This window comes from Carlito syrichta, unplaced genomic scaffold (assembly GCF_000164805.1).
Source record: "Carlito syrichta isolate Samal-C Ts95f unplaced genomic scaffold, Tarsius_syrichta-2.0.1 Scaffold303139, whole genome shotgun sequence".
NCBI classification, from domain to species: Eukaryota; Metazoa; Chordata; class Mammalia; order Primates; family Tarsiidae; genus Carlito; species Carlito syrichta.
The window spans coordinates 508,259-652,437 of NW_007247235.1; the positions used below are offsets into that span (position 1 = coordinate 508,259).

Consider the following 144,179-nt stretch of genomic DNA (forward strand, 5'->3'; position numbering starts at 1 on the left):
AAGACAAGCACTGCATGATCTCACTCATATGTGAATCTAAAATAGTTGATCTCACAGAAGTAGAAAGTAGAGCGGTGATTGCCATAGATTTGTGTGGTTGACAGAGAATGGGAGAAATGGGGGGATATTGGTCAAAGTATATGCTGTCATGTGCCACATAACAATGTTTCAGTCTCCTAGAGACTGCATAGACAATGGTGGTCCCATAAGATTATAATGAAGTTGAGAAAATTCCTATACCTAGTGACATATGCATTCCAATCTCATAGAGCAAGTACTTTTAAAATATAAATTTAGTTTAGCTTAAGTGCACGGTGTCTATAAAGTCTACCATCATGTACAGTAATGTCTTAAGATTTTACATTCCTTCATCACTTACTCACTCACTCACTTACCCAGAGCTGCTTTCAGTCTTGGAAGCTCTGTTCATGGTAAGTGTCCTAAACAGATATTCCATTTAAAATCTTTTATACTGCATTTTCATTATACCATTTCAATTTTTAGATATGTTTAGACACAAAACTCTTTGCCATTGTATTACAATTGCCTATGATATTCAGTGCAGTAACATGCCATACAAGTTTGTTGCCTAGGAGCGATAGGCTATCCTATTTAGCCTAGGTGTGTAGTAGCCTATGCTGTTCAGTTTTGTGTAAGGACACTTTATGATGTTCACACAACAAAGTCACCTAACAATACATTTCTCAATATATATTCTTGTTGTTACTTGATGCATAACTGTATACTTACAGTTAGGATAAATAAGTTCAAGAGATCTCTTACACAGCATGGTGACTATGGTTAATGATGATATATTGTATTCTTGAAAAATGCAAAGAGTGAATTTAAGGGTTCTTACCACAAAAATGATAACCATGTGAGGTAATGCATTTAAGTAGCTACATTTAACTGTTTCACAGTATATATATATATATATATATACATTAGAACATCGTGTTGTACATGATAAATATATACAGTTTTATCTGTCAATTAAAATGTCCAGTATGGGCAAATATATAGAGAAAGAAAGTACATAAGTAATTTCCTGGCCTAGGGGGTTGAAGGGAGAGGATGGGCATGCAGAGAGAAATAGGAAATGAGTATTAATGGTTATGGAGTTTTTTGGAGGATGAAAAAATGTTTTAAAATTGGTGTTTACAGCTGGGCTCAGTGGCTCAGCCTGTAATCCTGCTCCCTGGAAGGCTGAGGTGAGTGAATTGCCTGAGCCCGCAGGTTCGAGACCCGCCTGGGCAATTTTGTGAGACCTCATCTCTACAATAAATCAAACAATTAGCCAGGTGTGGTAGCGCACACCTGTAGTTCCAGCTACTTGGAAGGCTGAGGCGGAAGGATCACAGAGCCCAGCAGGTCGAGGCTGCGATGGCCGGGAGTGGTCGCTACACTCCAGTCTGGGCGACAGAGTGAGACTCCAACTCAAAAAATAAATAAATAAATAATAAAATAAAATAAAATAAAATTGGTGTTCACAACTGTGAACATACAAAATCACCAATGGATTGTACACTTTAAATGAGTAAATTATATGACATGTGAATTAGATATCAATACAAAGTTTTTTTTTTAAAGAAAATTTGAAGGAATTTACAGTGGAGATATTTAGAGGTTTGAAATTCATTGGGTTTCTTACCCTTTGTGTGTTGTGTGTGAACTGTTCTCTCTCTCTCTGGAAACTAGTAAAACCTTTTTGCCCCAGTCAAATTTTCACAAATTTTTACCATGCACTTTGCAATGGATTTACTTGTATTTATTTTTCTAGACACTCATAATATTCTTTCAATCTAAAAACTCATACCCTTCAGTTCTGGAAATGTTTATTGAATTATTCAGTTAATAATATACTCTATCTTGTTTCCCTGTACTCCTAAATTTCTAGTTTTTCCCTTGCTTATTTTCTCTTTGTCTTTTCACTCTTCTTTCTTGGAGATTTCCTTAACTTTTCCTTCAATCCTTCTGTTGAGTTTTATTTTAATAGCATTTTTGTATTGAGATATGCTTCACTATTTTAAAGTATACATAAAATTCACCATTAAAAGAGTACATGTGAATATCTTTAATTATAATCACTATGTTGTGCAACAATCATTGCAATCAAATTTCATCGCCTCAAAAACATTTCTATCACCCCCAAAAGAAATTCTGTACCTATTAGTAGTTTGTCCCAATCCCCCTCTACCCTATACCCTGTCAACCATTAATCCATTTTCTGTGAATTTAGCTCTTCTGGACATTTCACATAAGTGGAATCATACAATACGTGGCCTTTTATGTCTGGCTTCTTTCACTTAGTAAAATGTTTCAAAGGTACATTCATGTTCTGGCATGTAAAAACACATGCTTCATTCTTTTTAATGGTTGAATAATATTTCATTGTATGAGTAATTAATATTTTGGTTTAGCCATTCATTCATGGATGAATATTTGAATTGTTTGCACTTTTTAATTATTATGAATATCACTGCTGTGAATGTGTGTGTACAAGTTTTTGTGTAAGTATGCTTACATTTCTCTCGGGATATACCCAGAGGTAGAATTGCTGGGTCAGCCGGGCTCGGTGGCTCAGCCTGTAATCCCGCGCCTTGGCAGGCTGAGGTGAGTGAATTGCCTGAGCCCGCGGATTCGAGACCCGCCTGGGCAACTTGGTGAGACCTCATCTCTACAACAAATCAAAAAATTAGCCGGGTGTGGTAGCACGCACCTGTAGTTCCAGCTACTTGGAAAGCTGAGGAGGAAGAATTGCTGGAGCCCAGCAGGTTGAGGCTGCGGTGGCCGGGAGCCTGTCACTGCACTCTAGTCTGGGCGACAGAGTGAGACTCCAACTCAAAAAAAAAAAAAATATATAGAATTGCTGGGTCATATGGTAATTCCATGTTTAAATCTTTGAGGAACTGCCAAACCCTATTGAGTTTTAAGATTCTGCTAGAAAGTAACAAATTTCTAAGAGCATTTTTGCTTATTTTCTGAATTTAAAAAATGGAATACAATATCTCTCTTCCATTTCAGATGATATCAATGATACTTTTCTAAAGTTTTCTTCTTCCTGCATAGTCTGTCTTACAATGTTAATTTAATTTAAAAAAAACTCTGTGTTCTATTATTTCCCAAATGTCTCATAATTCTTAGTAGATCTACAGTGATTTTACTTAAGAGGGAGAAGTAGAAAGCTGATTGTATCATGGTCTTGATCATGTGGGTAGTCTTGTTGACTCAGAATTTCAAAGTGATTTGATGGGATATTTGTTGAGAATTCCCAGTGTCAGTTATCTGTAGTCAGATTTTTTTGGAGAAATATCTTCCAATCTCTCATTTGGAAGGTTAGGATCTTTCTACCAGTGCTCTAGGTGATGTTTGAGAAAGAAGACTGCAAGTGTCTATACTCATGATTCAGTGTGCACATGGTCATTTAATCTTCTTAGCTGGGCTCGGTGGCTCAGCCTATAATCCCGCGCCTTTGGGAGGCTGAGGTGAGTGGATTGCCTGAGCCCATGGGTTCGAGACCCACCTGGGTAGCGAGACCTCATCTCTACAATAAATCAAAAAATCGGCTGGGCGTGGTAGCGCGCGCCTGTAATTCCGGCTACTTGGAAGGCTGAGGCGGAAGGATCGCCAGAGCCCAGCAGGTCGAGGCTGCAGTGGCCGCTCCAGTCTGGGCAACAGAGTGAGACTCCAATTCAAAAAAAAAAAAAAATTCTTCTTTAGGGATGATATTTCTATGCCTAAAGGGGACTAGAGACTTCTATTCCCTCTGACTATAAACTTCCAGATTTCCAGTATAGGGAGGGAGGGGCAAGCTCCCTGTGGCAGAGTTGACAAAGGAATCCAAGGACCTAATTGCTTCTCAAACACTTTTACCTAGGTTTTTTTTTTTTTTGAAATTTAGTAATTTTACTTCTAGTTCCAGTGGTATCTGGTACTTGCTAATCCTGTGATGTTTGTGAGTTTTGTGATACAAATTGTATAGATTCTCAGCCCTTCTCACTGTGGGCTTGGGATTTGGCTAAAATTTATAAATTTTAGCAGGATTACATTTTTCATACAAGACCAGTGCATACACCACAGCATAGTTATAAAGATTACTTTGTTACTCCACAAGGAGGGGCAGTTATCTGAAGGGGTCTTCTCTCTGATGTTCATTGGTCTTAATTATTTTCAGGGGGAAAAAAAGGCAGAAGTTGCAGTTACATGCTGCATGACTCAGGCCGTGTAGCTACATTCCCCTCAAGGCTCAGAACAATTTTAAGTTCCAATAGCTTTAAATTTGAATTATTTTAAGTTTGAGTTATTATTATTATTATTATTATTATTATTATTTTGAGTTGGAGTCTCACTCTGTCACCCAGACTGGAGTGCAGTGGCCGCTCCCGGCCACCGCAGCCTTGACCTGCTGGGCTCCGGTGATCCTTCCGCCTCAGCCTTCCGAGTAGCCGGAACTACAGGCATGGGCTACCACGCCCGGCTGATTTTTTGATTTATTGTAGAGATGAGGTCTCGCTGCCCAGGCGGGTCTCGAACCCATGGGCTCAGGCAATCCACTCACCTCAGCCTCCCAACGGCGTGGGATTACAGGCTGAGCCACCGAGCCTGGCAAGTTTGAATTATTTAATTTCATAATCCAACTGCTTCTGGACTGAATTGCTGCCCTAGGGTTAGGAGGAAGCAATGTTGGGTGACACTGGCGGGCACAGGAAACCAATGCGAGCATGTACCACCTTCCTCCTCCAGTCCTGGAGTCTTTTCTAAGAGTCCCTATTGTCAGAACCAGAGATCCACCTGGCAAAGGAAAAACATGTTTGCAGAACCCAGCCCCAGCATTACAAAGCCGACTTGAAGGTGGGCTGGAAGCTGAAAGCCAAGGTGACAGCTTAGTAACTGATGTCATCTACCCTTTTTGCTACTCAGGATTCATAGGCACACGACTAAACACATTTGAACTGCTATGCAACCACAAAATTGACTGTTTCTACCTTCTTACATAGTCATTTTCACTCTCTCCCCAAGAGGAGACACAAAGTCCGGACAGCAATAGTATCAGTATGGGAGAAGAGAGTCTCACTATCTATTTCAGGAATATTTTAATTACTGGTCAAATTCAGTTGTAGTCCCATTTGAATATTCTCTTTCTAAACACTACCTTTTTGTCCCTGTTTTTCTCTTTGGTTTCCCCTCAATTGTTTCAGAATTTGGGTTGGGAAGAAAGGGGTGTTATGTGTTGACCCTTTAAAACCTCAACAAATATGCTTATTAGTTATTGTGCCGATTTACATTCTTAAGAGTGGTATAAGTGAGTTTGTTTTTCCATAATCCACTTAGTATTGTCAGACTTTTAAATTTTGCCAGCCTATGAATAAGATATTGTATCTTACTATTACTTTATTTATATTTCCCTTATCAGGGAGGCTGAGCATCATTTTTCCATATATTTATTGGACTTCGGTTTTCTCTTCTCATATTTTTTGCTTAATTTTCTAATTTTTTCTTCTTGCTGATTTGCAGGAATTCTTAAAAAATTTTGGTGAGGTATATTTGAAACATATAGCTAAGAATAGAGGATAATTTAAGCAATATTCATGTTCCTACCACCCAGCTTCATTAAATCTTAACATTGTCTTTTTTTAAAGAAATAAAACATTATGTATATATACTTGCCATCCTTCTGGCCTCCTTCAATTCTATTCTCTTCCTTTCCTCCCTACAATAATCACTATCATGAATTTAGTGTTTACCATTCCCATGCAAAGCTTTTATACTGAGTAGGAGTTTATATTCTGGATACTAATCCTTTGTTAATTTTATGCATTTTGAATTGCAAATATGTCCTCGCATTCTGTGCTGTGTTTTTCACTTAGGTTATGGTGTTTTTTGATACATGAAAGTTTTAAATTTTAATCTGATCATATTTATCAGATGTTTCTTTTATGGTTTGTGCTTTTTGTGGCATATCTTTTCTGTATACTTTCTGTGAATGTGTGTCTTACCTCCTTGGTGAATGCTTATGTTTTCTTGAGGAAAGGACCATGGTTTATATACTTTTCTCACCCTCTGCAGTATTAATACTAGTGACTTTCAACTGGTAGGTCAAGACCTAACTTGTGAGAAGTAGCTTGTTGTCTTTCTCTGTGTATCCAGTCCCAGCTGCTGCTCCTTGTAGCTACTATCTTGTGTCCTTTTTTCCTTTTTCTTTTTCTTCATATCTACTTTCTCCTTTCCATTCTTTTACCCAGGACTGACAGGCTTAGAAAAATATCAGTTACAACTCTTAGCTAGAAGTTACTGAAACTTATTAAAAATAAAAGGGATTAATTAACTCAAACAAGTGGCAAGTCCAAAGACCAGCTTTGATTCAGCAGGTCATTGACATAATCATTAAACAAATAATGTCTTTCTGACTTTTTGCCCTACTTCCTGCTGGGCTGGCTTTATCCTATGACTTGTTCTCCCTTGGAGCCCCATGACGTTGTTATGCCTTATTCAGGGTTTTTCAACTTTGATACTTGAGACATTTGGGTTAGATAATTCTTTGTTGTAGAGGGATCTGTTCTGAGTGTTGCAGGATGTAAAGCAGCACCCCAGGCCTCTGCCCATTGGATACCAGCTGCACTTTCCCTTTCCACCTGTGCTGTGAGGACTGAAAACATCTTCATACATTGCCACATGTCTTCTGGGGAGTGGAATCACCCCGGGTTGAGAGCTACTATCCTAATTAAATGGCGTAAATCACATGTGTAGTCCTGAAACAATGATAGCCTGCTGAGGTATGGAAGGTCTAGATTGGCTAAAGCTGATCAGTATTTATCTCTAGAATTGGTTCAACTTTTGTCCTGGGTGGATAAACGTGGTAGAAACAGAAAAATGAAAGCTGGGTACTAGTTGAGAGGGAGAAGGTAGAAGTGATGTTAAACAGTCAAAAAATGACCACCTCCAGAAAAATCTGAAATAAGGCCCAAAGTGACAGATAGGTGACCATAACTACTCTTCTCTCATTTTAATATTTAATAACCAATCCTAAGCCCTCATCATCAGCTCTTCTATTCTAGTTTTTTCTCCCCCTTTTCACTTGGGTATGTATGCTATAGTAAAGTTAGAGAGAAATAACTATATGAGTGGTTCTGAAAAGGTGACAAACACTGGCATGGCATTACACTTTGCACATATAAGGCATTCAACAGTTGTTACTTGTCTTGGTCTCTTTGGGCTGCCATAGCAAAATGCCATAGACTGGGGGACTTAAACAACAGAAATGTATTTCTTCACAGTTCTGGAGGCTTGAGGTTTCAGATCATGGTGACAGTATGGTTGGGTTTTGGTGAGGGCTCTCTTATTTGCTTACAGATAACCTCTTTCTCACTGTGTGCTCTTACAACCTTTCCTTGGTACCTGTGTGGGTTGGGGAGGGGGTGGAGCAAGCTCTCTGGTGTCTCTTCTCATAAGGGCACCAATGAGAGCTCCGCCCTCATGACCTCATCTAATCCGAATTATTTTCCAAAGACCCTGTCTCCAAATACCATCATATTGGGAGAGTTAGAGCTTCACCATATGAATTTTGGAAGGAATGCCACTGAGTACACAGTACTACTACTTGGGATTTTGGTAATTATAATTCATTTATTTGTATTTTTTTGTTATAGATTAGCCCCTGATAAGCAAGTATGCCCATCATTAAGTTTTTATACAGATCACATGAGAGGAAGCAAAGGGTTTTTAAAATGTGTGGGTATGTCAAAGATTTGTAATTTAACCTGCCATAGGTCAGGTTTCCTGGGCATGGTTTCTGAGACAAAGTTTGAGTATAGGTGGTTTTCTAAAGAATGCATTCAGGAACAACACCTGTAAACATGGTAGAGAAGCAGGGCCAGAAAGAAGATGAAGTTGAACTGTGATAAAGTTGCAACAAATATTTAACCAATCAAATGGTTGAGAGCTAGATGGCTCTGCAAAGTTGTCTCAATTTGAGGCAAGGGAATCAAGCCCTTATAGTGTAGCACTGACTAGTCATTAGATGGGGGTTGCTCTGCAGAAGGTACAACTTATGGTAAGGCAGCTCCTTAATATTGAGGTCAAGTCTTAGATAGGAAGGAGCTTTCAGTCCTGAAAGGGTCGGGGGAGGGGGACAGATCTGGCTAGCATATCACAACATTGACTACATTACCTAAGCAACCTAAGGCAACACTAAACTCATTTTTGAGATAGCACTGCTGTGATCATTCTTCCCTACCAATTGCTTGTTATGTGTCCAGGCATATTTTCTATTGTTTCAAGGAGTTCAAAACCAAGTTTTTTTGGTAGCTTCCAAAATTGGATTTAATGCCTGGTTTATCAAATGCCTGGGCCTTACTTCTTGGAAATATAATTTCAGTAGAAGAAGATGCCTTAGTCCTTGGTCAGAAGCCTTCTGAGACAGGAGTGTGTCTTCAGAGATAAAATGGTGGAAGATTCTCACACCTTCACCATTATATCTGATTTCTTTTAAGGTGGTAAATTCATATGCTTTCTATGGTGATCTGCTTGCTGGTCTTGGAGTGATGACAGTCCTTTGTTAAAATGTATGTGATAATGAGTGTGGTGGCTTTTCAGATTTTAGTTATAATGATATCATTCCCAAGCAGGCTTTAATTTTTTGGCCTCTACACACCAGAGGCTTCTTACTCCCAAGCATATTTCATTAATGAAAATAATTTCACATTCTGAAGTATTGTATTGTGCATGTACAGTATCTTCTGAGAGCCCCCACATGAATGGTACCTATAGAAACCTAGCAGAAACTTAGCTTATTCTTAGTCTTTTTGCCTCAGTGTAGTGGTTAGCAAGCATTCAGACATTCTACTGCGGGATAAACAGCAGCCTATCCCATCTCCCCTAGGCAAATTTCCTTCAGATACAAGAGCAGGACAACCCAAATGCCCAGCCCACCTTTGGTCAAGGAATTTGTGAATTGCAAATGTCTAACAGTTCTCTTAATCCCCTTCAGGTTAACCTAATCAGCCCTCTGTGAACTACGTGACACAGATAAGCCCCACCATGACAGCAATCATGTGACTAACCCACCCATCTTCCTGCTGTCCATCATCTGACATCATCAGTACCTGTGCTTGCCTGCCCCTTTGTGATGATGTAGAAGCAGACCACCACCCAATCACCCTAATGATCTTCCCCCATCAAGGGGAATGGTTAAAAGGATTCAACCACAAGCAACCAGGGGCCATTGCCTTGCTAGAGTCTGGTGCAGCCATGTGCTCTTTGAGCCATGGCTGTCGCCATGCTTCCTGGCTTTGGTCCCCCTCCCCCACCTTGGGGAGGTGAATCTTCTCTTTCTCTCTCTAATTTATTTCTAAGTAAACTTTTCTTTCTTAACCATTTTGTGTGTTGCAGTTCTTTGCAATTTACTCGGATCTCTGGGTTGCCAGCGCGCACCTCTGGCTTACCAGCCCCAGCAGTGCTGCGCGCCTCCCAGCGTCTCTCGACCCTCATCCAGTCCATCTGTACCCTAACACCACAGACATAAATAATTGTCGTTATTATTCTTGTAAGGGTAAGTAGTTATATTTGTAAAAAGCACTTCAGATTGGAAATGAGTTTATCAACATCATAAATTGACACAAATGGGCTATATGTTCATTACATTTATATGGGAGAGGAAATATAGGAATAAAAGCAAGAGACAAAAGTCCTAGTCCTATGTTTATAACACATTCTAGAAATATCTGTAAGCCAGGAAACCTATATGCAGGAAATTATCACCTGGTGTTTGTATTACCACCCCCACTCATAAAATAAAAACATGGGAATGATTTTATAGGGAAAAATTCAAAGTTTGAAGATGTTGCCAGTTGGGGTAGAGTGCAACGTTCATGGGGTTTTGACCCACTACTGGAAGGAATTTCAGAGTGACCAATACAGTTTTAAAACAGTTTATTAGAAAGAGACAGAGAGATAGCTGGGCCTGGTAATATGTGTCTGTAGTTGAGAGAGAGAGAGAGAGAGAGGAGAGGGGAGAGGGAAGAGGGCAGAGGAGAGAGAGGGAGAGAGAGAGGAGAGAGAGGAGAGTGGAGAGAGGAGAGAGAAACTTGATATAGCTACTTAGTGATTAATATGTTAATAATATGTTAATGAGCGGGCTACAGGTATCTGCTGCTCTGAAGAGATTACCATCTCTCTTACTCTGATGGGTGAGGGGGTGGCTTTTTCCCAGAACATGCATTTTACCTTGATAGACTGGTCAGACTTTATGACTATGTTAATTTATGAGCTAAAAGGTGGTCTAATACAATTTTTTTCTTTTTGAGTTGGAATCTCACTCTGTCATTCAGGCTGGAGTACAGTGGCATGTTCACAGCCATTGCTGCCTCAACCTGCTGGGCTCAGGTGATCTTTCTGCTTCAGCCTTCCAAGTAGCTGGAACTACAGGCACGTGCCACCACACCCAGCTAATTTGTTTTTGGATTCATTGTGGAGATGAGGTTTCACCATGTTGTCCAGGCTGGTCTCGAACCCATGGGCTCAGGCAATCCTCTCACCTCCACCTCCCAAAGTTCTGGGATTATAGATGTGAGCCACCATGCCCGGCTGATTATCATTTCTATAGCTTCTGATTCAGGTCCAGAGACCACCTTGATGGGCTTTTCTATGGGGGGGCCAGCCCCTGCAGAGAGATTTAGAGGGTCCCTGAAAGGTGGGGCAGCGCTGGCGATTATTCTGGAGAAATAAAGAGAAAGAAAGAGAAAAGGGGAGAAAGAAAGAGACTGGACTCTGTCTAGTGCAGAAGCCAATTTAATGGGACAAACCGCAAACCTTTTATCCGAAAGTTTCACAGGCAAGATAGCAAGATTTTCACATGAACACAAAGCCAGGTGGATGAGGGGTGTCCCCTCACCCACCAGGTGTTTCCTCAAGCATGAGGAAGGACAATCCCAATATTATTTCACTCTTTGTTATGCTTGGTTAATGTTCCTCACAAACAATACAACAATTCTAACATCATAATATTCTAATAATCAATAACTTCTAAAACTTATTCATTCCCAACACCTAATGACTGACTTAAATACTAATACCTTTCTATTCTGTGCTAATTTTACGTATACTATAAAAAACTCTTAATAATAGCTCAAACCAGTTCCTAAAGAATGGTCCAGTCCAAAGATCACGCTGGGCCGTTTCCAGGAACAGTTGATTATAATCTCTTAACAAAATGGCTATTCTAAAATCCTATGTATCTATCTTAATTTCTATAAAAGTTTCTAATTCCTAATCCTAATATATAAAGCTGATCATCAGCAATAAAACTTCTAAAATAAAACCCCAATACAAACTGTAATTGTACTAAAGCCAAAACCACAATTAGTAGAAAGTGGGAACAATGAAATTTCTAAAGTTAGCTGTATTCTTATAAAACTTCAATATATCATGTTTGATCATGCTTGAACTAACATAATTCCCTGACATAGCATGACCTATTCTACAATACTTTCTATGAATAAAATAAATTCAGTTTCTATTATAAGTAGAAAAAACCCTACACTAATTGTAACTGAAGAACCAGTTTAAAAGAATGCAGCCCAGCCCAAAGTGGACACTGGGCTCTTAGGAATGTGGCCCAGTCCAAAGTTCGTGCTGGGCCATTTCTGGTAACTCTAGATAATCATCTATACTGTCTAAAGCTGGAAACAGCTCTCTAAATGTATATACTAATTCTACAAATATACTTTTAAATCTTATAAAGAATCTTATATCATATATAAGGCTCCCAAATGTGACCTGAGTTTGAACTGTGTTAAGTTTAAAGCCAAAACCTCAGTCTATGAGAAACGGGAACAATGGATCCCTAGAGTCAGCCATGCCTGTTATATTCTCAGAACTTCATGCTTAGATCATCAAAGTCCCTGCTAGTGGGTCATGCCAAACAACAAAGAAGGGAGGAGGGAATGGGCCTTCAGCTCCTGAACCCAACCTGGTGGTCTCAGGGTCCACAGCCCGCCTGGATCTCTAACGCTCAGGTGGGCCTCCACGGCCGGCTCCCAACACTTTTCCTCTGATGACCTGAGGGAGTTGGGTGGACATTGGGTCCACATCGAGTCCACATTCCAACCCACAGGGCAGTTTGGCCTGCAGACGCTTTCCTATTTTAAACTAAAAACTGTCTACAAGAAATTTCTCTATTTATGTCTAACCAACACTGATTACCCTGCCTCAAAAATATGGTACCTATTGAGATGTTTCTAAATGTTAGAAAGTAAGTTGTTTTGCAGTAGAAAGAGAAAACGTTGGATTGATTTTATTGAGAAATTAGAGAAATCACTGTTTAGTTTGCTTTAGAACAACAACAAAAGTGAGTGATATGTTTAGAGGCAGTATGACAATGGCAATTCAGGACCTCTCCCTGGGTTCATTTGTGAATCACAGAGACACTCCACATCACAGAGTCTGAACTCCATATCACAGTGGAACAGAACACACTTTCCTCCAAATAATGATAGATTTATATTTATTAAAAAGGACTGAATGATGATCTTGACAGAAGAGTACTGTTCTATAGGTACAGTGTTCATAAGAAAGTTTTATGAAAAATTCACGTTCACAAACTCTCACACAGCTTCCCACAGAACAAAATTTTGCATATAGTTTATAACAGTTTAAGTCCTCTCTCACACACACATGATTTTTTTATATTTTCCTAGATTCCAAAGCTCTTTCTTTTGGGAGTTCCCCTTGTTTGTATTGCACAATTCCAAGAAGCATTGCAATTGCAGTCTACCCATATTTCCTTGGTCCTGTGTCTTGTTAACCCTTCACATGCTGTTTTACTTTTTTTCTTTTACTCTTGATACTTCTCTTAGATTTTATGACTAATTTACTAAATAGTGCAGGGTAGGGAGAAGCCATATGGTGATTAAAGTATTGTGGTGGATATTTGTTGGTTGCTTGCCTAGTTTCCACTATCCCTTCTTCCTTACAACATTACTCTATTTCCTACAAGAGACTTTAAACTTACTTGACTTTCAGCCAGATTTTTTTTTTTTTCAGAATTCATCTACTTCAGGGGCTGGTTGTGATAGTGACAGAGATAAGCCTGTTAGCATATTCTTTTCCCCTGGCCTCAATAATTGATTCAGGGACAGATGTATAGCTCAATCAAAGCTAATTAGATGGAAGGAGCTATTTGCTAGGGCTTCTCCAACTTTCTGTTTGAGCTACTAGAAATTATTCACTCCTTCCTGCTGCATGTAAAAGAGGTACCAGACAGTGAATAGAATAGCAAATCTCTAGCCTCATGGAGCATAGGTTTTACAGAGAAGCAGGCAGTAAAGAAGATATATTAGATGCTGTTCAGAATAAGGAGAAAAATAAAGAAGAGAAGGGCAAAAAGGAGTGCTTTTTTTTTTTAAAAAAGCTATTTTACATAGAGGGAAGGAGGTCCAGAGAAGGTCTCATTGACTTTTGCTTATTTAATAAAGACCTGAAGGAATGAGGCAATGTTTGGGGAAAAGCATTCCAGATAGAGGGAACAACATATGCAACATTCCTGAGATGGGAGCATGCCTGGAATGTCTGAGGAAGAGCTTTGAGGCCAGTGTGACTGCAGTAAAGTGAACAGGCAATATGAGGTCAGAGGTACCAGGAAGAAAGGTCTGCATACGCCTTTATAGACCACTATGAAGACTGTAGCTTTTACTCTGAGTGAAATGGGAAGCCATTGGAAGTTTTAAGCAGAGAAGTGACATGGTATGACTTAGATTATAGTAGGATATTCTGGCTGATGTGTTCAAAGGAGGAAAGAGTGTGTGAGGGTTAAAAGAGCAGTATAATTCTTTATCACTAGGAGTGAGACAGGAGCTAAAGAGATGTGATAGAGATTATTTATTCATCCGATAATGGTTAGACCACATAACCTCTGAGATCTCCACAAACTCAGATACTCCCATTCTATAACTCTAAATTCAAGGGTCTCTATGCATAGACTTAGGACAATTATAAACAAGATTCATGATCTCAGGGAAATCTTCAAGTGGTATGTTTCAGTGGTATGTTTATTAAACAAATGCTCATGACAGATTTTCACAACAGCAACAAATGCTATTTCACAACATCAAATCTCCCTTACTAAGGAAAGAAAATGACAATAAGATCAAAGTTGATGGATTTGGATTATTTTTTCATGTTTTCTGGGAGTAAAACCCATGTATCCTCACATATTTTTCTCTGTTTCTTTATTTTGGAGATTATCTGCTTTCATTTTCTTTGCCTCCTCTCTGGCCATGTGTCCCCGGAAGGCAGCTTGGATTTTGACAGCAGCAACCTCCTCTTTTTCCTTATTTTCTTCAGAAGATTCCTTCATTGAAAAGAGAAAATGTCAAACAGCCCCATTAAAAAGTGGGCAAAAAGACATGAATAGACACTTCTTGAAAGAAGATATACGGGCAGCCAACAGACACTTTCATAAGTGCTCAGCCTCACTCAACATCAGAGAAATGCAAATCAAAACCACATTGAGATACCACCTAACCCCAGGAAGAATGGCCATCATTAATACAAAAAACAACAGATGCTGGGGAGGATGTGGAGAAAAAGGAAGGCTTCTCCACTGCTGGTGGGAATGCAAACTAGTGCAACCTTTCTGGAAGACAGTGGCAATTTCTGAAAGAACTAAAATTGACCCTCCATATGACCCAGCAGTTACCCTATTGGGAATATACCCAGAGGAACTCAAATCATTCTACCAAAAAAATACCTGCACATGTATGTTTGTTACAGCTCTATTCACAACAGCAAAAACATGGAACCAACCATGTTGCCCATCGAAGCTGGACTGGATTAAAAAAATGTACATATACACAGTGGAATATTATGCAGCCACAAAGAAAGACAAACATATGGACTTCACAGCAACTTGGATGGATTTGGAGTCGATCATACTCAGTGATCTATCACAGAAACAAAGAAGAGCGTACCATATGTTCTCATTCATAAGCAGACCTTGAGCAATTATAATACTATAAGAAAGGGATTGGCAGTAGTGAGAAACTATCAGGGGAGGAGGGTGGAATTGGCAGTTGAGGGAAACTGCTAGGGGAGGGAGGGGCATACCTCATCAACAAGGGTACCTACAAATTCAACGTTTGTATACCTAACCCTGAATTGTACCCCACATCTTTACAATAAAAAAATCTGCCCCCCAAAAAAGAAAAGAGAAAAAATAAGACACTTCTTAAACATCTCAAATTTTTGAAGGCATAAAAATAAATGCATACAATGTAATCAATTTAGGGTGCCACTATCTGAGATCTGTTGCTTCCTAAGGGAACTTTCTATATTGTCACATTGTATATGTACCAAATGGTGAATGCCAAAATAGCAGGCATTTTGTTTTGTCACTTTTTAATATGTCTCTGCAATAAAAGATCATTGCCAACTTTATCCCCTCAAAATAGCTCCTATTTAACAGTTTCCTGAGCAATAACATTTTTTTGGGGGGGAAACAAAGAAGAATACTTGAAACATGGTAAAAATGTTAAGAATAGTAAATGTGCTGTTTTAAAATAATCATGATTACATTAGATGAATTTAAATTCTAAGTTTTCAATTTTCCAGTAATTCACTAACCAAAATCATTAAAGTTGAGCGCCAAAGAAAAATCCATTTGGTCTAGTAATATCAGTTTTAGTGTGGTTGGTTGAACTTTGGTATGTAGTGTCTTCTTTTTTTTTTTTTAATCTAGGATAATTTAAAGATAGTGATATGCATGAATCTTAAGTGTACAATTGAATATATAGTTTTTAATATATCGTTTATATTATAAAAATGATATGTACACATTTAAAAAACTGAAATATCACTGGCAATGAAAGTCTTCTTCCCCTTTCCAAATCCTATCCTAGAAGATAACCATTATTATGGGTTTAGTGTCTATATCCTTCCCAAAATTTCTCTATATGCAAATATATTCATATAGGTATATATATACCTTTAAATTTTAAAAACAAGATCATGCTAATTACAGTATTCTGCAACTAGTTTTTCAATATAACAATAAATCTTGGTTCTGTTTTTTCTATGTTATTATTCAATGTATAATTCTACCCATTTTTAAATGATATTATTTGGGTTGTTATTAAATGATATTATTATTATTATTTTAGTTGTAGTCTCACTCTGCTGCCCAGACTGGAGTGCAGTGGCCGCTCCCGGCCACTGCAGCCTTGACTGACGGGGCTCTGGTGATCCTTCCGCCTCAGCCTTCCAAGTAGCTGGAACTACAGGTGCGTGCTACCACACCCGGCTAATTTTTTGATTTATTGTAGAGATGAGGTCTCGCCAAGTTGCCCTGGCGGGTCTTGAACCCACAGGCTCAGGCATTCCACTCACCTCAGCCTCCCAAAGGTGCGAGATTACAGTCTGAGCCACGAGCCTGGCTAAATGATATTATTATTTGGGTTGTTCAAGCCCTCCCATCTCCCTAAAATTAGGCAAATTTAGCACTTAAACTCTTAAATGTGGAAAGAATGGCACAAAATTATCTGAGATGATATCCTGATATGGGAAAATGAATTACATGCAAGTTGGAAATGAATGAGATCCCAACTCAAACTCATGAAAACCTGTTCAAGGGCATCTATGAAAGAAATGATACTCCTTTTTTCCTTGACCTCCCCTTTCATCTTCTGCTAATGTTAGGCTTATTAAATTGTATTGATATAATTCTGGAATAACTTGTAAATGTTATAGGGAAAAGCACTGCCTCACTGGGTAGGAGGTAAGATATTCCTTAAGGGTGATATCCATTTTGGGTTTCAGTCATTGGGCAACTACCTGAGAAATTAAGACACGAAAAAGAAGTCAGAAGTTGGGATTTCCACATTGCAGAGAGTGACTTCTTCTTTCTTACAAGGTCTGGTACTCTTGAGTCTGGACTATGAGGAATATAGACAATGATGTGCTGCTAAATGTTTAGCAATTGGCTCTCTAGACAAAAAAAAAACAAAAAAAAAAGCCCTAATATGCACTGTTTTCCATGGTCTTAATATTCCCACTGTGACCGATCTCAAGCTATCAAAGTGAAATGACTGAACTAGGCCTTGGGTAGAAATATGCACAATCATCTCTTGAGAGCTGGCTCTAACACACCACTGAATATAGGTATCTTTGAGGGTGAATTTCCCTATGTCTTCCACTGCTTGGGTGTAGAGTATCAGGAAGGCATTTTTGTAGAGGGCTATGCATGGAAGATGAATAAGCTACATTGTGTAAAGCCATTGTATTTGGCTGTATGTAATTCCCTGTGATTTTCTTTTTGTTATCTCTGGATCCTTTGCCATTGTGTGGTGGTGATAGGATAAATTAGTGAAAAATCCCTAAAATGGAAGATTAATCTGAAGCATCAAGACTGGGGCTATGAGTTCCATTTGCTCTTCTCCACAGGGAGATTTTCCATCCATTAAAAATCTTGAAAAATAAGATTTTACTTTTAAGAGGAAGAGTGAGTCTTCCTCCATAAGAGGTATGGCTGAAAAGGATCCACAAGTTAGTTTATTGCTGATATTACTTATTACTGATATTAATTACCTAGAAAGCAAAAGAATAATTTTTAACAATATAGATAACAGACTGATTCATATTTGGAGTACAGTTTTAAGTTGGGTGATATCATTGTTTGTAGGAACCCAGTAGTACATGAAAAATACTACATACTAAGGTGGTGACTGGGGTCTCTTTCCCTTCCACAGTCTGAGACTTTCCTTGTTCAGGCTCACATTTCTCAGGTGATCCTTGCTCCTGGAGAGAGAGGAGAGGTTCAAATTGGCAGTTTCCAAAATAGTAAAGTCTTGGACCAAACTGCTTAAAGGAAATTAAATGTTATTTTAAGTTATTGAGAAATAGAGGTAATTAAATATTACATACTTATAATTTAACAAGGAAAGTACATTGAAACAAGAAGAAATAAAAGTTCTCCAGGTAGTGTGTGTAAACAAATATCAAAGACCAATAAATCAGTAAAAATATTTGATCTTTTGCTTTGGGGATGTGTGTGCCACTGTTTTATGTTAAAAACAAACCATTGTCTTATACTATAGGTTAATAAGATGCTGTAATGAATTCTGACCAAAGTATAAAAATAAGTGCTATAATAGTTTCTAAAATAGGACTAAAATAAATGCCAGGCAGGGCTTGGTGGCTCAGTCTGTAATCCTAGCACTTTGGGAGGCGGAGGCGAGTGGATTTCCTGAGCCCACGGGTTAGAGACCAACCCAGGCAACTTGGGAAGACCTCATCTCTACAATAAAATAAAAATAGATGGGCATGGTAGTGCGCATCTGTAGTTCCGGCTACTCAGAAAACTGAGGTAGGAGGATCGCTGGAGCCTAGCAGATTGATGCTGGGGTGGCCATGAGCATGCATGCCAGGGCACTCCAGGCTGGGCGAAGGAGTGAGACTCCAACTAAAAAATAAATAAATAAATACATAAATAAATAAAATAAAATCCAGTTTGTTTCATAGCGTGATGTCAAGTTGACTCCTTAATGAAGTTTTTGGATTAAAACTAAGTCAATCACTTGTATTCAACATTGTACTGGAAGTACTAGTAAGAGCAATCAGGCAAGATAAATAAATACAAGGCAACCAGATTGAAAAAGAGGAAGTCAAACTACCTCTGTTTGCTGATGACATGATTGTATATCTAGAAAACCCTAAAGACCCTCCCAAAAGACTATTAGACCTGATAAACAACTTCAGTAAAGTTTCAGGATACAAAATCAACACACAAAAATCAGTAGCCTTTGTATACACCAATAATACTCAAACTGAGAACCAAATCAAGTGATCAATTCCATCTACAATAGTCAGTCTCTCTCCCCCTCCCCCGCACCCCCTATACACTTAATCAAGGAGGTAAAAAATTTCTGTGAAACAATGATAAAAGAAGTTGTAGGTAACACAAATGGAAGAACATCCCATGCTTATGGATCAAAATATTCAATCAGATGACCACAATGGCCAAAACAATATACAGATTCAATGCAACACCTATCAAAATACCAACATAATTTTTCAAAGAGCTAGAAAAAGTAATCCTAAAATTTATATGGAACTAAAAGTGAGCCCAAATAGCCAAAGGAATCCTAAGTAAAAAGAATAAATGTGGAGGCATCACATGACCTGACTTCAAATTATACCACAAGGCTATAGTAACTAAAACAACATGGTACTGATACAAAATTATACAGATATATCAGTGGAACAGAATAAAGGACCCAGAAATAAAGCCACACACCTATAAACCAATTGATCTTCAACAAAGCCAAAAAAAAAAAAATAATAAAATAAACAATGAGGTAAGGATACCCTATTCAATAAATGGTGCTGGGAAAATTGGCTAGCCATATCCAGAATAATGAAATGGAACCCCTATGTCTCACCATATGCAAAAACTAACTCAAGATAGATTAAAGACACATGTAAGACCTGAAATGATAAACATCCTAGAAGAATACTGAGGAAAAAAATCTCTAGACATTGACCCAGGCAAAGAATTTATGATGAAGATTCCAAAAGCAAATGAAATAAAAATAGACAAAGGGACTTAATTAAACTAAAAAGTTTCTACACAGCAAAAGAAATAATCAACAGAGTGAACAGAAAACCTACAGAATGAAGGAAATATTTTGCATAATGTGCCTCAGACAAAGGACTAATAGCCAGGATCTACAAGGAACTCAAACAGCTCAACATGAAAAGAACCAACAAAAAGTGGGCAAAGATGAATAGACACTTCTCAGAATAAGACATAGAAGCAGCTATGACACACACACACACACACACACACACACACACACACACACACACACACACACACATGCTCATCAGAGAAATGCAAATTAAAGCTACAAATGGTATCATCTTACAAGAGTCAGAATGGCTATTATTAAAACGTCAAAGAACAACAGGTTTTCTCCTGGAGGGAGGGCCAAGATGATCGAATGAAGACATAACATGATTGTTGTCTCAGCAGAGAAACCTATACGGCGGAGCGGACCTAGGCCTCTTAGGTTCAGCCTGAAAACCCAAGCTGAGGCTTATTGAACGGTCACCTGGGGATGTAGAGGTAGTTATAAGCCCCAGACACCCCTAGAAGCAACCCCATGATGAGATTAAGAGAGTGTTCTTGGAGAAGGAAGGGGTGAGTGCAAGCAACAGCTTTTGTTTTCTCTCACAAACCTCTGCAGTCCCAGCCAAGGGAGAGATAGTTCAAGTCCTTCCTCCCCTCCCCCTACCCTGCTGGCCAGGTGTAGAGAGCTGTCCTGAATTGAGACAGAGGCACCAGCAGGATCCATGTGCAGTCCCCAGTTTCCGGGGAGTCCCTGTGCCAAAGGCTGCCAATCACCCCATGGAGAGGCTCTGCAGGAAACACCCTGGGGTGGACTGAGTTATGTGGTGCTCCCTTCTGTCTCCCTCTTCAGCAACCAGCAGGGGTGACATGCCCACTTTGAGGATATTTCTCTGGCACCAGTATTGATTGTGGCCCAAGATAAGGGCTGCAGATAGGGACTGCTCTTAGGGGGCTGTCATCATTGCAATAGCCCCTCCCAAGGAGCAGGGCAGACTAGGAGATGGGGCACCACTGCCCAGTGCAACCCCTGTGCTCCACCCACCTGCAGACTGAGGGAGAAATATCAACTCTCCACTGCAGAGACAGCTGCTTCCCTTATATCCCTGGGCTAAAGGGGTGGTTCCACCTAGATGGGAGGAGCCACTCCATGCTCCCAAGAGCACCTATGCCAGAGTAGAGCTACAGAGCCCCTCCTGGTGGATTGCCAATCCTGCTGACCAAGCACACAGACTAGAGAAGGGGCCACCTGGACAGCCACGGCCCCTAGTGCTTGTGCTGGAGGGAGGAGAAAGCCTCTGAACTAGAGGAAAGGACTTGTCTCACCCCCACCAGACTGCACCAGTAAAGCAGTGACAGATGGTTTCCCTCCAGTTCACCACCCTTCATACCACCACTGCCCCTCCTACAGGTAGACCAGAGGAGGGAGGGCAGGTAAAAAAAAAACTGCCACCTCATTAGTAACAACTTTATCTACTAAAAAAAACAACAAAACATAAAAAAAGAGAGCATCTGCCTTCACAAATGAGAAAGAAACAGTGAAAAAACACTGGCAATTCCCAAAGTTTTTTTTTTTTTTTTTGAGTTGGAGTCTCACTCTGTCACCCAGACTGGAGTGCAATGGCTGCTCCCGGCCACTGCAGCCTCGACCTGCTGGGCTCCGCGATCCTTCCACCTCAGCCTTCCAAGTAGCTGGAACTACAGGAGCGCGCTACCACGCCCGGCTAATTTTTGATTTGTTGTAGAGATGAGGTTTCGTCAAGTTGCCCAGGTGGGTCTCAAACCCGCGGGCTCAGGCAATCCACTCACCTTGGCCTCCCAAAGGCTGAGCCACCGAACCCGGCCTGGCAATTCCCAAAGTTTTAATGAGTCAACACCCATAAAGGGGCTTCCCAGATTCCAAGCAATGAAACCCATCCAGAATGACCTGTCCCTGATGAGAGACATAGAATTCAGACTACGGATGACAAAAACATGGAATGAATTCCATCAGAAAGTGGACATGCAAATGATTCAGGCCACAAAAACAGTGCAGGAAGTGAATGCTGACTTGGTCATTTTAAGAAAGAACCAAACTGAACTTCTGGAGATGAAGAACATCTTCTGGAATTTCAAAACACAACAGCAAGCCTTAACCCCAGAATCAACAGGCAGAGGAAAGAACCTCAGAACTTGAAGCTCGAATTATTGAACTAATCCAGTCTGACAAAAAACAAGAAGAAAAGACTTAAGAAGAATTAGTAAAGTCTATGATAGGTCTGGGATTATGTAAAGAGACCAAATATATGGTTGATTATCATCCATGAGGGAGAAGGAGAAACTGAGAATACCCTGAAACAGTCTTCCAAGAAAACTTCCCTTATCTCACTAAGGAGGTAGCCATGCAGACACAAGAGATTCAGAGAATTCCTGTGAGGTGTTATGCAAGAAGACCATCCCCAAGGCACATAATAATCTGACTTGCCAAGGTAAGCATGAAAAACAAATCCCAAAGGCAGTTAGAGAGAAGGGACAGAGCACCTATCAAGGAAAACCTGTCAAAATTTCATCAGACTCTCAGCAGAAATCAGAAGGAACTGAGGTGTCATCTTTAACATTCTTAAGGAAAAACAATTCCAGCTAAGAATTTCCTACCCATCAAGTTAAGCTTCAGTAATGAAGGAGAATTAAAATCCTTCCTAGACATCCAACCTCTAAGAGAATATATCACCCCCAGACCAGTCCTTCAGGATTTGCTTAAGAAAGTTCTAACCACAGAAATGAAAGAATGGTTCCACCCATTGCAAAAGCACAGGTAAACACAGAGTTTACAGACCATACAAATTAACCACAAAGCATAAAACACAAAGCAGTCTTTGAACAGCAATATGATAGGAACAAACTCCCACATATCAATAATTAAATGTGAACAGACAGAATGTGCCACTCAAAAGGCATAAGGGGGCAAATTGGATAAAGAAGCATGATCTATCCTTCTCTGCCTTCAGGAAACCCATCTCACTGCAAATGATATCCACAGGCTCAAGGCAAAGGGCTGGAGAAAGATCTTCCAGGAAAATGGAAGACAAAAAAGAGAAGAACATAGCTATTCTTATATCAGACAAAACAGATTTTAAACCAATAAAAGTTAAAAAAGACAGTGAAGGACACCACATGATGATAAAAGGCTTAATCCACCACAAAAAATATCTGTCTTGAATGTATGAGGGGCATCCCCCCCAAAGTGAAATTTATTTACAAAAAATGATTTATTTTTTGACTAGGTATGGTGGCTTAAGCCTGTAATCCCAGCACTTCAGGAGGCTGAGGTGAGAGGATTGCCTGAGCTCAGGGGTTTGAGAACAGCCTGGGCAACTTGGTGAGACCTCATCTCTACAACAAATAATAACTAAATAAATAAACAAGTAAAGCCAGGCATGGTAGTGTGCACCTGTAGTTTCAGTTATTTGGAAGGTTGAGGTGGAAGGATCGCCTGAGCCAAGCAGGTTGAGGCTGTAGTGGCTGTGAGTGTGACACTGCACTCCAGCCTGGGTGACAAAGTGAGATTCTGACTCAAAAAAAAAAAAAGACTTATTTTTACATGTTTAAATATCAGTCACCTTCAAAATACTCTCTGTTTGATGCAATATACCTATCAAGATGATTTTCCCACTGCTCCAAACAGTTTTTGAACTTTTCAATTTTGATGCCTTTTAATGGTTTTGCCATTTTTTGTTTCACCTCTTTCACATCAGCAAAATGTTTCCCTTTGAGGGCTTTTCTCATCTGGGGCAACAACAACAACAAAAAGACATGAAGAGTTAAGATGGGGTTAATAGGGAGGGTGGGTCACAAGGGTCTCATGCCATTTTTTGGTTGAAAACTGCTAACTACTTAGCATGGCATGGGCAGGTGTGTGCTATGGTAGAAGGACCACTCACCTGTGTGGTATGTTTCTTTCAAAAATCATGATGAAACCTTCTCAAAACTTCCAGATGAAAACTTTGGTTGGGGATTTGATGTGGGGGAAGAAATTCCAAGTGTACTATAAGGAGCCTGCTCTCCAAACAACTAATTCTGTTTTTATTCAGGGGATTCCCTCCCTCATATATGCACCCAACATGGGAGTACCTAGATTTATAAAACAATTGCTGATTAAACTAAGAGAGGACATAGACAGCCATACAATTAATAGTCAGGCACTTTAATACATTGCTAACAGCCTTATACAGATCACTGAGGCTAAAAAACTAACAAGGACATTCGGAATCTTAACTTGACACTTGACCAATTGGATCTAACTGATGTCTACAGAACACTTTACCCAACAACTACAGAATATACATTCTTTACATTAGCACATGGAGCATACTCCATGATCAACCACATACTTGGACATAAATCAAGTATAAACAAATTTTAAAAGGTCAAAATAAAACCAAGCATCTTCTCAGACCACAGCAGAATAAAAATATATCTTCACCAACAGGGACCCCTCAAAACATACAAACACATGTAATACATGAATGATTTTGACTTAACACAGAAATAAAAAGATTCCTAGAGGAGATGCAAATCAAAACCACACTGATATACCACCTAACTCCAGGCATAATGGCAATTATCAACAACTCAAAAAAGAACAGCTGCTGGAGAGGGTGTGGCGAAAAGGGAACACTTCTACACTGTTGGTGGGAGTATAAACTAGTGCAACCTCTGTGGAAAGCAATGTGGTGATTCCTAAAAGCTCTAAATATCAACCTCCCATATGACCCCGCAATCCCCCTACTGGGAATATATCCTGAAGAACTCAAATCACTCTATAAAAAAGATACCTGCACACGTATGTTTATTGCAGCATTGTTCACAATAGCAAGAACCTGGAAGCAACCATCAAAAGAGGACTGGATTAAAAAAATGTGGTACATATACATGATGGAATACTACGCAGCCATAAAAAAGAACAAAATCATGAATTTCGCAGCAACCTGGATGGAACTAGAGTCTATAATACTGAGTGAACTCTCACAGAAACAAAGATCTGCATATCACATGTTCTCACTCATATAGTGAACCTTGAACATCCAATGTAATACTATAAGAAAATGACTGACAGAGCCAGACTTGGTGGCTCAGCCTGTAATCCCATGCCTTTGGGAGGCTGAGGTGAGTGGATTGCCTGAACCCGTGGGTTCGAGACCCGCCTTGGCAGCGAGACCTCATCTCTACAATAAATCAAAAAATCAGCTGGGCATGGTAGCACATGCCTGTAATTCCGGCTACTTGGAAGGCTGAGGAGGAAGGATTGCTGGAGCTCAGCAGGTCAAGGCTGCGGTGACCAGGAGCGGCCACTGCACTTCAGTCTGGGCGACAGAGTGAGACTCTAACTCAAAAAAAAAAAAAGAAAGAAAAAGAAAATGACTGACAGTAGCGGAAACTATGGGGGGGGGGAGACGGTATTAACGGTAGTAAATACCTGTCTGGGGACGAGGAAACACCTCTTATCAACAAGGTTGCCTGAACAAAATGTATTTGTATATCTAACCCTTAACTGTACCCCACAATATCATAATAAAAAATATTGATTATTTAAAAAAAAAAAGATTCCTATAAACATACAAAAACAAAGACACAACATTCTCAAACTTCTGGAATACCATGAAAATGATGCTAATAGGGATGTTTATAACATTACATGTATATAATAAGAAAATAGAGAGATCTCAAGTAAGTAGTCTAATATTGCACCTATGGGAGTTGGAAAGGCAAAAGCAATCCATACCTAGAATCAGTAGAACAATAGAAATCATCAAAATAAAACCACAGCTAGATGAATAGAGACAAAAAGAGTACACAAAGGACCAATAAGATGGACCAATAAAGCTGGGCTCAGTGGCTCAGCTTGTAATCCTGCGCCTTTGGGAGGCTGAGGTGAGTGGATTGCCTGAGCCCGCGGGTTCGAGACCCACCTGGGTAGCGAGACCTCATCTCTACAATAAATCAAAAAATCAGCTGGGTATGGTAGCACATGCCTGTAATTCCGGCTACTTGGAAGGCTGAGGTGGAAGGATCGCTGGAGCCCAGCAGGTTGAGGCTGCGGTGGCCGCTACGGCCACTGCACTCCAGTCTGGGCGACAGAGTGAGACTCCAACTCAAAAAAAAAAAAAAATGGACCAATAAGATGGAAAGCTTATTCTTTGAAAGGACAAATAAGATCAACAGTCCCCTGGGCAGATTGAGAGAGAGAGAGAGAGAGAGAGAGAGAGAGAGAGAGAGAATGAATAAACAGTTAGAAACAAAAAGGCAATGTTGCAACTGACCCTGAAGAAATACAAAAGATTATCAGAGATTACTATGAACATCTGTATGTGAGTAAGCTAGATCATCAAGAGGAAATGGAGAAATTCCTGGCATCACATAACCTCCCAAGACTGAAACATGAAGAAATTGAAACCCTAAACAAGTAAATCCAAGAAATAGACTCACTAATAAAAAATCTCCCTGCCTTAAAAATATCTGAGCCTGATGGTTCCTTAGTTGAATTCCATCAGATTTACTAGGAAGAATTCTACTGAAGACTCCTACTGAAAATTCTCCAAGCAATTGAGAAGTAAGAAATTCTCCCTAGATCATTCTATGAGGCCAGTATCATCCTCATACCCCAAGATAGCAAAGACTCAACAAGGAAAGAAAGCTTCAGGCCAATTTCCCTGATGAACATAGATGCAAAAATTCTCAACAAGATTCTAGCAAATCACATCCAACACTACATTACAAGGATCACCCATCATTACCAGGGGGCTTCATTCCCAGGATGCAAGTCTGGTTCAACATATGCAAATCAATAAATGTAATCCATTACATAAACAGGAGTAAAACCAAGAACCACATGATTATCTCAATAGATACAGAAAAAGCATTTGATAAAATTCAACATCCCTTCTTGATAAAAACCTGCAAGCATCAAAGGAACATTCCTCAAAACGGTAAGAGACATCAGTTACAAACTTGTTGCTAACGTCATACTTAATGGGCAAAAGCTGGAAGCATGCTCTCTAAGAACTGGAAGAAGAAAAGGATGCCTACTCTCCTCCTATTTAACACAGTACTGGAAGTCCTAGCCAGAGCAATTGGGCAGGAGAAAGAAATTAGGGGTATCCAAATAGGAAGTTAAATTATCCCTCTTTGCAGATGATATGATTCTATATCAAGAAAACCCTAGAGTATGTCAAAAACATCCTTGCACTGATAAATGGTTTCAGTAACGTAATCAGTTGCATTTCTATACATCAACAACAAGTGGACTAAGAACCAAATAAAAAATACAATCCCATTCATTACACACACACACACACACACACACACACACACACACACACACACACACACACACACTTTGGCATACATCAAACCAAAGAGGTGAAAGGTCTTTACAATTAGAACTACAAACCACTGCTAAAGAAGTAAAAGATGACACAAACAAATGGAAGAACATCCCATGTTCATGGATTGGAAGGGTCAATATTGTCAAGATATTTATTCTACCTAAGGCAATCTACAGATTCAAAGCAATCCTTCAAAATATCAGCATAGTTTTTTACAGTCTTGGAAAAGACAATACTGAAATGCATATGGAAGCAAAAAAGAGCCTGAATAGCTAAAACAATCCTCAGCAAAAAGAACAAAGCTGGAGGCATCAAAATTCCAGACTTCAAACTTTATTACAGGACTACAGTAACCAAGACAGCATGGTACTGTTGCAAAAATAGATACATAGACCAATGGAATAGCATAGATAATCTGGAAATAAAACTATAGACCTTCAACCAACTCATCTTTGACATGGTTAAGCACACACAGAAGAATGAAACTGGACCCCTATCTATCACCATATACAAAAATTAAATAAGAAAATATCAAGGACTTAAAAATGTGAAACTTCAAACTAAAAGAATCTTAGGAAAAAACTTAGAGAACACCCTCTGGATATTGGCCTAAGCAATAAATTCATGACTAAGTCCTCAAAAGCAAATGCAGCAAAATCTAAAATTGACAGGTGGAACCTTATCAGGCTAAAAAGTTTTTGCACAGTAAAAGAAATGATCAAGAGAGTAAAGAGACAATCCCAGAATAGGAAAAAAATATTGGCAAGCTATACATCCAACAAAGGCTCCACATTCAGAACCTGTGAGGAACTCAAATGAACTGACAGGAAAACAAAACACAAAAAACTAATAGCCCCATTAAAAATGGGCAAAGAACATGAACAGACACTTCTCAAAGGAAGACATCCAAGTTGTCAACAGATATTTGAAAAAAATGCTAAACCTCACTAGTCATCAGAGAAATGCAAATCAAAACTACAATGAGATACCACCTTACATTGGTCAGGGTGGCTATCATTAAAAAGTCAAAGCCAACAGGTGTTGGGGAAGCTGTGGAGAAAAGGGAACACTTTTACACTGTTGGTGGGAATGTAAACTAGTCTAACTTTTGTGGAAATTTAGTTCTCAAAAAACTAAAAATTGAGCTACCATTTGACCCAGAAATCCCACTCCTGTGACTAGACCCACAGGTACATAAATTGTTCTACCAAAAAGACACCTGCACACATATGTTTATTGTAGCACTATTCACAATAGAAAAAACATGGTACCAAACCAGATGCCCTTCAAAAGTGGACTGAATAAATAAAACGTACCATATATACATAATGAAATACTACACAGCCATAAAGAACAAAATCATGTCCTTTGTAGCAACATGGATGTAACTGGAGACCATCATTCTAAGTGAACTATCACAGCAAAAAAACCTGAATACCACATGTTCTCACTTATAAATGGGCACTAAACATTGGGCAAGTAGGCACATAGGTGGGGACAACAGGTGCTGGGCACTGCTAAAGGAGGGATGGAGGAAAGGAGGATAAGGGGCACACAACAACCCAATGGGCACAATGTCCACTACTAAGGAGGAGAGGGCCTGCTAGGAGCCCAAACCTCACCTTCACACAACTTACTTATGTAGCAAATCCTCATAAGTACCCTACAACTCTTAAAAAAAAAAGTCATTGGCATGGGTGTGGAGAAAAGGGAACACTCATATACTGTTGGAGGGATTGTAAACTAGTTCAGTCTCTATGAAAAACAATATGGAGATTGCGCAAAGAGCCAAAAATAGAACTGCCATTTGATTCAGCAATCTCACTACTAGGTACTAAGTCAAAGGAAAGAAGTCATTATATAAAATAGATACCTGTACCTGTATGTTCATCATAGAACTATTCACAGTAGCAAAGATATAGAACCAACTTAAGTGACTATCAATGATTGGCTGAATAAAGAAAATGTGGTATATATACACCATGGAAAACTATGCAACCATAAAAAACAAAATCATATCTTTTGTAGCAACATGGATGGACTGGAGAACATCATCCTAAGCAAACTAACTCAAAAATAGAAAACCAAAGACAACATGTTCTGACTTATATGTGGGAGCCAAATTGTCATGAAGATTGAAATAACAGACACTTGGGGACACTAAAAGAGGGGAGACAAGGAGGAAGGTTACAGTTCAGAAGCTACCTATTAGGTATGATGTTCACTATCTGGGGCACCTGAAGCCAAATACCTACCAGTATGCAATATGCACTTGTACCCCCCGTATCTAAAATTCAAAAAAATGAAATGGTTAAAAAAAACTAAGTAAATGAAGTAAGTTTTCATGTGGAGAATGATTTAAATATAGAAAACAAACAAACAAACACCAGTTCTACCTATTTTGACATGACTATTAAAGTCTTCCTCCAAAATAGGTGCATTCATCACCGATGGGAAGAGCTTCTTTATCCAATAAACAGATATTTAAGAATATATTGTATAAACTAAAAAAATAAGGTCTTTAGAATTAAAAAAAGAAAATCATCCTGAAATTGCATGTGACATAATAATTTAAAATTTTAAAATATGTTTTAATTTCAGTATAACATAAATAAAGTAAAACATGAACACATGGATTCTAGTAAAATAGAAATTAACACACTCATATCTGCAGGAACAAATGGATGGAACTTCACTTTTAAACTCATGCAATGAGTGATAGTCACTTTAGGAAATTCCCAAAATCTACTGGAGAATACCATCAAAATTTGAACTCCATTCCTTCCTTTTCATTCTAATATCTGCTGGTGCTTTGTGGCTAATTGCATTATTTCAGTTGCTGAAAGCAGTGTTCTGAAATTTTAATGTACCTACAAGTTGCTTTAGAAATCATTAAAATGTAACTTCGCACACATGTTTATTGTAGCACTATTCACAATAGCAAAAACATGGAACCAACTAGGCTGCCCAGTGAAGCTGGAATGAATTTTAAAAAAAAGTGGTACATATACATGATGGAATATTACACAGCCATAAAGAAAGACAAATGTATGAACTTTGCAGCAACTTGGATGGATTGAGAGTCTATAATACTCAGTGCTGTGTATAATTTATAGTCTATAATATTCAGTGTTCAGATCTATCACAGAAACAAAGAACTGAGTACCATATGTTCTCACTCATAAGCAGACACTGAACATTTACCATAATACTATAAGAAAGGGATTGGCAGTAGCTGGAAACTGCCAGGGGAGGGAGGGGAAGGAACAGAACATCAATAAGGGTACCTGATCTCAAACCAGGCGAAGTGGGGATGAAAGGGGGGCCAAAACTTTACCTGTATGATGACCACTTGTATGCCTAATACTGAATTGTATTCCACATTTAAAATACACATATAAGCCGGGCTCGGTGGCTCAGCCTGTAATCCCACGCTTTGGGAGGTTGAGGCGAGTGGATTGCCTGAGCCCGCGGGTTCGAGACCTGCCTGGGCAACTTGGCAAGACCTCATCTCACAATAAGTCAAAAATTAGCTGGGGATGGTAGCACGCGCCTGTAGTTCCAGTTACTTGGAAGGCTGAGGCAGAAGGATCGCCGGAGCCCAGCAGGTCGAGGCTGCGGTGGCCGGGAGTGGCCACCACACTCCAGTCTGGGCAACAGAGTGAGACTCCAACTCAAAAAAACCCCCCAAAAAACAAAACAAAACAAGCCACTACACACACACAAAAGTAACTTCTGATGTGTAGACCTGGGGTGTAGCCCAATACTTTAAATTTCCTTATTTTCTTTATTTGTACAAATTTATGGGGTACCCGTGCAATTTTGTTACATATGTAGATTGTGTAGAAGTCAGAGCATCTATCACCCAGATAATGTATATTGTACTCATTAACCAAGTTCTCATTTTCCTCCCCCCCAACCTCTTCACTCTTCCAAGTGTCCATTATCTATAATTTCACTCTCTACACTAATTTGAACACATTTTTTTAGCACTCACTTATTTTATTTATTTATTAATTTATTTAGTCTGAGTCTCACTCTGTTGCCCAGGCTGGAGTGCAGTGGCATTAAAAATAGAACTGCCAGGCTCAGGTGATCCTTCAACCTTAGCCTTCCAAGAACTACAGGCTTGTACCACCATGCCTGGCTATTTTTTCTGGATTTATTTTAGAGATGAGGTCTCACCAAGTTGCCCAGGCTGGTCTCGAACCCATGGACTCAGGCAATCCTCTCGCCTTGGCCTCCCAAAGTGCTGGGATTACAGGTGTGAGCCACTGTGACGGGCCAGCACTCACTTATGAGTGAGAAAATAGACTATTTGGCTTTCTGTACCTAGCTTGTTTCACTTAAGATAATGACCTTCCACTTTATTTTACCATTTATTATTGCTGCCTGTGTAATTGTGCACCTTCTTTTCCTTCATAAAACAGGGTCTAACAGCCCATTGAGAATTTTATCAGACTCAGATAAAATTCCATTTTACCCTTTAGGCAGTTAAAGACATTTTAGGCCTAGTCTTCTTTTTTACTTCTACTTCTCATTCCAGTCTGATTCATACCAGATTTACTAGGAGACCTAGACAATCCTCTGAGTACACACCTCCAGCCAATCCCGAGTACAACTCCCCATATTAAACCAGAGTGATATTTCCTGTTTGCCAGTGTACTCCTGTGCTCTATCTCTGATAAACTAGGAGGAGTCCTAGCCTAGTCTTTTCCGTTCTGATTCTAGTCATTATCCCAATACCTCACATATTCAAATAACAAAGCATAATTTTCCGATCACTAAGTCAATGTCTATTCCAAATTCTAGTAGCTGAATACTAGTGAGTGCTAGTACTCACATAAATTGGAGATCAACCCGTTGAACACCTCTTTATTATTATTTAACAAACAACTTCTTTTTAAAATTATTATTCTTGTCTTAATGCCACTAGTTAACTTAATCAAAAACAAGATACTTAAATAATAAGTCCTTATAGTATAAATTACTTTGGTCTTGTTAACTAAAAATGGAGAATGACTCTCCCTACAGTAACTCAAGGAAGAGGCCTATGCCCCACTATCAGTACCCAAAGCCAACATTCTATTTAATCGATTCCCTGATTTCCATACTTGAGGTACAATTTATTATTTTCAAGTACTATGACAGTAATGGAAAAAAATAAAACACAAATAAAAACCTCATGCTCCATAACCCTATGCACTTCGTGCATTATGTGCTTGTCCCCATGACCATGTACTATATATGTTTAACCTTATATAGGACATCTATGTTTAATCATATGTTATATTACATCCCCCTTGAAGATAAGCATGTACATAGATCCATGAATAACCTATTCGACCAATTTTAGAGACCAGGAGTATTGACACAGTAATGCCAATTTGTAATATTACATAGGACATAAAATTATTGATCATATATAGCACAGTTTAGTCAAATCATTTCATGACAACATGCTTATCAACTCCATTAACATCTGCTTAATCACCAAGCTTTGAGAAATCAGCAACCCATTCTGGTTATACCACTCTGCTTGCTCTGGGCCCATAACACGTGGGGGTGACTAGCCTGAAACTATACCTGGCATCTGGTTCTTACTTCAGGGCCATCAAGTTAAGATCACTCACTTGTTCCCCTTAAAGAAAACCTCTTGATGGATACGGGAGAATTACATGCATTTGGTATTTTTAAAATTTTTAGTGAGTGGGGAAAGTGCTTCGACTTAGCATGGTCTTAATCAGGACCAGAAGTAGTCAATTCCATTGTAGCTGGACTTAAATTGAGTACTACGTGGCCTCATAGCAACCATAAGGTGCTATTTCATTCATGCTTGGCAGACACAATTGTAAAATGCTTATACATGCATATAACACACATATATGTGCATATGTTTTTCCATCGATGCTGCTGTAAAGGGCTTGATTTCATTTTTTTAATGGCTGAATAGTATTCCATGTTGTATATATACCATAAATATTCTTTATCTATTCATCTGTTAATAAACACTTAGATTGATTCCATAGCTTTGCTAGTGTGAATAGAGCTGTAATAAACATATGAGTACAGGGATCTTTTTGATGTATTGATTTCTGGCTTTTTTGGGGGGTATATAGCTAGTAGTGGGATTGCTGCATCAAATGTTAGTTCTATTTTTAGTTCTTTGAGAAATCTTCATACTGTTTTTCATAGAGATTGAACTAGTTTACAATACCAACAGTGTAAGAACATTCTTTTTTCTCTGCATCTGTGCCAACATGTGTTGTTCTTTGGCTTTTAGTAATAGCCATTCTGACTGGTGTAAGATAATATCTTATTGTGGCTTTAATTTGCATTTCTCTGATCAGTGATAATGAACATTTTTTGATATACCTGTTGGTCATTCACAGGCTTCTTTTGTAAAATATCTATCCATGTCCTTTGCCTACTTTTTAATGGAATTATTTGTCTTTGTTGTTGACTTGTTTGAGTTTCTTGTATACTCTGGATATTAGTGTCTTATCAGATGAATAGTTTGCAAATATGCTATCCCATTCAACAGACTGTCTTGTCACTCTGTTGAATATTTCTTTTGCTGTGCAGAAGTTTTTAGCTTAAGTCTCATTTGTCTATTTTTTGTTTTTTGTTCCCTGTGCTTTTGAAGTCTTAGTCATAAATTCTTTGCCTAGACAAATATCTAGAAGAATTTTCTGTAGGTTTTCTTCTAGTATTTTATAGTTTCAGATTTTCTATTTTAGTCTTTAATCTATCTTGAGTTGAATTTTGTGTATGGTGAGAGATTTGGGTCCAGTTTCATTCTTCTGCATATGGCTATCCAATTTTCCCAGCACCATTTATTGAAGATAGTGTCCTTTCCTTAATGTATATTCTGGTCAGCTTTATCAAAGATCTGTTGGCTGTGTATATATGTAGCTTTATTTCTGGTTCCTCTACTCTGTTCCATCCATGTATCTATTTTCATACCATTATCATGCTGTTTTGGTTACTTTATTCTTGTAATATAATCTGAAGTCAGGCAGTGTAATGCCTTCAGTTTTGCTCTTCTTGCTCAGGATTGTTTTGATTCTTTTGAGGTTCCTTATAAATTTTAGGATTTTTTTTTCAATTATTTGACAAATGCTATAGGTATTTTGATAGGGATTGCACTGAATATGCAGATTGCTTTAGTCAGTATGGTCATTTTAATGATATTAATTCTTATGATCCATGAGCATGGGATGTTTATTCATTTGTTTGTGTCATCTTCAATTTCTTTTATCAGTGTTTCGTAGTTTTCCTTGTGGAGCTCTTTCATCTCCTTGGCTTTTATTCCCAGGTATTTTATTTATTTATTTTTTACAATGTAGCTATTATAAGTAGGATTTCCTTCTTGATTTCTTTCTTAGCTAGATCATTATTAACGTATAGCGACACTACTTGTGCATTGATTTTATGTCCTGCAACTTTACTGATTTCATTTATCAAATCTGAGTTTTTTGGTGAAGTCTTTAGGTTTTTCTAAATGTGAGATTAAATTATCAGCAAACAGTTAATTGACTTCCTCTTTTCCAATATAGATGCCTTTTATTTCTTTCTCTTGCCTGACTGCTCTGGTTAGGATTTTTAGTTCTATGTTGAATAGAGGTCGTAACTTGTTGCTGTTCTTTGGGAGATTGCTTTCAACTTTTCTCCATTCAGTATGATGTTAGCTGTGAGTTTGTTGCATAAGGCCTTCATTATTTTGAGGTATGTTCCTTCTATGACAACTTTGTTGAGGGTTTTTACCGTAAAGAGATTCTGAATTTTATCAAATGCTTTTTCTGCATCTATTGAGATGATCATATGGTTTTTATTTTTCATTGTTGATGTAATATATCACCATTTATTGATTTGCATAATTTGAACCATTCTTGCACCCCTGGCATTAAAAAACTCATTTGATCATGGTGTATTATCTTTTTGATGTGCTGTTGGATTTGGTTTGCTGATATTTTGTTGAGGATTTTTGAGTCTATCTTTATAAGAGATATAGGTCTGTAATTTTATTCTTGTTGGGTCTTTGATTGATTCTGGTATCAGGGTGATACTGGTCCTATAGAATTAGTTAGGGAGAATTCTTTCCTCCTCTTTTTTTTTTAAATAGTTTTGGAAGGATTGGTATTAGTTCTTTTCTGTATATTTGATAACATTTGGCTATGGGTCCATCTGATCCTAGGCTTTTCTTTGTGGGGAGATTTTTATTACTGAATCGATCTCACTACTTGTTACTGGTCTGTTCCAGTTTTCTATTTCTTTCTGGTTCAATCTTGGTAGGTTTTATATTTCCAGGAATATATCCATTTCCCCTAAATTTTCTAGTTTGTGAGCATATAATTGTCATAATAGTCTCTGATGACCTTTTGCATTTTTGTGGTATCATTTATAACATTTTTTTTTCCATTTTTTATTGTGAGTCTTCTCTCATCTTTTCTTAGGTAGTATAGCTAGCCATTTATCAATTTCATTTATCTTTTCAAAGAATCAGCCTTTTGTTTTGTTGATCCTTTGTATTATTTTTTAGTCTCTATTTCATTTAGTTTGGCTCTGTCCTTTGTTTTTGATTTTCTTTTGCAACTTTTGGTTTTGGTTAGTTCTTGCTTTTCTAGTTCCTTAATTTGTAATATTTCTACATTTTTGATGTAGGCATTTATTGTCATCAAATTTCCTCTTAGCACTGTTTTTGCTGTATACCATGGGTTTGGGTATATTATGTTTCTATTTTTATTTGCCTCAGAATTATTTTTATTTTTTTTTGGTCTTCTTTTTTGACCCAATGGTCATTTAGAAGCATGTTTTTAAAATTTCTGTGTATTTGTGTAGTTTCCAAGGTTCCTCATAGTCTCGATTTCTAGTTTTATTCCACTGTAGTCTGATAGGATACTTAATATGATTTCAAATGTGTTGAGATTTATTTTGTGGCCTAACATATGGTATATCTTGCAGAATGTTCCAAGTTCTGATGAAAATAATTATATTCTGTTAATGTTGGGTAGAATGTTCTGTAAATGTCTGCTAGGTCCATTTGCTTTAATTTAAAGTTCAGTTTAAGTCCAGAGTTTCTTTATTGATTTTATGTCTATGTGACCTATCTAATGCTGTGAATGGGTTGCTAAAATTCCCCATTATTATTGAACTGAAGTCTATCCCTGTCTTTAGGTCTAGTAATATTTGTTTTATGAGTCTGGGTGTGCCAATGTTGGGTACATATATATTTAGAATTGTTTCTTATTAAATTGATTAATTTATCATTGTATAATGACTTTTTTTTTACTGTTTTTTTACTTAAAGTCTCTTTTATCTAATATAAGTATAGCTATTTCTGCTTCCTTTTGGTTTCCTTTTTGCATGGAATATCTTTTTCTGCCCCTTTAAGTCTTTATGTATATTTACAGGTAAGATGAGTTTCATGTAAGCAGCATATAGTTGGAACATTTTTTAAAAATGCATTCATCTAGTCTATATCTTTTAGGTGGGACATTTAATCGGCTTATGTTAAGGTTATTGATATGTGGGGTTTTGTTCCAGTCATGTTGTTAAATGTTTTATGCTTATTTTATAAATTGTCTGTTTCTTTTTCTCTGTTTGTCATTATACATTTGTAGAATTCTATAGTGGTGCCATTTGATTCATTTCTCTTCCTCCTTGGTGTGATTTCTTTAACAGTGAGTTTTATACTTTTGTGTGTTTGCATGATCTTAAATATCATCTTTTCTCTTCCTCGAGCATTTCTTGTAGGGTCAGCCTAGTGATGATGAATTCCCTCAGCATTTGCTTGTCTGGGAAATAATGTTATTTCTCCTTCATTTGTGAAGGCTAATCTTGCTGAATATAGAGTTCTTGGATGACAGTTTTTTTCTTTCAGCACTTTGAATATATCATCCCATTCTTTCCTACCCTATAATATTTCTGCTGAGAAGTCTGCTGCTAGTTTGATGGGGTTTCTTTAAAAGTGACTAGATAGCCGGGCTCGGTGGCTCAGTCTGTAATCCCATGCTTTGGGAGGCTGAGGTGAGTGGATAGCCTGAGCCTGTGGGTTCGAGACCCACCTGGGCAACTTGGTGAGACCTCATCTCTACAATAAAAAAAAAATCAGCTGGGCATGGTAGCGCGTGCCTGTAATTACAGCTACTCTGAAGGCTTAGGAGGAAGGATCGCCAGAGCCCAGTGGGTCAAGGCTGCAGTGGCCAGGAGCGGCCACTACACTCCAGTCTGGGCGACAGAGTGAGACTCCAACTAAAAAAAAAAAAAAGTGATTAGATGCTTTTCTCTTGTTTTTGGAATCTACTCTTTCACTCTGACTTTAGATGGTTTGATTTTAATGTGCCATGGTGAAGAACTTTTTTTGTATGATTTTAATTATTTTGGGATCACTATACCTCCTGTATCTGGATGTCAAAATCTCTTGCAAAATTTGAGAAGTTTTCATATAATATTCTGTTAAATAGATTTTCTAAACCTTTAATCTCTATTCACTCTTGGGAATATTGATAATTTGAATTTTTGGCAGTTTTATGTTGTCTCAGACGTCTCAAAGGTTTTATTTGTTCTTTTTCTTTCTTTTTTATTTTTTTCTGACTGGATTATTTAAAAAGACCTGTATTCAAGTTCTGAACTTTTTTCTTCTGCTTGGGCTAGCCTATTGTTAAAGCTTTTGAATATATTTTTTATTTCTGTTAATGAAGTATTTATTTCCAAAGTTTATGTTTGGACTTAAAAAAAAATCAACTTCCTTGTTAAATTTTTCATTCATATCTTGAATTGCTTTTCTTCATTCTTTGTATTGGTTTTCAGATTTCTTTTGCATCTCACTGAGTTCTTTTAAAATTAATATTTTGAATTCCTTATCTGGGATTTCTAGAATTTCTTTTTGGTTAAGATCTACAGCTAGATAATTATTGTGTTCCTTTAGGGGTGTCTTATTTCTTTGATCTTTATGTTTTCTATGAGACTTTGAGTTTCTATCAAGTTCCCAACTGATGTCAACAATGCTGTACTAAAGAGACTTTCTCAACCAGCATTCCTCATCTGAACCACAGAACAGAGAATTTTTTGAGTGGCTATTTTCTCAAATCTTCCAAGAATGATATATAATCAGAACCATGCTAGATACAAAGTATGACACTGAATCCTTATGTGCATCTTGCCTTTGGTTTAGGGGCTATTATTATTATTTTGTGGAACCTTGGTCGAGAAAGGCTATCTTTTAGAAAGTTGCTCAAGAGAAAGATAGAATTAGCTTTATAGGAAAACTTTATACTATTACCATATTTAATTCTAATCAGTTTTTTGTAATATGTCAATGTAATGAAATAATTGGACTAATAGTGTTTTCGTTTATGAAATATAATTTATTAATTCAACAAGTACTTGCTGAGTATCTGCTATTGCTAAGCATTGTGCTGCTCAATAAAATTTGAATGCTAATTGATGAAATAATTACTCTATAACTTTCAAGCACCTTCTTTCTGTTGATCATCTTTACGCTTAAGCTAAATATGTGTACATGGTTCAGGGATGTTAGAAAAATATTATTATAAAAAAAGCACAAGTAAGAAGACTTAATAATTATTTGTGATGCCTCACACAATTTTTACAATTCTAGGGAGATCCTAACAATCTATGTCTCATAGACAGGGAAACAAAGTAGTGAATCTGTCAACATCAAAGGACCATACCTTGAATGCATGGTTGTTGTAGAAGCGATCATCTACCTTAGCCCCCCATTCTGCTGGATCAAAGTTGGTTTCTAAATAATAAAAATATAACAATTTCAGACTTTACATTTCATGTTTCAAATCACAGGTTCTTTTCTTGACAGTTGAAAATTTTATTGACATTGTACATAGCTTAGCACTGCAGACATACCAGTATCATTAAATATATGATGACCAATTAATCATTAGATGAGCCCTTGGGGATAATTAGAAAAGCACTGAAAACATAATTTCTGCCTTCATAGATTTTATAATAAGATAAAATAGAGAACACATGCCACTACTCAAATATAAGTATAGATACTTATAAACTCAGAAAAATGCACATAAATAAATGCTAAGTAGTCAGGGAGTCTGAAAAAGTAAAACACGGAAGACATTTTTAAAAAATGAAACATATTGGGCTGGGCTTGGTGGCTCAGTCTGTAATCCCAGCACTTTGGGGGGCCGAGGTGGTTGGACTGCCTGAACCCAGGGGTTCGAGACCCACCCAGGCAAATTGGCAAGACCTCGTCTCAACAATAAATCAAAAATTAGCTGGGTGTGGTAGTGCGCGCCTGTAGTTCCAGCTACTTGGAAGGAGGAAGAATCTCCAGAGCCCAGCAGGTCGAGGCTGCGGTGGCCAGGAGTATGTCACTGCACTCCAGTCTGGGTGACAGTGATACTCCAACTCAAAAAAAAAAAAATGAAGCATATTATATAGACAGTTGACACAGACAAGGAAAGGTAGCTACATTTAAACATAATTTTTCTTTAGCTTTATATTATGAAACATTTCGAACTTTAAAAATAGAGAGACCAACATAACAAACCCCCAAGTGTATATTACTTAGATTCAATTATCAACTCATGATTTATCTTATTTTATTTATAACACTTTCTTCTGATTATTTTCTGCCTTTTCTTCTGATTATTTCCAAATCAGTCCCAGGCATCCTATTATTTTATCTACAAATATTTATTTTGGTATGCATCTCAGTACATCAAGACTCGAAAAACCACAACACGGCCAGGCTCAGAGGCTCAGCCTGTAATCCCAGCACTTTGGGAGGCCGAGGTGAGTGGATTGCCTGAACCCGCGGGTTCGAGACCTGCCTGGGTAAATTGGTGAGACCTCATTTCTACAGTAAATCAAAAACTAGCCGGGCGTGGTAGCGCGGGCCTGTAGTTCTAGCTACTTGGAAGGCTGAGGCGGAAGGATCGCCAGAGCCCAGCAGGTCGAGGTCTCCAGTTAGGTGACAGAATGAGACTCCAACTCAAAAAAACAAAAAACAAAAAAACCCACAACACCATTATCACACCTAAAAATACTAACAATAATTCCTCATATCATAAATTATCCAGTCAACTATCATAATTTCCTCCGTTGTCTAATTTATTTAATTGTGAGTTCAAACCAGGACACTCCAAAATGGGCATACGAGCACCTTATTGTATCTTTTAAATATTTATTAATGGAAAATCTCCCACCCCTTCATTTTTTCCTTGCAATTTATTTGTTGATGAAATTGTGTCATTTTCCTTTGGAGTTTTCCACAGTTTAGATAATTCTGCCTCTATCCCCATGGTAGCTTTTAACAAGTTCCTCTGCCTTTGAATTTCCTGTTGCTCTGTAGTTAGGTATAAAGGTTTGATTCTTTTTTGGAAAGTATACTCAATTGGTTCTGCTGTGTTCTGTCAGGAAATTTGTAATATCTAATTGTCTCTCTTTTTATAATTTTCATGGGCTCCTTGATGATCACTGCTTAGATAATTTCTTTAGGGATTGCAAAATGATAGTGCTCTAATTTAATCACCAACTACTTTTTTATTCTCTAGAATACTTATTAAAGAAAAAACTTTTCCTCATCAACTGTTTGGTTATACTGAAGTATAGTTCTTATAGAAAAGGAAGGTTAAATGTTTGATTCTTTCCCTTTATCAGTTTTTATAAAAATCAGAGTTTTTTTAGAATCCTTTCAAGGTGACCAATGATCGTTTTTTTTAACCACAATGAATTCATGAATATTCAACAAGTTGGATGAACTCCAGTCCTTTGCATTTATTATTCTTATTGATGCTCTAATTGTTCAAAATTTGACCAGTGGGAGCTTATCAAGTGCTTAGACGCTCCTGAGTCCTTTGGAAAACGCCTCTAGGAATTTTTGATAGCCTCCTTGTTTTCTGGTATGGCGAAATGTTTAGCCTCATCTTGCATATTTCCTGCCCTGCTCACGGAACTAGCTAGTTCTCCAAGAAGTCCTGGTTGCTGAGACGGACCTAGAGATGACAGCTAGGGGCTAGGTGTTCACTGGTACTAGATTGGTCATAGTTTTGAGGTTTTTTAAATGTACAGAGCTAGAAAATACTTCTTTTATTTTTAAAAGAGAAAACATATTATGAGTTCACATTGATTTTTTTAACACAAATTTAGAATTACTGGATTTTATTAGCCTCTTTCATTTTCATAATTGAATGTCATTTTTCCTATACTAAAAATCTTATTCTTAATAACACTAGCATAGTTACTTGATTTGTTCTATAACATATAAAATACTTTCAGAATAACTATAATACTATTAAGTGACTTTTGAAAGTAGTTTAAGATTTTTTGAAGTTCATTTTGTTTTTAGGATATATGCACCAGGGATGTACACATTTCTGTGCTTTAGAATCACTTGAAATAATTCCTTTCTGTGTGTTTATGCTACCCCAGTCAATACTAGTCAGGTTTATTTGTTTCACTTTGCTTTTAAATTTTAGAAATTGCTTAACAATTTTTAAATTTAATTTTTTTTTTTTGAGTTGGAGTCTCACTCTGTTGCCCAGACTGGAGTGCAGTGGCCGCTCCCGGGCACCACAGCCTCGACCTGCTGGGCTCCGGCGATCCTTCTGCCTCAGCCTTCCGAGTAGCTGGAATTACAGGTAAGCGCTACCACACCCGGCTATTAAATTTAATTTTATCACTGTTAAAATTTTATGATTCAGGCCAGGCTCGGTGGCTCAGTCTGTAATCTCAGCGCTTTGAGAGGCCGAGGTAAGTGGATTGCCTGAGCCCACGGGTTCAAGATCTGCCTGGGCAGCTTGGTGAGACCTCATCGCTACAATAAATCAAAACAATTAGCCGGGCGTGGTAGCGTGCGCCTGTAGTTCCAGCTATTTGGAAGGCTGAGGCGGAAGAATCGCCGGAGTCCAGCAGGTCCGGGCTGCGGTGGAGCGGAAGTGGCCACTGCACTCCGGTCTGGGGGACAGAGTGAGACTCCAACTCAAAATAAAATAAAATACAATAAATAAATAAATAAATAAATAAATAATAAATTTTATGATTCCACATTCAAGATATTTTCTATCCTGTTCTCTCTACCCTGTTCCTTCTCTCCTAAAGGTAGTTGTTACTTTTTGTTAAAAAAGTATTCTTTCATTAAAAATATAAATGAACAGCTATGTATTTATATCAACTCCTTTGTTAGATAAATGAGAGCATATTAAGCACACTTGTTCTCACCTTGTTTTTTTCACTGACTGTATCCTGAAAATCCATAGCATCATCTAAATATCTTTCTAATCTCTTAAAACAGCTATATATTATTCCATTGTGTGATGTGGTCTAGTTTATTTAACCTCCTATTATGGATATTTGGGTTGTTTCCATAAATAACAATACAATGAAAAAGGAGATATGGAACTTCTGGATCAAGGGTTATGTATATAAAATTTTGGCAGGTATGGCCAAGTTTCCCTCCTTTGGGTTGTACCATTTTGCATGCCCACCAGCAATGTATATAAATGCTTACTGCCCTCACAGCTTTGCCCAGAGTATGTTGGCAAACTTTTGGCTTTTCTGCCAATATAACAGAAGGGTTGTTGTTGTTAGGTCAGTGTAGTTTTAATTTGGAGTCCTGTTGTGATATGTTAGTTTGAGTATATTTTCATGTTAAGGGTCATCTGCATTTATTTTTTGCCTTTTTTTTCTATAGGGTTTTGTAAGCTTATAACATATTCTTTTTAAAAAAAGAAATTCTTTACTTATTAGGGTGATAACGCATTAGGATATAAACTGCAATTTTTTTCTGTTTGTCATTTGTAGTTTTTGTTTTCCTTATACTGCTTTTTGTCAAGTAAAGTTTACTTTTATGGTACAATTTTATGAATCTTTTTTCTAATTGCTTCTGAATTTTGATTTAGCTAACAATTTAGCTAGTAAAATTTGTTCTTCTCTTACATTATAGAGATATTCATCCATATTTTCTTCTAGTATCTGCATGGCTTATTTAAAAAAATATTTAAATACCTAAGTTGGAATTTATCCTGGTGTGATATAAGAAATTGATCTAATTTTATCTTTTTCCAATCTACCTCAACATCATTTAATAAAAGGTCCACTTTTTTCCTAATGATTTGAGATACCACTCATATTGTATATTAACATGTTTCCAGCCACAAAAATAAAAATTAAGACTAGTAATCACCTATGAGGAATAAGAAAATCCATGCATTGTGTGGGGTACTGGGCTACCAGTCCATAAGTTTTTTTTTTTTTTTGATTCGAAGTCTCACTCTGTCGCCCAGACTGAAGTGCCGTGGCCGCTCCCGGCCACCGCAGCCTGGACCTGCTGGGGCTCCAGTGATCCTTCTGCCTCAGCCTTCCGAGGAGCTGGAACTACAGGAACGCGCTACCACGCCCGGCTAATTTTTTAATTTATTGTAGAGATGAGGTCTCCCCAAGTTGCCCAGGCTCAAGGCAATTCACTCACCTCGGCCTCCCAAAGCGCGGGATTACAGGCTGAGCCACCGAGCCCGGCTTCATAAATATTTTTTGTATGTGTGTGTGCCTTTTTAGAGAGACTGAATTCTTTTTTTTTTTTTGAGTTGGATTCTCACTCTGTTGCCCAGACTGGAGTGCAGTGGCATGCTCCAGGCCACTGCAGCCTCGACCTGCTGGGCTCCAGCGATCCTTCCCCCTCAGCCTTCCTAGTAGCTGGAACTACAGGCGCGCGCGCTACCACGCCCGGCTACGTTTTCTGATTTATTGTAGAGATGAGGTCTCGCCCAGTTGCCCAGGCGGGTCTGGAACCGCGGGCTCAGGCAATTCACTCACCTCGGCCTCCCAAAGCGTGGGATTACAGGGTGAACCACCAAGCCCGGCTGAGAGACTGAATTCTGATACTTGCTTCAGTTGGGTGGAGGTTGGTGCAGTGCTTAAAATTTTTTCAAATGGTTTTATCCATTACTTATTCGTTAGAGACCATTAATCTGAATCATTTGCTTTAATTGCTGTGACCTGGTAACAATGACTCAAATGTTTTTATAATGGGATGTTTCTGAGTTCTAAAATTAAATAAATGACTGAAGACTTTTTATTGTATGAATTTATAAAATTAATATTATAAGAACAAACGTAATATTTATTACAATTCACTTCTTTCCCCAAGAGATTTCTCTTAATAACTTCCCCCCATATATCGTTTAGCAAATGTTTTCAGTGAAAAACATTTAAAGTTTCAGGTTGTGTAACAAATATTCATACTGACTGGATATGGAAAAGACCAGCAAAAAGTCAGGAAACTGGCAGAGACTTAGAGCTCTATGAAGGCAGGGCAAAAAAGGCAAGGGTGTGGAGCTGTGCAGTGTGTATGGGAGTTGTTCTAATTAAATCTCATGCTACGTTTCCTCCCTCTGTTAAACGAGTTACGATGGAAGTTTGCTTTTTTGTGCCTATTTCTAGTTATCATTACTACTCTGTTGGAATATCATCGTCAAAAGTAATGATGACAATAGTTTATACAAAATGATGGTTCTGGTGAAGAATAGAGGTTTTTTTTTGGGGGGGGGGCGTGGCAGGGAGACAGGAACTTGCTGTGCTGCCGAGGATGGAATGCAGTGGCTATTCACAAGTGTGATCATAGTTTGATTACAGCCTTGAACTCCTGGGCTCAAATGATCCATCTGCCTTAGTCTCCCGTGTAGCTACTACTTTTAGGTTTGTACCACCTTGCCCAGTTACGAATAGGTTTTCACTATAAGCTTATACCTGTAATAGTTTTGATAACTGGGTTAGGTCCTGATAGTTAAGAACCTTCAAGGCTGGGGATTTGGAAATTTTATTTATAGAAGCAATGAAACTTTGCTTTGGCTCTCAACCAAAGAGTTATTGTTAGCGAGCATGTTGGTCTGTGCAGGATGGAACTTGGAGAATATAAAGAACATAAACTACCTTTCCAAGCTGGCAGTCCACTTTTCAAAGCAGTTTGTCTCTGTGTCTTTATTGCATAACAGTTTCATATATTCCAGTGAATGCCAATTTATTTAATCTAAGGACTGTAGAATTCTTTTTTACAACTTAAAATTTTTCCAAATGAGAGAAGAATCAAAATTTAAAGAAAACCACAAACTCTTCTCTCAGAAAGAATAGACAGTCAATGGCCAGGGATACCAAGGAGCAGTCTGCTGGAAAATGAAGAGAGTAGACTACATGATCTCCCCACCGGCTGATTTCTCTTGAGAAATGTGTGATCTTCTGTAAGTTCCCTTTCTTCCTCCCTGTGTGTCCATAAGAAATACAATGAAGAAGGTCTGGATAATAAACTGGTCATCTTCAATAATGTGAAACTAATTTAAAAGAACCCGTCAATGACTCACATATTGTTTAGGAGTAAGAACTGTTATTTGAAGCTACCTGCCTCATAAAGTCTTTCTGCAGAATGGAGACGGTCTTAAGCACGTTTTACAATATCTAAAAGCTTAGTCTATTATTTTTAAAAATGATTTCTTTAAAAAAGCTTACTATCTCTTTTCTCTAGGAGGTTTTCAAAATATGCTGCGGCAAAAGCTGGTATATTTTCTGGTTGCTCCCTCAGAATCTCACGTGTCAGTCCTTCAAGAAGATTCCCAAATCCTTGTGGAATTCGGTAATGGGTGCTGGAGAATGGAATCGACATCTTGGAAAGAACTGCATATGGTACCTAGATATTCATTAAAGAGTACTGTCCTTAAATTTGTCTGATTTTACTTTTATAATCAATTATGACAACAAATTATTTCTGAAACCCAAATTTTCTGGACTTCAATTCTTTTTTCCCCAACACAACCCAGATCCATTAATTTCTTCCAAAGAGTTTTGCATTAGAATATTACTCATTCAATAGACCAAATCATTTTTAAAAATTACCAAAATATCGCAATTTTTCAGTATGATTTTTCTCTCTGATCCTGTATCTTTCTGTCCTTAAAAGGTAAGGGTAATTTTTGCTATCTCACAGGAATTTAGAGAGAATGATTATTAAAAAGCTAGTCTAATCCAACTCATTATCAATTGTTGAGAAGACCCTCTTAAAAGTCTAAATTAGAAAAAAATTAAAAGGTAGATATGAGTTCTGGTTCTGGAAATTAATTTGTTGAATGGAGTTTCATACTTAATCTTTCCCTTAGCCGCCATTTCTGAAGCATGACCCATAATGACTCGAACACCTTTGTACTGTGGAATGGGGTTGGGGGGGGGAGGGGCAGGTCATTGTTTTGAAATCCCAGTCTCTTAAGTGTTGGGAATTCTTTTTTTTTTTTCTGGGCAGAAAATATAAGAATGAAAAGAATTCCCAGGGACCTGGTCTGTGTGTACGTGAGTGTGTGTCAACGAGGACTAAAGGAGGCCGTTGTAGGGATCCAGGTTGGGAGAACTACATGGTTTAATGAGACCCAATTTATAAAGGGTTTTCATTTCCTTTCTTTTTTTGAGACGGGGGGGGGTGTCTTACTATATTGCCCAGGGTGGTCTTGAACTCCTGGGATCAGGCGATCCTCTCGCCTCGGCCTCCCGAGCAGCTGGGACTACAAGCGCGCACCACCGCGCCCGGCTTCTCTCTTTTTCTTTGGGTTGCAGGAGATGGAGTACTGAATCATTCTGGGGTTGTGAAAAGGACTGCTGAGACTCTGAATCAATCTGGGGCGTGAAGGGCAGACGGAGGGGGAAGACAGGTCTCGTCGAGGGCAGGAGGCTGCGGAGGTGGAATTTCAGAGTCTCTCGAAGGGGGGCTACCTTGGCTCGCAATCTGTCCCAGGGTTCCCAGGGTGTGTCCGGGATTCTGAGAGAACACGAGAGACGAAGGGAAAAGGCGAGGTCTAGTGCTAGAGGGGGAAGTGGGGTTAGCCGCCTCACCTCGCCTTTCTTTTCGAGCTGATGCCGACGGTTCCGGCTGTTTTTCTCGTTGCTAGGTAACCGTTTAAAAAAAACTACGGCGGCCCAGAAGGGCAGAAGCGGGTTCTCGCCTGGCGGTCGCGGGCGGTGCGAGAACTGAAGTTCCCGACAGGGTGGAGTCGGCCTCCCCCACCCTTCCCCGCCCAGCTCCTGGCCCGTGCTCCGCCCCCGCCCGGAGTCCCCCTTTGGAGTCCCCCGCGTGGGTGGCGGGTCTTCGCAAACATGGTCGCTCCGAGATCTGTCCTTGGGCTGGTGCTGCCTTTAATCCTGTGTGCGGACAGAAGTGCAGGTGAGGCGGCCCGTCTGGGCCAGACCCCTGTCCCTCAGTGTGTGCGGGCTGCAAGGTCCCGCGCCCTCTGCGGGCTCCCGCCCCGCGCCCCTTTCTCAAGGTCGGGGCCTCGAGGAACCCGGGCAGGAGCCGGCGTCTCCGACCTAAACCTGGCCTGGCGTTGTCTGCTGGGCTGGAGCCCAGGACTGTCCGCTCTCTCCACTCCCACCCACTGTCCTTAAGGTGCAGCGTATGGGCGGGCATAGGGAAAGTTCGTTATATCCGAATGGGGAGGCCCAGATATGCTCAGACCGAGGCCTTCAGGAACTTCGAGTAACTGCAGGAGAGCCTGAGGGAAGGGGGCGAAGCTAGTTAGATAATATTTGGAAACAGGTGACTGAGTCATCCAAAACATTACAGCGCTGCCCCCTCAGTGGTGCCCTTGGGGAGGGTTTGCTTCGTGCTGGGTTCCTTGGGGGAATTAAATTTTAACTAGTCTAAGTGGTTATTAGGGCTAAGAAATACAACCCCCTCACTAGCTCAGAATATTTAAGGCTCAGCTTTGATTTCTGGTGCAGCTTACGGATACAGGAGGAGGGATAAAATGCGTGGCATTGGCGAGGAGGGCAACTTGCATTGGCTATGTCTGGCAGGTCAGATCCTGTCATAGCCAGTGAATAACCTAGGCTGGACACTGGGTCACAGTATGGAGAAACTTGGAGGTGGAATCTATCAGCTCATGCAAAGTAGAGATAATATTGCATTACCCCCTTCTTCTTCAAACTACCTCAGTAGACCTCCAAGAGATCTCTGTTAAGAAATGAAAGTTTAGGTGGGAGAATGATGTACAGAAAAATGACTGCCGCTCTAAGAACCCCAAAAGTACCGAGATTCAAATTAACTGTAGCCCATAATTGATTGATTTTCAGAGTTTAACAAAAGTGCAGACTAGTAGCACTCTGTTATTCCTTGACTCTCATCCCCACTCAGTGACTTTTGAGATCCATCATATGAGGTGAAGACAAGGTATTTTATTAGTTTTTCTGTTAAAGACTGTTTATTTTAGTGTCAGTAATTTATCTCCTTTGGGTCATATCTTCACATCACCTTCACTAACACTACATTTTTCATTCATTAGTGCTCTGCTTGGTTGCATATTCTGACACCTTTCCTAAAATTATTCTCCCATTAAATCACTCTCCACGTTTATCATGTAATACTTGAGATATATGGAATTATATGTAATAATAAAACAATAAAATGAACACCCGGAAGCGCACTGCCCAACTGAGAACTAGAACATTGGCAGTTTCTTGAGACTGCCAGTGTGCCTCTCCCCAACACATCTACAAGTTCCCCACCAGAGTTAAAATGTCCTAATTTAGCTAGTCCATTTTTAATGATGACCTTTTCCCCACAACACTAATTCCTGTTTTTCTACTCCAATCCCCAAGTGAAGGAAAGAATTGAAAAAAAAAGTCAAATGTTAAATGTGTGTGTCTTGTGTTTGACACAGCAGTTACCTGTTCACCCCCTTTCTCATACTCTTTGTCTGTTGCTTAATTCATTGGTATTGCTCTACTGTGTACTCTAATTAGCTTGGATCTTGAGATCTACAAGTGCAAGGAATATGATTTTTCTTTGATTTACTACCAGTATCTAACTCTGGCAAAGTGGAAATTGCAGTAAGTTTGGAATCAGGTGACTTGATTTCTAGCCCTGTCATAAAACTATCTGATTTTAGGCCAAAGGAGTTTAATGACTGTGGTATTTTTAGCACTGTACATGTACCCAGTAAAATGAAAGCTCTCCATAGGCAAGGAATTTTGTCTGTCATTATTTTTTCTTTCATTGTTATATTGATGCTTAAAATAATAGGCATCAATAAATATTTTGAATTAATTAATGAACATGCATAGGGGAATTAATTTTTTTAAATTGCTTAATCTACTTGGGTATCAGTCTCTTGATCATTAATATGATTATACCTCTTGATTAGTAAGTAACAAGCTTATACCATGATTATAAAGATCCTTTCCATCTCTAAAATTCTTTAACCCAGCATAGAGTCATCTACAGAGATGTTCAGTAAGTCTAGGTTGGTGAAAACAGACTGACTTGGAAAGGTATTTCCCCTAATCTATGGGCTATCCTGCATACACAAATATGCTGGCAACAGCCAGTTTTTTTCTTCACTCCACTCCCCTACCTCCACTCTCTCTCTACTTAGCTTTTATTTATGTCTGTGGTTTTTGGTTTTTTTTTGTTCCACATGAAGCACCTACCCAAGACAAGGCCCTCCCACACATGTGCCTCCCCCTTCCCCCAGCAGGCTGCCAACCTGCTTATGCAATTCTGGGGTGTTGTAGTCTTTTCTTAGAGCATTTTGCTCATGGTAGCTGTGCATCTCCAGCCCAACAGGCCTTTTGGGTGATCTTCGATTGTCGCGCATATTTCGTGTTCAAACCAGCTCATGGGAGAGAGCTGAAGATTTTTAGGGACTGGACTGTTATTCCAAGAGCAGGATAAATAGGCCACAGAGCTGTGTAGGAGGCTTCATTAACTGTGTTGTCCTGTTAAGTACAGCCTGAGGGGCCATCATCAGTTGTAGCTTCCAGGGAGGAAAATGTCAGCCTTGTTAGTTCTGATTCTCTTTCCTGTCTATCATTTTTGTTTAAAACCCTTAAAAATTTTTAAATTTTGTTAAACTTTTAAAGTTTTTTTTTTGGTGGGGGTCTGTTCTGTTCAAATTGGGATATAACTTAAGTTTTATTTTTTTTTTCCTTTGTTAAGTTTTGATTAAGAACTCCCTGAGAATTTGGGTGGATGTTTGTTATTAACATCCATATAGGTTGGATGTTAAAAATAGGAATGATCTCATTAAAGTGAGTTCTTATTCAGTCTTGTTAGTGACTTTCTAGAATAGAATCCAGTTTTAAGTGTGCTTCCTCTTACTCTTTTTGTATAATTTAGCTTGTGAAATGGGTAAAATTGTGACAGAAGATCTTTGTTGAGACATGTTGACCTTCTGTTTCTCACTGACTTTATTTTTGTGTCTTGATTTATCTGAACTTACCTGAGAAGGAAGCAGACTTGTCACAGATATTTATAAGTACATATTTGGAATTTTTCGTGCAGTACACTGGGTGGTCAAAAAAGCATAATGGGGGAATTACTTGAAGGAAGTTGACATCGGTAGTATGGAAAGGGAGAGACAAAGAGGGAGAAAAAGGAGAGAGGCATGACTCCTTTATTCCTATCATTAGGAATGGATGTGGATGTGGTAATAGATAGTAGAGGAAGAAAATGGTTTATTTTTCTCATAAACATCATCTGTGGGGTGCATGAAAGGAGCATTTTAGTGATTTAGGGGGAGTGAGCTCAGCATTAAGGCCAGACCTGGGAGCAAAGAGAGACTAAGACTAAGTGGTGGGAGGAGACTTGCTGGGTGCCCCGGGATCTCTGATTTCTCTTCAGTGGTCATCTTGTACATGATGTGTATTTTTGGAAACTGTTCTTGTTATGCTGCTTACCTAATTAGTAGGAATAAGATCTAGTTTTGGAAGATTAAAAGGACTGCGTGTATTAACATTCTCTTGTATAAAGACTGTATGTTCCTTGCTGTTTCACCTGATCCAGTTGGTGTTGAATCTCCCGATGATGCTCGCCTCAGTGTTTGCTACATTTTTTAGGCACTGGTTTTCGTTTTGCTTCATACATCGATAATTACATGGTGCTGCAGAAGGAGCCTGCTGGGGCAGTGATATGGGGCTTTGGTACACCTGGTGCCACAGTGACAGTGACCCTGTGCCAAGGTCAGAAAACCATCATGAAGAAAGTGACCAGTGTGAAAGGTAAGGCAGCTCATTCTCTAGTCAGCTGTTGTCTTCTTCTGCCACCTGCTGGATTATATGAAAATGCATGCTTGTGCTCCAGTTCAAGTTATCCATTCATCCATCCATCCATCCATCCATCCATCCATCCATCCATCCATCCAAGTTATTTGAGTATTTATTGTGTGCTAGGCACCAAAGATACAAAGAAAAATAAGACTGAGTCAAAGTCCCTATTCTCAAGGAGCTCATGGAATAATGGAATTAGACACCAAGTAATACAATACAGTGTGATGAATGCTATGATGGAAGTGTATATGGAGTGTCATGGGATACAGAAGAGCAACATCTAACTCAAACTTGGTGGTAAAGGAAAGTTCCCACAAAAGGTGACATTCCAGTTGAATTATATATAGAGGAGAGGCAATAGGGAGGAGTAGTTAAGAACCTAGGCTCTTGAATTCACTGTCTGGGTTTAGGTCCTAACTCTGTCACTTAATGACTATGTAACCATTAGACATGCTATTTAATATCTCTCTGTGTCACAGTTTATCTATAAAGTAGGGATAGTTATACTATGTATAGGATTACTGTGAGAATTAAATGAATTAACACTTGAAAAGTACTTACAACAGTGCCTGGCATACAATAAATGCTGAGTTGGTTTTAGCAGTCATTATTGTTACTGCTATTGTTGTTATTTAGTTAGTCAATCAAATGTCTATTGAGTGCCTACTATGTGCCAGGGACTATGCTAGGTGATACAGTGATGAGCAAAACAGATATGACCCCTCCCTTAATGAAGCTTGTAGGTTAGGAGAAGAAACAGAAAAATAATAAGCAATTACAGTGAAATGTGATAGGTCCTACAGTGAGGAAGGACTGGGTGCGATCGGAGTGCTTAGTAGTGATTATTAGCTTAGTCTAAGACTACTCATCTTGAAGGATGAGTAGGGAAAACCAGGTAGAGGGAATAGCCTGAGCAAAGGCGTGGAGGCATGAGTGCACAAGGATCACTGGAGAAATGGCAGGCAGGTTGGTTGGTCTGCAACCCTGGGGTATGTGACTGGGCGGATGGTGGGAGGTAGGTTAGAAAGGTAGGGAGGCTTGTTTGTCATTGCTAAGGAGTGTATACTTTATTCTGAATTGACAGATTTTAAACAGCAAAACAACATAATCAGCTTGGTATTTTAGAAAGTCCCCTCTGGCAGCACTGTGGAAGATGGATTGGAGATTAGTTAGAGAGAGGTGGTAGGACTCGTGCGCAGGCTAATATGATATCCAGGCAATACGTGATGAGGACTTGGCTCCAGAGAGTAGCTGTGGGGATATTTAAGAATGTGAGAATTAGCAGCTTTCGTGAGCAGGGAGATCTTATAAAGGAGTCTTTATCTAGAAGAGATAAAGATATAGAAGACTAGAGAATGCAAAACTACAAGTTACAGAATGCAGAAAGCCATGCTCAGGGCTGGAACTTAGAGGTAGCTATATATGGGACATAGAGGTAGCTGTATATATATATGTAGTTGCTATATATGTGTAACTATATATGGTAAAGCTAGCTATATATGGGATGTGAAAGTAAGAGTGAGATGGGGAGGTTACTGGGTGGTGGTGGAGTTAATATACAAGTGTGTGGTTTGAGCAATTGCTAGCATATCTATACACACACACACACACACACACACACACACACACACACACACACACGACAAGGAAGCTTGTGGGAATTGTACTGGTCCCTGAAAGAGAGGATTACCTGGTTACTTATCAGTGTATAGAACTGATGATCTAATCCAGAGTGATCCAGACCCTGGCGAAGTCTCTCCATAATTCATTTCCATTCAGTAAACATTTTAAAATACTATATGCCAGGCATAGATGCAAATAAGTGCTTCTAATTCTTGGATTTCAAGACGTTTTAAGGTAAGAGTGTTGTTGGGTAAATCTAAGAGACCTTAAAGGGAGGCTTAAGCTGATTGAGATGGTTCTCTGTTGGATTTAAATGCTGTCAGCATCTTGCAGGATACACTGAAAGAGAAGAATTCAAAGAACTAGCAGTGCTTTCTGTGTCTATCTTAGAAATGAGAGCATTGTGTACAAATAGTGGCACTCTCAATAAATGATGTTGATTTAGAAATCCAAAGAACTGCTGTGGTTTTAAAATAAGAAATAGGATTTCTTTGGTGCTAATAATTAACATTACTAGTAAATATTTAGGAGGCAGAGACTACATAGTACTGTAGAGATAGATACAGAAGGTACATAATGTTATATAGCATTTTAGTTTAAAAACCTCTCATGTATTATTTTTAGAGGTCTTTCCCCCCTTCATGCCTGTTCCAGGATTAATATTGAGGTGGGCAGAGATGAGCAGGAGGGTAGGTGGAATAAAAAGTCATTATTAGGAAATGAGCTTCCCTTTTCCTTTACAGTGATTGTGAACCTGCTCACTTATCTTGAGTTCAATTTTATAAACATCGATTGAGGGCTTACTAAGTATAAATCACTGAGCAAGAAACCTAGGAAAATGCAAAGAAGAATACAAATAGTGCCCATCTTTCAGGAACTCACTCCCTCATTCTGTCTTTTCACAGAAATAGTTTAGGCTCAAGTGATACTCCAGCTGCTCCACTGCAAAGTGATTTATCATTTGGAGTTAAAATAACCAGCAGCAACTTAAGGGAATTGAGTGATTCATGGACTATTGATGATACTTTCACAGGAAAAAGGGTTGATGTTATTGGTGGTGGTGAGCATGGTAGATCTATTTATCAGACTTTCCACATTTGCTGGTAGAGAAGGAAGGTATTTGAGTTTATGGAGATGTGCAAACCTGCTCTAATGGGCATCTTGCTCTGTTCCACCCATGAAGCAAAATAGGCAAAGTGCTATTTGGAATAAAAGAAGTACACATGTAGACATTTCACAGGGCAAAAAAGAAAAGGTCTCTCAAAGGAGACACTACGGAAGATATTGGAAGGTGGACTTCTATTTTAGATTTTGATGAAGACTGAGATTTTTGGCCAGATTACCTCTACTTGCTACTTTGTCTACTTCTGGTAATATTTAACTTATTACCTATAATCCCCTCGGTACACAGAACAAAGTAGGATTTAACAACGTAAAGTTTTGTACAGTAGACTGACACTGGAAACCTGAAGGATGATTGGGACCATGGTCAGTTACTGGGTTGGTTTAAACCATGTTGTCAAATGATGCATGATGATTCTTTCAGACACAAGGAATAAAATCAGGGAAGATAGGGTATATCCTCTCACTGTGACATACATGGATGGGGATATGTGTAGGTATGAGGGTGTGTCTGTCTGTATTTGTCATTATGATTTAGGTAAATAGATATATATGTTCTATAACTTAGAAAAATACAAAAATGACTAAAACCCTCCCTGCCCCTGGTTGCATTGGTAACAAGGGTACTCGTTTTGTATAACAAATTACCATGAACATAGGTGCATAAAACAACACATTTTTACTATCTCATAATTCTGTAAATCTGAAGTCTGGCCATGGTTTTGCTGGGTTCTCTGCTAAGGGTCCCACCAGGCTATAGTCAAGCTGTTGGCCCCGTTGTGTTCTCATCTGGAGGTACAAGTAGAAAGCTGTTTCTCAACTCCCTTTGGTTGGTGGCAGAATTCATTTACTTGTGGTTTCGAATTCAAGGTAGCATGTTTACTACTTCAGATTTCTGACCTCTGGACACTTTTTGAAAGGGCTCTCCTTATTAGGCAGGCCAACTCAGGATATTCTCCCCTTTTGCTACCTTAAAGTCAATCAATTAGGGAGAATCAGTCTACAAATCATGCCTGCCAAATCCCTTCATCTTTTCCATATAACATAATCTAATCATGGGAGCAACATCTCATCCCCTTTGCCATTTTCTATGGGCTGAAAGCAAATCACAGATTCTGTCAGCATCTGAGGGGAGGAGATTAAATAACGGCATGACTTTGGGGTGTCACCCTAAGATGTGTCTGCCACAGCATGCTACAGTTTAAGTAACTTGCAGAACAGTTTTATTGGTAAAAAGAGTATTTAAACTTCCCCCCCCTTGTATTTATATTTGGTGATAGAGAGAACTTCAGGATACAGAATAAATACAGATCAGTAAGGGGCAGCATAGGCAGTAAGGTCTTCTCTACCTCCAAGCCACTCCCACAGACCAGTGAACCACCTTGCAGCTGGTGAGAAGCCAGGGTTCTGTGGGGTGGAAGTGAACAGGGCTACTTTTTCATCTCTGGGTTTTTCTTCTTGATAAGGGAAAGTTCTTGGATAATTTTCCTTTTTCTCTTCTTGGCAGCTGAGATTTTGGCGCAATAACCTGCAAAATAATTAACATCTGATGTGAATAGCAAAGAGAAAAAGCAAGAAAGTACTTTATACTAATTATGTCTCCAGACAAATTATTTTCATTTTTTCCCTGTGATTGTTCTTCCTGTTTTGAGATGGGAATTAATCTGGGTGATGAAGAAAAAATAGAGATAGAGTGTTCTTTAATTATGCCTCTGGCTGGAATATGAAGAGAAGAGCAACAATAAGAAATAGGCCACCAGACATGCTAACCATCAGACATGAAGATATAAAGCTGTAGTCAATTTGCATGGCTTCTTTGTCAGTGTAACCCAGGAATGGCTTTATTTTCTGCCATTTACTTGGTGGAGTGCCTGGCACATGGTAAGCACTCTAAGTAGCTGTATAATGAAGGACGGAAATTAATTTTACTAAAACGGGGAAGAAAGAATATGAGGAAGCAGAGATTGGAATGCACTGAAAGTGAGAATTTACAGAAACCTAGGCCTGGTCTGATCTAGTAAAGAGGTTACAGGATAGCAAATGATTAGAGTCCAGAAGGAGGATCCAGAGCAAGTGTTGTTCAGAAAGTCTATCAGGATCAGCCAAATACCAGCTGGATGCTGAACTCTTCATAGTCAGTAGATCAAGTTTATTATTTGGGCTCAAGCTAATGGACTTGATGGGTCAACACAGTTTCTGAAAACTCTTAACTTGATTGGCCTGTGGTGAGCTCCACTTCAACCATCTGGTCCTGAAGTGGCGGGCCAAGGACTAACCAATTCTCCTTGTGAAACAAGATGGTTTTTGCCTTTATAATCCCAACCTTGCCTTTGGACTAAGAAGCAGTCTTCACAGCTGCTGCTTTCCTTTGTATATGCTTACATAAGAGTAAATCCCTATTATTTTAAATGAACTGTTTCTGAGTTAGTTTGACCATTAGTAATCTCTCTGTAGTGCATCAGGTTTCCCCTGTCTTGTCTGGAAGCCAACATTTCTTTCTTTTTTTTTTTTTATGAGTTGGAGTCTCACTCTTGCCCAGACTGGAGTGCAGTGACCGCTCCCAGCCACTGCTGCCTCAACCTGCTGGGCTCTGGCGATCCTTCCGTTCAGGCTTCCAAGTAGCTGGAACTACAGGCACACGCTACCATGCCCAGCTAATTTTTGATTTATTGTAGAGATGAGGTCTCACCAAGTTGTCCAGGCGAGTCTCAAACCCGCGGGCTCAGGCAGTCCACTGACCTCAGCCTCCCAAAGCACAGGATTACAGGCTGGCCAACATTTCTTAACACTCATTATTTTCAGAGCTTATTTATCTTTTATCAATTGAGAGAGGGGGAAAAAAGCTAGAAACCAAAAGAATTTAAGGACTAGCAGAGAAGGAAGTTCTCCAAGATCTTTGAGGAGGTTTCTCTGAGAAGACAGTTCTTGGGAATAAGGCTCAGGTCTGGATGGCTAGGTCTCTTCAGACTCTTTAGGTCCTAGAGGGGGCTCATCCTCTGGCTACAGTAGTTTGGTATTACCATGTTTTGCCCCAATAGATTGGGCATTGTCTTTTTATTACTGGGTAGCAACATTTTTCAGAAGTTCTGATAAAGGAAGCTTTCTTCACCAGCCATGTTGTCTGGATTGAGGCTAAGTGTAAATACCCAATTAACAGCAGTGAGTTGGAATAAATTGCATAGTAGTAAAAGGCCAAGAAATAGTCCTGTCCTAGGTTTTTCTGGGAGTTGACCTCACCATCATAAGTGAGTGATATTGGTGGCAGAAGGACAGAGCTCCAGTAAGATATGTCAGTGCAGGAAGCCTGGAAAGACCTTGGCAAGCCTGTAGTTGGGACAGATTGGAGAGTCTGCCTGCTCAGAAGTATGAGCCATACGGAGCACATCACACCTGTGCGACACAATCTGTACTAGCTGCCCACTGTTTCCAAAACAGTGATTTTTCTGGTTTAGGTGAATTATACATTTAATATGTTGATGTCTGGCTATTGGTGGTATAAAAACAATACTGAACATTTGGTCTTGGATTTAATTAACCTTTTAGGGTTGGGAATAGCAAGCTCAATTGGTTATGCTTTTAAGAGGAGCAAACATGCACCCTTTCTGTGATGCTTTGGGGTTTTTGGACATTCCCCCAGGATTCTGAGCAATCCCTTATGATTTGAGTTTTTACTAATCACCTGTTGTGTATGTATGCATCATGTATTTGGACATGCATCTGCTTAGCCCTTGCTGATTAGAAAGAACTTTGCACAGTGTCTAGGACAGAGTAGGCACTTGGATGGTATTTTTATAATTATTCTTTCTCACAGCATGGGTATAATAACTTTATGATGCTCCATTTCCAGTTCATATCATTCTTTCTCTTTGAATTTATATTGATCTGATGGGTACAAATTATAAATCAGTTCATATCTTTGGCATAATGCCAAGAATATTTATTGCAAAATGTTCATTTCTCTTATTTCCTTTGTGTTTTCTCACTCTTGTTTCATCAACTTTGCTCATGTTGTTTGGTTCTCCTGGACATAATTTTGCCATTTTGAAGGTATTTTCCTTAAGCTTGTGAGTGTGATGTTGGCAGGGGTGGTCTGGTGAGTGGTAAGAAGCAGGAGGGTAGTGGGGGTGGTTCCTAAGGAATATGCTATGAATTCCTGAAATAGGGTCTTGGATAGTCTCTTGTCTCCCTAATTGAGTTCAAAAATCTTAAGTCTTATAAATAACTGTGTAAATAATTAATTGGGCAGATTGGAATAGCTTCTTCACAGAGAGATTAATTTATATGCCTCCCACTGCTTTTTGATGTATCCATTTCTCCACTCACCAGTTTGTTGTTGGAATCCAGACACTGGTAGTTTTACTCCTTGTTAGCAATATGGGAGGAGGTGGGGAGTGGTAACAAGGGAATTGATACCACCATGTAAGTCAAAGTTTCAGATTATAAATGATTTTCTCTAATCTGTGCTTACGTTTGACTGGATAATTACAAATAAGTTTGGGGTACTATGTAAATCTAAAATATTAGGTTATGGTAGCCGGGCTCGGTGGCTCAGCCTGTAATCCTGTGCCTTGGGAGGCTGAGGTGGGTGAATTGCCTGAGCCCGCGGGTTCAAGACCCACCTGGGCAACTTGGCGAGACCTCATCTCTACAATAAAAAAAAAAAATCAACCGGGTGTGGTAGCGCGCGCCTGTAGTTCCAGCTACTCGGAAGGCTGAGGTGGAAGGATCGCCGGAGCATAGCAGGTCGGGGCTGCAGTGGCCGAGAGCGACCATTGCACTCCAGTCTGGGTGTCAGAGGGAGACTCCAACTCAAAAAAATAAAAAATTAAAAAATTAAAAAAAAAATAAAAAAATAAAATAAAATAAAATATTAGATTATGGTAATATTGACAGTTGAATAGTGTAACAAGAATTTCTGTTTTATGTTTTCTATTAAACTCCTTGGAATTTTAATCTGTGTGTATATTTTTGTCTGTTCTCATTTAGGATTACAACTGGGTAATTTATCTTTCTTGTAAATGCTTTAGTTACAAGTAAAGAGGGATTGGTACAGATTAAGGATAAAAATGCTGCTGCTCTTGTTAGTTCTAGCCTCTTGCTTGAAATTTGACCAGTCTCATAGCTTTGAATTCAGTTTATCACAGAGGCTGGGAATAGCCACAAATGAATACAACTGGCTTTAATTTCATTTTAATTAATGGATTGATTAATTCCTTAGAGCCCTGTTACTATTTCAGCACACTCTGATACCTGGACGGTGGTACTGGATCCTATGAAGGCTGGTGGACCTTTTGAAGTGATGGCACAACAGACTTTGAGGAGAATGAACTTTTCTCTGACAGTTCATGATGTGTTATTTGGAGATGTCTGGCTTTGTAGTGGACAGAGTAACATGCGGATGACTGTGTTACAGGTAATTTGCAGAGTCTCAGCAAAAACTAAACAGTGTTGATGATGATGGTGATGATGAAGAAAAAGAGGAGGAGGAGGGGGCAACAAGGACAAAAGGGGGCTGTTTCTGTTTCCTGAGTACTTACTATTATGTATAGAATCTGTTATAAGTGCTTTGAATGTATGAATTTGATTTAACTACCATAAGAGGTAAGTTATTGGTTAAATCATTAGTTATTGATTAGCACTAGTATTCTTTGATTTGTTTCCTTTATAGGTTAAGAACTTTGAAAGATTACAGTTTTCTCTAGTACTTTCTCCAAAACTGAGCTTTTTCTCAAGTTAGTTTTTATTTTCTTTTTTTCATTATCCACTTCTCCATCTTGATAAATAATTAAATTTGAGATTTAAAAATCTCTACAACTAGACCATGATTTCAATCATTTCTTTTTTTCAAAACTTTTATGATTTCTTGCTTTGCTCCTATTGCTTTTATTCCTTATGGTTTCTTCTTCTTTTTTTCTTTTTATAATCTATTACTAAATAATGGTACTAAAATGATCTTACTCTGGACATACCTACTTCATTTCATCATTAGTTTTCTGATTCAGAATCTAAATTCTTGTATTGAAGTCTTCCTAATCAGTATTTTATTTACTTTTATTTTCTGCCTTACTTAAATATATGGAAGCTTTTGAAATTGAAGTATTTATTAAAATGAACTTTGACTGGACTTTTTTAGCATAAGTCAATGGAAGCACAATTGAAGTGTTATCTGTTGATAGAAGGAATGGTTTTGTATAGAAGTGCAATTGCTGTTAACTCAGTAAGGAAAGGAAAACAGTACTTTTCTTAATGCTTTAATTGCAGTTTCCTGTTTGCACAGCAAGGCATCAACCAGATCTGTTTGTATCTATATAGTCACTTTCTCAATAGCAGCCTATGCCAGGGGATCCCATCCCATTTCCTGTCAAGCTAAATCAGATTTTGATTCTTATGAGTAAACACATTCTTTCTGCCTAGAATTTACCCTGAACATTTTCTGTATTAAGCTAGAGCTGTAAGTGCTGAAATAGAGGGGAATAGAAAAAAGATTTCATGTGAAATATTCAGGTGTTTTTTTTTTGGTTTTAAATCACGTACTTAGTTTGCAAGACAACATTTTAGGTGCTGACAGTACCAAAAGCCAAGTTTTCTAGTCTCTTATCAGTTTATAGAACCTTATTTTGATCAAAAGGATGCCCTATATGACTTTCTCTTTATTCCTTTTGCTCCTTTTCCCCTACAGACTCTTAACACACACACACACACACCCCCACACCCACACAGACACACACATACACACACACACACACACACACACACACACACACACACACACACACACACAATGTCTGTTTTTCTTTCTACTTCCTTTCTTTCATGTGACTTTTCTGAGGAGATAAGATTTCCACTATAACCTACCACTCTTCACATTCAAGTGAAGGGAATGGCAGATTGTATGCCCATCTTGTTGTTAGGGTAAAGTGGAATTTTAAAATTGAATGTTATTTATAACACTGAGTGAGATGTTTATAAATGGAGAAAAGTCTAAATGTTCATCTGTCGCCTCCTAAGTCAGGGTAGGTCTTAAGACTTGGATATTTCTAGTTAGGCTCAGAAAAAGATGGCCAATGTCAGCCAGGGAAACCCATTTTTCAATATCTTGGGACTCCCCACGTTCCTGCTTTACAAGTGGAGAAATTAAGATCCAGAAGAGAAGGACTGGTACCACATTACAATAAAAGATTCACAGGAGTTGTGATGGCTGGCTTTTTAAATAGTCATCTCAACTAGAGCTGCTTCTACCATAGCAAAAGGTAAAATCACTTACAGAATCCCCAAATTCTTTTAAGTAAATAAAGTGTCTTTGTGTCATTCAGTGTTTGTCTGTATATACATACACACACAGACACACATTCATATGTCTGTCTTGCTCCCCCACTCGGACCCCATGCCAAGATTCTCTGAGGAAATAGATTCTTGACGTGTCTTCATTAATTCAAGAATGTGGTATAAAGGTTACAAAATGAACACCGGTGAGCAGCTGCTTTGATGGTGAACGGTCGGGTCTCTAGAGAGGCAGCAGTGCTCTCTCTCAGCCTCAGCGGCGTTAATGACTTCAAATACCTTAGTATTCATTTACATCCTCATTTAAATACTTGGTAGAAAAATAATTACACTGAGGTGTTTGATGAGATGAAATCTGATCTCAGCAGATGGATAAGGCTTCCCCTTTCATCAGCAGGGAAACCAAGTGTCATTTAAATGAAAATCTTCCTGAAATCTCTTTATTCCTAAATTTGCTGCCAATGTCCCAGAGGAAATGCTTCCATCAAAAAGGCCTAGTGATATTGGGAAAGGATTCCAATTTCAGAAGTAATTGTCATTGCATTGTCAGATATAGCAGGAATTGTCCCCACCCCCATTTTTGTTAACACTTTTTGTGTCTTTAAAGTTTGGACTTGAAATAATACACAAATGTGAATTTGAAACTGGGAGTTTTCAGCTAATGTTTTGGATCCATTTCCATGTGCTGGTAACAATATAGAAGAATGCCAACCATCCTGACTCTTTTGGCCTTGCAATACTCTACAATACTAGCAACGGGTCTAAAAGACAAGTAGATGTTCTCCCAAACTGCCTCCCGAAGCTGGTGTCTCACTGCCATGAGGCACTTGAGTTCCCAGTCAGTGCGGAAGCTAGTGTGGGTGGAGAGAATGAAAGCAGTTCATCCACTGTTTCCATGGAAGCAACATAGGCTCATAGTGCTTAGTGCAGAACTGAATTTTAAGGGAGGCGACTTTTTACAGGTACTTGCTGCTGAAAAACAATTTTCCTGCCAGAATATACTGTGAGTGCATTAGCCTGTTCTTACTCTTTAATGTTTACATTAAACTTGCCAGGTAAGATTCTGAACAAACAGGTCTGGATTTTATATGGAATTTTCCCTAGATCATTTATAATCTCTGTTCTGGTAGTGGGAAGACCAGTAACACTGATAGGCTAGAACTGTTGCTACCTAGGGAGCATTTCAGATTGTGGCTCCCATTGTGACTAAAAGAGCCATTCTGTTTGCATCTGGCCAAATTATTGGGTGCAGCAGGCTTAGTGGCAAGTCCAAAGGTCCAGCATATTTCAGTGAAGTGCTCTGTGTGGGCACCCTGACTGCTCCAGCATTTCTCTTACACCGTGGCTGGAGGCCCAGCTGTATTCTCTGTGGTGGGTGGGAGGGAAAGCGAGCCAGCTGCACGCTCGCTCTGTGGCCAGCGGCCAATGGAAAGTATGCAGCCTCCTGTGTCTCTTGCTGTGGCAGTCCAACTCAGCTGGGGCGCTTGTTCCCTGAGGCGAAAGGTAACTGGGCTTTCTGAGGCTCCTGCTAGCCCTTTGTTTTGGGAGAAGCTGGACTAGTCTGGGGGATAGTGAGGACTCAAGGAAAAAACACACTCAAAAAAGCAAAGCAACATATTTCTGATATATTCTTTTTTTAAAATAAAAGAAAAAACGTAACTTAAAAAAAATCAAGTTTAAAGGAAAAAACACTTGTGCTTAAACTCATATAGGAATGATGCTAAATAGGATAACAAAGAAACTACTTCATATAGAACATACAATCTTGTCCAGAAAAACTCTAAGCCACTCTTTTCATAATCTAGGCAACTGATGAGGCTTCATAAAGTGATTTGGGAAAACGTGATTTGTCTTTGGGTGGACCCTTTTTTTGGTTTAATTCCTTGAGGACTCTTCTACCCTGAATACCACCTTTCAAACCACCATACCTTCCCTGCTTTGCTTTGGTGATTAACCAGGACTGAGAAGAGAATATAGTCAGCTTTCTGTATTTATGAATTGCATATCTATGGATATAAAATATTTGAAAAAAATCGATTAAAAATACAAAATTTTAAAAGTACAAATTTTAAAAAACAATATAGTGCAGGTTGAATATGCCTTATCTGAAATGTTTGGGACCAGAAGTGTTTCGAATTTCAGAGTTTTTTGGATTTTGGAATATTTGCATATACATAATCAGATATCTTTGGGATGAGACCCTGGTCAAAATGTGAAATTAAATTGTTTCATATATACCTTATACACATAGTCTGAAGGTTTTTTTTTAATATAAGATTTTTAATCATTTTGTGCATGAAAAAAGTCTATGTTAAATACTTATATGTGGAATTTTCTACTCGGCATCATGTTGGCACTTAAAAAGTTTCAGATTTTGGAGCATGTTGGGGTTTAGACTTTTGGATTACGAATGCTTAACCTGTATAACAACTATTTACATAGCATTTACATCATATTAGGTATTATACATAATCTAGAGATGATTTAAAGTATACAGGAAGGTGTTTGTAGGTATATGCAAATATGTGATTTTATACTAGGAACTTGAGTATGCACAGATTTTGGTATCCTGGGGAGAGGTGGTCCTGGACAACTGTATAAGCATTTTGAGACTGATTTTAGTATGTTGTAAACCATCATTTCTCAGCTATGTTTCTTTTGAACACACTTCTCTTGTATGGTATGGATTAAACCTACCTCCCCAAGGCCTTTTTGGTTCCATGAAGGCTCCCAAGCACCATTTAAAAAATAAGTCAATTGCCATGGGTTACATTATCATATACATTTTCAGAATAGAGGTGTTTTAGTTTCAAGATATCACAGTGTTCTAATTGATAGTCAATATTCTCTAGCTTAAATTACTTTACAACTCTTCTTGACTAATGTATACCTGCTCCTTAGGATTACAGGTTTCATTATATGCCTGCCCTTTTTGGGAACATGATTTATCATGATTTCTGTTGGTCAAAGTGGATCAAGGTGAACCAGTTCAGCCCACTGGTTTTGGTTATTCATTTTGTGAAGGCTCAGAAGGAATTCAGAGTATTAGTGACGTTTATTAAGAGGGATCAGGCTAGCTCACCACCCACTAGGTTAAATGACATTTCAGTTTCTCTTCTAGATATTTAATGCTACAGAGGAGTTGTCTAACACTGCTGCCTATCAGTCTGTCCGTATCCTGTCCGTCTCTCTCAATCGGGCACAGCAGGAACTGAAGGACCTTGTTGCGGTTGACTTGAAATGGTCTAAGCCCACCTCAGGTATGTGATTGCTTAAATATGTGCCATCTCTTATAACAAGTTAGCTCCCCAAGTGGAATCTATAAGCCTGAATTTGGTTCATATCTGCCTATTTATTATTAATCAATTCTTTTATTCCTTTCTTATCGACTCTCCATCCCATTCCTGATGGTGACTATTTCATATTGCTTCCCAAGTCTCTACCAGTGAGTTTTCCCCCTTGCTATGGGGAAATGACCCTTTCTTCCACAGCTTTAGTGAACATATTGAGGCCCTTTAGCATGAGTTCTGCCAGTATCTCTCCAGTGCCTTCACTCTATATTCTCTTTTTCTCTTTTTTCCTTTATTTCTGTGTCTGAAGATAACTGACTGGTCTCTTTTCAGGGCTTACTCTGATTCAGGCTCTTACTTCCTTCAGAGCCTTCTTTTATCCCTTAGTCCAGTCAGCATGGGACATTTTGTTTCATGCCAACTCTGTGTCAAGCTCTGTGCTGGGCCCCCAAAACACACCAGTGACTAAACAGACACAGTCCCTTTTCCCTGAGTTTAGCCTTTCCTTTATTCTAACAAAACAAAACAAAACAAAGCTGAACCTAACAAACACCCTTCTCAGATGCTGCATTTCTCTCCTTTGCTTTGTTAAACCTTTCTAGAACATTTTTTGTTTAAATTCTTTTTACTGCCTCTTCATATGTTCACTCTTTAACCCTTTGTAATCTGGCTTCTGCTTTCACCTCAATCATTTGTTCACCTCAAGGTCACTACTGTACTTCTAATTACAAACCTGAAGACCTCTGCAGCATTTGACATCATGGGCTGCTTCTTTTAAAATTTGCATATTTCCCTACTAGCTTGCATGGTACTTCTTTTTCCTGGTTCTTTTCTGTCTTCTCGTTTTCTGTTTCTTTGCTTCTTCAATCCCTTTCTTCAGATGTGACCCTTGTATTCTTTCTGGGCGCTTTTCTTTTTTGTCTGCATGTGCTTTTCTTTGGTGGTGTCAGATCGCTCCTACATTTTCAAGTGTTAATTCATCAGTAAACATTTGAGTGCCTATATATGGTAGGTACTGTTCTAAGTGCTGAGGGTAGAATAGTAAATAATACAGGGAAGAATACCTGCCCTCATGGAGCTTGTGGTCTAGTGTGCGGGAATATAGAAGAGGAATAATAAAGTTAGTAAATTATATACCAAGTATCTGATACTATCCAGTCTTTATCTGAACTCTCCCTGTAAAAGAGCTCAGGAACTGAGTGAAGATTTTCGGATGAATCCTTTGCTCTATGAACTTTTACTGTATGTTATCTAAAACAGGGGTCCCTAGAACAGGGCCACACTGCAGGAGGTGAGTGGCAGACCAATGGAGCATTGTCTGCTATGAGATCAAGGATGGTGTCAGATTCTGATGGGAGCGCAAACCCTATTGTGAACTGTGTATGTGAGGGACCTAGATTGCATGCTCCTTAAGAGAATCTAATGCCTGATGATCCCTACCCTCCCTCTGTCCATGGAAAAATTATCTTCCATGAAACCGTTCCCTGATACCAAAAAGGCTAGGGACTGCTGATATAAAACTTAGTACTTAATCAGATTTGGATAATGTATTACTGTGCTACCTGAACTCTTTTTCATACTCTGCTCTCAGAGACTGAATAAATTTAGATACCATGGAATAGGTTAGATGGTGGTATGTGCTAATGAGACAAAAATAAATGAAATACATCAGGGAAGGGAGGCAATAGGGAAGGAGTGTGGGTGGTGGGATGGGTAGTGGTTTGTAATTCACAGTGGCCAGGGAAGTCCCAACTGAGAAATGCAACATTCCAGTCATAACCTGAAAGAGGTGAGTCAAGGCAGATGTCTGGGAAATGGCATTCAGGGTAAAATCTCTCCCACATTGAGAATCTCTCCTGCCTCTTCTTCTGTTGTCACATCTTTCTGGCTGTAACTGGAAAAAGTTATCTAATTAGATTGGACCCAGTAGGGCTATAGTTTTCCACTTTGGAAAAGATTTTCCTTAGAATCTTTTGAAGGAGGTAATAGACCAAGGCCAAGTATGTTGGTCTCAATACTATACATTTCAGTGCCTCTCAGTCTTATCCTGCTTTTGAAAGGTCTTAGAAAGGAACAGAAGAGACGATCCTTCTCACCTAGACCCATCTAGTAGCTGCAGTTTGTATCCATATATTTTTTCCCTGACTCTTTTTCTTTAACTATTTCTATGACAGAAAACTTAGGCCATGAACAGTTCAAGTACATGTCAGCAGTGTGCTGGCTCTTTGGGCGTCTTCTGTATGACACTCTGCATTATCCCATTGGATTAATCTCCTCTAGCTGGAGTGGGACACCCATTGAAGCCTGGTCATCTGGAAGGTCACTGAAAGCCTGTGGGGTTACTAAACAAGGGTAAGAAGCATTCTCTAGTCTGAGAGAGAGCCTGCTAGGGAATTATATGAGAGAGAGGGTTATGGTTTCCTTTGGGGAGTAAGCATATGTTGAATGTCGAAATGAGTATTGAATGTATGTAACTTACTCATGCAGAGGTAAGGTATCATTTTCACTGTCATCACCACCACAGTCATTGAGAATATGGCAAAAATTATCCTTTTCTTTAATAATAGTAATAGCAAATGCTTACTGAAAGATTTCTATATGCCAGACACTGTTCTGGCACTTTATATATATTAAGTGTCGATACTATTATCAGACCATGGATAAAGACACTACGTCTCAGAGAGGTTTTGTTAACTTGACATGACTAGTTAAAGTGGCAAAATCTGGCTTCAGTGTCTGTGCTCCTAACCACTGTGCTATACGGCTTAGAAGAATAAACAGTCTAACAGAAAGAACAAATATATATGCATGTACCACAAAAATATATCCGTATATTGATGTCGAAAGCCAGCTAGGAAAAGCTGGATCAGGAAAAATATTTGTGGGGTGAAAGAGCTAGTTAATAAAAATCCTGATACTAATATCAGATGAGCAATATGTGACTGCTTTCATGGACATTGTCTCATTCATTCTGGAAAGGGCTCTGGGAGGAAGATGGATTTGAACTCTCAGTACAATCTAGATAAAAGCTTGCCTGTGAGGGAGTGAAGACATTCAACTTTGGAACAGGAAGAATGCCTGCAATAGAGTAGGAGGGAGCATCAGACCCAGCACATGATGAGGGGCTCTCAAGCTAGGTCTCCCAGGTCTCTAAGGTGGGTGCAAGGGATAATACCAAACGAGGGGAAGTGGGCATTCTCATACACAGCAGCTATGAGGACACATTCAATTAGTATTCTGCAGAGAAATTTGAGAACATGTTCAAAGCTTTAAAAAAATATGCCTTTTGACCACCCAGTGATTTTATTTCTGGGGATTTATTTTAAGGAAATAATAATTGAGTATGTATACGTTGATTTAGCTATAAGGAAGATAAACATGGCATTGCTTATAAAAGAAAAAAGTTTAAAATAATCCAAGTATCCATCCACTGAGTACTAGGTTAAATAAATTTATTGCTTGTGTGAGGGACTCATAATACAGCACTCCTTCCCTCTGGCTTTAATTACTTTATCTGGAAACTTGGATGACCCACTCTGAACTTACAGAAAGCTGACTGATACATTTATCCTGGGAAGAACCTGGAGGTGAAATTCAGAGACTGCTCACATGTTTTCAAGTAAAACAGAATTTCAATTCAATTTAATTCTGTGTTGTTTTTATCAGAAGTTTGCCCCAAGTGAAAGTCGATAGATGCTCACCTTAGAGATCATCATGTGTTCAGACACCAGCTCTCTGGTGACACTTGTGCATCTTATTGATTTTAGGTCCATTCCGTATGATTCTGTAACTGGTCCCAGTGAGCACTCTGTTCTCTGGAATGCCATGATCCATCCGCTACATAATATGACCCTGAAGGGGGTGGTATGGTACCAGGGTGAGTGCTTACTTTCCTATTTCTCTAATGTTTACAGCTTTTGCTATATAACAAACTACCCTAAAACTTAGTGGCTTAAAGCAATAGTTTTGTGACTTTATTTAGCTCACTATTCTGTGGGTTGGCGGGGCGGTTTTTTTTGTCTGAGTTGCTTTAGCTAATTTTGGCTGGTATCTCTTATGTGTCTTTGGTCACCTGGCAGGTTGTCTGGTGGCTGAATGACCTAGGATGGCCTCTCCCTCATATCTGTTGACTGGGGGCTGTCTGCTGGGGCACTGTGGTTCTCAGGTGACCTTCCAACCTTCAGGAAACTAGCTGAGACCCACTTGTTATCTGTATAGTAGTCCCAGGGTCCTAGGTGCATCAAAGGAGAGCAAGGCCCAAAGTTGAAGTGCTTTTCAAGACTCTGCTTGCATCATGTTTGCTGATGCCCCTTTGGTTGGAGCAAGTCACCAGGCCAGTCCAGTGAGGCCACTACCTCAGGGCATTGATAAAGGGAGGAGAATCATGTGTGGCAACTTTTGCAGTCTACCCCAAACTTCTCTCACAATTTTAACTGTTTTTAGGGGAGTCCAATATAAAATATAACACAGACCTGTACAATTGCACATTCCCTGCGCTCATTGAAGACTGGCGCCAAACCTTCCATTGTGGCTCCCAGGGGCAGACAGAGCGATTCTTCCCATTTGGATTTGTCCAGGTATGATCAGGGTAAAGGCTTGCCTGTTCCTGCCAACCCCTGTTCCTGTCTTGAGAGGAAGAGGGTTTATGGGCATTGGTGTGGGATGTGCTCTTTATCTTGGAATTCATATTCCTTTTTTGTCCTCACAGTGTGCTGGTCAAGAACTGAATGTAAGGCTTAATTCAAGAAGCTAATATGTCTTCTTACGAAAAAAGCATTACAGGTTTATTGAAGAAATATTAAAAAGATAAGCAAGCCGGGCTTGGTGGCTCAGCCTGTAATCCCGTGCCTTTTGAGTGGATTGCTTGAGCCCACGGGTTTGTGGGTTCGAGACCCACTTGGGCAGGCAAGACCTCATCTACAATAAAATCAAAAAAATTAGCCGGGTGTGATAGCGCACGCCTGTAATTCCGGCTACTCTGAAGGCTGAGGCAGAAGGATCACCGGAGCCCAGCAGGTCGAGGCTGCAGTGACCGGGAGCGGCCACTGCACTCCAGTCTGGGCGACAGAGTGAGACTCCAACTTAAAAAAAAAAAAAAAGATAAGCAAAAAGGAAGCTAAAAACATTGATAATTTTACAATTCAGAAATAAGCAGACTTCTTTTGTGCATGTGTTTTTGAAATAGGATCTGTACCATGTCTTGCTTTTTTCCTAATGTCATATTGTGAACTTTTTTCATGTCAGTAAACATTAATTTTTCAACATAATTTGCAGTGATTGCAAAATATTCTGAAATATGGCTGTATTATAATTTATTTAACCAGTTCTCATTAGATGTGCACTTAGGTTGTTTTAAATGTTTTGCTCTTATAAGCATAGGCATGTTTATTTCCTTGTAGCTAAATTGTTGCACAAACATGTAATTATTTCCATAAGATAAATTCCCAGAAATGAAGTTGCTGTATCAAAATGGACAGACTTAAAAAAAAAAAAATTTTAAATATGTGAGGTACAATTCAGGGTTTGGTATACAAATGTTCATTATGCAGGTATCCTTGTTGATGAGGTGTGTCCCCCCCTCCCCTGGCGGTTTCCCACTACTGTCAATTCCATTCCTCTCCCCCCCAGGAAGTTTCCCACTACTGCCAATCCCTTTCTTATAGTGTTATGATAATTATTCAAGGTCTGCTTATGAGTGAGAACTTGTGATACTTGGTTCTGTGATAGATCACTCAGTATTATAGCCTCTAAGTTCATCTAAGTTGCTTCAAAGTTCATAATTTTGTCCTTCTTCATGACTGTGTAATATTCCATCATGTATATGTACCACTTTTTAAAAATTCAGTCCTCTTTCAGTAGGCAGCACAGTTGGTTCCATGTTTTTGCTTTTGTGAATAATGCTGCAATAAACATGCGTGTGCAGGTATCTTTTCCATAGAGTGATTTGAGTTCCTCTGGATATATTCCTAGTAGGGGGATTGTGGTATCATATGGAATGTCAATTTTTAGATTAAAAAAGCACAGCTTTACAAGACTTTGAACATGCCCTTACATTTTTCTGTATGTTTATACCCTTAGCATGTGTCTGTAAGAATGTCTCCTTCGCCACACCCTCCCTGTCCTGGTGTATCCTATACCCCTCAGAATGCACTATGGCCTCTCACTTCCACGCCATTGCTCGTGCTCCTTGCCTGGAACAATCTTTCCCTCCTACTCTTTCTCAGCTTTTACTCATCCTTTTATCTCAGCCTGGATACTGGTTAGGAAACCCTCTGTGTCTATCCAAAGTCTGGGTTAGATGCCCCTGTTCCTTCTACTTCTCCTTTTACTTGCATGTAGGTTGCACGTATGACCATATTTTTGCAGGTCACATTTATATCCCTAGTATCTTGTTGGTCAATACTCATTAAATAATGCTTAACACATACATGAAAAAATGTATCAAGAGAGACCATAAGTTAAAAAAAATTTTTTTTTTTTGATTCATAGTCTCACTTTGTTGCCCATGCTGGACTGTGGTGGCATGATCACGACTCACTGTAGTCTCAACCTCCAGGGCTTGGATGATCCTTCTGCCTCAGCTGCCTGGCTATTTTTTTAAAAAATTACTTTTTGTAGAGATGGAATCTTGCTGTGTTGCCTTAGCTGGTCTCAAACTCCTGGGTTTAAGCAGTTCTCCTACCTCAGCCTTCAAAAGTGTTGGGATTATAGGAATGAGCCACACACCCAGCAAAAAACCATACTTTTAATGGGAGAAAATTAGAAGGGTTCTACTTTCAGCCTTGCATAAAAAGAATAAACATATTTGGCCAAGTTAATAATTCCCTTGCCTCCACCTGTTCATATGACCTCTCCAAGACTTAGACTTTTTAGCAGGGTAGCAGTTTTGGCTTTTCTAGAACATGGGGAATTAAACAAGTAAGGTGTTGTAAAAGCAAGGCTCAATTTACAACGAATGGCAGAGTAGACTTTACCATTTGATTGGGATATACATAGTTCCAGACATCTGCCTCTATGTATCCCATGATACCTTGTCTATCCTCCCATCTCTTCTACCTCATCCTATTTCACGGTACACTTTTCTTGAATAAAGATTTTTATAGATCTTTTTTCCACTTAAAATGTCTTTATAGTAATTTTCTGTCTTTTCTACATTTGTTTTGACTTTGAAATAAGATCATTCTGCTCATTATTTTCAAAATAGCAGCTCCTGTCACTGGTTCTGTATTGCTGTTGGTGGTGGCTGCACTTGGGTTTTGGAGGTACTTTTTCCTCTCGTAGCTTGTGCACGTGGTGATTTGAATGTGACTTCAGCCAATTCAAACAGAGTATGTGCTGAATGCTTATTATGTGCTGTGAGATGCTAGCACCTTGTTGAGGTGCTAGAAATATAGCATGAATCAGAGAGACCTGGCCCTTGCACTTATGCCTTATGGTTTAGTAGAAGGCCTTGACCCTCCAGGCTTTAACTTGATTATCACCAACAAAAATATGTTGGCTACTTGTGGAAAACTGGAAATATAAACATACATCTTCAAAGGGAAACATAAAACATAATATAATGTTTCAGACCATCCAGGCTAGACTGCCTGGATTCAAATACTAGCTCTGACATTTCTTGAGCTACATAATTTTAAACAAGATATTTAAACTTTTTGTTATTTTATTTTATTTAATTAATTTATTTATTTTTGGGTTGGAGTCTCACTCTGTCGCCCAGACTGGAGTGCAGTGGCCGCTCCCGGCCACCGCAGCCTCGACCTGCTGGGCTCCGGCGATCCTTCCGCCTCAGCCTTCCAAGTAGCCGGAATTACAGGCATGTGCTTCCACGCCCGGCTGATTTTTTTTTTTATTTATTGTAGAGATGAGGTCTCGCTGCCCAGGTGGGTCTTGAACCCACAGGCTCAGGCAATCCACTCTCCTCAGCCTCCCAAAGGCGTGGGATTACAGGCTGAGCCACCGAGCCCGGCTTGTTATTTTAAATATTAAATGAGTTCATCCATGTAAGCCTAGCACATACTGGATAATGTTAGTGTTTATCATTATTAATGAGAGAAATCAAAATATGGAGGGACAGTTGGTTTTTTATGGAAGATAGATTGGCTTTATAGAAGTGTTGAGTTTGAAATGATGACTGCAGTCATTAGAGTGCAGTTAGAGATGTAGGACTCAAGCTCCATGAAGAGACCAGGGCTAGACACTTGTATCAGAGAGTTATAAGTAGACTGAAGTCTGGGAGAGAAAGACAAGAGCAGGAGGTTTGGGACTGGAGTCCCTAGGAGTATGCTGTTTAAAAGCAGTTTGTTTGGAGGAACAGACCACAACCTGCATTGTTATTTGTAAATCCTCTGTGTGGCCAGTTTTATATTCTTTGGCTGGTCTACTGGCTATGGTATTTCTACTAGTCGCTGTGGGAGACAGAACAATGCCCCAGCCTATCTCACCCAAGATTAGGAAAAACACAGGAATTTCATTTGGGTATGGAGTATGCTGATGCCCCCATGTGGCCAGTGTATAGTAGTGCTGTCAATGAACTAGAGTGGAGAATTGCTGCAAGAATTCTCACTCTGCAAACTGCCATTTTGAGTAAACTCCTTTGGCTTTAAGGGGCTGTTACTAGCATTTCTCTCTGTTGAGCTTCAGGCTGGTACTTATCTTATACTCCTTCCTGTGGCTCTGTTGCTGTGATCTTCACCATACCCTGGCTGGGGCCCATGGTTCTACTTCTGGGTGTTGTATAGAAGATATGGATCTTTTTATTCTCATTTTCTAGTTTTCATGAGATTCCATTGGATCTTTTTATTCTCATCTGGATCTTTTTATTCTCATCTTTTTATTCTCATTTTCTAGTTTTCATGAGATTCCATTGTGAAGCTTCAGCAGCACCTTTTATCATTTCCTATGTTAAAGTCGATTTGCATAAGATAATTTTAATAAGAGAATTGGAAATGTCTCTTTAGTCCTGTATCATATCCAAGCCTCCTTTCTGTACTATTGCAACCTCTCTGTGTTTTCCTGATGCTTTTCCTGTCTTTCTGGAACAGCTCAGGAAGCAGAAAACATCCTCTGCTCAAAGCTTCATTTGGCCACATTCACAGGAATGATGTCAGGTATTTTCTGGGCTGTGGGAGTAATAAGACAGGGTAGAACAGTCTGTGTATAATACAGGCTTCTGGTGGGGTCAGACATTTTGAAATGGAGTCAAAAGACAATGTAGCTGCTGGCCCAAACTGCTTCTCAGTTTGTGGTTTGACTTATAGTTAGATCACAGTTTGTGAAAGAGAGGTAATAGGTTGATGCCTTTCATTGGCTGGAACTAGGACCATAAGACGTTATGTAAATGAAGGACAGCTAGATGTCAACATCAGAAAAGTAAGAAAATAATAAGACCACATGTATAATTGTAATAGTAAACAATTTTTCTGGGAACCTTTGTCCTTTCCAGGAGTAGGAGTATATCAACTTTCAGTTTAGATGAAAACAAATCCTGTTAACTCACTCTGTGTTCACAGTCTGACCACTTCTCATTACCATGACTGCTCCTATGCTAGTGGAAGCTACCATCACATCTTCCTCGGATTATCATGTCCTAACCGGTCTTCTATCCTGTTTCTACCTTTTCTCTTTCTTTAGGATCTTCTCACTGTATAGGTCAAAGTGATCCTTTAAAGTGTAAGTCTCATAGGAAGGTTCCAGTGGCCTTTCATGTGACTGGAGTTAACAAGGCTATACATGACCTGCCACCATTGCCCTCTCACCCCATCTCCCAATTCTCTCTGCCTTGCTTACTCCGCGTCAGTCACTCTGGCTACCCTAATTGTTCTTTAAACACACTAGACATACGTCTATCTTAGGGCCTGGTATTTTCTTTTCCATTCTACCTGGAAAGTTCTTTCTCCACTGTATTAATTTTCTCTTGCTGCAGAACAACTTGTCTATTGGTTAGAAGCAAGTTCTGTCAGTCTGTATTTAGCAACTTAAACAATATAACACACTTTTATTATCTCACAGTTTCTGTGGGTGGGGAGTAAGGACATGCATGGCCTAACTGGGTCTTCTGCTTAGCACGGCAGTGAAGGCGTTAGACAGCTGTGGTCTCATTTGAGGCTTGGGGTTCTCTTCTGAGCTCATGTGGTTGTTGGCAGAATTCACTTCCTTGAAGCTGCAGAACTCATGACAGCCGACTTGAAGGCCAGGAGGAGAGAGAGTCTGACTTCCAGAGCCTCTTTGAAAGGACCCAACTAAATCAGGCTCACCACGATACTCGCCTTTTTGGTGATCTTGAAGTCAACTGAGTAGGGATCTTACATCTGCAAAATCCCTTCACCTTTGCCATGTAACAGAACATAATCATGGGAGTGATATCCCATTACCTTTGCCATGGACACATGTTCAAATCAAAGGACGGTATTTGTTGCCCTTGTGTCTATTGGTTAGAAACAAGTTCTGTCAGTTTGTCTTATTCTTGACTATTCCATTCCCACTACTATCCCTCTAGAATAGACCTTTGGTTTTTGGTGACTATTGGTTGGAAGCAAGTTATAGGTCTCTCCCACAAAGGGGAGGGTATTATAGAAGATCATAGGATCACTGCAGGTCATCTTAGAATTCTGCCTGAGAGTCCCAGATATCCTCATAGCCTCCTCTCTCACCACCTTCTAGTCTTTGTTCAACTCTGGCATTCTCTCCTCTTTCCCTGTTATATTTTTCTCCAATGTACTTATCACTTTCTCATAGGATATGTGGTTTCCTTATTTCTCTTGTTTATTGGTTATCTCTCCACAGTAGAATGCAGGGATGGGAAGGGATTCTTGTATTTTTTTCACTGCTCTATCTCTGGGGCCAGTATTAGTGCTTGAACGTGGTAGGTGCTCAGTACATATTTGTTAAAAGAATGAGTGAATAAATGAGCTGACTGATATTTCATAAGCTACTAATCCTTCACAGGTTTTTTCTGGAACAATATTATTTCCCAAATATTCTGATACCACTGGATGCCTGAGATTGCAAGCAGTTAATCCAGATATTATGGATTCTGAGCTATGGATTTCATCTTTTCTCATGTGCCCCATCCAGTTGGTTGCCTGGTCTATCAATTTGTCTTATTCGTGACTATCCTATTTCCACTACTATTCCTCTAGATTAGACCTTTGTGTGTGTGTGTGTGTGTGTGTGTGTGTGTGTGTGTGTGTGTATGTATCTAGAATGTTATAACAGCTGCTTAACTAGCCAGGCTCTCTGCTCTAAACTTTTCTTTTTTTGCCAAAACCATTTGTATGATCACTAGATTAATCATTTGAAAGTGTCTTCTGATCATGTCAGTACTTTAACTGACTTTGTTATTATTTAATTGAGATGAAATTCGTTTAACATAAAATTAACCATTTTAAGTGTTCAGTTCACTGGCATTTTAGTACATTCACAATGTTATACAATCATCACTTCTATTTCTATGGTAGTCTTTTATTGCTTATAAAAAAGTATAAACATTTGCCTTGCTATCTTTCCAACTTTGTCTTTCCTACACCAATCTGCCAGTCTTGCTAGATTGTGTTTCTTTCAGAATGGCCGTTCTCCTCCCTACCTTTGCATCTTATAAGGTCCTAACATATGAAATATGAGCAGAACTACTTGTAGTGACTTCTCAGTTTTGGTGCCCATCCAATTTTTTTTTTAACGAATTCTGAGGTCATTTTTTCCCCCTATAATAATAACCATTCTCTGTTTTAAATGTATATAGCACTTGGCCAGGCATGGTGGCTCACTCCTATAGTCCCAGCAGATTGGGAGGTTGAGGTGAGATGATTGCCTGAGCCCATGGGCTCGAGACCAGCCTGGGCAACTTGGCAAGACCTCATCTCTACAATAAATCAAAAAATTAGCTGGGCGTGTCGGCATGTGCTTGTAGTTCCAGCTACTTGGAAGGCTGAGGTGGAAGGATCACCTGAGCCCAGCAGGTTGGGGCTGCGGTGGCCATGAGCATGCCACTGTACTCCAGCTAGGTGACGGAGTGAGACTCCAACTCAAAAAAAAAATGTATATAGTTCTTGATGTTTGTGCCACCAATTTAGCACTTAATCCATACTATTTTATACTGTTGTTTAGTAACATTTCTTATGTGTAGATCTGTTACCCTATCAAAGCTATAAAGTACTTGTACCAGTTAACCACTGCTGTTTTAAACCATGGCTTAAAATAGCTCTCATGTCTGGGGAGCCAGGGTTGGGTGATTTGGCTAAGTTCCACCAGGCTCTTTCAGATCTCTGAGTCACCAGGGAGCTCTACTCCAATTTGGGCTTGGCTGGAAGGGATTAGACAAGGCAGCACTGTTCTACAATGCTTATTCTTCTCCAGAGACCCGTAGGGCTAGCCAAGGCATGTCCTTCTCATGGTGATAGCAGCAGGGCAAAACCAGCAAGTAGAACCATGCAGGGTCTCTTGAGACCTAGGCTAGGAACTCACACACTATATTTCTGCTTCCATCTATTGACCGAAATGAACCACATGGCTGAACTCAGAATCAAGGGGTGGGGAAATATACTCTTCAGCTTAATGGGAGGAACTGCAAAGCTGCAGGGCAAGAGGGTATGGATATAGGAAGAGGGGAAGAATTGAGGTCTTTTGTGCAACTTATCACATTCTCAAGGGCAGATTCTTCTCTGCTTCCCAACAGTGCATAGCCCTGTGTTGTATACAGGTGTATAAGTTACCTGTTGCTTGTAATAAGCTATCCCAAAACAGTGGCTGAAAAAATCTGCCATTTTATTTGCTCACAACTTCTTGGGTTGGCCAGGCTGGGCTCAAATGGGGTGGCTCATCTCTGTTCTATGTGAGAGCAGCTGGGCTTGCTCATGTGGCTGCAATTTGAGCTGGAGGACCTAGAATTCACATGATTGATCCCTCAGCTGGGGTTGCTGGAACACTAGAGTCTCTCTTTCTACATTATCTTTCAGTTTCCAGGTCTCCTCTCTCTGTATAATCTCTCCAGCAGGGTATCTGGACTGTTTTTACATGACCAGCTCAGGGTTCCAAGAGAATGAAATCAGAAGACAAGGCCTCTTAAGGCAGAGACTCAAAAGCTGTACATCACTTCTGCTGCATTCTGTTGGTCAGAACAAATCACAGGGCTAGCCCAGATTCAGTGGGATGACACATAGACACCACCTTTTGCTGAGAGGTGTGGCAAATTTGCATTGTAAAAGGACATATGGGATAAAGATTGTTGCACCCATCTTTGGAAAGACAGTGCCACAGCAGTAAAGCAGTACTGTAAATAATTGGATGAGCATTTGAACAAATGAGAGAAGCAGAAGCAGAGTCTGCCAGCAAAAAAGCCAGTGTGGGATTCTGATGCAATAAAAGCAACAATGTCTTTGCATTCTAGTTATCTTCATATTTGCCTGAGAACAAATCAGAGGATGGATTTCCCTGGATCCGCTGGCATCAAACAGCAGACTTAGGCTATGTCCCCAGCCTAAAGATGCCCAACACTTTCATGGCTGTGACTATGGACCTCTGTGATAGGGACTCGCCTTTTGACAGGTATGGTTGCTTCTTGGGTTTTGCATGAACAGTGTGTGTTCCTTGTCTGTAGTCCTTCACTCTCATGTTCACTTGTGAGGGGGAAGATTAGATCAAGGATTGAAGCTAGGAAGCACTACATATATGCAGTTATGCTGGGATGTGCTGCAATAACAAAAATCCCTTAACATCTCGGTTCCTTGATGCAACAAAAATTTATTTCTTGCTCAACTCCATGTCCAAAAAAGGTCAGTGGAAACTTTCCTCACTGTAATCATTCACAGGCGCAGAGCAACAGAAGCTCAACATTGATCTGTGCTTCCACAGTTGCCTTAAAGTGTTATAGTAGTAATTTCTGCTCACGTCGCACTGGCCAAACCAAGTTATATGACCATGGCTAGCCTCAGGGAGAACAGGAAATGTAATTCTAGCAATGTATACCCCTTGCAAACTGTAAGTTATGAGGAGATGTCAAATATGAAATAGGGCCCAGTACTATCAGTTCATCAATAGGATGAACTGATAATATTCATTAAATAAACAAAGAAAAGCCGGAGGGGACCAAATAACGAACAGTTGATTCAGACGAAATATGAGTCTTAGTGGTTGGGAATAGTCTTATGAGTTAGTTCTTCTAGGTTAGTTCCAATGCCTTTTTTCCTTCTTCCCTCCCTCCCTCCTTCCATTCCTCCATTTATTCCTTCCTTCCAAGCCATCTATTGTTTCAAGGTTTCCAACCCATAGAAGGCCCAGTGCCCCATCTATGGTTACCATTCACTGTTTTTCTTAAGCTGCCTAGCCACTGATCACTGAGTGCAATCAAATTATTCTTACCTTCTTAAAGAGTGCTTTGTATCATTTCCTTTTTAAAAATATGTGGTTATTGTTGAGCACATACACAAAGTTCTCTACTTGTTCCTTATCCTGTAGCATCCACCCTCGAGATAAACAGACTGTGGCCTATCGGCTACACTTGGGGGCCCGTGCTGTGGCTTATGGTGAGAAGAATTTGGCCTTTCAAGGACCACTGCCTGGGAAGATAGAACTCTTGGCTCATAAGGGGTTGCTTAGCCTCACGTATTACCAGCAAATCCAGGTACAGAAGAAGGACAACAAGATATTTGAGGTGAGAAGAACAGCAGAAAAAATAGGGATCCATCTTGTGCTGGGAGTCAGGATTTCCTCAACAGTGAGGCCCATCTCTTTCATGATAACATTATGATGAGGTGGACCTCAGTTGGTGAGGGACTGAGCTTGTCTCAGAGGGACAAATAAACAGCTATTAATTCATGAGCTTAGAGGCAATTTTGATCGACAGTACTCGAGGAAGGGAAAACAAATCTGTGTTAAAATGATATTCTTTTTTTCTTTCCCAGAGCAACCATCTTTGCTCAGGGAAGGACCTGCAGCTTTATAGGTTACCTATTGAAAGTTCCTTTTTCCAGAATGTTTACCTCACCCTTGGGTGCTATTTTGTTACACTATCCTAAATTCTGACATTCTCTATTTAGTATCTCCTTTGAGAGGCTTAACCTTAGTGATTTGTAACTTAGTGTGAATTCATGCAATGAGATTACTTTCTTTTAATACCTAGCAGGGATCATTCTGCTATGGAACTGGGGCTATTGATTAAAGAGATTATTTAGGAGTCTTCTATAGTTGAAGGTGCGGGATGGAGACATTCCTAAATGGAACATTTAAATGAGAATCTGGGAATCGTGAGGCCTTAGACTGGGAAGGAGTATGTGAAAACAGGGCATTGACAAGGGAGGGATTGGCAGTTGCTGGGTACTGCCAGGTGAGGGTGAAAGGGAGGGAGGGAAGCACATAACAGCAAAAGGGGTACCTGATCCCAAACCAGGGGAAGTGAGGGCCAGCTGGAGGCCCAGACTTTACCTGCATGCAGCCTACTTGTATAGTTTTTACCTGTACCCCACATTGTTATAATAAAATAAAATAGAATAAAAGAGGGCATTGGAGGAGGTGAACAAATATTGAAGACAAACTTTAATTACACAGGAGTTTATCTAGGGCTGCTGCTTTCGAAATGCTAACTACATTATCCAACCTGCCTTAGATGATTGGTCAGCACTTATCCCACTTTCCTCGCTGGGTTTTAGGTGAATTTATAGATTCCCAAGAAGTCTCTGCATTCTGAATTCTCTTCATTAGTTGCTGGTGGTCTGCCCATCATGTGGTCCAGGATCATAGTTGGGGTTGGGAAAGAATTTGACCTTTGGGTTCTGGGTAATTTATGTTCCCTTTTCTGGACTGCCTTATGTCTTGTGAAAGGCTTCATAACTAAAGTCTGAAGCTCAAAGGAGCTTCAGAGAGTAGCAGCCACAGCTGGGCTGCTTTGCTATCTGGCAGGAGGGATCACTGAAGAATGTCAGGGAAGCCTTCCCTAAATGCCTCATGTGATCATGCTTTCTTGTCTCCTTCCGTTAATATCTTATTTATTGATTTAAATTATTTAATCACATGAACATTTATTATCAACCTGTGGTAGACCAGACACAACTTGGACTCAGGTTTGTTCTGGTTATTGTAGGAGAAGCCCCTTTTCTCCCATCTATTCTGTGAAAGAGTTCCCAGTTCTTAGAACACCTTTCCAACTGACCCGACTATTCCTGTTTTGTGGCTTTCTTATTAGATCTCATGTTGCAGTGACCATCAGTGCAAGTGGCTTCCAGCCCCCATGAACACCTCCTCCACCCAGAGCCTGACCTTGACGATCAGATCTTGTCATGGCACTGTGGTTGCTGTCCGCTATGCCTGGATCACATGGCCTTGTGAATATAAGACGTGTCCCCTGTACCACCCTAGCAGTGCCTTGCCAGCCCCTCCCTTCATTGCTTTCATAACAGACTGGGTTTCTGGACATCAGAGCAAGGTTGCCACCTAACAACTGCAGTGTGATTAGAACGTAAATGTAAGGGTAGGTCCTTTAGCTTTTGACATTTAGGAGTTTAAATGATGACAATTGTTGCTTTTAAGGAAAATTAACAGAAAACCTCATTGAATGACTTCCAGTTAGCACATGGCTGTTTCTGTATTCTGAGGTGAACCATAGCTGGTAGCCAACTTGAAATGCTTGCTTTTTGTCCTCTAGTTAGTCTAAGGATCTGTACTGAACTAATTGTGAACCACAGACAAATTGGACCTCAGTGTCATTCACTTCCCTCACATCAATGGGAGTGAAATGTTTTAACACCTTTGCCCCTTTTATCCAGAATTTTGGGATCTCAGGGTTGGAAGATTTTAAAGACCATGCAGTCAGGCTAGTGTTTGTGTTCTCTACAAAATCTCTGAGAAGTGGTTATTGAATCTCTGTATGAAGTTTCTATTCTACTTTCCAACAGTTTTTCCTTATGTGAAATTGAAATCTTTCTCCCATGAAACCATACTACTCTTACCTCTTCAAGCCCAAAACAATTCTGTTCCTTCAGTCTAAATCATGATAATATGCATGTTTAAAACAAACCAGAACCATGTGCAGGCATTTTGGGAGGTGCTAAGGAACTGCTTAAGGAATGAAAAGAAAGGGCCGGGTGGTGGTAGCCCAGGAAGGGCACTCAGGCTGCTAGTAACATGAGGGCTGGGAAACATAGGCTTAGGAAAACACGAATGTAGAAGTGACAGAGGCAACGGGTTGTTCGAGTTACATAAAAATCTCAGGATCTTTTAAAGGTAAAAGGTTTCACTAAGGATAATCCTTAGAGAAAAAAAGTGAGGCCGAATGCTAATGATAAGCATACAGAAAAAAATAAAGCATATAGAATAATACAGATGAGACAAATGTGAAAGAGGCTTGTTGTGTTTACTATTACAAATCTTTTTTTTCCCCCCACCTTTAAGCAGACAGGACTGTCCTCATTGTTTATTGGCGGGGCTTTTACAAAGGAAACTTGGGTTAGCATAGTGGTGCAGCTGCAGAGTGTTGTGCTTCCTCCTGGCAGTGTGCTGGGAGCCACCAATGGTGTGGTGGAACTTGTGGCCCTTCCCAAGGCCATGGCTCTGGCGCCTGGCCGATGTCAGCCCATACATCTCCTGGTGCTTGTGGACTGGCTTGGTGATCCACTGGGTGTCTGGATTTCTTCTGATAGCTTTATGGAATGGATCCATGAGGATAACCTCAAAAAATTTATATGTGGAATCTTCACCAACCCAGTAGGAATTCAGGACTCTTAAGAGCCCCACAGTGGTGTCCAGCTCGCTCCTTGGCCATGGACTGCAGGCTGCACGCTAACTTGAGCTGGTTGATGTTGTGGTGCACAGGCTTGTGCCCTTGGGAAAGTAGCATTTGCGGCCGCTTAGCGCATGTGGATCCTGTAGACGACATAACCTTGCTTGGCCTTATAGCCCAGGCTGCACGCCTTGTCCGGCTGCATGGGGCCTGGTGCAGCGCCGAGAGCTAGCGGTGCTGCTGGTAGTGCGCCTGCAGCAGGAAAGCACATGACATCCGACAGCTGCTTCCACCACAGCTCCTGGATGTACTTGTAGGCGTCCATTCTGGCTCAATGGTGATGGCTGCCACCAGACGGCACTATTACCAATCTTAATGCAGATTGATTGATTAAAAACAGCTAATGGCACTTTTAAATTGTTACCCATTACAAGTTGGAAATAAAAGCATAATCATTAGTGATGTGTATATGTTTATATCCTGTTAAAATGAACTTGTAAATTGTCCTTGAAGCATGGGAAAGGAATAAGAATGTTATCTATGGGTGGTCTTCATTTCCTTAATGTGAAAAACAAGAAGTAACAGGATAAGCTTTGCTCACTATACATACGTCCTCCAAACAGTAGGAAAAGCTTTGCCAGTACCAAGATTTTATTTAGTTAGAAAACAAAAAAACGATGCACTCTGCAAGGAATGTTGTTGTACAATTAACTTCTAATGCCCATACTTTGCCCTCTCATGCATCTAGTCCTATGGGAACCAGGAACCTAGTAAGACTTCCAGGAAAAAGTAAATCTACCTGTCCACTCCTCCACCCCAAATACACACATACCTACAGGCTGTTCTAATTGGGAGGCAACTAGAGGTAACCAAGAACTCCAAGCCCAAGCTCCTTTCATCCCAGTGTACATGGTGTAAAAATGTGCTTTAGGTAGTGGATATATTAATGAAGTCATATGTAAATTAATTTGTTTTTAGAAGTTGAATAATTTAAAACATTCTGTGGGAATTCACTGTATTCCCCAAATGAAAAGGACTTTTCACTGTTTGAAAATGGAATTTATAATCACTGTTGAAAATTTGGACACTAAAGAAAAGTATAAGCAAGTACAAATCACCCCCAAATTCATCATTCACCGCTTTGGTGAACATTTACTAGATTTGTTTGGGTTATATAATTTTATATACTATATAGTGTATTTTTAAATCTGTGCTTTTGACTCATTTTACAAAAATAATATTCCTATGTAAATAGAATTTAGAGTATTCAGTTTGTAGAAGCCCTATGTTTTAACTAATTTCCTGTTAATGGATATATAGGCTTTTGTAAAATTTCCATTATTAAGCAAATATTGTATTGAATATTACATGCAAACATACCACAGTTGTCCAACTATTTCTTGGGATCCTTAAGGTGGAATAACAGGTTAAAGGATATTTACAAATTTGATACTTACAGCCTAACCCTCTCAAAAGATTAAACCTCTTACATCCTCACCAAAGTAGACCTGTTTTTCACTCACCCTCACTGACAGCAGATGTTTTAAATTTTAAAAAATGTTTAACAGTCTGATAGAAGAAAAAATATTTTAAGTATACTAGGGCAGTGTTTTGCAACTTTTTAAAAACCATGATCAGTTGTAAAAACATTTTACATTATTTCATGTACCCCCATAAATGTGTATATTTATATACATACATATTTACATGCTATGGTTGAAATCAGTTTCAGCCTTTCTCCATGGATGCATTCTAACATATTCTAATTGTTTTATGTTTAAAGGATACAGGTCTCAACTTCCTAAATTTATGAACAACTAATGGGTTGAGATTTGTAGTATGAAAAACAGTTCTAGGAAACTTCACTAATTTGTTAAAAAACACTTAAATGTCCTTCTATAATGAGGCTCTCTTTTAAGATGTTTTCCTCAGGCTGTGAAAGAATGAAAACATATTTGTTACATGATAAAAGCAACATATAGCATTTTTATAAGCTAATTTGTGCTCAAGCAACTTATGCAAAGAAAAAAGATAAAACACTACAACACGAACAAACACAAACAGCTTTGAGTAATCCTCTTCCTACCTGATTTGCTATTATCCAAATTTTATTAGTTTCTTTTACATTGTAAAGTTATGCAACTTATAAAAAGACTCTACTTAGAATCATAAAATTAATACCAGTTAAGTTAGCTTGAGTTTATACCTAACTTGGTTTATAGTTTGTAGTATGTTCCAAACACTGCCCTCTTCGATTTCCTCCTTCTGCTGTTTAATTACTGTAATATGTTAATCCCATTTGTGTTGTCTTCAGTTGGCAGTTACGAAGGGTAGCACATTATTCAATTCTCACCATTCCTTTCTCACACTTCTACCTCTGGTCCTTTTCATGTCGTCTCTTTTCAGCCAGCCCTGGGTACCTGGTGATGGGTAGCTAAGGCATCCCATAAGGTCGTGTGGAGTTGTACTGACTGAGATTAGGGATACAGTAAACCTCCAACTTAATGCTATAGACAGGGCCCAAAAATTCAGTTGCATAGAACATGGAGTTATGTTATTACATGGTTAATGAAAGAATAGGAATGATTCTGTTATAGAGGATGGGAACTAATCCTCAATTATGTTATATCTAAATTTGTGTTATCATATGGTTGCAACATATTGACCTAAAGGCACATTCTCCAATAGGGAACTTATGGGCGACAGAAAGGGTTAAAGAGTAATTTTTGATCCCCTTAAGGGATGTGCAAAATGTGAAGAACAAGAGCAGTGTACCTTAGACTGTACTTTCCAGTTTGAGTGTAAACAGAAGATTTGATTTTGATGACACTGATAAATGAAATAAAGCAGCAGCCTGGGTTGTAGTGGTGGGACTTGATATTCCTTGAACTGGGATCAGAATAAATAGATGTTTGTCAGTCTTACTATCTCTCTGAGTCAACTGCTGCTATATATGTAATATTTGTGTCCCCTCAAAATTTATAAGTTAAATCCTAACCCCCAGTGTGATATTAGGTGAGACCTTTGGGAGGTGATTAGGTTATGAGGGCAAAGCACTCATGAATGGGATTAGTGCTTTTATTAAAAGGGACCCACAGAGTTCCCTTGCTCCTTCTACCACGTGAGGACACAGTGAGAAGGTGGCTGTCTATGAATTAGGAAGTAGACTCTCACCAGATACTGAATCTGCTGGCACTTGGACTTTCCAGCTTCCAGAACTGTGAGAAATAAATTCATGTTTTTATAAGCCATCCAGTCTATGGCATTTTGTTATTGCAGTCTGAATGGACTAAGACAGCAGCTTTCTCCTACTCTGGTTTATAGATTTACCTCAGGCAGAGTTAGCAAAAAAAAAAAAAAGAAAAAAAAGGATAATATCCTGATTATAAGATAAAAATAAGCAGAACTGTCAAGAGAGATTTATTACTAAAAATAAAGCAACTGAAGTTTTTCCCAAGGTAAACTGTCACCACGGGAACCTCCACAACAAAATATGTTAATTTAATATCTTCTTTACTCCTGAATTGCTGCGTTCTTCCATATATTCTAAGTTTTAGTTTAAGTTTAATTCATCATGATGAAAATCATATGGTATCTGATCCCTTGTTCAATCTGAAGATTGAATTGGGCTACACTGTGACGGAGACTTCAAGTGCTGCAGGTGAGTATCTGCCAAGGGTTCATGTGTCAGGAACACAGGTTGGTAAGAAGATACAAAGGCTGCAGGCTGAAACTCCGGGAGGTCCAGGGATCCTGGAGAAAACAATTTCTTAAGTTCCACAGCTACCTGGAAATCTCAGGATACTGTTTTGGTTAGGCACATATATGTCCTTTCAATCAATTCCTAAATACCCTTGCATCTGTCAGCCCAATTTTACCTTTGGTAACAGGACAGATATTTACTTTTACAATGAAGAAAACTGTGGTTCAAATAGATCAAGTGACTTATGTGGGGTTAAATAGTATGTTAGGGAAAGAGTGAGAATTTTAATTCCATTTTCTTATTTCTATCCCAATTTTCCTTAAGTGACCCCAAAGCTTGAATCCCTGATCTCTCCACCCATTTGTGGGAAGGAATATATGGAACACAGGCAGGCCAAGGCCACGACCTGACCCCTTTGACTGTGTGTGAAATTGTGTTTCCTGCACAGTTAAAACTCCCCTGGTGTTCTGCTCAGGTCTTACTTAGGTTAGAGTATGAGACACTTTAGTTTCTTGGGGTGCCCTGCCTTACTATCATCACAGGTGCTCGTGTGACTTCTGTGAGTAATCTGGGAAGCTAATATGCTGTAGGCCCCACTCTGACTCCTCACTCTATATAGCTAATCAGTGAGAACTTTTATCATTCATTGTCCAGATATTTGGGACACTCCACTATGTGTGAAAAGGGGAACATAGCCTAAAAATGGTCAACTTTCAAACCAGAAAGGTAAAGTTAAAAGATACCTGGCAGAATGGGGTCATTATGATCTTCATCAAAAGTCTGTCTCTGAAAGGCTTCAAAGCTCATAGCTGCATCATTCTCTGGCAGTCCCTGGGATAGTTGCCCATCTCCAGGTTTGCACACATCAAATTTCACCCACTGGTAACTGTGGTATCAAAGGGAATCATTTAGTCTGTTAGACACAATAACCCATTTCTACTTCCAAAGGGATTGGTTTTCTTTTTTCTCCCATAGGTATCTAAAAAAACTATTAGCTAATGAAAAATCTGAAAAAAATAGGGCTCTTTAGTGATAAATTATTCTTTTACTCATAGATTTCCCAACCCTTTTGTTTTCATGGTACGTACAGAAAATGATAATTATAGTACAGTGGGGTCCTGTCTCTGCTCACCTATCCAGAGGACTGTGAGGGCAGTACTGAGGCACAATGGTTGAGAAGCAAGCAGGCTTTGGACACAAAGCTCAATGAACAAAGTAGTAACTGCCAGTTTAGGTACCTGGGCCGCTGATCACTGAGCTTCTCTCAAGGGAATGGATTTGACCATACTTACTTGACACATTTTCGAGCTCCTGGACAACTCTGGATCAGGTTGTGGATGGTTGGATGAGAAAACCCAAAAAAATCAGCTCCAGATGGAAGCAGGTTAGGCGTTAGTTTCCCCCTAAGCAAGAGGGAGAATTTTAGTTTGAGAGCTTAGAGGGAGATGAGGATGGGTTTAAGAACAGCAAGGGATATGAACACACAGAATAAGATTTCTTGAGATTTTGATACTGTGGAGACTCTAGTTGCTAAGATGTCTGAAGGATTCAGGTTAGGTCTCTATAAAATAAGGGCTCTCTACTCATTAAAAGCCACAGAAAAGGTCTCACTGTATCAACAGAGATCCTTTTAGCCTGTCTTCAAGCTGTTGGTCAACTTACACAGTAGCACTTATGGTCTTGAGCAGTTCTGCATGACAAGTATCTGCAGAAGAGCCAACAATGGCTTTCTGAGGATCATCTTCAGGAACAATTTCAAACTGAGAAAAATAAAAGAGCAGTCAGATCAATCCTCAAGAATGAAGAAGTTGAGAGAGTCATACTACTATAAATATTTTCTACTCTGGAACTCAGTCCTAGAAGATGGGCACACTTTTCTATGTGCTGTTAAAAATTCAAACAAAGTCAAGTAAAGAGAGAAAGTCTTTTGACTGTTTCAGTTCTGCCCTTCTTGGTTGAATGCTTTCCAGAGGCCAACATTTGTTATTTAACTTTCCAGATCCTAGCCTATCTACTTATATCCTGAAGTACAAATACAAATGGTATTTTCAAAACAAAAGAAATCACTCTCCATGTTATCTCAGGTTTATTTGACAACTAGAAGAATAGGACATTTTGACTGCAAACTGCTGCTTGCTTTTATTTTCTAATGTAAAATATCTTGACTGTGTTTATAAAAAGAAATTGTTGCATGAAGTTATACTAATCCTGAGAAAGTTTTGCCAAGAAGTTATTTTTGTAACAAGTGTTGTCTAGCCAACTTAATTCTTTGTCCAGTTTTCTATGAAGTTGAATGATTTTTTTTGCCAAGAAAATATTTCTGTAACAAGTCCTTATCTAGCCAATTAAATTCCTTGATTAGTTTTCTCTAAAGTTCAGTTAAATAGTTTCAAGTTGTTCAGTGTTTACTTCTTTCAGATTATTCTGAGCAGGATTAATTTATTCTCTATCATTTTTACAATGAAAGTAAGCACTACTGATTTCTAAAAAAAATTAAAACAAATTTTACTGAGTATAGCTTCTACTACTGTTAGTTTTCTTCTATGGTTATTATTTCACTGGATGTAATTTTACTGTGTTAAAAATCAAAGATCTGTCACTTTTGTGAGTAACAAATTATACTGTGAATAGTTTTAGTCAATGGTGGTCTTGATATTTCAACCAATGACCTAAGTTGCCAGTTTGTACCTGATGTTTTATATTTATTTCTCAGCCAATTAATGAAAAACTTGTGAGCTGTTATCTTTAAATAGCCCAAGATTGCTCTGCTATTTAATATCAATCATGTCTATTTCAATTTTTTGTATTATCATAGGCAAACCATTCTATTTGAGTAAAAAGCAATCAAAGGTCAAAATATCATCCTTTAGTCTTGACGATATTTCCTTGTTAGTAGGTACACATCTACCATTTTTTTAATTGCTGTATACATAGGGTGGATATATTTTATTTAACCATTTTCTTGTTGATTTGATATTTAGGCTATTTCTAATTTCCTTCCATGGCAAACAGTGGTACAATGTAGTGTCATGTTACTCTTTGTTCACATTTGCACATTTTTCTAGGAAATAGTGGACATATTCTGAGCCAAAGAATACAAGTATTAAAATTGTTGATACTGCCAAGTTGCCCTTCCAACAGACTTTACCAGTTTTCACTCCTATTAATGCGTACTTGTTTTTCTAAACCCTGGCCAGCATTGGAGATTATCAATCCCTCTGATATTTGCCTATGAGCAAAGTAAGGTCTCATTTTTGTTTTATTTGCATTTCCCTGGTTACTTATGGTTACTCTTATCAACTATCTGCACTATTTCTGTGAAATGTTTTTTATTTTTCTGGTCGCCTTTTCTGATTCTATAGGAGCACTTAATCTGGATATTAATCCTAGGCATATATTTTCTTCCTGTTTTCTTGCTTGAGCTTTAACTGTGGTTATGGTGTCTTTTGTCATTCAGAAGTATTTAAATTTTTAATAGTCAGACCTGTTACTATTTTCAATTATGGCTTCTCAGTTTTGTATCTTGCTAAAGAAAACCTTTTTGCCTCATCGTAAGATTATAAAAAATTCACCTATATTTTCCTTTAACATACTTACAGTATAAGATATTCTATTTGCTGGGTGTGGTGGCTCAGCCTGTAATCCCAGCACTTTGGGAGGCTGAGGCGAGAGGAATGCCTAAAAGCTCAGGGGTTCGAGACCAGCCTGGGCAACATGGTGAGACTTCGCCTCTACAATAAAATAAAAAAATAAGCCGGGTATGCTAGCACATGCATGTAGTTCCAGCTACTTGGAAGGTTGAGGTGGAAGGATCGCCTGAGTCCAGCAGGTCGAGGCTATGGTGGCCATGCACTCCAGCCTGTGAGAGTGAGATTCCAACTCAAAAAAAAAAAAAAAAAGATACTCCATAAAGCTAAAGTAATTAAAAGTTATATCAGCATTTAAAGAGACAGAATAATCTGGAAACAGATAATTTGGAAATGGACCCAAGTATTACATATATTTAGTATATATACTAAAGCCACTTGATGTGAGAGGATAAAAACTGAAGCTAGGTCCAAGCACACAGTATACCTAAAAATAATGTTGAGTTAGGTTAATGAACTCAAAAAGAAAACTAAAAGCCCCATTAGATTCTCTTTTTTAAAAAATATTTTATTTTACAGAGGAAATTAAAATCAGCTTGTCAATTTCCATTAGGATTTTGAGTAGATTTGCATTGTACTTACATATTTATTATAAATATGGTATATTGCTACAATAGTAAGTTTTTCTAAAAAGAATTGCATGATCAAAGTCATCTCAACTTTCAGTTATATCTAGCAGTGCTTAAACTGATAGGAATGATGCAGTGTTATCTCCATGAATAATGTAGGCTCAGGGTTCTCCCAGCTTCTGCACAAAGGTTATCTTGCTTCTACTTCTTATCATCCAATTTTCTAGTGATCTGTAACTTCATCAAATATTGAAGTTTAGAATTCTGAAAATGGTCTATTTTTTCCCCAATGATCAAAAAGTGATGGCTGGGAAAAATGAACTGCCTCGACTCTTAGCACTGAGAAGGATGAAAGAAGGCATTTATTAAGACTAGGATATAGGACTCCCATGCCCTTAAGAGTATGTGCAGCCAGAAACTAATATGCAGTTTCCTTGCTATTTCCATTTTGGTCCAACCTGAAATGGCAGATTATCAAACTTATCATCCTTGTATTTGGGCCTGTACTTCATATAAGCAGACTTGATCAAGCCTCACATAGTCACAATACTGACAATAGGAATAACATGGTTCAAGGAAAAGGATGTCAGTTTGAGAATCAGACAGATACAGATTCATGTCCCAGTTCAACCACTTATTAGCGGAGGTTGTGTGACTTAAGACCAGCTACTTTTCTGCATCTTGGGGTTACCCAAATGGTGCACAGTTTCTATCCTGTAAGGTGTCAGAACAGGTAATACATATTAAGTGCCTGGCATAGAGAAGGTTCTAAAAAAAGAAAAAGAAAAATAGTGGTTATTATTAGAGTGGGTACCTGAGGCTGTTCACCACCATCCTTGATCTGACAGGTATATAGACACTTTTGGTCTGGGCACTTCATGCTGGCATAAATTCGAGTACTGCAGTAGCCCACAGGGTAGATGGCATGCTCATCATGGAAGCCAGGTCGGTCGGTGATGATCTACAAAAAACATTTCCCCAACCTGGGATTGAGGTCACTGAAGAATTTAGAAGTCCAGTTTACTGTGGTAGTCTTTAGAACCACTTTGGAGCTGCAGTGACTCAAATCACACAGAGAAAGAGAGCAGGCAGTGTAGCAGACGAAACTGACCTGATTTCATAGGGACTGGAGATATTCTGGGGTTGGTATGGATCAGCAAGGGGCTGCTGCTAATGGGAACAGGGAGGGAAGGTCAACCCCATTTCCATATTTCTCCGATTCTCCTCTCTATATCGCTGGTCTCACTCACCTCCCCCAGGCTATATACTGTTAGACCCCCTAGTCCGATGGGGAACACAGGCCGTCCTGAGGGATCCAGGGCAATGGGCTGAACCAGCTTGCGAGCACCTCCCTCCATTTTCTTTTTCTTGGATGTTTTCTTCAGAACTGAAACGCAAATCTGGGGTCACCCACTTTAGGCCCCTCCCAGTGCTGAAGGGGAAGGGAAAAATTTACATGTGAATGCTAAGGGCAATAAGTCAAACCTGGTTTTATACACTTACTAAATGGGCCTCCCCCCAAGGCCCTGAGTATTTTTCTAAACTGCCCACCTTTATTATTAGGGCTTAGCAACTAAAAGCCTTACACTTCTTTTTTTTTGAGTTGGAGTTTCACTCTGTTGCCCAGACTAGAGTGCAGTGGCATGCTCCCGGCCACCGCAGCCTTGACCTGCTGGGCTCCTCGACCTGCTGGGCTCCAGTGATCCTTCCGCCTTAGCCTTCCAAGTAGCTGGAACTACAGGCATTCCCTACCACACTCGGCTAATTTTTTTTTATTTATTGTAGAGACAAGGTCTCCCAAGTTGCCCGGGTAGGTCTCGAACCTGCAGGCTCAGGCAATCCGCTTGCCTCGACCTCCCAAAGTGCTGGGATTACAGGCTGAGCCACCGAGCCTGGCCAGCCTTAAACTTTTTAAGGCCTCTTAGTTTCTGTAAGATCAGAAATTTCCCAAGCCAGCAGTGCGCTCAAAAGGCCACCTAGCCCATTTCCCTGTCTCTAGGAAAGATTGAATGGAAGACAACCCAGAGAGTTAGGGGAAAGGGGAAGGAAGGAGGTCTCAGTCTGCTCCCTTCACATTTAAACAAGTCTAACCAGAATCTTTCTACCCAAAGTGGCTCTAATAAGACACCTGTTTCTCAAAGGCTATAGGGTTCCTTAATGACCAAGTGAGATTTAAGTATATCTATTGCCATATGTGTCTACCAGTTAGTACCAGGTCTGTCATTAGTAGTTAAGTCACTGGGGCAACTGATAGTGTCTCTCCAAAGTACCTTCCAGTTTGTTGTTCTCTTTGCCTTTTTCTTTTTTCTCCTTCTTGGATTTCTTCCCAAATGGTTCCTCAGCCCCAGTGCTGGGCCCAGAAATGGGCCCAGCTCCCTGTATAGTTCCCACAGAGCTGGCCACACCATAAGTCAGGGGCAAACTGGAGCTGTGGGATGGGGCTACAGCCTGTACTTCCCCTTCAGTTAGAGCCTGAAGCTGGAGGAGCTTCTTCAGCAAGTACCTGAGGTTGGGAAGGAAAAGGAACAGAGGTATGAACTTTTGTATGGTCTCAATTCAACATTTTACTGAAGTACTGGGAAAAGCCAGAATTATATACAAAGATTATTATATTCATATCATAAAAATGAGGTTTTTACTGAACTCTGGGAATAATCAAGCCTCAGAGGATAACCAATACTTTGAAGCCAAGGATAAGGATTGTAGCTTATTTCTCTTATATCTGGAGGGTTCCTCTACTTGATGTTAGAAGGTGTTAGGCTTCTGAAGGGCATATATCTCATGAATTACAAATGTATATATACCCACTGTGCTTTGCACAGAATAGTACATACTGTAGAATGAGAGGCAGTTTCTTTTATCACTTGGCTTTTTTTTGAGTTGGAGTCTCACTCTGTCGCCCAGACTGGAGTACAGTGGCCGCTCTCGGTCACCACAGCCTCGACCTGCTGGGCTCCGGAGATCCTTCCGCCTCAGCCTTCCAAGTAGCCGGAATTACAGGCATGCGCAACCACGCCCGGCCGATTTTTTGATTTATTGTAGAGATGAGGTCTCACTGCCCAGGCGGGTCTCGAATCCGCGGGCTCAGGCAATCCACTCACCTCAGCCTCCCAAAGGCGTGGGATTACAGGCTGAGCCACCAAGCCCGGCATCACTTGGCTTTTTAATTGTGGAGTATAATAAGATTACTTATATAATGTGGCAAGAGGATTTTGTCAGAAAGATGAGTAGAAGAGCTATAGCATGACCACGGTACAACATGACTTGAGTGCGCAGGAACCCATATTACAGATTGTGAATTTCTCTGTACTTGATCAAGTGGCTAAGAGGCTGTGCAATGCACAAAACCTCACAGGAGAAAAATACCCTGAGCAATAACACTTATCAGTCAGTAAAAATGTGCTTCTGAACACAGAGTGAAGCCAGCTCACCTTCTTTCTTCTTTTGCTTTAAGAAATTTTTCCTCAAGACGAGCAATTTCATCACAAATTGCAGCATTTTCCTTTAAGAAAAATATTGAACATAATCATGTAAAATAAAAGATTATATTATGTAGGGAAGAGGATCCATATTTCAAACCAAATAAGTCTGTGTTACTGAGGGAGAAGGAAGAGCTTCTATTCTACCTTGCAGACAAGATATAAATAAATCTAAAGGTTAAGGTAGTCAGGTTCTACTATGGGCAAGGTAATAATATAACTTATTATCTAATCTGGGACACTTTTGAGTGAAAAGGGGTGCTATTAACACTTATGCTAGAATGATACAGTAAGCCAGGATTGTCCTGGGCAAACCAAGATCTGATACGTACACCCTAATTAGTGTATCCTTTGGCAGAGAAAAGGATGTACTGTTTAAATCCATAGATGCTTAAATTCAATTCATATGAGGATTCTCTATTTCCAAGTGCCTCAACTCTTTTTTTCTTTAATTAAGAAAGGTAGATTTATTAGAGGGGTGTGGTAGTTCACATCTGTAATCCCAGCACTTTGGGAGGCAGAGGTGAGAAGACTGCCTGAGCCCAGGGGTTTGAGACCAGCTTGGGCAACATGGTGAGACCTCATCTCTACAATAAATAAAAAACATTAGTTGGGCGTGGTAGTGTGCACCTGTGGTTCCAGCTACTTGGAAGGCTGAGGCAGGATTGCCTAAGCCCAGCAAGTCGAGGTTGCAGTGACTGTGAGCATGCCACTGCACTCTAGCCTGGTTGACAGAGTGAGATTCCAACTCAAAAAAAAAAAAAAAGGATTAAACGAAAGATACGTCGTGAAGGGCACAATGGGCAGGACAACAGCGAGTGTCTGCTGCCTGCCGCCATGCCTCAACTTTTTGAGGAACTTATAAGCCAACCTAACTCCCAGCTATCTTACAATAAAAACCTTGGGGAGAAAACCTAGGTGAACAAAATTAAATTTTGTGTGTAAAATTCTTAAACTTCATAATCTACTTATATACTGATGATTCAATCTATCTCCCAAGCACTGATCCTGAAGGGAATGCTGAATCTGAATGTTCTGTAGGTGGAAGCTCAAACTCTCCATGTTCAAAACAATATCCCTTTTCTACACAGAATATTCATGTATTTGATGGAACCCACATCCTTCAAATAACATAGACTTCAAGCTTTAGATACCTTTGATGTGTAGCAGATAAGAGAAAGTGAATATTCAATCAGATGTCAAGTCCTTTTACTTTTCTTACTTCTGTCTAGTGCACACAGCAAGTGCTGGGTAAATGTTTTTGGAATGAACACTCTAATTCCTGAACCTTTCCTTATGCTTCCAAAAATAATGAGATGTTCAAGCTTTTGGGAGATAGAGGTAAACTGTTGATTCAGATCTGGGAAGACATTTGAGGACTCCATCCCTACTTCCAAGCATTGAGGCAAGCACTGAACAAACCAGACTATTGTAACACAAAATTATGGCTGGCAAGCCAGTTCATTTATTCAATAAACCCAGTGTCTCTACGATAATAGACAGAAACACTTCAAACACTCAAAAAAAAAAAAAAAAAAGGTTGGTAGGGGGAAATTATTGAAAGCTTCATGTACCTGTTTTGGCAAAGGGTCAGTTATGGGGGTGTCAGGTGCTCGGGGAAATAGGCTGTGTAGTGGAAGTAATATACGAATCAGTTTGGAGCCAGAGGGCTTTGACACAGTGCCTTTGACCAAATCATCTCTCTGGGCTTCAGTGTCCTTATTTTAAAAATAGTGCCCAATTCTCAGGGTTTTCGCGAAAATCAAAGACATTTACGAGAGTAATGCAGTAATAATGACGACTAAACTTTATGGGCACATGTTCTAGGTACCAAACTTTTCTCGTTTAACCTTCATAACTGTAAGGTAGTTACCACCTCTCATCTACAGATGAGGAAACAAAGGATTAGATAAATCACGTGAGTTTTCTAAGGACACAGGCTAACAAGCAGTAATGTATACTGAAAAAGTCACATTATATTAACACTGTCACTGTGGGAAGGGGAAAGACTCCGCTAGGGAAACTCCAGATGGGCTGGGCGCCGGTCAGACTCACAAACACCGTGGCCTTAGCTGCTTTGCGCAGCCGCAGGTACTTCAGCCGGTACTTCTCGTTCTGGCTTTTCTTCGTGAGTTTTTTCATCCTGGTCTTGCTGGACGGCAGCAGGGCCCGCGGCGAGGAGGCGAGGCCGCCCAGCAGGCTCATGGTCCGGCCCCGCTACGGGGGCTCCAGGACGCGGTCGGCATCGGATCCTGGGCCGAGGAGCAGGAGCGCTGGTTTCCTCTGTTTGGGGCTAGCGGAATCGGGCCTCTAGGAATCTAGCTCTGCAGGACGTTCCCAGGGCTGAGCGCAGGGCAAGAAACCCAGCAACTGAACCGGCTCCCGGCGTTTGCCAGCACTTCCGCGTCTGTCTCGGAAGTGAGCCTGCCCGGAAGTTACGTAATGGAGCCGGCTGCGTTAACTTCCGGGGTGGGAGAATAGGGTTGTCTCAGGCATTGCGGCTCCGTGACCCGCGAGGCGGGAAGGTGGAGTTGGGGACAACTGCGACTGGAGGAGAAAAGGGTGGGGTGGCGGCCGGAAGCGACAGTCTGGGAGCCTAGCGTCTGTGTGCTTAGCTGAGGGGTACTATTGTTGAACCAGAGCACGGACGAACCAAAATGTCGCCAACGCTAGCGCTTGTTCATGCGCCGCGCAGGCCACTGCGTTTCAGCACCCGTGTTTCATGCTTGCTACAGACAGGCCTTCCCAGCTTGTCGGATGCGCTTGAGCGCGAGTGCTGAGACTCTGCTTCTTTCCTTTACGTAGCTCGCATGAATGTCCGTGCAGGGCCTCTTATGCTAAGATCTTCCTAGGAGCTGGGACCAAAGTAGTGAATAGGACAAAGGCCTTGGCTCTCTCAAAACTTGGAATCTAGTTAGGGAAGATGGGAGATTTAACTAGAGGTTTTAATAAAATATTAGCACTAAGTAGTAATGCTTGCCTAATAGTGCCAAAAGTGTATTTCTGTACACAAACCTACATTTATATTGTTCTAACTTTATAACCAAGGTCTATTTAAAATCACCAAATAAGGAGAATAGACAAATCTTTAGGGTGCAGTATGGATAAATGCCCCGGGGCTGGATGGCAGAAGGCTTGTGCCTTCTAACAGCAGTGCTACTAACTAGTTGAGTTTTAGTCCCTAGTTGCTTTTTTCCTCTCAAAACTGAGTATACTCTTTAGACTAATGGAGGTGAATGGGATTTCAAAACTGTAAAGAGTATATAACTAAGTATGTGTAATGACTGTTGTGTATTAGACATGTAGACTTCCAGATTTGTATATGGAAATTCAGGAAAATACGTAGTTAAAACAGTACATTTATTGAATTACTGGAGAAAAGTCTAATACTATAAATAACTTATTGTAAGAATTTTTTGAAAAGATAGATTTAGAATTTATGACTCAGGTACGTAATTTCTGAAAGTTGTAGAAACGGTGACAGGACCTAAGCAAAATGGTTTTAACACGGAGAGAAAACGTATAGAATCCCTTTTATGACTGTCCATATTGTAAGCTACTCTTGCTGGGTCTGAGTGGGGTTTTAATAGAGCAACTTATCAGGGTGCCCTTTCTCTCTCTCTCTCTCTCTGCAGTCATATAAATTTAGTTTTTGGAAAATACCAAGATAATTTTTAGCTCACGAAATACCCACACCCATGCCTTTGATAATATAGAATAGCACTTTACCCTGTAATCTGAAAATAGTCCCAATAATAGGAAGAGACTTTCTTCTACTTTCTTTAAAGAACTTATTTACTAATTTCCAAATTTGTTTGCTGTCCTACTGTATTTTGTCCTTGCAGAATTTGAGATCTGACTTTATTTGTATTATCATAATTAATGGGAAGGAAAGTGCTATTCTTTGTTGTAGTTTGCAGGCTGTTCTAGCCAATGGACTTCAGTGGGATTTGTATAAAAATGTTTCTTCTCCATTAGAAACATTTTCTTACAATAATAAAACATTTCATGAAAATATTAGAAATTTAGAAAATATAGTATAAGGAAGATTTTTTTTAATACATAATGCTGCCACTTGGAATGAATTACTTTATTTTATGCATTTTTGTATAGGTTAGATAATACTGAAAGTTTCCTTTTTGTTCATTTACCATTATTATAGTCATTCCACAAGTGTTATTATAGGTTCTTTATGAGCATAATTTTAAATGACTGGTTAATATTCCAGTTATGGCTATATTATGTTTTACATAATTATTTCCATGTTGTTTGACTTTTTTGGGCAGTAGGTGTGAAGTACATTTTTGTGAACAAAGCTTTTCCCATATAGGACTTTTTAGAGGCTGGCACAGTGTGCTCCAAAGAAGGTGATGTTACTGAGCAACTTATTCAGTCCTTTATTTGTTCAGAAGAATATTTGTTTAGTGCCTACTATGATTCAACCTTGAAGAAACGTAAATTAAGAGGGAAAAACAAGTAAGTAGGCAATATTTATGTGGTGTAATAAGTTTATTTTAGAGGTAGGTTTTGTTTGATATGACAGCACCCAGTTAGGGAAGGAGAGAGAAGATAGGGAAGGTTTCTTAAAGGAAACATGCCTGACCAGACTCAAGGAAGGGTAGTGACTGGCCCAGTAAAGAACAAAGGAGGGAGTCCTGGGCAGTGGAGACTCCTGTTCAAGGTTTAGCATCATGAGAAGCAAAGGAACTGCAAGTAGTTGATCAGTGGGAAAGATATGTGGAGAGAAGCAAGAAGAGAGACTGAAGTAATAAGTAGAGTTTTGATAATGAAAAGTCTTGTGTACCAACTGAAGAGTTGGACTTTTACTCAATGATGATAGGAAGTCATGACAAATGTTTATGTATCAGCTTTTTGCTTGTTTTAGGTTACTTATCTGAATTTGTCAGAAGCAGTGTAATTTTTTTACTTACTTATTTGAAGAAGAGTCTAATCTGTGCAAAAAGTCTCAACAAATACATAATGTGCAGCTCTTAAAAAAATATAAAACGAGAGACTACATGGTATTGTGGCTGAGCATGGTCTTTGGAGTCAGATTAAGGTCCCATTAAATCCAGGCATAGAAATGGGAGCCAGAAGCTAAGATGAGGTGATTTATTAGAGAAGAAAGAGAATGGACTCAATAGAACTTTACCATCTATCCTGTTTAGTTCCAAGTGGTTGCTATTCAGTGATTGGTATTTAGTGAAGGAAGGTATAGTATCCCCTGGAGTATTAAAAACACATGGGCACATGAAGAGTTGTAAAGAAGTCTACAGTTCATAATTGCAGACCGTGGTGAAATGATTCCCTGGTTTAGAAGACGAAAAGTGTATTTGGACACCTCAAGTCTCTGTTTAGCTGATGCATAGCTCTGGCCTTGTTTTTACTATGTCCTTAAATCTCCAGAGCAGATTGCAAACTGAAGCCATCATTATTTCCCAGCTCACTTTGGAGGCCACAGAGGATCTGGGCAAGGTTGACTTCCACAAAGCAAACTGAGAAAATTCCTAGGATTTCAGGCCACACCACAGGGTTTCCAGGGATTTTATATTGGGGACCGACTGCAATGGTCAGTCTTCTGACATGGTCAAGGAGACTGATGATCCCGGACAGCCTGGCACGTCCAGGAAAGCAGCGGTTCTGCTTCTCCTGCTTTGCTTAGTTATGCTACCTGTGGAAATCCTAGGGGCTGAGAAACTACAACTTGCTAACCAACCACAGAAAATAGACTCTGGGGGATTGTGGGAAATTTTATCCATTCACCCTGCAGTTATAGCACAGAGAGGAAAGATAATTGCCTGTCCTGAAGTGACGAGGCCAGAAATTTTCATTAAATTACAAGATAAATCTTATACCCCCTTAAGGGGAACCCTCAACATTATGTTAAGAAACTGGGGCTGCAGATGGAGGCCCACTAATTGTAGACTGTTGTGCAGTTTGTACTGGCAGAACCCCAAGAAATGTCATTGCTCTGGAAATTGGTTTCTCTATAGCTACACAAATAAAAGTTTAGTTCCTTGTGGCAGAAAACATTTGCTAGAGTGTACTTGGCCATAGTTAAATATATAACAGGTTGACCATTGTTGTTGCGTTATTTCTAGGAAGAGATTAGATATTAGTTTTAGTACATAGATTATGCTTAATTTTGAATGGTCATGGGTATTCAAGTATAGGGTAATGGTGTTTTTGCGTTATGAGTGTGTTTAGCTTTAAAGGAATAATCGTATAAGTTTTTTGTTTCATAGCTTTAAGGAAAGTGATTGTATCTAATTGTTTTTCTTTTTTTTTGAGTCGGAGTCTCACTCTGTCGCCCAGACTGGAGTGCAGTGGCTGCTCCTGGCCACCGCAGCCTCGACCTGCTGGGCTCTGGTGAGCCTTCCGCCTCAGCCTTCCAAGTAGCTGGAACTATAGGTGTGTGCTACCACGCCCGGCTAATTTTTGATTTATTGTAGAGACACAGTCTCTCCAAGTTGTCCAGGTGGGTCTCGAACCCGTGGGCTCAGGCAATTCACTCACCTCGGCCTCCCAAAGTGCTGGGATTACAGGCTGAGCCACCGAGCCCGACCTCTAATTGTTAAAGTATGAGAAGAGTACGTGAAAGGTGTCACATGACTGTCCACCTAACCGTAAAAATATGAGAAAAACACTCGGAAAGTTGCACATGACCATCATTAATATTTTAAGAAACTTGTTTTGGAGAATTTTAGTAATGTCAAGAAAAGATTTCTCATGTATGTCACCCAAAAGGTTATGTAACAAAAAGGTATATAAATCACAGATTTGCTAGCAATAAACGAGCAGTCCTGCATAAACACCAGGTCTGTGTCCATCTCTTCACTCACCGACGCTGCCCTTCCTTCGGGAAACCCTGAACCTGCTGAAGCGGGACTCCAGCAATTTTACATCTTTATTAATCTCTTTCCGGATTGCCTCACTTGCTCCTTGAGGTAGACTGAATATACATCCTGGAGGGGTGATGGAATTGCCTCCATTAAACGGCCTTTAGACTCTTTTGTAGAATGTCTAGACTTTATTTCTATTTACTTATTCATACTGTCCTCATAGAATGTTCTAGACCTAATTTTCTAGTTCTTTGACTCTTCAGCTTCAACTTTCATATTTATTTCCATGTCTTGATTATATCTTCTTACCTTTAGGATAACCTGATACAGGATATATGGTTCAGCTAAATCTAAGCTTAGCAATTCTTTCTTTTTTTTGTATTAGGATGTATGACTTGCAAAGAAGGAGAGAGACTTTTCCTTTTCACAGTATTTCTTGCTTCATGGTTTCTTAACTATAGGTGTTCATCACACACCTGGTGGGTAAGGTATTTAGGTTTTGAGGGTTCTAAGCCAGCCAATAAAGTCATAAAATCAACCACTGTGTCGATGTTGTACTTCTGGGTGGTTGTGTCCTTCAACACACATAAGACACTCAACCAGCTGAAAGAGATGAGCTCAGAGATGTTGGCTCGAAGGAAAAGAAGGATCACATTGAGGTCATTGATGGGACATCCTAGCATTTTTCCGCTGAGGAGATCAAAAGCTGGGAGCATCTCATAGATGGATAGGAGTCGTTTGTCCCACCGACATAGCCGTGTGAGGTTGTATATTATCACTGGAACCAATAGGGTATATATAGCTCCAGTGGAGAGGCTAACAATTTGGAAAACAGACAGGTAGGTCAGCCTACATGTGATCAGATTGGGGACATGGGTCTCATCACTTAGCAGCCCTGTCTTGATGGAGCAGCTGAATTCTTCTTGGAAGAAGACATCTAGGTGGAAGTGGCCAAGGTACAGGTAGGTGGCTGAGGTGAAGAGGAGTAAGAGAGAGTTCCTCAGGAGGTAGGTAGCCACTAGTGAATGTGAGCGCTGCTTGCATGCCAGATACCGCTCTAGCAAAGGGAATTCAAAGTATCGTTCTTTCCGAGCCCTGGACAGGGGAAGAAAGGAGGCAAAGTTAGGAAGGGCCATTTTGAACAATATCCCAAGAGAGCCATGTGGGAAAGTAATAGAAGATCTGTGTTTCCGACATAGTGTCTTGGCTCACATGAAAATTTGCCTTCCTTGAGCATAATCATGCTTCTCCCCCAAAAAGAAATGTGTAAGTACATCTTGATTCTCCAAGTATTGAGTGTAATGCAGTAAACCCAGTGAATGATCAATGAGCAGTAAATGGTCACAGTGGATTTCTGCTCATCAAGGCAGACAAAAGCTCTAAGCTGAAGTAGGACTTGTAGGAAGGGAGGCTTATGAAATTAGCATTGGACTAGTAGTCTAAATAAGTACATTTTGGTTCTTGTCCTGTGTACTCTGTATATTATTTTTAGCCAATTCATTCATTTTATACAAATACATGTACTCACAAGTGAGAGAGAGTTGAGACCTGTGGTGTTCAGGTACATGTAAACCAGTCTCTGAAGAAGCTTAGAGCTTAGAGTCTGACTTGTGGGGAAGGGGTAGACATGCAAATGTGAAGTAAAATCAGCACTTGATATGTTGCTAAAATGATGAACACATATCTTAGTAGTTGCAAAAGTTAGGAGAGGGAGGTAGCAGTGTGGGCTGGAATGCTCAGAAGCCTTTATGGAGAATTGACTTAAAGCTGGATTCAAAAAGTAGGGAGGAGCTTTTTTTTTCTTTTTTCTTTTTCGAGGATTAAGTAAGTGCATAAACACGAGAGAATATGACTCAGATGCTAGATCAACTGTTCTCATGGGGGGTGGGGGCGCTCGCCTGGCCTGTCTTTGCAAAATGACACCATTCTTTATCCTTCATCCTTTAGTTTTTCTTCTGCCACCCCTACTGCTTTACATTTTTTTCTTTATGCCACTTCATCTCCTAACATATATTTTACTCCTGTGTTTTGTTTATTTGTTCTCTGTTTTTCCTCAACAATTCTGTAAGTCCCACATGGGTAGGTAAAACTTTGTCTCCCCTAATCCTTCCCCTAACACATACACACTAATATATTTGAAGCATCCAGAAGAGTGTCCTATACTCAGATGGAGGAATGATAAATAAATGATTAAACAAATAAATGATTGGGGGAGACTGCCTAGGTAGAGTGGAAGGTTTCTGTCACCTGGTAGTTAGAAGTTTGAAAAAGCAGTTGGTGGGAGTATGTTGAGGGCCTTGGACATATATTTGGGAGAATTTGGATATTTTTTGGTAGGCATGGGGGGAGCTATTCAAGGTTTCTGAGGGGGATAGTGTGAGAAAGTGGTATTTTAGAGAGATGAATCCCTTGGTGGGCCTAGTGTGTTCGTCTGTACAGTCTGTTCCTTTACAGAAAGGATAGAGATGATATGTTAAATACTTTGCTCGCTGGAGAAGGGAAGATACTTTAAAGATTACTACACAAGGGCATAATTTTAATGCTTGACTAAATCCTTCAGAAAGAGGTAGAAGAGATAACTTACTTTTCCAGCTCATCCCAGAATACATGGGGGTCAGAGCTTTTCTGCCGAATCTTCAACATGTGCTGTACCAGGCGAATGGAGCGATTGTAGGATTTGTCCAGTTCACTGATGATGAACAGCAGATCTGAGCTGAGGGCTGGCACAGCTGCATACTGCCACAGCAGAACTGGCAGGTACATGACCACAGCCAGGGCCAGCAAGGAGTAGGGGAGGGCCTGTAGGGTGAGAGAGGCTGAGGAGGGAAGGCCCAGGCTGCTGAGACCTTGGGGGGAGCTCTGAGTGAGGGGCTCTCCTTTACCCAGTTCCTGCCTCAGAGGGGAAGGCAGTATGGAGAATAGGCTACCATAGGCCCCAAACTTGAGGCTTTCTACTGACTTGGCTGAATATAGTGAAGGCTTGTTGGGAAGGGATGTGTATCTTCATGCTCCTCAGGTCCAGTTTTTGGGATCCAGGATCTGTCTAGGGCCCAGGGAGGACAGTGAGAGGGAGAGGGAGAGGGAGAGTAAGAGAAAGAGATCTCCCTGCCTCTTCCTCCAAATGTGTTAGTCTGAGTAGATAGCCAGAGATCATGGCCAACAGTGGCCATGGCATCCCAGGGGAAAGAAAATCCTGTTTTTTCCATGTAGCCTTCCTGGACTTCTCTTATGCACAGTGGTCTTTTCTGATTTTTGGATTCTTGGTAATGCCAAATAACACCATCAGAAACTGTCTTGGAATTCTTTGGGGGCTCTTTCAGGTATGTAGATAAATAAACTGATTTTAGGAATGCATAAATCTTGCCTCCTCAATGACACTATTTGCTACCTGAGATAAGTGACTGATAGGGGTTGATTAGGGTGGGCCCCTAATCCATTATAACTGGTATTCTTAAAACAAAAAAGTCAGCCAAAGAGGCAGACACGCACACAGAAAGAATGTCCAGGGTTCTGCATCTACAAGCCAAGGAGAGGGGCCTGGCAGATCCTTTCCTCATGACCCTCAAAGGAACCAACAGTGACAACATCTTGATCTTGGACTTCTGGCTTCAAGAACTGTAAGATGATAAATTGCTGTTGTTTAAGCCATCTAGTTTGTGGTACTTTGTTACAGCAGTCTTAGCAAACAAATACTGGGACTTCTCCTTAGGTTTTCTCATCATAGTTATCATACCCAGCAGGGTTGGACCTGTTATTTTGCCCACAGTAATACTCCTCTTTGTAAGGGGTTTTTAAAGCTACATTTTTGCTAGGTGCTTAAAATGCATTGTTTCATTTGATCTTTACAAGGATGCTGTCAGGTAGGTACAACTAGTATCTCTATTTTATGGATAAGGAAACTGAATCATGAAAAGAATAAGTAACCTGTAGAGGATTGCACTCCAGTAGGTGGGAAAGCAAGGATTTGCAACTAGGCTGTCTGATTTGGGAACTTATTCCCTTAATGAGTACTTGATTTATAGTCTCTCTTTTTTTGAGTTGGAGTCTTACTGTCATTCAGGCTGGAATGCAGTGGCACGATCATAGCTCACTGCAACCTCGACCTCCTGGGCTCAGGCAATCCTTCCACCTCAGCCTCCTGAGTTGCTGGGACTACAGGTACATGCCACAATGCTCAGCTAATTTTTGCAGAGCTGAGGTCTTGCTGCATTGTCTAGGCTGATCTTGATCTCTTGGGCAAAGCAATCTCTTGCCTTGGCCTCCCAAAGTGCTAGGCACGAGCCACTGTTCCTGGCTGACTTACGGCTTCTCTTGAACCAGAGATGCTTTGTTGTTTTAGAGGAGAATTTGAAGAAAAAGAGGGAAGATACGTAACTGATAGAGAATAGAAGAAAAAGGCGTGTATGTGCATGTACATGTGTGTTTTCTAAACTAAATAAGAAAGATATGTTAGGAAACATATACTAGGTCATGAGAGAAAACTAGAACCTTTTCTAATTTCTCTAAGGAATGACATCTTTTGAAAACAAACCCTCCATCCCTAGAGATGCCGTTTCAGTATTTTGAAGTGGAGCCAGAGAATTTGGGTTTGAAGAGCATCCTGGTGATGGATTATCAGGCGATTTGACCCTTTTCTGACATGTGAAATCCTCTCTAACACAGAACTTGTTATCACCTTGATTCTACTTTAACTTCCACTGACAAAAATCTTGTGAACTCTTTCCATTAAGCCTCCGGTTTGTTCTGAATCCTACAACTGTGGTAATTTGAGGCCTTGTAAGTTGTTATACCTAGAAAATGACGTGAGTGATTTCTGACTAAATATTGTGAATAGAACATACATATTACTGCTACTCCTTCATAAAAGCCCATGAGAATGACAGTAAGAGACTTAAAAAAAGACACAATCTTATAAGGATAAAGAGAACAGGAGAGGAGACAAGAACAACAACATGCTAAAAACTAGAAAGCAGTTGAATGATAGAAGATACCACTCTGTGGGGGGAGGGGAAGATGAGGCAGGGATAAGCAAGCTGTTTTGCACCACAGTATCAGAAAACCTCAGGAGTTGGAAACACTAGGTTCCTCTGGAAACCAGAGTGTAGGTAGGGATGAGAAAAGGAAAATTGTTTTAAAAATCTGTATGAGAAATGTGAGGTAGTCAAGTGGCTACCCTTTCCCTCCCCTGACAGAGGTTTGACAGTTACTCTCTGGAGAGATTAAACCAGATTAAACTCTATTCTTGGATTCATCAAGACAGGGGAACCATACTGAGAACAAGGTGAACACTGAATGATGAGACCCACAGTCAAATTCCCCGAGGATTGGCAAATTCCCCGAGGATTGGCTTATTACAAACTGCACTCTGCCCTTCCCCACAAATGAAGGAAAAACACAGATGCTGATATTTGATTTTTTTCCATGAAATAGACCAAGCTGAAGGGTGCCTGTCTACATGCTTCACCTATAGGCATAAAGCTTCCAATAAGATAAAAGTGGGCAACCAAAGATCACCAGATATTTGAAGAAAGCATGAAACATGAAAGTCAGTGATAAAAATAATGGGGTGGGGGCGCCGGGGGGGAAGAGGCACGAGGGAGTGAAGTGATGCAGGTTTTGTCCTATTTCACTCTGCTGTGAAGCTGGCCGGATAGAGTGTGTCTGCTTTACCTTGTGAGGCCAGAGAGATTTCGCCTTGTCCTGGCCATGCCCATCCTGTTCATGGTGAATCAGTGAGTCCCAACAGGAGCTGTCAACATAGGCAGCCTGCCTGGTGCTGAAGTTGCTGGGAGAGAAGCAGCTGATCGGAGACCCTGGAACAGAAACACAGCTTTGAGGCTGCCCTAAGTTGGAGTGGAAAAATGGGGACACAGGGACAATCATGTAACAGATTTCTAGGGGTTGCCTCCAAGGCTCTTTGCCAATTTCTATGTCTGCTAGGTACTGTCTTCTTCCCATGCCCTAGTTTTCAGGGTTGGGCACTGCTATGTTATGATAGGACAGGGTATACCTGGACAGGGTATACCTGGACAGCTCCCCACCATTTGGCCCAGGCTTGCCAGTGTGCTGATACAGCCTTTTGAGTTTGGCAGGTTATTTCCCCTCAGAGTGCCCTTCAGACTCCCAGACAGGTGGGCAGCAGGGGCTCCCTGTGCTCCTGCAGTCTGGCACCAGAAGACTTGCAGTTTAGTGAATGCCTTCCTGAAAGAGCTGACATCTTTTAGGCTGTAAAATGCAGAGGATTAATTGCCTGAGCATCTGAGACCAAATCAAAAGACAGGGTGGGCAAGTGGTGCTGGAAGGAAAGTGGACTTGGAGGAGAGTCTCTGGTTTCTTGTTTTTTCATCATTCTTCAGAAGGAGGTAGAGGTGGGAACTGTTATTTCTTCCCTTCTTGAGAATGAACAAAGAGGCAGTGGGAGATTGTCCTGGTTGGGACATGTGGTGAGCTGATGGCACAGCCAGAACAGAGAGCCAGAAGTTCCACATCTCAGGAAGTCCACATTCTCTTTACTAGAGGTATGGATTGCTGAGTTAACCCATCACCTGCAACACTAGTTGTATGTGTATGTCAATGTCTGTGTGTGTGGCTGGGATTTGGGGAGAGAAAGCAATAGATTTATCCAGCACGTCTAATGTGCTCTCAGGCACTTAAAATATGTTTTCAAATCAGTAACCCTGGAGGTAGGGGGTGGGATGAGGATCATCAAATAAGAGATTTTTTGATGGCATGGCTAAAACGAAGAGGTTCAAGGTCCTGACAAGATTACGGGGTTCCAACCTCTCTCACCTGTATAAAAATCCAAAAAAGTTTAATGATTGAAATGACATAAAATACATGCATAATAAAATCTGATTTATTTTTTGGAGACGACTTTTAAAACTTTTTGCTGCCTCTGCTTTGTTAGTGCCCTAAGCTCATACATCTTTTGCCTCTTGGGTAGTCCTGCCCAGTCCAGCCCAGCCCAGCACAAAGTCATGAGACCCAGTCATTGTGGGCACTGTCTCACTTCAGAGACCATGCAGAGAGTGCCATGAAGTGGAGTCTGTACGTGTACTAGTCTTGTAAGCAACTTACCAGAAGAGAATTCCTGGGCGAATGCTAGGGACATCAGCAACAAGGGAGAGCCCACAGCTACAAACTTGACCATCTGGTCCAGGGGCAGTTCCAGGCGCAGTCCTTTGAGGCGGAGGCCCCTGCGGTCAGGCAACAGGGCATCAGAGAGCATATACTCTGCAGCTGTGTGTGCAAGCGACATGATGCTACCAAGTTTGGGGGTCCAGAGGCAGCAGGAAAGGTCCCAGGATGGTGGAGTGAGGAGATGGCAGCTTCAAGCACCTAGCTTTGAGCAGACAGTGTTTGCTGCCCAGCTTTATGATTATCTGTACTAGGAGCAGGCAATGGTTCTCTAAATAACTGCCCAGGCTCTATGCCAGGCACCCTGGTAATTAGAGGGAGGCATAGCTGTATCGAGTCCTTGCTGGAGGATGGTCCATCTTCATTTGGGGCTGGTGCCAGCATGCTCTTTCTGGATTGTCTCTGAGCAGATGGAGTGCCGTGGCTTTATGCTGCCCTCTCATTAATAAAGTATTTTCAGCAGGGTGGTGGAGAGAAGGAGGACTGTGGAGCCAGGCCCTCTGCATGTAATTGGTGTGGAATTTGGGTGGGGATTGCTTAATTGTGTTGAAGGCCTTCATTTTGTGGTCTGGGGTAGGAGCGGAGTCCCCAAGACCCAGCTAGGATTTCTACCCCTACATAGTAGTCTTTGTCCCACTGATGGTCTTTGCTCTAGGAAGAGGCTCTTTCCCAGAAATTGCTCTGTATTTGGTGTTAAACTTCCTTCCCCAGCTCTGTTCTTTTTCCAAAATGTTTCAACCACATATTTACAATTTACAATTCTTTTTTAGTCCACCAGTTTCTAGAAAGCTGGGGGATGCATGGCAGTGATGAATCATGGAAAGACCTTTGGATTTTGGAGAGAAAACTCCCCCACTGGAGGTCTAGAAGTACTTTTTAAAAAAATTTTAATTGTGCAGTTCCAGGCAGGTCACTTTTAGCTTTGTTTTCTCATCACTCAGATAGTAGTATGTTATAGTCTTACAAGGTTGTTGAGATTGACTAAGAGTATTGCATGTGGAAGTAGTTTGTAAATTGCACAAAGCAGGGCGAGTGTCAGCTCTTATTTTAATTTGATGGGTTTGGGTGAGTAGAGAATAGGCCACTCTTGTTTCTAGAATTCCCCTTAAATTTGGCAATAGAGATCCTTAATTTGACATTCACTCTGGTCCCTATTGGCAGTGTCCTTCCCATGATGTAAGGAGTCTATGGACCCAGGGATGTGTCCACTCAGAGCCTATGCACCCATCTGAAACCCTTCTTCTAGCACCTGGGACTTTCTAATGCCCTTTCCCATTGGCCCCAGCCTGTTTCCAGGCTTGTGTGAGCCTTTTCCTCAGAAGAATCTTCCAAAGGGAAGCTTGTGCTGCTGGTGTGTACTCCTAGGCCTAAGGAATGACTTCTTGTGGGGGTTTGGATGGAATTTCAAAGTCTTTGGGTTTCTACAGGTGCAATTGTGAGGTGTTTTGCCACGTGGGACTTGGCTGGGCTGGGAAAAGAAGGGGATCGGGCTGGGGAACTGGCAGAATTTGAAGATTCTAAATTTGAATCTTGCATTCCTGATCATTGTGAAGGGTGTGTGTGTGTGTGTGTGTGTGTGTGTGTGTGTGTGTGTGTGTATGTGTTTATATATGCCAACATATACTGGTAGAACATACAGAATTTTATTTAGCAATTAGTTTGATTTATACCCTTTAATATTTTAGTTAAATTGTAGGCCTCTATATGAACTTTTCCCCCTGGGCCTACAAATATTTGGACTGTGCCTGCCTCTCGTCCCACCCCACAGGCTAAAGGTCAACTCTGACTCAGAACTGCCCTGTGTGTGCTAACTGGAGTGGTCCAGGCATGGAAACAGCAGAAGGGATCCTTTATTTCTATTCTTCATTTCTCTCCAGATTCTCGTTTTTTGAATCTTTTATTATGTGTGTTTTTGCTAAATGTTTATAATTGGTTTGTATGCATGTATATTCTTTTCCTTTTTTAAAATTACGGTTTTATTGAGGCATAATATTCATATATTAATATGTTCATAGGTGTGTCATTCAATAAGTTTTCATCTGGTTGATAAGCAGAATGTTATTAGCACCCTCAAAACACCTCTGTGCTCCTTTCTAATAACTATCATTTCCCAAAAGATAATCATTATCCTAACTTCTAATAGCATTTATCAGTTTTACCTTTTTAAACATTATAAAAATAGATTCCTTTTTTTTGTTTGGCTTCTTTTACTCTACATTGTAAGAATCATCAATTTTGTTGCCTGTTTTTGGACTTTATATAAGTGTAATCATATGCATGCATTTTTTTGTGTCTGCATTCTCTGCTCAGCATATTTTTGAGATTCATCTATGTTGTATGTATCATAAATCTATTTCTTTATAGTGTATAGAGTTACAACAATCTGTTCATCTACTCACCAGTTGATGAATATTTGGGTTTTCAGATCTGGCCACTCTAAAACAATGCTGCTGTGCATATTCTAATATGTGTCTTATGAAGAAGAATTTATGTATTCATTTATATTAGGTATATACTGAGGAGTAGAATCACTGGGTCATAATGCTCTGCATATGTTCATCTCTGTAGTCTTCAAAGTGGTTGTATCAATTTACATATTCATCAATAGCTTATGAATGTCCTCATTGTTTCACATCCTTGTCATTACTTGTTTGCAATTAAAAATTTTTTTAGCTAGTTGAAAAGTGTGTGGTAGTAATGTATTGTAGTTTTGACTTGACTTTTCTCTGATGACTAATGAAGTTTGCTACTTTGGTCATTTTAATATCTTCTTTGGTGAAATGTATGTTCAAGGCTTTTGCCTGTTTTTCTGTTGGGTTGTCTATCTTTTGCTTGTTGATTTGTATTGAGTGTTTTTAATATTCTGGATATGAGATCATTGCCATAAATATATTTTATTTATATCTTCTACCTTTTCACTCTCATAGTGGTATCTTTTGATGACCAGAAGTTTTAATTTTAATATAGTCAAGGTGTCATTTTTTTCTTTTATGGATAGTGCTATGTGAACCCTGTTTAAGAAACCTTTGGTCATTTCAATGTCGTAAACATTTTTCCTACATGTTCTCTAAAATATTTTTGTTTTATCTTTTTCATTCAGGTCTGCAGTTCATCTATAATTTTTTAAACATATGGTATAATATAGGAATCAAAAACATTATTTTCCAAATGGATATCCAGTTAACTCAGTGCAATGAGTTAATTGAAAAGACCATCCATTTCTCATCACAGTGCAGTGTTATCATTGTAATAAATCAGGTGACTGTGCTCCAGTTGACAATTTGTCTGTTTTTATACCAATACTATGCCATATTTACTAGTATAGCTTTATAATAGGTCTTGACACCTATCGTGTTAATCTTGCAGTTTTATTGTTCTTCAAGGTTGCTCTGGCTATTTTTGATCTTTTGCATTTCTATATGACTTTTACAACATTGAGTTTTCAAATCCGTGAACATGGTATATCCCTCCATTTATTTAGTTTTTTTCTAATTTCTGTCCATAACAAGTTTTAGTTTTAAGTGTGAATGTCTTACACATCTGTTGTTGGATTTACTTCTAGGTATTTGATGTTTCTTGATGCTATAGTTAATCATATTTTTTACAATTTTATTTTCTAAGTGTCTGTTGCTCTTATATGGAAATACAGTTGATTTTTGTATATTGATCTTGCTATACTGACCTTGTTAAATTTACTTATTGATCCTAATAGTTTGTAGATTCATTTGGATTTTTTAAAAATCAGTGAATTGGCCGGGCTTGGTGGCTCAGCCTGTAATCCCGTGCCTTTGAGAGGCTGAGGTGAGTGGATTGCCTGAGCCCGCGGGTTCGAGACCCGCCTGGGCAGCGAGACCTCATCTCTACAATAAATCCAAAAAATCAGCTGGGTGTGGTAGCGCATGCCTGTAATTCTGGCTACTTGGAAGGCTGAGATGGAAGGATCGCCAGAGCCCAGCAGGTCGAGGCTGCGGTGGCCGGGAGCGGCCACTGTACTCCAGTCTGGGCGACAGAGTGAGACTCCAACTCAAAAAAAATCAGTGAATTGCTGACATTGGTATTCTTCTCTCTAAATACTTCAGCATGCGCATCAACTATACTTCAATATTTATGAGTAGTTCATTTCTTTAGAGGTGAGATTTACATACAATAAAATGAACAAATTTAGACGTGCACACATGAATTTTGACAAATGCATACACCAGTGTAATCCACACTCTATTAAGATTAGAATATTATTATCACTCCAGAAAAATCCCATTTGATTCTTTTTTGGAGATCCCAGTTTTCTGGTGAAATATCCATTCACCCATATTCTAATTCACCCATATTCTAATTTCCTGATCATATTAATCACAGTTATTTTAAATCCTTATTGCTAACTCCAGAACCTGGGTGATCCATGAATCTGCTTTTACTAGCTACTATTTATCTTCATTATTTGTCATATGGCCTTAGCTCTTTGCATGTCCAGTAATTTTTCATTGCACGAATAACATTCTGTATAAAAACCATAAGAACTATAGTTGATCTAGACAATACTTTTATCTTTTACCAAAGACGATTCTCCTTTATTCTGTTAGGTATATAGGGTAAAGAGCTGATCACAATCCAATCAGGAACTGAGCATGGTTAGGCTAGTGTTGGAGTTTTAGTAAGATTTAGTCTACATTTAGTTTTCCTCATGCATAAGCTGACCTTTCCAGGTTTTTGATTGAGAGCTTATTGGGTCTTTGTCTCTTAAGCTATGAAAGACTGTAGGAAGTTCTATTATGCTATTCTGAGGATTTCCATTCAGCTCTTTAACCTCCTACTGCAGGTAGCTTCAAAATCTTGCAAATGCTTTGAAGCAGGCCCCCTATTTATGGCAGGTCTTTGTTTTTCAGAAGCTTCTGTTTCAGTCCTCAGTCATTGCAACCCCATCACATAGTCCTATGGGGAAACTGGCTATGTGGTTAAAGTTCCTTAAGTTTCCAGTTGTCACTTTGCCCCTGTAACAGCCATTAAAAGCTTTGATGGTTCAATTCTCACCCCCCAAATGTTTTCTGCTTGGACTAAGGCCAATGGCAAGTTGGCATCAAGATGCAGAATGTTCCTCCAACATAAAAATTCCTGTAGATTGTTGTTTTACTTCAAAGTGGCTCCATTCCTTCTGGAATTTCAATTCATCTTGTTCTCATTCCTTCCATAGCTTCCTGATATCCACAAAATGTAAGTTTTATAACTAATATAGCTTTTTCTATTTGTTGCTGCAGGAACATTTGCCTACCATGACATATTGCACCTTCCCTGAAGGTCTGTGTAGTATAATTTTCATATATGTATGTGATATTTTGTTTTGTATCTCATTCTGTTCTGTTTCTTTTCTTTCTTTCTTTTTTTTTAAAAAAACAACAACTGAGTTCTGTGCCTCTAAAATCAATCCATGTTGCTATGGCCACTGCTAATCTGTTTTTTCTACTGCTGCAAAATGCTTAATTTTACCTATACACTTGCCTGCTGATGGGCACTAATTTTGCTGTTTCTCCTCGAACCACAAATATTGTACGTTTCACCTTGTGGTTCTACAAGAAAATTCAGTTGGGATACATATTCAGGACTGAAATTTCTCTGTCCTATAGGAGTACTGGTATAAAGTGATCTTGTTATTTTAATTTGCATTTCTTTTAATGAGTTTGAGTATTTCTTCATATATGCACTATTTCTATGTAACAAATTACTTTAAAACTTAACAGCTTAACGTTTGGCAGTAATGGGAAACTGTCAGGGGAGGGGGTGGGATTGGCAGTTGAGGGAAACTGCTAGGGGAGGGAGGGGCATACCTCATCAACAAGGGTACCTACATAATCAATGTTTGTATACCTAATCCTGAATTATACCCCACATCTTTATAATGAAAAAACTTAGTAGCTTAAAACAACAAACATTTATTATTTTCCAGTTTTTGAGTGTCTGGAATTTGATAACATCTTAGCTGGGTTGCTGCGGCTCAAATTTGCTCATGAGGTTAGTCAAGAGACTGACTTTGGTCATAAGAGGGCTTGATTAGAGTTGGAAGATTCACTTTCAGATGACTCACTCATATGGCTTTTGGCAGAAGACCTTAGCGTGGCAGGAGGCCCTCACTTCCTCACCACATGGACTTTTCTCTAGGGCAGGTTGAATATCTCATTATATGGCCCCTGGCCTTTTCTGGAGCATGCGACACACGAAAAAACAAGGCAGAAGTGTGAATGCATCAGACCTATAGAAAAATTTCAGAGCTTTCGCTCTGAGAAGCTAATGTTAACAATGCTGGAGAAGAAAAAAAGTAGAAGAAACAAGGACTGTTAATTTAGTGACTACAGTGTTGAATTAAGCCCAAAAGAAAATTGTCATATTAATATACATGCTAGTACATGAGAGAAGTAATGACTTATAAATAAATCACAACAGCACAGTTTTCATGCAAGGCACAATATCTATTGTTGAACCAATAACTCCATCACATAACACAACTACCAGCAGGAAACTGCCTTTATGAGATGTGATGACAGTTGTTGCTGATCAGCATGTAACTCTTGGACATCACAAATATACGCAAGGATTAGAGCTGTGACATGCCATCCTCATAGAGTTAATGGTCTTTTCCAACACAAAATTCATCAGTATTTTTGAGGTGATAATAGAGTAGTTGCAGAGATCCACAAATGATAACTTTCTGATAAGATAGTCCATGGGACTGCAAACCTGAGAATTAAGAAAAATTAGAGTGATTAAAACACTCCCCCAACTATGGTGCTCAAATAGATTCATAGAAGAGGGGAAGCTAGAGCCCTGGCTGGTGTGTTCCCTGAGAATGAGGTCTGTCACTGTAGAGGAATAATTTTCTGCCCCATTCTCCTCCAGGTTGGAGGCCTGTGGTAGAGTCAGATATGAGCATCTCCCTCCTACTGAACTGTTTTCCGTGTTTTACTCATCTCACTACTACTAATGTTCTTTAGGAGTCAGACCAGTCAGAGAATGTTCCAGAGACCAGGATGGGCTAGATCTGGAGTTTTTACTGCCTACAATCTTTTCACATATTTAGAAATAAAATTTTTCGTGTTTCAGTTCTTGGGTTTGAGCATGTATTTTGCTTCTTGAATTTAATATCCTTTTTTGTATGGGCAATCCAAAATATTCACTAGATTGTGACAATGAGAAAATGACATTATCTCAAATCTAGGGAGTACATGTAGTGTGGTTATGGTTATACTATTTACCAAGTAACATTTCCTTATCTATAAAATGAAGAGTAATATAAATTCCCAAGGTATGTTATAAGCAAAAAATGGGATAATATATATGAAAATATTTTTCAAATGCTCAACTGCTATAGAAATATGAGTTTCCCTCAGGCATCTGAAATTGTCCTGAGTTTTTCCTTGGACTTGAGGTTTTGTGATCAAACACAGCAGGGAGATTAGTCAATAACTCAGAGGAAGTAGAAGAGATGAAGACGTCATGAAATATAATCTGCATCTGATAGGCCATGTGTGTCAGTATTAATGGGGCTTTACTAATTGAATTTTAATGCACACAGATGTAGAAGCTAGAAGACCACGAAGAAACGCTGTTGTAGGTGGCTACATGTGCCCTGTCTGGTATTGGCACAATGTCACCAAAGAAGAAAGAAAGGAATAAAGAATTGTACACACCCACACACACACTCATGTTATCACAGTTAGGTATTTTTGAAAAATTATATATATGTTAGTGGGTACATGTGTTGAAAACAAAAGAAAACAAAAAGAAACGGGATATAGCACTTTGTGTATTTATGTCAAAAACTGAATTTGCTTTAGCACATGAAATTGAATCTGACAAATTGGTAGTTGGATTTAAGCCCTATCATTGCTGAATAGCCAGCATGACCCTAAACAGGAGGTCATGTTCTGTTATAGAAGATTTAGATAAATCAACTGAGAATTTTATAATTTAAAATATTGAGCAGACTAGACTTGGAATGTAGTTTATCCAGGGTAAAATAAGCGAGTGATCTATTGCTTATTCTGTTCTCAGAGCAGTTCAAAAAATTCAGGTTAGGTCAGGTTAGAAGTAGGTGGAACTAGAAATAGAATTAAAAACACTTTCACAGATCAAGGGAAAAATGTTTTGAATAGGGAACTGAATTCTCCTCCTCTGTGTGCCCTTTACACTGGGATTACAAGAAGTCTGTCTGTCCTTGACTTCTTCTTCCCGTGTCACATTTTACCCCTGAAAAAACTCAACCACTCTCATTGATTCACTATTTTTCTATTTTTAAAATTTGATTCCCAAATCATTATTTATTGGTTTTCTATTTTCAAAGTAAAAAAATAAAAATAAAAAAAAAGGTCAACCCATGGTCAAGGCAGAAAGGCTTGCAGCTGAAGGTAATTACATGTTGATACCCAAAAGAATTCCTGGAGGAATTCAGGGACATTCAAGACTCAAAGGCAAGTTAAAGTTTGGTCTTTAAAAAGCAATTTCTATAAAACTCCTGGAAGAAAACAAGGATAACCTTTCATGACACCAAAAGCATGAGCAACACAACTACAAGTAGATAAGTTAGACTTTATCAAAACTAACAACTTTTCTGCATTCAAAAGACACTATTAAGGATGTGAAGGGATAACCTACAAAATGGGAGAAAATGCTTGAAAGCAAGGGTCTAGTATCCAAACTATATAAAAAACTCTTATTCAACAACAAAAGACAATTAAACAGGGAAGGGGCTTGAATGGATATTTCTCCAAAGAAAATATATAAATTGCTGACGAGCACATAAAAAAGATGCTCAACATTATTAGCTATCAGAAAATACAAATTAAACTCACAATGAAATGCCATTTCACATCCAGGTGAGCTATAATAAAAAGATGAACAATAACAAATGTTGCTGAGTATGTGGAGAAATTGGAATTCTCATACACTGCTGTTGGAAATATAAAATGGTACAGACACTGTGGAAGTTTGGCAGCTACTTAACACACTGAACATAGTGATATTGTGTGACCTAGTGAGCCCATTCCTAAGTATATACACAAGAGTATTAAAAACTTATGGCCACCCTAAAACCTGTACAATAATTTTCATAGTAGCATTATTTATTATAGCCACAAAGTGCAAACAACCCAAATGTTCACCAACTGATGAATAGACAAACAAAATGTGGCATATTCATACAGTGGAGTGTTATTCAGCCACAAAAAGTAACAAACTGATACATGCTACAACACAGAAAACATTATGTTAAGTGAAAAAAACGAGATGCGAAAGGCTATGTAGTGTATGATTCCATTATATAAAATAATCAGAATAGGCAAATTTATAGAGAGAGAAAGTAGATCAGTGTTTGTCAGGAGCTGGGGGAAGAGAAAAATGGGAAGTGATGGCTAATATGTATAGAGTTTCTTTTTGGGGTAGTGAAAATGTTCTGAATTAGGTAGTGGTGAAAGTCATATAACCTTATGACTATACTAAAAATGCTGAATCATAAATGTTAAAGTGGTGAATTTCGTTTTTCTTTTTTTTTTTTTTTGAGTTGGAGTCTCACTCTGTCGCCCAGACTGGAGTGCAGTGGCCGCTCCCGGCCACCGCAGCCTCGACCTGCTGGGCTCCGGCGATCCTTCCGCCTCAGCCTTCCAAGTAGCCGGTAGCCGGAATTACAGGCACGCGCTACCACGCCCAGCTGATTTTTTGATTTATTGTAGAGATGAGGTCTCACTGCCCAGGTGGGTCTCGAACCCGCAGGCTCAGGCAATCCACTCACCTCAGCCTCCCAAAGGCGTGGGATTACAGACTGAGCCACCGAGCCTGGCTAAAGTGGTGAATTTCATGGAGTGTGAATTATATCTCAGTTTAAAAAAAGCAATTGTTACCACTGGACTTTATAACTTCTGACACACACATGCACACACACATTTATTTTTCCACTTAGAAAAAGGCTGCAGAAGGTATTTCTGTACACCAACAATGTTCAAGCTGAGAACCAAATCAAGAACACAATCTCATTTACAATAGCCACAATAAAAATAAAAATAAAAAACCTCAGAATACATCTAACCAAAGAGGTGAAAGATCTCCACAGTGAGAACTACAAAACACTTTCTAAAGAAATCAAAGATGACACAAACAAATGGAAAAACATTCCATGCTCATGGATTGGAAAAATCAATATTGTTAAAATGTTCATACTGCCTAAAGAAATCTACAAGTTCAGTGTAATTCCTATAAAATTCCCTGCATCATTTTTTTCACAGATCTAGAAAAAAACAATACTTCAATTGTTATGGAAGCAAAAAAGAAGCTAAGTAGCCAAAGTAATTCTAAGCAAAAAGAACAAAGCTAGAGGTATCACATTGCCAGACTTCAAACTTTACTACAATAGCAAAACCAGAATGGTTCTGGTACAAAAATGGACACATAAATCAACGGAACAGAACTGAGGACCCCAAAATAAAACTGCTTACAACCATCTCATCTTTTACAAAGTTGACGACAACAAGCACTGGGGAAAGGACACCCTATTCAACAAATAGTTCTGGGAAAACTGGCTAACTATATGCACAATAATTAAGCTGGACCCCTTCCTTTTACCATATACAAAAGTTAATTCAAGATGGATTAATAACTTAAACTTGAGACCTTAAACTATAAAAAAAAATTCTAGAAGAAGGCCTAGGAAACACTCTTCTGAACAGTGGCCTAGGCAATAAATTCATGACAAAGACCTCGAAAGCAAACACATCAAAAACCAAAATTGACAAGTGGAACCTACCTAATTAAATGAAGGAGCTTCTGCATAGCAAAACAAACCATAAAGAAAGTAAAAGACAACTTACAGAATGGGAGAAAATATTTGCAAACTGTGCTTCCAACAAAGAACTAATATCCAGAATCTATAAAGAACTCAGATGAATGGACAGGAAAAAAGCAAATAACACCATTAAAGAGTGGGAAAAGAGCCGGGTTCGGTGGCTCAGCCTGTAATCCTGCGCCTTTGGGAGGCTGAGGTGAGTGGATTGCCTGAGCCTGCGGGTTCGAGACCCGCCTGGGCAGCAAGACCTCATCTCTACAATAAATCACAAAAATCAGCTGGGCGTGGTAGCGCATGCCTGTAATTCCGGCTACTTGGAAGGCTGAGGCGGAAGGATTGCCAGAGCCCAGCAGGTCGAGGCTGCGGTGGCCGGGAGAGGCCACTGCACTCCAGTCTGGGCGACAGGTGAGACTCCAACTCAAAAAAAAAAAAAAAAAGAGTGGGAAAAGACATGAATAGACACTTCTCAAAGGAAGATATACGAGCAGCCAACAAACATATGAAAAGTGTTCAAAATTACTGGTCATCAGAGAAATGCAAATCAAAACTGCAATGAGATGCCATCTTACACCAGTCAGAATGCCTACATTAAAAAGTTAAAAAACAACAGATGTTGACATGGTTGTGGAGAAAAGGGAACACTCCTATGCTGTTGGTGAGAATGTAAGCTTGTTCAGCCCCTATGGACAGCAGTTTCAGATTTTTTCAAATAACTAAAAATGGATTTACCATTCGACTCAGCAATCCACTACTGAGTACATACCCAAAGGAGGATACATCACTCTACAAAAGAAAAAAAAGTGCACTCATGTTTATGGCAGCACTATTCACAGTAGCAAAAATATGGAATCAATCTAGGTGCCCATCAGTGGTGGACTGGATAGATAAAAAGTGATACATATGCACCATGGAATACTACAGATCCATACAGAAGAACAAAACTGTGTACTCTGCAGTAACATGGTTGCAGCTGGAGACCATCATTCTGAGAAAATTATTGAAGAAACAGAAAACTGAATATCTCATGTTCTCACTTATAAGTGGCTACTGAACACTGAATACACACAAATATAAGGATGAGAACAAGAAACACTGAGAACTTCTAAAAGGGGAGGGAGATAGGAGGGCAAGGGTTGAAAGATCACCAAATGGGTATCATGTCCATCACCTAGGTGACAGGCTCAGTAGAAGCTCAAACTTCACCATCACACAATATACCTATGTAACAAACCTGCACATGTACCTCTTGAATCTAAACAAAATTTCAAAAAGACTGCAGAAGGAATGCAGAATTTGTAAGAGCAAATAGAACCTTCCTTTTGAGAAAGTTGTTTGCTGGAAGTGATTGGATTATTTCTATAGAACAAGCGATTCTCAACAGGGAGCAGTTTTACCCCAAAGGACTTTTTGGCAATGTCTGGAGACGTTTTTGTCTGGGAGTGCTAGCATCCAGGGGCCAGGTATACTGCTAAATATCTTACAATGCATAAGAAAGTCCTCCAAAATGAAGAATTCTTGGCTCTCAAATGTCAATAGTGCCAAGGTTGAGGCTTTGAGGTAGTTCCCATGGTCCCTGCTTCCTATATTCACATCTTTATGTAATCCCCTTCCCTTGAGTGTGGGTGAAATTTAGCAAAGGTGCATGTAATTCTGGGGTATGATTGTGTAAGGGTGAATACCCATCTTGCTTGGGGTCTCTCTTGGGTTGCTGGCTTTAAGAAGCAAGCTGATCTCAAACCAGGTGAAGTGGGGAACAAAGTAAGGCCCAAACTTTACCTACACAATGATCATTTGTAATTGTATACCTAATCCTGAATTGTACCCCACATCTTTGAAAAAAAAAAAAAAGAAAAAAAAGAAGTAAGCTTCCTGAGTCTTACAGCCACAGGAAACTAAATGCTGCTGACAACTCGAGTGAGCTTGGAAGCAGATCTTTTTCCAGTTGAACCTCTAGATGAGAGAGAACCCAGTCCTGGCCAACCCCTTGACTGCAGCCTTGTGAGACCCTAAACAGAAGACCCAATTAAGCCGTGCTTTGGTTCCCTGATGCACAAAAGCTGTGAGATAATGGATGTCTGTTATGTAATTTGTTACACAGAAGTGGGTAACTAATGCAGAGTTCTAAATAGGATGGGTGGTTTGGTGATTGGACAACATGACTTTAAGTACTTTCAGTCTTTAAATTATAATTTTAAGAGATGGATGAGGAAGAAGGTTCAATCTGGGTGAAAAAGTCTATCAAGCCTGAAAGATTATAATACAATAATTAAGAGTAGTTAAAGGTAGTGAGTGAAGTATTCCAGTTGCAACAAGGTATTAATCATTCTCAGAATCTTTCTTTAATATTTATATGGAAAACTGTCCTTTGTTATGTACGTATAATAGAAACAGAATGATATGAAAATAACAATCTTTATAAAGAAAGAATTCTTAGAAAATAAAAATATGACAGGCAAAGTACTAATTCCAACAGAAGAGCTACAATGTGAAGTTGATTAAAATCTCCTAAGGGAAATGAACAAAAACCAGAAAAATAGAAACTAGAAGGCGAGATCTAACCTATTAACTATAAGAATTCTAAAAACAAAAAGAAACAAATAATGAATGGGAAGAAAACAATAAAAACGAAAATTTCCTAGAACTGAAGGTTAAGAACTCTCTGAATACACTATATAATAAATGAGAAAAAAGATACATATATCACTGTGAAATTTTAGAATACTCTGGATAAGAGAATATATTGAATGTTTCCATGGAGTGAGAGAAAAAGTCACTAATAAGTAGAGTTTCCAGACCAAATTCAGGGTACCAAGTTAAATATAGTTTTTAAATAAACATGGATAATATTTTAGTGTATACCAAATATTTCCTGGAACATATTTATGATGAATTTTTTTTGTTCCTCGAAAATCAAATTTACCTGGATGTTATGTATTTTTATTTGTTAAATCTGACAACCCTGCACATAAAGGAAAATAAGGGAGAATAGAATTCAAAGTCTCAACAGCAACATTTATTACTAGAAACAACAGAGGAATATTTTCAATATTCCATGGCTAAAATTATTCTTAACTTAGTGTTTTCAAGTGTGAGGGTTAGAACTAAAAATATATTAAAAAATAAGGACTCAGAGAAATTATCTCCTGCATTCCTTCTCCTCCTCCTTCTTCATTTTTTTTTTAAAGGGAGGTTTGAAAAAAATGTTCTAGCAAAAAAAGGTTCTGATTCTAAACCAATACATGGGATCCAGGAAATAGTGAATCCAACCCAAGAGAGCAGCAAAGGGAGGTTCCAGGATGACAGCAGCCATGTTTGCAGCCTGGAAAGCAAGTTCAGATGGAACTAGGAGAATTGAGGCTTCCAGGAGAAAATGAAATCTACACATTGTCTCCCATGTTTGTACTTTTGGAAAATAATATTGATGAGTATTTGGCAGATATAATGGAGTATGTGGAAATGTTATGAGGCATATAGAAAGCTATGAGGATAGTATTTACTCTGGAAAAAATAAAATAGAGCAAGTAAAAAAGAATCAGAGTACCGTAGACATTACGTATTGAGCAATGAATATTGTGATTTACCTATATTGGGAGGATAGAAAAGAAAGATTGGGAATGTAAGAGAACTAAATCCCAATCAATCTAATTGGTAGCAATTCCCTTAGCAAAAAATAATTGAATAAATATTAAGAGTTAGATAATGTTCTAGGCTCTGAATCAATAAATAATGTCTAAATTAGATAAATCAACAAACAGTAGTGTAAGCATATTATTTTGAAACCCTGCTTCTGGTAGCTCCTGTGTGACTGTAAGAAAGTAATCATTTGATACCATACTTTCTTTAACTACAAACTGGGAATTATTACAAGTATCTCCCTCATAGGATTGCAGGTTTAAATTAGTGCAGGGCCTGGTAATTAGCAGACATCCAATACATTTTAACTCTGTGGTTATTATTGTTGTTATTTACATGTTCACATCATGGTGTCTAACCAAGGCACTATTATTTCCATAGCAGCAAAATACTCAAGTTTCAGACATATTTTCTTGAAGCATAGATTTTCACTGCTAGTTTCCTAAGATGAAAATAATTTAAATTCCAGCTAGTTGCTTAACTTACATAATTAATAACATTTGTGTAATTCACTAGAGTTTGTGAATTCCTTTTGCAAGTTTAAATCATTTAATTCTCATAAGTATCTTGGGACATGTGATATTTATTCACAGGAAAAATTATATGCTTCTTATTGGTAAAGAAATTGAAGTGCAGATTAAGAGATTTTCCCAAGGTCATGGAGTTAATCGAGGTGTCTTGGAATTTGAACCTGAAGAGGCTGTGGTTTTTTCCTTGCCTCTAGTTCAGTGGTTCTTGACTTGTACTCCCCAGACTAGTATCATCAGCATTGCTTGGGAACTGGTAATATACATTCTCGGGTCCCACCCTCAGACCTACTAAATCAAAAACTCTGGACACGAGGCCCAGCAATCTGAGTTTTAACAAAATTTCTAGGTGATTCTAATGCATATTAACATTTGAGAATCACTGTTCTAGTTTGCAGCGTCTTATTTCTGTACATCTATAGCTCTTGGGCATTGTGGCTCTGCTAGCTTTACATTTGGTTGTCTTATCAGCATAGCATAGGGAAAAAGAAGAATGCTGTATTACTTTTTTCATTTGTTAGGAATTTGAAGCTCAACATGTTACCCAAGTTATTGAAGCTCTTGCAACTAGTAAGAGGCAGAACTGGGCCTAGAACCCAGGAATTCTAACTACCAGTCATCCTGTCTTCTACTGTGCTATGCTGTCTTGATATAACTTACTTTTGTGTAGAGTTTTATTTTTTAAAGTAAAGTTGATTTATTGAATTTCTGGAGATAAAAGAAGTATATTATTACTGTGTTTTACAAGTATTTTAAAACATTACAAAAGCAATATGTGCGCATGTAGAAAATGATAAAATATGATAAAAATAAAAAATGAGAAATTAAAAATATCATAATTACTTTATCCAATGCTTATCTTTTAAAAATTTATTTTAGATTCAGGGATTGTACGTTCGCTATGTGGACATATTGTATACTGTTGGGGTTTGGGCTTCAGGTGGCTCATTTTGCTTTACTTCTTAGTTACTTAATGTCCATCCTTCTAGATAATTTCTTGTGGATTCATATGACTTTTTTCTAAAGTGATGCCATATTACATATACTGTTTGTAGTTTGTTTCTTTGTGTGTGTTGCATTTTGAAATAAGTGGTTTTATTTGATTATAGCTTTCCTCCCCACCCCACCCCAGTAACAATATCTGTCCCAACCATGTTCTTTTTTAGATATAGGAAAGTCTTTAAGCTTCATATTACAGTAGTAGAGACAGGGCAAGCACATTAAACCATAAGCTTTATACCTTACATTCTAGTGCCAGAAATGGTACCATTTATTCATAATGATAACTATTTGAGTTTAGGCATTGTTATCCCTATCTTGAGGGATTTTTCAGGTTCAGAGAGAGGTTAGCCAAATTAATCACTGTCATCTAGCTAGGAAGTAGCAGAGCCAGCATTTGTCCTGAGATGAGTCTGATCCCAGTTTATTGTCTGAATATGTAGTAGGACCATAAAATTTGTCATTTCACTGGGTTTTATCTGAGAACAAAGGAGGGCACTTCTAGATGTCAGCAAAAATGACAGAGTAGGGAACTCCAAAAGTTCTTTTTCCACCCACAAAAGCAACATATAAACTGGAAAGAAGTTTCAGAATCAACTTACTTATAACTCTGAAGGCTAATAAAAAAAACTTGCAGCAACCAGGGGAACATTTAATCAAGGAAAAAAAAGCTGAATCTCTAAGAGAGTTTTGTGGAATTTTAACTTATCCCGATGCCTCTCCTGTTCCTACCTCACTGGCAGCAAGCAGCCTTGCAGATAGAAGCCCACATTCTTGGCACAAATACCCAGTACTGGAGGGAGCAGAACAGACCTTATTCTAAAAAAATTGAGTTTTTTTCTTAGATTGGGGAAATTTAAGGTATACAACATGATTTTTTATATTTGCATACATAGTAAAATGATTGCTACAATAGCCAATTTAACATATCCATTATCACACAGAGTTACTGTTTTTTTTTTTCTGGCAAGAACACCTAATATCTTCTCTTTTATAAAATTTCCAGTATACAACACAATATTATTAACTGTAGTCCTCATGCTGTGTATTGGATCTCCAGATTGTTTATTTTACATAACTGCAACTTTGTACATTTTGGCACACATTTTTCTTTTCTTTTCTTCTTCTTTTTTTTTGCTTTTTTTTTAAATTATAGGGAAGTGGAGTACATTCAGGGTTAGGTATCAAACGTTGATTATGCAGGTACCCTTGTTGATGAGGTGTGCCCTTCTCTCCCCTAGCAGTTTCCCTCAACTGCCAATCCCACCCCCTACCCCTGACAATTTCCCATTACTGCCAATCCCTTTCTTATAGTATTATGATAGTTGTTCAAGGCTCGCTTATGAGTGAGAACATATGGTACTCTGTTCTTTGTTTCTGTGATTGATCACTGAGTATGATCGACTCTAAATCCATTGAAGTTGCTGTGAAGTTCATATGGTTGTCTTTCTTTATAGTTGCATAATATTCCATTGGCACACATTTTTCTATTGAAGCCCACCCAACTCTGGTAACCACTGTTCTTTTCTGTTTCTATGTATTTGAATTATTTTAGATTTCACATTTAAGGGAGATCACGTACAGACTTTTTATTTCTGAATCTGACTTATTTCACTTAGCATAATGTCATCTAGGTTAGTGCTCATTCATGTTATCTCAAAGGGCAGAATCTCCTTTTCCGAGTTAAATTATATCCCCTTGTATGTGTTTCTCTCTCTCTCTCTCTCTATTATAATTTCTCCAGTCATCCATATCTATGGATAATGAAAAAAATTGACGTTTGTTTTGGCCTTTCTGATGGCTCTCTGAAAGAATAGCTCAAAGGGGTTGCCTTTATTTTGCCTAACCTGGGACTCTCCCAGGGTTGAGGTGGCTTTGTGAGGTGTGGGGTGGGAGGAGGGAGGTGGGGCTTGTTGAAAATATTTAAAGGCAAATGTAGTCAGTCACAGTCTGAAGCAAGGGTTAACAACTGGTGCCAAAAATAGATGAACCAAAAAGATTGGCAGGAAAGACTGAAGAATGAAATGCTTTGGAAACTAAACACTTTGAAAAGCTCCCACATAATCCCGGGAGCCTAGAAGACCACATGCATGCTTAGGCCTGGGCACAGCTCAGAAATGATCCGAGAAGGCCCTAAGGTCTCACCTTTGGCTGAGCCTCAAGTAGCATTATTGTAATAGTCAAAAGTGGAAACAATCCAAATGGCTACTAACTGGTGAATGGATAAATAAAATGTGGTACATCTACATATTTAGCCCCCCCCCCAAATGAAGTACTGATATATGCCACAACATAGATGAACTCTGGAAACATTATGAAATAAGCCAGATATAAAAGACCACATACGATATAAATCCTTTTCTATAAAATGTCCTGAATAGGGATATCTGTAGAGGTAGGAAGCCGATTAGTGGTTGCCAGGGACTAGAGGTAGGAGGGATAGGGAATGATTACTTAATAGGTATGAAGTTTTTTTTGGGGGGTGATGAAATGTTCTGGAACTAAATAGTGTTGATGGTTGCACAGCATTGTGAATGTCCTAAAAGCGACTGTATGTACAATTTAAAATGCTTAAAATTGTGAGCTTTATCTCAATAAAGATACATAAAATAAAAATAAATTTAACAAAGGGATGCTCTAATAATTTTGAAATGCATTTGAAATGAAGCCTCCATGGCAACAGCCTCTGAGGTGACATCAACTTAGAGAAACTTTCCCTAGTGTTACATCATCCAGACAAGAAACCTTTAAGATTCTTAGAGAAAGTCAACTTTTAATGAACCCCTGGAGTCTTATTTGCCTTTCATTCTTAAGGAGAGTCTGCCTTATGGGGCCTATTTGAAGTTTGTCATAATGAATTGTCTTTCTCTAGTTGCAAATTTTGTGCAGTGGGATTGAGTTTGGGCCTTGGGATTTATTAATAACACTGAAGGATGTGGCAACATTCTCATTGAAGTTCTATAAATGAGGCACTGTTACTGCTGAGACTTGGTTAAATATGGGCCACAGAGAAAGTTAAGCAATCATCGATAAGTTTGTGTATGTACTGATAGGCATAAACATGCCTTGCTGGGAAGATCATGGGCTTTGGTCTTTGTGTTATGATTTCATAATTTCTCCACAAGGACTCTAGCCCTTAACTCTGACCAAAAACATATACAACCCCCACCTGCTAAGTGGGGCTTAAATTTCTCCAAATGGAGACTTACTGTTTTGGCTAAAAACTCTGTCCTCATTAAAATACAAATATAATATAAATGTAATACAAACTCCTAATACAAAACAATAAGGAATGTGGAATACAGGTGGTCATGCACCAGCTTTATTTGTCCTTGAAGGAATGAGTTTTAATCAGAAACCTTCCTGAAGCTAAGTATACAATGAATGGAATTTAGAGCAGCCAGGGCTGGGTGTCTGGAGAAGAAAGGGTGTTCATCGTTATTTTTATTATATGACTTGTGATTTCTTAAAACGCTCATTTCTTAAATGCTCAGAAAGAATTTTTGCTTCCTTAAGTTCTCAGTATGCCCCAAATTTTCTTCCTTTAAACCCGTGCTTTGGGCTAAGATATAGTTACCATAATGTGTGATAAAATGTATCGTCTGAGGGATGTTTCTTTGAGCCATGACCACGACATGAGGGTAGCTGATATTACTGAGCACAATTCTGACTTTTTTTTAAAAGTCTTTTCACAAATACTGCTTTCACAATGAGGCCTGACCTCACCAATCCACTTAAAATTGTATCCCATGCATCTGTTCTTTCTATCATTTTCCCTTGATTTATTTTTAAGGATATTAAAAATTGAGAAAAATCTTTTTTATATTTATCCACACATTTACAATTTTAAGTGCTCTTCGTTTGAGTTTACATTTACATCATATCTCCAAGATTACAATTTTAGGGGCTCTCAAAGTTTCCAACTGGTATCTTTTTTCTCCTGCCTAGAGAACTTGCTGTAACATTTCTTATAGTGTAGTCATCTGACAACATATTCTCTAAGCTTTTGATTATATCGAGAAGTCTTTTTTTCTTCTTTTTGAAACATATTCCCACTGAATATAGAATTCTAGACTGACAATTTTTTTCTTTCTGTACTTTAAAAATGTCAAGAGAATGAAATTCTGTCATTTGCAACAACATGGATGGAATTGGAGGACATTATGTTAAGTGAAATAAGCCAGGCACAGAAAGACAAATATCACATGTTCTCACTCATATATAGGAGCTAAAATAAATTGATCTCATGAAGATAAAGAGTAAAATAATGATTACCAGAGCTGGGAAGGGTAGCATGGCTGAGAGGGGAAAGATAAAGAAGGGTATGGTTAATGTGCAAAAAAATACAGTTAGATAGAAGGAATAAATTCCTGTGTTTGGCAGTACAATTGGGTGACTATAGTTAATAATAATTTAGAGTCAACACTTCCAGGTCCCCCGCCACGCTGTGGGAGCTTTTCTGTCCTCTCAATAAACCCTGCTTTCTGAAACAAACAGAAAAAAAAAAAACCTAATAATTTATTGTATACTGTTTTCCCAAATAATTAGAAGAGTGGAATTGGAATGTTTCTAACACAAAGAAATGACAATTGTTTGAGGTGATGGATATCTCAATTACTCCAATTTGATTATTATACATTATATGCGTGTATCAAAAATTATCACATGTATTTCACAAATGTGTATAACTATTATGTATCCACAAAAATTAAATAGAAAAAAGAAGTTTTTTCATTATCTTTTTGCTTGCATCATTTCTGATGAGAAGTCTATAATTATTCTTATCTTTGTTCCCCTGGTATATAATTCCTCCCTGACTGCTTTTAAAATTTTCTCCCTCTGATTGATATTAAAAAATTTGATTATAATGTAACTTTACATGGTTTAATTTGTGTTTATTCTACCTATAGATTCACCAGGCTTCTTGGATCTGTGGGTAAATAGTTCTAATCTAATTTGAGAAAATTTCAGTCATTATTTATTTAAACATTTTTCTTTCCCCTTTCTCCTATTAGAACTCCAATTACATCCATGTTAAACTGCTTGATAGTATTCCATATTATTACTTAGATTACTGAGGTTCAATTATTATGTCAGCCTTTTTTTTTCTTTGTGTTTCAATTTGGACCGTTTCTATTGCTGTGTCTTTAAGTGCATTGATATTTTCTTCTGCAGTATCTGATGTTAATATAATCAAGTATTTTTTCTTTCAGGAATTGTATTTGTTTTTGTCTCTAAATGTTCCATTTGGTTCTTTTTGATATCTTCCATTTCTCTCAGAATCATATTCATTTATATTGAATATATTTATAATAGATAATCACAAAGTTTTAACTTGCCAATTTCATCATCTCTATTATTTCTGGTATGTTTTTGGTGAGAGTTATTTTCCTTCTGGTTACAGGTCACATTTTTTTGCTTCTTTATCTAGTAACTTTCAATCAGACATGGACATAATAGATTTTATGTTGTTAAGTGCTAGATTTTATTGTATTCCTTTAAAGTATGTTGGGATTTCCTCTGGAAGGTTTTTTGAGCATCCATTTGATCTTTCTGAAGTTTATTGTTAAGCTTTTCTAGGATAGATCTAGAATAATGTAGGGGAGATACAGTTCCAGTACTAAGATGTGATTATTCTGAGTTCCTTAATGTATGCTTCAAGAATTTATTGAAATGTCTTCACTCTGACTGGTAGGAGCAGAAATGATTCCAGGCTGTGTAAGCTCTGGGAATTGCTCTGCTTATTACTCTCTGGTAAATTTGTTTTGTCTAAAAAGTTGTGTTTAACTTGATTTTATAGAATTGAATTGTACTTAGACTGGATATCAAACCAAAGTCTCAAGTAGACAACCCCTTTGCAGATCTGTGGAGTCCTTTGCATTGCTCCCACTTCTCCAGTATTCTGGCCTTCTGGAGAGCAGTCTGTCTCCTCAGTTCAGTGAGACTACCAAGCCCCTTTTGCTTTCTGATCCCTGCATTCCTGTTTGAAAATTGCAACTAGGCAGAAATTCTCTTTTGTTTTCTTGAAACAACAGTCTCCTGCTGCCTTTTGTCAATGTCTGAAAGCAGTTGTTTCACATATTTTGTCTGGTTTTCTAATGATTTAAGATACAGGGCAAGTCTGGACCTTGTTATGCCATCATGGTTGGAAGAGGAAGTCTCAACTTCCCTTTGTCTTGAAGTATCGTTCCTGAAGTTTTAATGTGCATTTCTTGTATGAGAAAAGTAGAGCATATTTTTATATGTTTAAGAACTATTAATATTTCTATTTTATCTGAAATTTTTATTTAAATATTTGCCCTTTTTTGTCTTGGGTTGTAGGTCTTTTTATTCTTAAATTATGGAAACTCTTTATATTAAAGATATTAACTTTTTGACTGAGATATAAATTCCACACAGATTTTTCTCATTTTGTAACTTGTCTTTTGACTTTTCTTATAATTTTTTCCAGGCAACAGTGCTTTTTAAAATGTAGTCACATTTATTAAAATTTTATTTATAGCCTCTGGGTTTTGAATAACGCCTGCCAAGTATTCTCTACTTTCAGGTTATAAATAACTTCATCTATGTTTCATTTTCCTTTCCAGAACTTGTATGATTTTAATTTCTACATTTGGATGTATTCAAAATTTATACTGCTTATGGTGTGAGAAATTGATATAATTTTCTTATTTTTTTATATTCAGTTGTCCTGTTACCATTAAGAGAATGATAACCTCTCTTTCCCTTTTTGATTCAAGATGCTACCTTCATCAAATATTAATTTTCCATTTGTTTTATATTCTATTTCAGTGGTCTACCATCCTATTGTGCTAACATCCCTTTTTAATTACAGGAGCTTTATGTTGTTTTCATATCTGTTAAAGTTAGTTTCTACAAATTGTGTCCCTTATCCACTTGCAGGTCTTTCCATTCTATTCTTGCTTGCTTTTTCTTTCAGATAAATTTGTCAGTTTGTCTCCCTCTAGGAAAAAACCCCAAAACCTCATGCTATATTTATTGAGATAATGTTACATTTAAGCATAAACTTACAGAGAACTAACTGATATATTTTGGGTTGAGTCAGACAACGGGAGAATATGGGGTATGCTTTTCCATTTGTCTGATCTGCTTTTGTGTCTTTTTGTTGTGTTTGTACTTTTAGTCATATAGGTTTTGCACATTTCTTGTTAGACATTTGCCCATAAATTTCATTTTACTTTTGTATTGTAATGAGATCTATTGTGACATATTCTAACAGGTTATTGTTTATATGTGAGATATGTTGATTTCTAGTTTTATCCCTGCAAGTGAACTGGTGTTGTTTTTAGTATTTTTAAAATTGATTCTTTTGGAGTTTCCAGATAAATAATATTATCTGCATACACAGATAATTTTACCTCTTCCTTTATGCCTTTCTTTTGTCCTTAATTTCTTTCTCTTATCTAATTCCATTTTTTCTTCTTTACAACATCAAGTAACAAAGGAGATAGTGAACACATTAGTCTTGTTCAAATTTTAATGGGGATTGTATCTAATGTTTTTGCAAGAATGTTTTCGCATTTATCTTAAGAATATGTTAAGGAATTTATACCTCATTGAATATTTTGAAATAATGAGTGAAGTTTTGAAGGTATTGAATTTGGTCAAATGTTCTTTCATGTGCTCTTAGTTACCTTCCCTCCCACCCTGTCAAGTATTTCAAGTCCTCAAACTTCCATTTTCTCTCTTGTACCTTGAATCTTCTCTTTTTACTAACTGATTTATTCAACGAGAACATTGGCATGCTTTTATTGCCCTAAAAATATTTTTCCCAATGCCCTTTCTCTTTCTCTTATTTTATTGTAAAAAATTTTAAAACATGTTTTGCACCTTTCTTCTTGTCAATATTCAAGGGCTGGTGTTCAATTTTAGCTAAATTACAGTATTCTTTGTCCTTTTCTCTCTTTATGTCCAGCAAAGCTTCCCTGTAGAGATGCACTTGTTGCCTCAGATAAAGGTTTTCTATGAGGCTTATAACTTGCTGTATAATTATTAAGTTTTCCCTGGGCCAGAAGGAGCTGCAGAGAATGTTTTGGTTACTCTCCTTGAATGTTAGGCATGCTGCCACCAGGTGGCAGTAGCAGAAGGAATCATCCTGTGTGAACTGACAAAGATGTTTAGACCTATGCTGATAAGATGCTTAGACCTGTGCTGATGTTTTTTTAACCTGTCCTGATTTTTAAAGACAGTTTTGTATCTTTTTTTATGGGAGGACATTTTTATATATATAAGAGAGTTATATATTTCATTTAATGAGGGTATACACATACACATATATACAGTACACACACATATAATGTGTATATTTATTTTAAGAAGTCAATTCTAGCAAGTGCTAATAAGTTATTCAGCAAAATATAATATAGAGAGAAAATTTGAAAAATAAATGGATCTTATATCTTATTTATTCTTCATTTCCTAGTTTACTTAGAATTGCTGAGAGTATGAGTGTATTGCAATTTTTTTTCTTGAGTCAGGATCTTGCTCTGTTGCCTAGGCTGGAGTGCTATGGCATAATCATGACTCACTGCAGCCTCGACCTCCTGGGCTCAAGCAATCCTTTTGCCTTCTTCTCAGCCTCTGAAATAGCTGGGACTACAGGCACACAGCTAATTTTTTTATTGTTTGTAGACAAGATCTCACTAGGTTGTCTACCCTGGTCTCAAATGCCTGGGCTCAAGCAATCCTTTTGCCTTCTTCTCAGCCTCTGGAATAGCTGGGACTACAGGCACACAGCTAATTTTTTTATTGTTTGTAGACAAGATCTCACTAGGTTGTCTACCCTGGTCTCAAACTCCTGGGCTCAAGCAGTCCTCCTGCTTTGGCCTCCCAAAAGGTGGGGATTACAGGTGTGAGCCACTGCACCCATTATAAATTGTTTTTTGAATGAAAAAATGATACATTCATAAAGAGAGTGTTTTCCTGAGAATAACAGAGAATGTGTGCCCCAATTTAAGTCTTTAAAAGGAATAATGTCACACAGTTATGGTGTAACTCTTCCTTGCTAACCTCAACATGCACAATAGTGTTCTCCAAAGCCAATAGAGAAATAAGCATTTTTTTCCTCTACATTCTATGTAAACAGATTTTATGCTAACTCAAGACAGTACCTGCAATTACTTGATAAAACAGGGGCCTTATTAGCTTTGAATAATAAGTTTAATGGAAGGTGGCGATATGAAAAGGGGCTTTGTCATACAGAGAGTGTAAAAACCCTGCCCAATTGCCAGGTGCACAAATTGTGTTACTGAGTTTTGGTCATTTTTGTAGATAGCCAGTCTAAGTTCCCACTTAGCATCAGCCTTGGGCCCTAGAACTGATAAAGGAGGGGGACAGAGTAGGAACCTCCTTTCATTGCTTTTGGTGCTTCATGTATAAACTCAAAAGACACAATTTCTTGTTTTCTGTAGCAACTCTAGGAGAGTATCTGAGGGAGCCTTCCCTGGATTTCTACTTAGACTTCTGAGTGGTCTAAGAGTGGTTTCTACTTAGATCTCTGAGTGGTCTAAAATCATAACTTTTTCTTTTTCTTCTAAAAATTTTTTTTTAAGAAAGCTTTTCTAAGAAGCTATGTCTTAAGTTTTCTTAATTGCCTTTGGGAATATCTTAAGCATTAAATGTGTTTCAGAAGTATCATAGTACAGTACTATGGTCAACTTTACAAGCAAGTATCTAACATGTGACGAGAAAGAAACCTGCTGTGGGTGAAGTGAAGGACTGTGAACCAATCCAAGGCAGATGAGTCTTGTATAATGCAGTACCTATTCCTTCTGTGCTCCAGGATGGTAAAGAATGAGAGAAACCTTTTCTCTTTGTCCATGTCCCCTCTAGAGTCACCCCCGAGAAGGAACAATGACTTCTGACTCTAGAGCCTGGGAAATTACACACACATATATATGTTTATCATATAGATGGATAGTATATCTATAGAGAGATTTGTTTTAAGGAATTGGCTCAATGAGGACTGGCAAATCTGAAATTTGTAGAGCAGGTGGCAGGCTGAAAATTCCAGTAAGAGTCTATGTCATAGTTTTGAATCTCAGATCCATAGGGCAGTGGAGCAGGCTAGGAACTGAGATAGGATTTTTACGTTCAGACTTTAGGCAGAATTCCTTCTTCTCTGGAAACTTCTTTGTCCTTAGGCCTTCAACTGATTAGATTAGGCCTACTACATTATTGTCTACTATGATCTACTTAGAGTCAACTGATCATAAATGTTAATCACAGTTACAATTTAGATCAGGCATGGTGGCTTACACCTGTAATTCAGCACTTTGGGAGAGGCCAGGGCAGTAGACTTGCTAGAGAACAGGAGTTCAAGATCAGCCTTGACAACATAATAAGTCTCCATTGCTATGAAAAATGAAAACAAAACCAATTTATATCCACAGCAACATCTAGACTAGCATTTGACCAAACTACTGGATTCTATAGCCTAGCCAAACTGACACATAAAATTCATCATCACAGTTTACCCCTTGTTAACTTTGCATCTCTGCACATTTCCTTATATTTAATGTCCAAACAAAGATAATAACAAACCCACACTCCACCTAACATGATAGAGCCCAACTGACACATAAAATTAACCATTGCACCACTCTTTCCAAAAGCTCTTCTATTTCCTCTTCCACACATACAGTGATTTAGCCATAATATCACCTACCGTTCCCTAAATATTCATGGATTTTCTGTGCCTCAGTGTCTGTTTAAGCTTTGTTTTCTCTGCCTACAAAGCCCTCAGCCATCCTCTGCTGATCGCCTTCTACTTATCATTCAGGATTCATAGCAGTGAGTTTTCAGTGTATCATAAACCCGACCATGAATTTCTATAGTAACAGTGTTAAAAAATAGGACATGGTTTCTGAGTAGAGATTGAACATAAAATAAATAAAGGCATTGCCAATTATCTGTCATAAAAGCAAAGCTATAATCACTTTAAAATGTAATACCATAAAATAAATCTTATAAAATGTGGAATGAGCTACTCTTGTGTTGATTATAAATAAAAAAACTTTAAGAGACAACAAGATGTGTGATATCCATGTGTGTGTATACGTGTGTCACATAAAAGACCTTTTCTATAGCAGTGAATGTTTAAAATAAATGCTAACTATACCACATGAGAAACATTTAAAAAACAATTATTTGCTTTATTAGAATTTTGAAAGAATTTTGGGGATGCACCAAGTTATTTTGAGAAACTCCTCAGTAAATTTTGAGCCAATACATTATATAGATATCTATGTTGCAAGCAACTGTGATTATAGTTTTTTGCTGACATAGAGCATTAATATTTGTCTTAGTCTTGTAAAGTGTAATTCTCATTAGACAAATCGACTATAGATTTCCTTACTCTTCACTAAGAATGCAAGTATACCAACAAAAAGAGCCTGGAAGAGAAAAACAAGTACATGGCGGGGGCGGGGAGGGACCCACAGAGTTATTTTTTGGGGGGTGGGCCCTTGCATAGGTTCTCCTGCTAAGCAAGTGTTCTGGGAGCTCATCAGTATCAGTGTACTAGCTAGCACTGTTGTAAGAGGATGCGTTTGGCTTCAGTGAGTTATTTTTTTGGAGATTCTTTCAATGTGTTTCCCATTTCACAATGGATGATTTACGAGTGCACCTGCCTGCACTGCACTGAGTGTTCAGTAGTTTTTGAACAAAAACAGCATGACTCCGAGGCCCCACTCTCCCTATTCACCCAATCTTGCCCTGGAATAGTCACCCAATCTTGCTTCTAGCAACTTTTTCCTGTTTCCCCAGGTTAAAAAAAGGTCTCACAGGGTAATGTTTTGCTGATGTGGAGGTGGTGAAACAAAAAATGGCAGAAGCACTAAAAGTCATCAAAACTGATGAATTCCAAAACTGTTCTGAGGAATGGAAAAGTGTCTTGATAGGTGTATTGCATCAAACGGAGAGTATTTTAAAGGTGACCTAAAGTTTATAAATACACATGTATCTGCTGGCTGCTTGTATGTCTTCTTTTGAGAAGTGTTTATTCATATCTTTTGCCCACTTTGTAATGGGGGGCTGTTTGTTTTTTTCTTTTTGGCACGTTTGAGTTCCTTGTAGATCCCAGGTGGTAGGCCTTTGTCAGATATATAGTTGGCAAATATTTTTTCCCAGTCTGTGGGCAGTCTCCCTCTTCTCTCAGTGGTTTCTTTGGCTTTGCAGAAGCTTGTCAGTTTGATGAGGTCGCACTTGTCTATCTTATCTCTTATGCATGGGCACTTGGGGTTTTGATCAGGAATTGGTTGCCAGTTCCAATTTCCATAAGGGTGCATTTTCTAAGGTTCTCACAGTTTAAAGTTTTACATTTAGGTCTTTGATCAATTTAAAGTCGATTTTTTTGTATGGTGATAGGTAGGGCTCTTGTTTTAATCTTCTGCATGTGGTCAGCCAGTTTTCCCAGTACTATTTACTGAATAGGTTCTTCTCTCCTCAGTGGTTGGTGGTAGAGGCTTCATTGAAGATGAGTTGGTTGAGAAATTGAGGTTTTGCTTCTGGAATCTCTATCCTGTTCCATTGGTCTATATGCCTGTTCTTGTACCAATAAAATACCAATACTTTAATAAAGTTTAAAGTCTGGGAGTGTGATACCTCCTGCTCTTTTTTTTTTTTTTTTGTGGAGGATTGTTTTGGCTATTCGTGGTTGTTTATGTTTTCATATGAATTCCTGTATTGTCACTTCCAGGTCTGAGAAGAATGCTGCTGGTAATTTAATGGGTATTGAGTTTAAATCTGTAGATTGCCTTGAGTAGGATAGACATCTTAACAATGTTGATTCTTCCAATCCATGAGCATGGAATATTTTCCCATTATAATACTGAATGATCTATCACAGAAACAAAGAACTGAGTATTACAAGTTCTCACTCATAAGTGGACCTTGAATAATTATCGTAATACTATAAGAGAGGGATTGACAGTAGTGGAAAACTACTGGGGGTAGGGGTGAAATTGGCAATAGTGGGAAACTGGGGGAGGGGAGCACACCTCATCAACAGGGGTACCTGCATAATGAAAATTTGTCTACCTAACCCTGAATTGTACCCCACATCTTTAAAATTAAAAATTAAAAAAGGAAGAAAAAAAGAATAAATATACAATTTTTAATAAATAAATTCCTTTTGGGGGGTTCCCCTTTGCAAACACAACATGAATATGATGTGGAAGCAAAGGGAAAGACTGTTTTCACTTTTCCAAGAAGATGGTAAAGGGGGTTTGTGACCAGTCACAGAAGTAGGAGCGAGCTGCTGCTCAGCCTGGAGCGCTCTCTTCACTTCCTCCCACTTCCCTCAGACGCTCCATCTGGCCAGCTTCTATTATAGCCGCCGACGGTTCTTAAGTGTGAAAAATTCTGACTCTGGTGAACTCCAGCAGGAAAGGAATTTACTGAAAATATCTGGGGCAATGAGAATTCTGGAGAAGACTGGGACACCAGATTCTGAAATAATTTGGATCCAGGGGAGTGAGGTGGCTAGAATCACAGCTGAGGCCATTAACGAGGCTTGCACTGGTTTAAGTAGCACTGCTGCTGGGCACCTGAGACCACCACACAACGCAGCTGCTTGCTAGAGGTTGAGTATCTTTGTGTTTTCCGCTATGGACTCGTGTCTTAGTCCATTTTGTGTTGCTATAACAGAATACCTGAGATTGGAATATTTATAAAGAATAGAGGTGTATTTAACTCACAGTTCTATGGATTTGGAAGTATGACACGCATGGTGCTGGCAACTGCTTGGATTCCAGTGAGGGTTTCAATGCTGGGTCATAACATAGAAGAGAAGGTCAAAGGGGAAGTGGACACATGCAAAGAGGCAAAACGCAAGGAATGTCCTGGTTTTATAACAACTCACTCTCATGGGAACGAATTCATTCCTGTGAGAGCTGATTGAGACTCACTAGAGCAAGAACTCACTCACTACTACAGAGCAGGACAAAGCCATTCATGGGGGATCCACCCCCATAACTCAAAAGCCTCCCACTAGGTCCACCACCCAACATCAACAAACTGGGGATCAAATTTCAACATGTGTTTTGGTGAGGACAAACTCAAACCACAGTAACCTGAAATTATTCTTGCTTCTTTGTTTTACTTCCTCCATAAGTAAAAACCGAAATGGGAGCATCTAATTGGCTGAGGTTGAACGTCCCACTTACCTTCAGCAGAGGTACATTCAGACACTTAAATTCTGGCCTTATTAGCTACCAAATAGGAAAATTTCACTAAGAGTTGAACAAGGGCAGATTCTCCTGACAGAGAAGGGCTTATTTTATTTTATTTTGAGTTGTGGGGTACAAGTGAGGATTTACTACCTAAGTAAGCTGCATGCAGGTGAAGTTTAGGCTACTAGCTGAGCCTAAATACACCTCTTTTCTTTATAAATTGAGCTAAATACACCTCTTTTTAAAAGAAATTATCCAGTGACAGTGGCCCAGGTATCCCCTAGCAGTGTCCAGCATCTGCTGATCCCACCCTCGTGCTCATGTGACTAGAGGTCAGGGCCCACTTATAAGTAAGAAGAGGCAGTATTCAGTTCTTTGTTTCTGTGATAGTTCACTTAGTATGATGACCTCCAGCTTTATCCATGTGGCTGCAAAAGTCATGAGTTTGTTCCTCTTTATGGCTGTGTAGATTCCACCATGTATATGTATCACATTTTCTTTATCCAGTTCACTTTCAATGGGGCATCTGAGTTGGCTCCATGTTTTGGCTTTTGTGAATAGTGTTGCAATGAACATACATGAGCAGGGTTCTTTTTGGTAGGGTGATTTGGTAGCGTGTATTCCCAGAAGGATTTTTGGATCATATGAAAGCTCAAGTTTTAGTTCTTTGAACAATTGCCACACTGCTTTCCACAAAGGTTACATTTGAGAAGTGGATTCTGATGCTGGGAAGCCAACCACTTACTGTACTTCCATGTCCTTCAGGTGTCTGAATTCCACTTCCTCAGAGGGGCTATTTCTGACTTTGGAAACTCAGTTCAGTTTCCCCAGTTAAATGTTTTTACACAATCCTATACTTCCTTTGGAGCACTTACCTAACTTCTAATTCTTTGTAAGTAACATGTATGGCTTCTTTATAATAAATTTTTGGTCCATAGAGAGGTTAATCTCCATACACATTTCAGGTTCATGCACATGTGAGTGAAGGCTATGGTCAGGATTTTTCAGTGGGGAGGATCCCTGTGCCCTCCCACCCATGGTTGCTCCATCCAGAGGCAAGGCTGAGACCAGCTTGCATCTTCACCATTTTCCTGAGTGAGGCAATTCTTTTCTAGGTCATTGGCTCAACTCAGGCTTCACCTTCTTTGGGCATGGATTTATGGGGGCAGTAGGGAGGTGAGGCACCTCTAATTCTACCTCCATCTTGCCTGGGTTCCAGGTTTCATCTCTTGTCCCTCACATGTGAAAACCCAGGCTCCAGGCCTCTAAAAATTGGCAAGCATCCCTAGGAGAACACTGGTTCTAGCCTTCATTACACAGTTCCAACTTTCTTATCTTTTTTTGCCTTTACAACTTCCTTTACTTCTCCACAAACCATATCATTCAATAAAAAGTTGCTTCAAAAAACAAAAAACAAAACAAAAGAAGTACCTTATAAAGTAGCTGTAAGGATCAAACAAGATAACACTTGTAAATTGTTTAAAACATTACTTGGTGCATAATAAGCATTTAATAAATGCCATGTATTACTCTTCTTATGAGGATGATAAGATAGGATATAATAACATTTTAAAAATTGCTTATCTGTTATTTTTTTTATCTTAATTTGTGCTCTAGTGAGAGAGATTTTCTTTCCCTGATCATGTAAACAGAAAGCGTTGTTTATATATTTTTGATTTTATCAATGAATGAATGAGTGCTTTAATAATTATCTTAATAAACACATTTTTTCCCTCTTTCATGGTCTTCTTTTTCATTGCTGTGTACTTGGTGAATCTTCTGTTAGAGAGGGATAAATAGGGAATAAGTCATTTTCCCTAAAATAAACCTAGAACATTACAATTTGGAACTGAAGCTGACTCTCTGGGTGTGGAGGAATGACTGGACCATGTAACCCAGACTCTGTTCTGGAGATTTTTTCTCCACCACTTCCCTTAGGTTTTCTCTCTGATGTGTAGCTGTAAGAGTGCAGACCTCAGAGGGCCTCTGGTTCCCCTTAACACTGGAAAATGACCATAATCTTGCTGTTCTGTGGTGTATCTTGAGACAAGGTTGGGAGGTTCTGCTATGGCTGTCCTAAGGCTATGGGATGATGAGAGGGCAATAAATGTGGAATGCATCGGAACTAGAGTATATCTTATGAGATACAGTAAGTTCCCTACATATAAACCTTCAAGTTGTGAACTTTCCAAGATGTGAACATACGTTTGTATGTCCAATCACTCAAGTTAGTTCACGTGTCTGGCATACATTGTCACATATGTGCATCCCCTAAAAGTGGTTGCACTTTTGAATACTGTATGGTACTGTATAGAGTACAGTAGTGCAGTATCTTTATTTCAAGCCAGGGTTGTCTAGACGCGATTATAAAAACAGCAGTGATGTAGCTGGTACAGCACTATATAGCCAATTGTGTTAGTTGGGTACCTAGGCTAACTTTGTTGGATTTACAAACAAATTGGACTTACGAACGAGCTCTTGGGATGGGATTCTTTCATATGTAGGGGACTTACTGTATTTTTAATCATTGTCAGCTTGTGAAGTCCCACAGGGGTTTCTATACCCTGCTCCTGCTGCAGAGGTTACTGTCAATCTTATTGTCCAAGATCACATTTCGACTTGCTACCTCTCAAAGTCCATTCTGTGAAAGGAAACCAGGTCTTCTCCTTTTCCCATCTAGGCCCCTCTTCTTACAAGATCGGTTTCCTGTGTGAGGGTCCACTTAGTCTTTAGGAGATTAACACTGGCAATGCCTTTATTCAGCATAAGTCCTCAGCAGGGTTCCTCTTTGTTTTTGCAGTAAATAAATTTGGATTCAGGTCATTCTGATAACAAAGCCCATTATAATTTGTACAGCATGCTGTTGCTGCAGGGTTTGCATTTCTTTGAGAATCTAAGTGATAAGTCTCACCTTGAGTCCACACAGACTTGCACATGAATTCCCAGTTGTAATAATAACCTAAGGATTTGCTCATATTGTAGCCTGGCACTTTGAAAAAGAGCATGATCTTTTGAGATCTACTAGGTATGTGCGTGCACTTCTGCTCTGCTTCTTACTAACCACTGAGCTTGAGCTAATCATTTCATTTTTTTTAAAACTAAGTTTGCTAATTTGTAAAATGTAAATACAGTTAACCCTTGAACAACATGTTTATATTGCATAGGTCCACTTATATATATGTATATATATTTTTTTCTTAAAATTTTTAAATTTTATTTTAAAGATGTGGGGTATAATTCAGGGTTGGGTATACAAATGTTCATTATGCAGGTACCCTTGTTGATGAGGTGTGCTCCTTTCCCCACCCCCGGGCAGACTCCCACTACTGCCAATTCTGCTTCTCCCTGACCCACAGCAGTTTCCCCTACTGCTAATCCTTTTCTTTTTTTTTTTTTTTTGAGTTGGAGTCTCACTTGGTCGCCCAGACTGGAGTGCAGTGGCCTCTCCCGGCCACCGCAGCCTTGACCTGCTGGGCTCCGGCGATCCTTCCGCCTCAGCCTTCCAAGTAGCCGGAATTACAGGTGCGCGCTACCACGCCCGGCTGATTTTTTGATTATTGTAGAGATGAGGTCTCGCTGCCCAGGCGGGTCTCGAACCCGCGGGCTCAGGCAATCCACTCACCTCAGCCTCCCAAAGGCGCGGGATTACAGACTGAGCCACCGAGCCCGGCTCTAATCCTTTTCTTATAGTATTACTATAATTGTTCAAGGTCCACTTATGAGTGAGACCATGCGATACTCAGTTTTTTGTTTCTGCGATAGATCATTCAGTATTGTAGACTCTAAGTCCATCCAAGTTGCTGCAAAGTTCATATTTTTTCTTTTTGTTTTGTTCTTATTTTTGTTTTTGCTTTTACAGAAAGCAAAATATCAATAGAAGCGCAACTGGAATTAGGGTGGGATAAAGACCTTTAATGATTGTGCTTGTAGAAAACAGTCTTTCCTTTTTCTAAAAAGTTTCCTTCTATTCCTAATTTGTTATTTTTATCTTGAAAAGGTGTTGCATTTTGTCAAGTGCTTTCTTGGTGTCTGTTGAGATAGTCATGTGTGATGTTTTTTCCATTTGGTATATTAATGCTGATTAATTTTTGTGTCTCGTGTTTCTAGATTAAATCCTATGTGGTCATGTTATATAATTGTTTTAGTGTATTGCTGAATTTGATTTCCTAGAATTTTGCTGAGAAGTTTTGTTTCTATATTCATAAGGGCTGACAGCCTATAGTTTTTTTGTTTGTTTTGTTTTGTTTTACTTTTTTCTTGTAATTTTAAAATCTGGTTTTGGTATCAAAATAACACTGACCTCATAGGATGCGTTGGGAATTGTGTCTTCCTCTTCATTTTTTGAAAGAGTTTGTGAAGAATGCATGCTAATTCTTTAAACGTTTGATAAAATTTACTAGCGAAGACGTTTGATTCTGATATTTTCTTTTAATTTTTTTTTTAAGATGTGGTATACAATTCAGGGTTAGGTATACAAATTTTCATTATGCAGGTACCCTTGTTGATGAGGTGTGCCCCTCCCCGGGCAGATTTCCACTATTGCCAATCCCACCTCCCCCCAACCTCCTGGCAGTTTCCCGCTACTGTCAATCCTTTCCTTATAGTATTATGATTGTTCAAGGTCCACTTATCAGTGAGACCATTTGATACTCAGTTCTTTGCTTCTGTGATAGATCGCTCAGTATTGTAGACTTTAGGTCCATCCAAGTTGCTGCGAAGTTCATATTTTTTTCAATAAAACTTACACCAAGTGTGTCTTCCTCACTTGCCCCCCCTTCCACCTCCTTCATCTCTTTTGTCCCTGCCATTCCTGGGTCAGCAAGACCACCTACCTCTCTTCCTCCTCCTCCTCAGAACTAGTTAACATGAAGGCATGAGGGTGAAGACCTTTCTGATGATCCACTTCCATTGAATGACTAGCAAATGTATTTTCTCTTCTTCATGATTTTCTTAATAGCATTTTCTTTTCTCTAGCCTACTTTATTGTAAGAATATAGTATATGATACATATGACATACAACATATATATTACTCAACTCTTTATTTATTATAAAGATGTGGGGTACAATTCAGGGTCAGAAATGCAAACGTTGATTATGTTGATGAAGTATGCCCCCCCCAGCAGTTTCCCTCAACTGCCAATCTCCCCTCCCCTGACAGTTTCCCACTACTGCCAATCCCTTTCTTATAGTATTATAATTGCTCAAGGTCCACTTATGAGTGAGAACATATGGTGCTCTGTTCTTTGTTTCTGTGATAGATCACTGAGTATGATCGACTCTAAATCCATCCAAGTTGCTGCGAAGTCCATGTTTGTCCTTCTTTATGGCTGCATAATATTACATTGTGTATATGTGTTACATTTTTAAAAATCCAGTCCAGCTTCAATGGGCAACATGGTAGGTTCCATGTTTTTCCTATTGTGAATAGAGCTGAAACAAACAAACATGTGCAGGTATCTTTTTTGTAGAATGATTTGATTTCCTCCTGGTATATTCCCAATAGGGAAATTGCTGGGTTATATGGAAGGTCAATTTCAAGTTCTTTCAGAAATTGTCATATTGTCTTCCAAAGAGGTTGTACTAGTTTGCATTCCCACCAGTAGTGTAGAAGCGTTCCTTTTTCTCCACATCCTTGCCAGCATCTGTTGTTTGTTTTAATAATGATGGCCATTCTTACTGGGGTTAGGCGGTATCTCAATGTGGTTTTGATTTGCATTTCTTTGATGATTAGTGAGGCTGAGCACTTTTTCATGTGTCTGTTGGCTGCCCGTATATCTTCTTTTGATAAGTGTCTAATCATGTCTTTTGCCCGCTTTTTAAAGGGGCTGTTTGCTTTTTCCTTTTGGCACGTTTGAGTTCCTTGTAGATCTTAAATGTTAGGCCTTTGTCAGATATACAGTTGGCAAATATTTTTTCCCATTTTCTGAGCTGTCTCCCTGCTCTCTTGATGGTTTCTTTTGCTTTGCAGAAGCTCGTTAGTTTGTTGAGGTTCCTCTTGTCTACTTATTTCTTAAGGTATGGGCATTTAGGGTTCTGAATAGGAATTGGTTGCCAGTTCCAATTTCCATAAGGGTGTCTCCTGCATTTTTTAAGGTTCTTATAGTTTGAGGTTTTACATTTGGGTCTTTGATCCATTTAAGTTAATTTGTGTATGGTGATAGGTAGGGGTCTTGTTTCAGTCTTCTGCATGTGATCAGCCAGTTTTCTCAGCACCATTTACTGAATAGGTTCTCTTCTCCCCAGTGGTTGTTTTTAGAGACTTTGTCAAAGATGAGTTGGTGAGAAATTGAAGCTTTGCTTCCGGAATCTCTATACTTCCATTGGTCTATATACCTGTCCTTGTACCAATACCAGGCTGTTTTGATTACTGTAGCCTTATAGTAAAGTTTGAAGTCTGGAGGTGTGATACCTTCTGCTTTGTTTCTTTTGCTAAGGATTGTTTTGGCTATTCGTGGTCGTTTATGTTTCCATATGAATTTCTGTACTGTTATTTCCAGGTCTGACAAGAACGATGTTGGCAACTTACTGGGTATTGCATTGAATCTGTAGATTG

General features: G+C 39.0%; 4 protein-coding genes and 1 pseudogene across 4 annotated transcripts; 1 reads left to right on the forward strand and 4 right to left on the reverse strand.

Moving 5' to 3' along the window:
* Nucleotides 1-13,855: 13,855 nt before the first annotated feature.
* On the reverse strand, nucleotides 13,856-45,651 carry SPA17 (sperm autoantigenic protein 17). The gene is made up of 4 exons (XM_008057840.2): nucleotides 45,478-45,651; nucleotides 38,676-38,746; nucleotides 17,701-17,784; nucleotides 13,856-14,344 (listed from the first exon to the last, which is right to left on the reverse strand). Exons 1-4 carry the CDS (start codon nucleotides 45,629-45,631, stop codon nucleotides 14,201-14,203), a joined length of 453 nt encoding a protein of 150 aa, XP_008056031.1. The 5' UTR covers nucleotides 45,632-45,651; the 3' UTR covers nucleotides 13,856-14,200.
* Nucleotides 45,652-47,064: 1,413 nt separating this feature from the next.
* Nucleotides 47,065-81,605, forward strand: SIAE (sialic acid acetylesterase). Its single transcript, XM_008057841.2, has 10 exons — nucleotides 47,065-47,173; nucleotides 50,845-51,006; nucleotides 59,037-59,212; nucleotides 64,202-64,340; nucleotides 66,545-66,722; nucleotides 68,138-68,247; nucleotides 68,814-68,947; nucleotides 77,755-77,912; nucleotides 78,822-79,017; nucleotides 80,545-81,605. The coding sequence occupies exons 1-10, from the start codon at nucleotides 47,107-47,109 to the stop codon at nucleotides 80,794-80,796; spliced, it is 1,572 nt and encodes a 523-aa protein (XP_008056032.1). The 5' UTR covers nucleotides 47,065-47,106; the 3' UTR covers nucleotides 80,797-81,605.
* Nucleotides 81,606-81,692: 87 nt separating this feature from the next.
* On the reverse strand, nucleotides 81,693-83,635 carry LOC103260191 (annotated as a pseudogene).
* A 1,839-nt stretch (nucleotides 83,636-85,474) lies between these two features.
* TBRG1 (transforming growth factor beta regulator 1) lies at nucleotides 85,475-95,912 on the reverse strand. The gene is made up of 9 exons (XM_008057842.2): nucleotides 95,531-95,912; nucleotides 93,428-93,498; nucleotides 92,267-92,499; nucleotides 91,247-91,383; nucleotides 90,811-90,957; nucleotides 87,443-87,540; nucleotides 87,073-87,183; nucleotides 86,524-86,666; nucleotides 85,475-85,830 (listed from the first exon to the last, which is right to left on the reverse strand). The coding sequence occupies exons 1-9, from the start codon at nucleotides 95,678-95,680 to the stop codon at nucleotides 85,685-85,687; spliced, it is 1,236 nt and encodes a 411-aa protein (XP_008056033.1). The 5' UTR covers nucleotides 95,681-95,912; the 3' UTR covers nucleotides 85,475-85,684.
* A 4,461-nt stretch (nucleotides 95,913-100,373) lies between these two features.
* On the reverse strand, nucleotides 100,374-107,636 carry PANX3 (pannexin 3). Its single transcript, XM_008057843.1, has 4 exons — nucleotides 107,395-107,636; nucleotides 105,988-106,130; nucleotides 102,902-103,116; nucleotides 100,374-101,412 (listed from the first exon to the last, which is right to left on the reverse strand). The coding sequence occupies exons 1-4, from the start codon at nucleotides 107,573-107,575 to the stop codon at nucleotides 100,773-100,775; spliced, it is 1,179 nt and encodes a 392-aa protein (XP_008056034.1). The 5' UTR covers nucleotides 107,576-107,636; the 3' UTR covers nucleotides 100,374-100,772.
* Nucleotides 107,637-144,179: the final 36,543 nt, after the last annotated feature.

Coding starts and splice junctions, on each gene's coding strand:
- SPA17 (XM_008057840.2), bottom strand. CDS start 45,631: ATGTCGATTCCATTCTCCAGCACCCATTACCGAATTCCACAAGGATTT. Junction 38,747..45,477: donor CCTCCTAGAGAAAAGAGATA/GTAAGCTTTTTT, acceptor TTTATTATTTAG/AAACCAACTTTGATCCAGCA. Junction 14,345..17,700: donor AGACCCCAGTCACCACCTTA/GTATGTAGTATT, acceptor TTTTCAATGAAG/GAATCTTCTGAAGAAAATAA.
- SIAE (XM_008057841.2), top strand. CDS start 47,107: ATGGTCGCTCCGAGATCTGTCCTTGGGCTGGTGCTGCCTTTAATCCTG. Junction 66,723..68,137: donor TGTGGGGTTACTAAACAAGG/GTAAGAAGCATT, acceptor TATTGATTTTAG/GTCCATTCCGTATGATTCTG. Junction 77,913..78,821: donor AGGGACTCGCCTTTTGACAG/GTATGGTTGCTT, acceptor CTTATCCTGTAG/CATCCACCCTCGAGATAAAC.
- TBRG1 (XM_008057842.2), bottom strand. CDS start 95,680: ATGAGCCTGCTGGGCGGCCTCGCCTCCTCGCCGCGGGCCCTGCTGCCG. Junction 87,184..87,442: donor AAGACCATAAGTGCTACTGT/GTAAGTTGACCA, acceptor CCTCTTGCTTAG/GGGGAAACTAACGCCTAACC. Junction 86,667..87,072: donor GGAGCTCGAAAATGTGTCAA/GTAAGTATGGTC, acceptor TTGATACCACAG/TTACCAGTGGGTGAAATTTG.
- PANX3 (XM_008057843.1), bottom strand. CDS start 107,575: ATGTCGCTTGCACACACAGCTGCAGAGTATATGCTCTCTGATGCCCTG. Junction 106,131..107,394: donor CGCCCAGGAATTCTCTTCTG/GTAAGTTGCTTA, acceptor TTTCTGTTCCAG/GGTCTCCGATCAGCTGCTTC. Junction 103,117..105,987: donor AATCTCTCTGGCCTCACAAG/GTAAAGCAGACA, acceptor CTCACCCTACAG/GCCCTCCCCTACTCCTTGCT.